At 43.9% G+C, this 144,179-nt stretch overlaps 1 protein-coding gene across 3 annotated transcripts; it reads right to left on the bottom strand.

The window, feature by feature from the left end:
- Positions 1 to 35,266: 35,266 nt before the first annotated feature.
- Positions 35,267 to 114,722, bottom strand: ZDHHC21 (zDHHC palmitoyltransferase 21). 3 transcript variants are annotated; one of them, XM_073572163.1, is made up of 8 exons: positions 114,451 to 114,722; positions 97,815 to 98,019; positions 93,638 to 93,736; positions 87,343 to 87,454; positions 67,998 to 68,136; positions 58,976 to 59,092; positions 36,831 to 36,874; positions 35,267 to 36,158 (listed from the first exon to the last, which is right to left on the bottom strand). In XM_073572163.1, the coding sequence occupies exons 2-8, from the start codon at positions 97,969 to 97,971 to the stop codon at positions 36,026 to 36,028; spliced, it is 801 nt and encodes a 266-aa protein (XP_073428264.1). In that variant the 5' UTR covers positions 97,972 to 98,019; positions 114,451 to 114,722; the 3' UTR covers positions 35,267 to 36,025. The 3 variants fall into 3 exon arrangements, with proteins under 3 accessions (XP_073428264.1, XP_073428265.1, XP_073428266.1); XM_073572164.1 differs by having other exon boundaries at positions 114,466 to 114,722; XM_073572165.1 differs by lacking the exon at positions 97,815 to 98,019 and having other exon boundaries at positions 114,451 to 114,721.
- Between the last annotated feature and the right edge of the window lie 29,457 nt (positions 114,723 to 144,179).

Genomic DNA, 144,179 nt, shown 5'->3' with positions numbered 1-144,179 from the left:
AAGGGGTTTTATAATGAGTCATTCACCAGAATCATACATCCGTCCTCATACACACAGCAGCAAGTCTATACTAGCGCATGGCGGAACAGCCATGTGCGCCTTTTATAGCAGCCGGGACCTTCCGCAAGCCTCCAGATCTCTGCGATGGACCAATGAGATCTGGAGCGGGACCTGAGCACATGACTCCCGATCTCCAATGGGAGATTGTCCAATGAGCATGCTCAGTAGGAGGACAGAAGGACTTAGCCTCAGGAGAGATTTGCTGCAAGGCAATCTCCTCTGCAATCTCCTCTGCAGTAGATAAACAGCAGGAGACTGCAGAATGTGAGGGTCTGGATCCCTGCGAAGTAAACGCAGAAATCCGACTCCTAAAGGTACTGTCACAATTAGCGATGCACCAGCGATCCCGACCAGCGATATGACGCGGTCAGGATCGCTGGTGCATCGCTAAGTGGTCGCTAGTGAGCTGCCACACAGGCAGAGCTCACCAGCGACATCACTGGGGACGGGGGTCGCTACTTACCTGTCACACTAGGCGATCCTGCGTCCTCCCGCCCGGCTCCACGCTCGTCGCTCGTCTCTCCACAGGAAGCACCGCAGGAAGCTGACGACGAGAAATGGACCAGCCTGTTCTCGCGCGATCAGCGATAACCAGCGGGGGAGCGGGTCGTAGGTATCACACACAGCGATATTGCTAGCAATATCGCTATAACGTCACAAGTTATAGCGATATTGCTAGAGATATCGCTTAGTGTGACAGGCCCCTAACACATATTCTTAGTTACATTGCTTCCGTTGATGACCGTTTACAGTCCCTTCAGTCTTCTGCAGCAGTCCCGTCCCGTGACCCTGCACCTCACCCACCGCCACGTTTGAGGAAGCCTCCAAGGTATAGCGGGGATCCCAAATTGTGTCGAGTGTTTCTCAATCAGTGCCGCCTCCATTTCGAGCTGCTGCCCCAACAGTAAGGTGGCATTTATCGTGTCCCATCTCGAGGGGGAGGCCTTGGCATGGGTGAACCCCCTGTGGGAACGGGATGATCTGGTGGTATCTAGCATACAAGACTTCCTGGATACCTTCTGCCGGGTTTTTGATGAGCCAGGGCATCTGGCCTCCACCACTGAGTCCCTTTTCAATCTTTCACAGGGAACTCTTACTGTGGGACAGTACGCCATTCGCTTCTGGACACTGTCCTCGATGCTGGGGTGGAAAAATGAGGCATTGGTAGGGGCCTTTTGGAGGGGGCTTTCGGGGAAAATCAAGGATGAGATTGCTGGTCGGGACACTCCCACCACTTTAGAGGACCTTATATCCCTGGCTACTCGTATTGACTTACAGTACCAGGAACGCTCTCGCGAGACAGTCAGGGAGAGAGGCCCCTCTAGGTTTAACCAAGTCCCTAGTTCTCGTCTGACCAAGCCTTTCAGTAGTTCTGCTCCGGAGCACGTGCAGGTGGACCGCGTAAAGTTATCTGAGCTGCAGCGCAGGGAGAGACTGGAGCAAGGTTTATGCCTCTATTGTGGTGGAGCCAACCACTTTCTACGTTTCTGTCCGGAGAGGCCGGGAAACTCCTCCGCCTAGGTCAGATAAGAGAGGCCTCCCTAGGTGACTGTTTCCTCTCTACCCCTTACTATCTCAGCATTAATTCTCCTAGGTCGGGAGCGTAGATCTGTGGAGGCGTACAGTGGGGCAAAAAAGTATTTAGTCAGTCAGCAATAGTGCAAGTTCCACCACTTAAAAAGATGAGAGGTGTCTGTAATTTACATCATAGGTAGACCTCAACTATGGGAGACAAACTGAGAAAAAAAAATCCAGAGAATCACATTGTCTGTTTTTTTTCATTTTATTTGCATATTATGGTGGAAAATAAGTATTTGGTCAGAAACAAGCAATCAAGATTTCTGGCTCTCACAGACCTGTAACTTCTTCCTTAAGAGTCTCCTCTTTCCTCCACTCATTACCTGTAGTAATGGCACCTGTTTAAACTTGTTATCAGTATAAAAAGACACCTGTGCACACCCTCAAACAGTCTGACTCCAAACTCCACTATGGTGAAGACCAAAGAGCTGTCAAAGGACACCAGAAACAAAATTGTAGCCCTGCACCAGGCTGGGAAGACTGAATCTGCAATAGCCAACCAGCTTGGAGTGAAGAAATCAACTGTGGGAGCAATAATTAGAAAATGGAAGACATACAAGACCACTGATAATCTCCCTCGATCTGGTGCTCCATGCAAAATCCCACCCCGTGGGGTCAGAATGATCACAAGAACAGTGAGCAAAAATCCCAGAACCACGCGGGGGGACCTAGTGAATGAACTGCAGAGAGCTGGGACCAATGTAACAAGGCCTACCATAAGTAACACACTACGCCACCATGGACTCAGATCCTGCAGTGCCAGACGTGTCCCACTGCTTAAGCCTGTACATGTCCGGGCCCGTCTGAAGTTTGCTAGAGAGCATTTGGATGATCCAGAGGAGTTTTGGGAGAATGTCCTATGGTCTGATGAAACCAAACTGGAACTGTTTGGTAGAAACACAACTTGTCGTGTTTGGAGGAAAAAGAATACTGAGTTGCATCCATCAAACACCATACCTACTGTAAAGCATGGTGGTGGAAACATCATGCTTTGGGGCTGTTTCTCTGCAAAGGGGCCAGGACGACTGATCCGGGTACATGGAAGAATGAATGGGGCCATGTATCGTGAGATTTTGAGTGCAAACCTCCTTCCATCAGCAAGGGCATTGAAGATGAAACGTGGCTGGGTCTTTCAACATGACAATGATCCAAAGCACACCGCCAGGGCAACGAAGGAGTGGCTTCGTAAGAAGCATTTCAAGGTCCTGGAGTGGCCTAGCCAGTCTCCAGATCTCAACCCTATAGAAAACCTTTGGAGGGAGTTGAAAGTCCGTGTTGCCAAGCGAAAAGCCAAAAACATCACTGCTCTAGAGGAGATCTGCATGGAGGAATGGGCCAACATACCAACAACAGTGTGTGGCAACCTTGTGAAGACTTACAGAAAACGTTTGACCTCTGTCATTGCCAACAAAGGATATATCACAAAGTATTGAGATGAAATTTTGTTTCTGACCAAATACTTATTTTCCACCATAATATGCAAATAAAATGAAAAAAAAAACAGACAATGTGATTTTCTGGATTTTTTTTTCTCAGTTTGTCTCCCATAGTTGAGGTCTACCTATGATGTAAATTACAGACGTCTCTCATCTTTTTAAGTGGTGGAACTTGCACTATTGCTGACTGACTAAATACTTTTTTGCCCCACTGTATGTGGACTCGGGTGCGGCGGGCAACTTCATTCACATGGAAGAGGTGGACAAGTTCCGGATTCCTGTTGTCACCCTTGAAGAGCCGCATGTGATCACCTCTGTGGATGGCAAACCGTTACCTGTCCCCGTCACCACGGTCACTCTCGATCTGTGGGGGGGCCTACAATTTGGTCCGAATACGTACCGGAGATGAGTAGAAGATAGCCTTCAACACGCGGGACGGCCATTATGAATATTTGGTCATGCCCTTTGGACTTTGTAACGCCCCAGCGGTCTTCCAAGAATTTGTTAACGAAGTCTTCTGGGATCTTCTGTACTCGAGCCTTGTGGTATATCTAGATGACATCCTCATGTTTTCACCAGACCTGTCCTCTCACAGGAGGAGTGTTCGCCTGGTCTTGCAACGCCTGCGGGAGAATCGACTCTATGCCAAGATAGAGGAATGCCTGTTTGACAGACCTCTCTACCCTTCTTGGGGTACAATATCACGGACTCGGGGTTGCGAATGGACCCAGAGAAATTGCCCGCAGTGCTCAAATGGCCGCAACCTGTCGGCGTGAAATAATTGGGCTTCGCAAATTATTATAGGCAATTCGTCCCTCACTACTCCTCTTTAACCAAGCCTATTGTTGCCCTTATCCGGAAGGGAGCAAGACCGAACATCTGGCCTTCAGAAGCTGAGGACGCATTTCTCGCCCTGAAGCGGGCCTTTGCCACCACTCCAGTTTTGCATCGGCCAGAGGTCAGCAAACCCTTAGTCTTAGAGGTGGACGCCTCTTCTACGGGGGCTGGGGCGATTTTCTCCCAAAAGACGTCTACTGGGTGCTTGGCTCCGTGCGGGTTCTTCTCCAAGTCATTTTCACCCGCAGAGTGTAACTATACGATTGGGGATCGAGAATTGCTGGCCATAAAGATGGCGCTGGAGGAGTGGTGTTATCTTCTGGAAGGAGCAGTCCATCCCTTCACAATATTCACTGACCACAAAAACCTGGCCTACCTCCAGTCGGCTCAGAGACTCAACTCCAGACAAGCCAGGTGGTCATTGTTTTTCTCTCGCTTCGACTTTGAGCTCCACTTCCGATCCGGTGACAAAAATACCAAAGCAGATGCACTCTCCCGGTCCCTGCAGTCACCCGAAGTGGAGGATGTTCCGTCGCATGTTATCGATCCTGCCCGGTTTATCATGGTAGCTCCCATGAGTCTTCGTTCCGTGCCGCCTGGCAAGACCCTCATCCCGCAAGGCAAAAAGGTAGAAGTACTATACTGGGGTCACTCCTCCAAGATCACTGGACATGTTTTTGCGCCAAGAAGATTCTCGCTCTGGTTTCCCGTTATTACCGGTGGTCTTCTCTCTGCCAAGATGTGTTGGACTTCGTGGCCTCCTGCTCAGTTTGCGCCAGAAACAAGGTACCTAGAAGGTTGCCCTCTGGCCTCCTTCATCCGTTGCCTGTCCCCGAAGCTCCTTGGCAACATATCACCTTGGATTTTGTTACCGATTTACCCCGATCTTCCAGGTGCATGACTATCCGGGTAGTAGTCGATCGGTTTTCCAAAATGGCCAATTTTGTTCCATTACCTGGCTTGCCCATGGCCCCTGAATTGGCTAAAATCTTCATTCATCAGATTTTCAGATTGCACTGGCTTCCTCAGCGGATCGTGTCTGACCGCGGGGTACAGTTCACCTCCCGCTTCTGGAGGGCGCTCTGTAAACTCTTGGGCATATCTCTGGATTTCTCTTCTGCTTATCACCCACAGACCAACGGGCAAGGTAAACGAGTTAACCAAGTTTTGACCTCCTACCTGCGGAACGCCCATCAAGACAATTGGGTCAATCTTCTTCTTTGGGCAGAGTTCGCCCATAACAATCATTCCAATGAATCTACCACCAAGTCCTCGTTTTTTGTGGTCTCCGGTCAGAACCCAGGTGTACCTCTTCCAGTATCTTCATCCTCTGGCATACCCGCTGCTGATGCCCTCTCCCAAGAGTTTTCCCAAGTCTGGAGGAACAAAAAGGAGGCTCTCATACAAGCCGCAGCCCGGATGAAAAGACATGCCGCCAAAAGGCGGAAGGATCTCCTACCATACCATCCAGTCTGGCTGTCAACCAAGCACATCCACTTGAAAATCCCTTCCTATAAGCTGGGTCCCTAGTACATCAGTCCCTTTGAGATTCTTGGACGCATCAACAATGTGGCCTATAAATTGAGGCTGCCTGCTTCACTCCGGGTCCCTAATACCTTCCATGTCTCGCTCCTGAAACCGGTCATCCTCAATCAGTTTTGCCATGCGGCTCCTGTTGTTCCTCAGCCAGTAGGGGCCGATGACATCTTTGAAGAGAGAGATATTTTGGCCATGAAAAAGGTTAGGGGAAAGACCTTCTTCCTCATTGATTGGAGGGGGTTCGGTCCTGATGAGAGGTCTTGGGAACCTCGAGAGAATGTTGATGCTCCACGCATCATGGACAGATTCTTGGCCAATCTCAGGAGGAGGAGACGTAAAGGTAGGGGTACTGTCATGCCGGCGCCGCCTGTCATGCTGGGTCCCGCTCCCCCTGCTGCTGCTCCCAGGGTCTTCCCCCGCTCACCGCTCCTGCCGCCACGCGGCATCCTCAGCCTCCCGTCCTGCAGCCCGGGGGATCCAGCATGATGGTCCGCCTTCCTGTTCTGCTCCTGTTCCAGGCATGTGCCTTAGGCCGTGGACACGCACTCTTCTCTCCCCTTAACCCCTTCTGCACCATCCCTGTGGAGCGATCTCCAATCAAGCTCCAGCACAGGGTATATCAGGCGGCTTCTCCCTCATGGAGGTGCCTGATTATCGTGTGCTTTCCTGTACGGTACTCAGGCCCCATCCTGTCACTCCTGACTCTAGTCACCCCTGACTCCAGTCATCCCTGACCCCGGTCACTTATGACTCCGGTCGCGCCTGACTCCAATTACTCCTGACTCTACTCGCCCCTGACTCTGGTCACTCCTGACTCCAGTTGCTCCTGTCTCCAGTCGCCTCTGACTCCGGTCGTTCCTGGCCCTCTGCCTTGTCGTCTCATCCTCTCTTGAGCCGCCCCTCTTGGTATCAGCTGTCGCGGTAATCAGCTCCTTCGGGCCTGCTCCTAACGGTCTCTGTATAGGGGTCAGCACCACCTGGTCAGCTTGCTCCAGGGACCTCGGTACCGCGACCCAGAGGGTCCACTTGCTACACCTCACACACATACAGGTTTTCCCTTGAGTTTAGTGAACAGAACTTTTTCTTAAATTTCTGTTCTGTTTGTTGGCAAACAAGTCTATTTCCGACCATCCTCAACTATTTGCTGGAACACCTGGGAATTTAGGGTCTATTCTCCATGACTCAGCTTGTGGATTAAGAAGTCCGCCTTGGTGTTCTCTACCCCCTTTATGTGCAATGCTATTAGGGACAATAGATGTTGCTGTCAGCTGGAAGAGACTGTTTGGCGCCTGCATGAGGGAGTGGGATCTTGTTCCCCCTTGGTGATTTACATACGCCACTGTAGCTTAGTTGACCAACAAGACTTTTATGTGGCGACCAAGGAAGAAGGGGAGGAAGCCCTCTAGCGCTCTTCATTCCTCTCAAAGTTCCTTCAGGTTCCATGACTGTTCCTCTTATAAGAGTAACAAAGATCCCTGAATTGTATGATTCCTCAGGTGTACCCCACAACCTGAGTTGCTCGCGTCGGTAATGAGTATGTCCTTTACCGGCTTCACTCATTGGACCCCTGATGTTAGGTTTGTCCTGTCTGCCCACTACGAGAGTCTGACTTCCAACGAAAGTTCAAATTTCCCTTCTAAATGCCTTTTTAGCAATCTTTGAGCAGACAAAATTATTCCCAGAAGCTGCCTTGTGTGGACCTGGGCCCATCTGACCGCTGGGATGCAAGATGTCAGGGTTCCGAGCAGGGACATTGCCTTCCTTAGGGTCATTTTCGGAAGGTTTATTGCTGCTGAAGCACGGGTTTAATACCTTGCTTAATTTGTTCTCAGGTAAGAGACAAGACTAAATCTCTATATTTAGAGCAAGGCCCAGGATGGTCTGTATTCTTGCTGGTTTTAATCTTGATTTGAATGTCTTCACCATCCAGACTAGATCTTCTAGGACAACTCTTACATCCTTCAACGGTGTTGCGCAGTGGTCTTCTGACCCCCCCTACTATGAGGAAGTCATCCAGGTAAGTAACAATAACTGTATTCCGAATGAGAAGAAAGGCTGTCATTTCAGCTATCATCTTGGTGAAGACACTCGGAGCTACCAACAGTCTGAATAGAAGTGCCCTGAATTGGTAATGCTTGACCCCCCCTTGTATGTACAGGGCTACTTTTAGGTATTTCTGATGGTCTGGATTACTCGGGATGTAGTAATAAGCATCCTTTAAATTGATGAGCACCACAAAGCAATTGTGATCACACAGCTTTATGGCCATACTCACAGACTTCATCTTGAAGGTGTGATTTTATATCCATCAATTGATATTTTTCAGATTGCTGATGGTCCAGAATGTACCATCCATTTTTCTTATCAAAAAGAGGGGGGAATAAAATCCCACTCCCTTTTTTGTTTGTCTGGGATCTTGCACAGGACCTCCTTCTCTACCAGGCCCAGTATCTGTTTCTATGGCTTGCTGTTGTTCTACTAATTTTCTGGTGGGAATCATTACAAAAGTTTGTTGCAGCAGATGGTAAAACTCTATCTTCAGGCCTTCCCTTACTATATCCAGAACACAGGTGCTGGAAGAGATGTTCTCCCAGGCCCCAATGAAGAGGGAACGCCTCCCCCTACTACCAGCCTAGCGTCATTGTGAGGATTTTTTGGAAGTTGAAGAGAGACCTCCGTACATGAATCCGGCCCAATTTCCTATTTTTAAACTCCCACTTCCTCGTCTCCCCCGGAGGACGACCCACTTAGGGTTTTGCTCTTGAGTTGTTATTTCACCTGTTGCAGCCAGATTATAAAAGGAACGAGCGGTACATGTTCCAATGATCGCCAGTTTTAGACCCCCTGCTGCCGCTTCCCACGTGTAATTTAGATATCCATCCACTTTTTTGTCTAGCGGATCATTAAGAACTCCGGAATCCTCAAAGGGTAGGGTTTTGGGGAATTCTAGGAACCTTTTCCCATAAATCTGATTCCTTCTCCCCAAAAGGACATCTCCTTTTTGCAGATGAGAACAAGGCACCAGTTTTCTCTGTTTTTCTTCACTCCTTGTTAATGAGCACCTGGATTTTACGGTTACTGGGAAGGTGCTCTTCTTTCTCTGCTCTAACCCTCCGAACATCACATCCTCATGGGACTTTGCAGACATCTCCTCCTTTAGGCTCATTGTTTACCTAACGGCCTTAACCAGACTATCTGTATCCTCCACCGGAAAACTTGGTCTGCCCCCCATGGCATTATATGAGGATTCTGATGAAGACTCAAAGTAGTATTGCTCCTCTGGTAATGGGTAAGAGTCAGTGGATACTTCCCTAGGTCTTCTCTTCCCTTTTTAATAGGCTTTTAAGGGAGCCTTCCACCTCAGCCCTATTAATGGATCTAAGGCTTGCTGCAAGGTCTGTGGACTCTTCACCGATTGTTTTGTGGATGCAGTCTGAGCAGAAATTGTTCTGCTAGTCAACTGTGGGCGGGGTTTTACATAGCGTACATTCCCTGTTCCTTTTCTTAGCGCTAACTTTTTTAGGTCTCTCCCAGTGACTTAAACAACATGGGGCCTAGTAAAATGGTGACATTGACGAAGATCAGTCACCACCCACTGTCACTTTAAGGGTACTTTATTCGAAAGATGTTCTGGGACACATAACGAATCCCCTCTGGACATTGAGGAGTCCTGAGACACTCTGCTCCTCTGGCTAGGATGACGGCTTCTCCTGCCACTCAATCAGCTGCCCCACTTACTGTGTCCACGCTGATGGCTGCTGCTGCTTTTGCTGCTGGTTTCTCTCCATGGTGGCCAGGATGTGAGGTTGAGCTGGAGCCTAAGGCCTCTTTCACACTTCAGTTTTTTGTGTCAGTTAAAATCCGCCAAAAAGGCGGACAAGCGGATCCGTTCCTAACTGATGTGAACGGATGCCACAGGATTTGTTTTTTGACGGATCCGCAGAATGAGGAAATTTAAAGGAACCTCTGGCCGGGAAAAGAGAGAGAGAGAGAAAAATTTTTTTTTTGTCCGGCACCCAGACAGAATTTCGGGTTAAATCAGTGTCTGGAGGATCCGCCGCCCAAAAAAACATTGCAAGCTCCGTTTGGAAATCTTTGAGGATGTTGACGGACACCAAAATAATGAAAGTCAATGGGGAAAAAAACGGATCCGCAAAGAAAAATGGCGGATCCGTTTTTTTTCCAAATCGGCGGATCTTGACTGATTGTCAAAAACGGAAGTGTGAAAGAGGCCTAAGCAGCTTTTTCTGTGGACTGATCCCATTTTAAGAGAGGTCCACAGTGGCGTCATCTGGGTCCGTCGTCTTCTAGTAATGCCTCTCCACGAGAACCAATCAGGATATTCTTCTCGTACACCCAGGCCACGATGCTAGCGAAGGGCACCGCCATTCTCTTCCAGTGTGCTCCCTGTGATGACACTCGGACATGCCCATTCCCAGCATGATTTGCGCCCAGGAGGTCAGCGGGGCGCACCGACACCCAGAAGACCTCCAAGCTGCTGCCACTGGGAGTGCAGCAGGGGGAGGGTGGTGCGGCAGACTGAAACATGCTGTGCATCTTCGTCCCTGCTGCCAGCACATGCATCATAGCCCGTGAAAAGCGCTTCCAGACGCCGGTGCCACAGGCATGTAGCCTGTTCTTCCAGACACTGGGACAGGGCTGGGTAAGAATTTTTTTTTCTTCTGTCTTCACTGTGGATTTTTGCAAGAGGTTCCCATCAAGGACAGGAAACAAACTGATGCAGGAGAGAGGTGCCGCCCTTTTATTTTCAGTAGGATTCCTGTCCTTGGAGGGCAGATCCCTGTTTCAGGTGTACTGACATGGGTGAAGTGGAAAATAAGGCCGTAGGCAAGTGACAGGCTAAAGGCTCAAAATGTCATTGTTTTATTCTACTGCTAGCAGTTTTAATTGTAATAAAAGATTAAATATGAAAAAAAAAGCAACATTTAAGACAGTAGAATTTCAGGTCCTATTGTCAGATGATTGAAGATTACTAATGCCCTATTGAAGGATAAGATAGATCTTTAAAAAGTCAGGTTTACAGGCTCATTTGGTGGTTATGATGTGGCATTGGAAAATAAATCATTGCATACCTTGGCTAATTCATAAGAGGGTTAAAAATAACCCTCAACTTTTCAGAATGACATCTTCATACAAATCTTATTCAAATGCAGGAAGCGTTATAATACTCATGTATGCCTCTAGTTTCATATGGAAGCATGCACAAGTCTTATTTTAGATTGGGTATGACTAACAAAAATAATAATTGTAATATCTGATAATGGATAGGGTATGTGCAGAGATATTATAAGGTATTTTATACAATTGTTAATAAAGTGTATATTTCTTCTTTCAAAAACTCCTTTCTGCCTTATTGCTACACATAAGTCTTTGGAGTGGCATTAACAGCCACCCCAATTTTTTGGGCCTTCATATGGTTTAGGTGGACCATTTGCCAAAATGTACCTAGTGAATCTATTGCTATTATTAAATATTTTTTCTGTAATTCACAGATGATTCTATGGATTTTAGAGCCCATGATAAGGCGTGACTCAAAACTTAATGAAGTTTTTAAGGATGACTCCGTTACCATGGTTGATACCAATGACAAGGGCATACAAGAAACAGAGGTGAGGCATAAGATCCCTTTGAAATAAGAGGATCAAGATTTGGTTCTTGATAAAAATATCCAGAGGGTTAATACCCCAAGGTCTGAGAGTGTAGGTATTTCTATCATTCCTTATTGAGTATGACACTTTTAAGACCAAGTGGGAGGAGCTGGCTAATATGTGCTCTAAGGTTTTATGGCGCTATTATGCAATTTAAACCAAACCACTTTGAATGAACAAGAGAGTGAAATAGAACTACAAAATAGCCTGAAGAGGGAACTATCTTCTGATGCCTGCAAAATGTTCAGTGATGACATGAACCATGACATATGAGACCTTAATGATAAACTGACCAATGGGGTATATAAATGGAGAATGAGGACCGAGCCTTCACGTTTCTGGAGACATTTCTGCCTCTTATCAATTACTCCTCTCATGATGCCAAAACGTTGTAAAAGCCGGAAATATATTCTGGTTAAAAACCATTGTCCCACCAAAACTCAATCCATTTGGTTGTAAGGGACCTGTAAGCAGGTGTATTCTGTGTGGCCACTGTCTGGCCTGCACCAATATCTCTCGCAGCACCGACTTCTCAAATGCGTCTGGCAATTGCCAATATAAAATTAATCAATTTATCTCATGTGGTAGTTCCAACATGATATATTACGCAACCTGTGTTTGGGGAAGATATATGTGGGGCTTGTATCCAGGGAATTGAGCGTGAGGATTAGGGAGCATGTGGAGAGACATTTGTACGGCGAGAACAGGGGCCGACATGACATTATTAAAGACAGTGCCACGTCATTTTAAAATATTCTATGAGAGTAATCCTAAAACCATCCTGGTGCATGGCATCGATATTATTCTTGGTGGAGTAAGTGGTGGCAATATTAAAATCTTCTTGCTCAAAAGGAAACAAAGTGAATTGTGGAGTTGAGAACAATGGTCCCGAATGGTCTGAAAAAGACTTTGTTTCACCTCTTTTCTTTACATATGCAACTCTTGTGGTATTTTTTAAGAGTGTTGTCTATTTTTATTATTATTCGGCCTATTATTTGTCATTTGACTTTTTTCTTTTCATAGCTTGTTTTAGTCATCTACTCCATAATGACAACCAATAATACTAATCAATATGGGAATGTATGGACATTATTGGATCTTATCAACTAGTCATCACTTATGAGCGAGCATGTTCGGGTGCCGAGTGTCTTCGGCGTACTCGAATAATATGTTTGAATCCCCGAGCCTGCATGTCTCAAAGCTGATCGACAGCAGCAACACATGCAGCTGCAGGGACTAGAATATATTTTTTGAGCATGTCGAAGACACTTGGTTAGTACCCGAGCATGCTCGGATAACACCTTATACTTTTTTGGACATGGTACCGGTTTATCCATAGTGATAATTATAGACCACTAGATGGTGGCCCGATTCTATCGCATCGGGTATTCTAGAGTCTCTGTTAAAATAAAAAATAGTGATATACTCACCTTCTGACGGCCCCCGGACTCTGTCTCTCCTCTCACCACGCGCCCGGCATCTTCGGGTCCCAGTAATGCTTTGCGCGAAACACCACTGATGACGTTGCGCTCGCGAGAGTGACATCATCTCCGGCCCTTCTCGCTAAGCATTACTGGGATCGGAAGATGCCGGGCGCGTGGTGAGAGGAGGGACAGAGTCCGGGGGCCGTCGGGAGGTGAGTATATATCACTATTTTTTATTTTAACAGACTCTAAAAAACCCGATGCGATAGAATCGGGCCACCATCTAGTGTATTATACTCCTGTTACACTCAGAGCTGCTGTCACTGTTCTGCTGTTACCTAATGTATTGTACTCATTACAGCCAGAGCTGCAGTCACTGTTCTTCTGTTACCTAATGTACTCCTGTTACACCCAGAGCTGCAGTCACTGTTCTGCTGTTACCAAATGTATTGTACTCGTTACTCCCAGAGCTGCAGTCACTGTTCTGCTTTTACCTAATGTATTGTAGTCCAGTTACACCCAGAGCTGCAGTCACAGTTCTGCTCTTACCTAATGTATTATACTCAAGTTACACCCAGAGCTGCACTTTTCTGCTGTTACCTAATGTATTGTACTCCAGTTACTCCGAGCTGCAGTCACCGTTCTGCTCTTACCTAATGTATTTTACTCCAGTTACACGAGAGCTGCAGTCACTTTTCTGCTGTTACTTAATGTATTGTACTCGTTACACCCAGAGCTGCAGTCACTGTTCTGCTGTTACCTAATGTAGCGTACTCCAGTTACACCCAGATCTGCTGTCACTGATCTGCTGTTACCCAATGTATTGTACTCCAGTTACACCCAGAGCTGCAGTCACTGTTCTGTTACCTATTGTACTCCTGTTACACCCAGACCTGCAGTCACTGTTCTGCTGTTACCTAATGTAGTGTACTCCAGTTACACCCAGATCTGCTGTCACCTAATGTATTGTACTCCAGTTACACCAAGAGCTGCAGTCACCGTTCTGCTCTTACCTAATGTATTATACTCCTGTTACAGCCAGAGCTGCAGTCACTGTTCAGATCTTACCAAATGTATTGTACTCAGGTTACACCCAGAGTTGCAGTCACTGTTCTGCTGTTACCTAATGTAGTGTACGCCAGTTACACCCAGATCTGCTGTCACTGATCTGCTCTTACCTAATGTAGTGTACTCCAGTTACACCCAGAGCTGCAGAAAAAGTTCTGCTCTTACCTAATATTTTGTACTCGTTACACCAAGAGCTGCTGTCACTGTTCTGTTACCTAATGTATTGTGCTCCAGTTACACCCAGAGCTGCAGTCACTGTTCTGCTCTTACCTAATGTATTGTATTCCAGTTACACCCAGAGCTAGTCACTGTTCTGCTGTTACCTAATGAATTGTACTCCAGTTTCACCGAGATCTGCAGTCACTGTTCTGCTGTTACCTAATGTATTGTACTCCAGTTACTCCCAGAGCTGCAGTCACCGTTCTGCTCTTACCTAATGTATTGTACTCGTTACTCCCAGAACTGCAGTCACTGTTCTCCTTTTACCTAATGTATTGTACTCCAGTTTCACCCACATCTGCAGTCACTGTTCTGCAGTTACCTAATGTATTGTACTCCATTACTCCCAGAGCTGCAGTCACCGTTCTGCTCGTACCGAATGTATTGTACTCCAGTTACACCAAGATCTGCAGTCACTGTTCTGCGCTTAATGTATTGTACTACTCCAGTTACACCCAGAGCTGCAGTCACCGTTCTGCTCGAACCTAATGTATTGTACTCCAGTTACACCAAGATCTGCAGTCACTGTTCTGCTGTTACCTAAGGTATTGTACTCCAGTTACACCCAGAGCTATAGTCACTGTTCTCCTTTTACCTAATGTATTGTACTCCAGTTTCACCCAGATCTGCAGTCACTGTTCTGCTGTTACCTAATGTATTGTGCTCCAGTTACTCCCAGAGCTGCAGTCACTGTTCTGCTGTTACCTAATGTACTCCTGTTACACCCAGAGCTGCAGTCACTGTTCTGCTGTTACCTAATGTAGTGTACTCCAGTTACACCCAGAGCTGCAGTCACTGCTCTGCTTTTACCTAATGTATTGTACTCCAGTTTCACCCAGATCTGCAGTCACTGTTCTGTTATTACCTAATGTATTGTACTCCAGTTACACCCAGATCTGCAGTCACTGTTCTGCTGTTAGCTAATGTACTCCTGTTACACCCAGAGCTGCAGTCACTGTTCTGCTCTTACCTAATGTATTGTACTCCAGTTACTCCCAGAGCTGCAGTCACCGTTCTGCTCGTACCTAATGTAATGTACTCCTATTACACCCAGAGCTGCAGTCACTGTTCTGCTGTTACCTAAGGTATTGTACTCCAGTTACACCCAGAGCTATAGTCACTGTTCTCCTTTTACCTAATGTATTGTACTCCAGTTTCACCCAGATCTGCAGTCACTGTTCTGCTGTTACCTAATGTATTGTACTCCAGTTACTCCCAGAGCTGCAGTCACTGTTCTGCTGTTACCTAATGTACTTCTGTTACACCCAGAGCTGCAGTCACTGTTCTGCTGTTACCTAATGTAGTGTACTCTAGTTACACCCAGAGCTGCAGTCACTGCTCTGCTTTTACCTAATGTATTGTACTCCAGTTTCACCCAGATCTGCAGTCACTGTTCTGCTGTTACCTAATGTATTGTACTCCAGTTACACCCAGATCTGCAGTCACTGTTCTGCTGTTACCTAATGTACTCCTGTTACACCCAGAGCTGCAGTCACTGTTCTGCTGTTACCTAATGTAGCGCACTCCAGTTACACCCAGAGCTAGTCACTGTTCTGTTACCTAATGTAGTGTACTCCAGTTACACCCAGATCTGCTGTCACTGATCTGCTGTTACCTAATGTATTGTACTCGTTACACCAAGAGCTGCAGTCACCGTTCTGCTCTTACCTAATGTATTATACTCCTGTTACAGCCAGAGCTGCTGTCACTGTTCAGATCTTATCAAATGTATTGTACTCAGGTTACACCCAGAGTTGCAGTCACTGTTCTGCTGTTACCTAATGTAGTGTACGCCAGTTACACCCAGAGCTGCAGTCACTGTTCTGCTGTTACCTAATGTACTCCTGTTACACCCAGAGCTGCAGTCACTGTTCTGCTGTTACCTAAGGTATTGTACTCCAGTTACACCCAGAGCTATAGTCACTGTTCTCCTTTTACCTAATGTATTGTACTCCAGTTTCACCCAGATCTGCAGTCACTGTTCTGCTGTTACCTAATGTATTGTGCTCCAGTTACTCCCAGAGCTGCAGTCACTGTTCTGCTGTTACCTAATGTACTCCTGTTACACCCAGAGCTGCAGTCACTGTTCTGCTGTTACCTAATGTAGTGTACTCCAGTTACACCCAGAGCTGCAGTCACTGCTCTGCTTTTACCTAATGTATTGTACTCCAGTTTCACCCAGATCTGCAGTCACTGTTCTGTTATTACCTAATGTATTGTACTCCAGTTACACCCAGATCTGCAGTCACTGTTCTGCTGTTACCTAATGTACTCCTGTTACACCCAGAGCTGCAGTCACTGTTCTGCTCTTACCTAATGTATTGTACTCCAGTTACTCCCAGAGCTGCAGTCACCGTTCTGCTCTTACCTAATGTATTGTACTCGTTACTCCCAGAACTGCAGTCACTGTTCTCCTTTTACCTAATGTATTGTACTCCAGTTTCACCCACATCTGCAGTCACTGTTCTGCAGTTACCTAATGTATTGTACTCCATTACTCCCAGAGCTGCAGTCACCGTTCTGCTCGTACCGAATGTATTGTACTCCAGTTACACCAAGATCTGCAGTCACTGTTCTGCGCTTAATGTATTGTACTACTCCAGTTACACCCAGAGCTGCAGTCACCGTTCTGCTCGAACCTAATGTATTGTACTCCAGTTACACCAAGATCTGCAGTCACTGTTCTGCTGTTACCTAAGGTATTGTACTCCAGTTACACCCAGAGCTATAGTCACTGTTCTCCTTTTACCTAATGTATTGTACTCCAGTTTCACCCAGATCTGCAGTCACTGTTCTGCTGTTACCTAATGTATTGTGCTCCAGTTACTCCCAGAGCTGCAGTCACTGTTCTGCTGTTACCTAATGTACTCCTGTTACACCCAGAGCTGCAGTCACTGTTCTGCTGTTACCTAATGTAGTGTACTCCAGTTACACCCAGAGCTGCAGTCACTGCTCTGCTTTTACCTAATGTATTGTACTCCAGTTTCACCCAGATCTGCAGTCACTGTTCTGCTGTTACCTAATGTATTGTACTCCAGTTACACCCAGATCTGCAGTCACTGTTCTGCTGTTACCTAATGTACTCCTGTTACACCCAGAGCTGCAGTCACTGTTCTGCTCTTACCTAATGTATTGTACTCCAGTTACTCCCAGAGCTGCAGTCACCGTTCTGCTCGTACCTAATGTAATGTACTCCTATTACACCCAGAGCTGCAGTCACTGTTCTGCTGTTACCTAAGGTATTGTACTCCAGTTACACCCAGAGCTATAGTCACTGTTCTCCTTTTACCTAATGTATTGTACTCCAGTTTCACCCAGATCTGCAGTCACTGTTCTGCTGTTACCTAATGTATTGTACTCCAGTTACTCCCAGAGCTGCAGTCACTGTTCTGCTGTTACCTAATGTACTTCTGTTACACCCAGAGCTGCAGTCACTGTTCTGCTGTTACCTAATGTAGTGTACTCTAGTTACACCCAGAGCTGCAGTCACTGCTCTGCTTTTACCTAATGTATTGTACTCGTTTCACCCAGATCTGCAGTCACTGTTCTGCTGTTACCTAATGTATTGTAATCCAGTTACACCCAGATCTGCAGTCACTGTTCTGCTGTTACCTAATGTACTCCTGTTACACCCAGAGCTGCAGTCACTGTTCTGCTGTTACCTAATGTAGCGCACTCCAGTTACACCCAGAGCTAGTCACTGTTCTGTTACCTAATGTAGTGTACTCCAGTTACACCCAGATCTGCTGTCACTGATCTGCTGTTACCTAATGTATTGTACTCGTTACACCAAGAGCTGCAGTCACCGTTCTGCTCATACCTAATGTATTATACTCCTGTTACAGCCAGAGCTGCTGTCACTGTTCAGATCTTATCAAATGTATTGTACTCAGGTTACACCCAGAGTTGCAGTCACTGTTCTGCTGTTACCTAATGTAGTGTATGCCAGTTACACCCAGAGCTGCAGTCACTGTTCTGCTGTTACCTAATGTACTCCTGTTACACCCAGAGCTGCAGTCACTGTTCTGCTGTTACCTAAGGTATTGTACTCCAGTTACACCCAGAGCTATAGTCACTGTTCTCCTTTTACCTAATGTATTGTACTCCAGTTTCACCCAGATCTGCAGTCACTGTTCTGCTGTTACCTAATGTATTGTACTCCAGTTACTCCCAGAGCTGCAGTCACTTTTCTGCTGTTACCTAATGTACTCCTGTTACACCCAGAGCTGCAGTCACTGTTCTGCTGTTACCTAATGTAGTGTACTCCAGTTACACCCAGAGCTGCAGTCACTGCTCTGCTTTTACCTAATGTATTGTACTCCAGTTTCACCCAGATCTGCAGTCACTGTTCTGCTGTTACCTAATGTATTGTACTCCAGTTACACCCAGATCTGCAGTCACTGTTCTGCTGTTACCTAATGTACTCCTGTTACACCCAGAGCTGCAGTCACTGTTCTGCTGTTACCTAATGTAGCGCACTCCAGTTACACCCAGAGCTAGTCACTGTTCTGTTACCTAATGTAGTGTACTCCAGTTACACCCAGATCTGCTGTCACTGATCTGCTGTTACCTAATGTATTGTACTCGTTGCACCAAGAGCTGCAGTCACCGTTCTGCTCTTACCTAATGTATTATACTCCTGTTACAGCCAGAGCTGCTGTCACTGTTCAGATCTTATCAAATGTATTGTACTCAGGTTACACCCAGAGTTGCAGTCACTGTTCTGCTGTTACCTAATGTAGTGTACTCCAGTTACACCCAGATCTGCTGTCACTGATCTGCTCTTACCTAATGTAGTGTACTCCAGTTACACGAAGAGCTGCTGTCACTGTTCTGTTGCCTAATGTATTGTGCTCCAGTTACACCCAGAGCTGCAGAAAAGGTTCTGCTCTTACCTAATGTATTGTACTCCAGTTACACCCAGAGCTGCAGTCACTGTTCTGCTCTTACCTATTGTATTGTACTCCAGTTACACCCAGATCTGCAGTCACTGTTCTGCTGTTACCTAATGTACTCCTGTTACACCCAGAGCTGCAGTCACTGTTCTGTTACCTAATGTAGCGCACTCCAGTTACACCCAGAGCTGCAGTCACTGTTCTGTTACCTAATGTATTGTACTCCAGTTACACCCAGATCTGCTGTCACTGATCTGCTGTTACCTAATGTATTGTACTCCGGTTACAAACAGATCTGCTGTCACCGTTCTGCTTACCTAATGTATTGTACTCCAGTTACACCCAGAGCTAGTCACTGTTCTGCTCTTACCTAATGTATTGTACACCAGTTACTCCCAGAACTCCAGTCACTGTTCTCCTTTTACCTAATGCATTGTACTCCAGCTTCATCCACATCTGCAGTCACTGTTCTGCTGTTACCTAATGTATTGTACTCCAGTTACTCCCAGAGCTGCAGTCACCGTTCTGCTCGTACCTAATGTAATGTACTCCTATTACACCCAGAGCTGCAGTCACTGTTCTGCTCTTACCTAATGTATTGTACTCCAGTTACACCCAGTGCTACAGTCACTGTTCAGCTGTTACCTAATGTATTGTACTCGTTTCACCCAGATCTGCAGTCACTGTTCTGCTGTTACCTAATGTATTGTACTCCAGTTTCACCCAGATCTACAGTCACTGTCCTACTGTTACCTAATGTATTGTACTCCAGTTACTCCCAGAGCTGCAGTCACCGTTCTGCTCTTACCTAATGTTTTGTACTCCAGTTACTCCCAGAACTGCAGTCACTCTTCTCCTTTTACCTAATGTATTGTACTCCAGTTTCACCCAGATCTGCAGTCACTGTTCTGCTGTTACCTAATGTATTGTACTCCAGTTACTCCCAGAGCTGGTCACTGTTCTGTTGTTACCTAATGTACTCCTGTTACACCCAGAGCTGCAGTCACTGTTCTGCTGTTACCTAATGTAGTGTACTCCAGTTACACCCAGAGCTGCAGTCACTGCTCTGCTTTTACCTAATGTATTGTAGTCGTTACACCCAGAGCTGCAGTCCCCATTCTGCTCTTACCTAATGTATTGTACTCCAGTTACTCCCAGAACTGCAGTCACTGTTCTCCTTTTACCTAATGTATTGTACTCAAGTTACACCCAGAGCTGCAGTCACTGTTCTGCTGTTACCTAATGTAGTGTACTCCAGTTACACCCAGATCTGCTGTTACCTAACGTAGTGTACTCCAGTTACACCCAGAACTGCAGAAAAGGTTCTGCTCTTACCTAATGTATTGTACTCCAGTTACACCCAGAGCTGCAGTCACTGTACTGCTCTTACCTAATGTACTCCTGTTACACCCATAATATTAAAAAATAAAAATAAAGGTTATACTCACCTCCGAACTTTCCACGCGCCCGACTTCGCGTAATGAGCGATGCAGCAGTGATGTCTTTAACGGCTGTAATGTGCCTGTACAATAAGCAATGCAGCCATGTTGCCGCGACGACTAAGCAACTGTCGCTGATTGGTTGCGGCCTAACTGCTGGGACCAATCAGCGAGGCGGGATTTCCATTACAAAGACAGACAGACAGACAGAATTAGACAATTATATAGTAGATACCTATTACGCATTTTTTCCCTATATTTTTTCTGCACTTCCCTCCATTGGGACCTAAAACTTAGTCACATTATATAAACTTTTCATGCATCCAGCATTCAGGTAATGGTTTGTCTTTTTTTTTAATCAGGTTTGTTTATTTTACATAATTCTTAATAAAGTGTATATTTCTTCTGCCAAAATCTCCTTTATGCCTTTTTGCTACATATAGTTCTTTGGAGTGACCTTAATGTGGCTTTAAGTGGATGTTTTGCCAAAATGTACCTTGTGAATCTATTGGTATTCAGAAAAATCATAGGAGTAGCTAGCTCTGTACATACTGCATCCAACACAGCTAACACAGTGGCAGACTCCTCTCCCCCTTGCATAATTGCCACAACCCCATAAAGAATGTAAAATCTGTATACTGATGTTTTTCTAAGTGAACTACCACAATAGTAAACTGAGCACAAACCTTTACAGGAGGAAAGTTAAAAGAAAGGAATGGGATTCCACATCTCAGAAGACCATGTCATTTTTATTAGAGTACATTAGGGAGCAAAAGTGGACAGTTTACAGATAATAGTGCTGATCGGATAACCAGGAACATAATCATACAGCATTTCACCTGTCATTCCCCTCCTAAAGCTTATGAAGACTCTTTATCTTTCCTAACCGGATGTATTCTATGCAAATATACCTCCCACTGCAGCTAAAATGTGTAATAATCAACAAAGCCCACTGCAGTCACATTTGCCAGTAAAACCCAGTGAGTGTAAGAATAGATGTCTTCATAGAAATTGATCTGACTCCCATGAAATCCAATTTTACAGAGTGAGTACAGAGAGAATACAAAGCAAACCAGTCCAACCCAAGTGTCTAGATGTTCAATTCCATTTTCTATCTGTTGAATTGTCACAAGCAAAACACATGAACCACTCTTTGACCTCTTCTCCAGCTCAATGTGACTTCTGCTGGAAAGCTGTGATCTTACCCCACTTCCTTTCACCTTCTGATTTAACACAATTTCAGATTATCACATGAGGGATTAGAACTGATGTGACTGAACAGCAAATTAAAGCTTTGTACTAGCATTTGAGGAGGATTTACTTTAACACATACAAAGTAACACCATCAGACAAGTCACATGATTAAGGGTCTGTGCAAATTAATAATTCCACTTGTGTTATTTTTTTGCAAACAGAAAAATGAAATTCTTGCCGGGAACACAGTCACATGACAAACAATAAAATTGACTATAAGACGGTCCACCTTGTTTCCATACCGAGGTCTGACATTTTATTGATTAGGAAAATCAAAATAGTCCCGTATGCTGCGCTATTTTTTTCTATTATAAATAATCTGTGACTAAGATTTCAATACAGCCAAACATCTAAATCATTAACAAAACAAGGATGCCATTTTTTTTTTTTTTTTAAATAAAATGATTTGTTTTATTCTTCTTATGCATCACACGGATTTAAAAGGGACAAATGTAAAAAGCACACATTTTTTACAAGAAAAATAAATATTCGCATAAACCCAGTTGCAAGAGCTGGAACACTATAATATTGAGCAGTGCAAAGTAAAACAATTTAACCCCTTAGTGACCAGGCCAAATTTTTGAAATCTGATCAGTGTCACTTTACGTGGTAGTAACTCTGAAACGCTTCAACATATCCCATTGATTTGGAGAATGTTTTTTCGTGACACATTATACTTTATGAAAATGGTAAATTTAGATCCATATGTTTTGTGTTTATTTATAAAAAATATCAGAAATTTGACAAAAATGTAAAAAAATTAGCAATTTTCAAACTTTGAATGATTATCCCTTTAAGGCTGGTTTCACATTAGCGCTTTTGTGCGCAGCGCATCGTGCGCATGCGCACTGCGCACCTATACTTAACATGACGTGCGCATGGTCTTGCGCATACTTGCGTTTTCGTGCGCATGCGTTTTTTGTCTTTTGCGCCAGGCGCGCCAGACGCAACATGTTGCATTTTTGGTTCCGCCCTGTCTCGTCAAAAAAACGCATGCGCACGCTTGCGCACGGAATGCGCAAAAACACCACATTGGAGCCTATGGGAACGCATGCGTGCGCATGGTCTTGCGCACGCTTGCGTTTTTTTGCGCATGCGTTTTTGAGTTAAACAAGTCTAGAATGTTCTCTAGACAATGGAAAAAACGTCACACTTAAAAACGCATGCGCATAAAAAACGCCAACGCATGCAAAAAACGCATGTAAAACGCAAACAACGCTGCGTTTTTTTTACACATCAGCGTGCGCATGACGTTAAAAAAACGCGCGTTTGTTTTGCGTTTTTCTTTGCGTTTTTTATGCGCCCGATGCGCTGCGCAAAAAAACGCTAATGTGAAACTAGCCTAACCCAGATAGTCATCTCATAGCAAAACATTAATCAACAACATTTCACTCATGTTGCTTTAAATCGGTACCATTTGTAAAATGTTATTTTATTTTGTTAGCATTTTAGGACTTTTAAAGATGTAGCAGCAATTTTTCCTTTATCCAAGGAAATTTACCAAAAAATTTTAGGGACCTATCCAGGTTTGAAGTGACTTTGGGGGTCCTATATATTGAAACCCCCCCAAAAGTGATACCATTTTAAAAAGAGCACCTCTTGACATATGGAAAACTGCTGCCAGGTAGTTTATTAGCAGCCCGCAGACTCTAAGGTCATTTGGTTGTGAACTGCCATGACAAACATCAGGACAACACAATCATGATCTCAGGGTGCTGATGGGGATAACGAGGGAGAAACCACATTCTGCTAACCATATATAAGATGTAGTCACTTGACAGCAGCATCTAAGGGGTTAAACAGATATGGACAGTGCCAACACTGATCTTCGCTAATGCAGCAAGCTGTCATCTATAGTGTACAGCCGACAGCTGCTGGATCGTCAGCTGCATGGGGATGCTAGTCTCTTATATCTCAATTCAGTAAAAAGATGTATTGGCGGTCATTAAGGAGTTAAAAAATCAATTGTAAACATGAAAAATAAATTTACCTTAGACAATCAAAAACCTGGAAGCAGAAGTACAAAGTTACAGATCTAATAAAAGAAAAAAAATAACAGAAAAAAGGGTGTTTTGTACAACAAATCATTGGTCAGCCTTTTTTCCAAATTGATGTTGAAAATTAAAAAATAAACTAAGCAGTTACTATGGGCAACAAGCGATTCTGACAGAATTGTTAAATGTGCGCGAATAAATTATTGCTGTGGAATAATAATGCACGAATACTGCAGAAATAGATGTTTAAAGTGGATTTTCAGGTTACAAAGGAAGTCCCAGAAAACACTTGGAGCAGAAAGTAGTAAATTCATGGCTTCTTTAAAAAACAAAAAAAACACAAAAACAAAAACCAATAGTATAATATAAAATTGACTGTATACAAAATGTTGGAAACCAGAAAATTAAAAAAAAAGGAAGACAAAAAGAAAAACTGATTACCTCAATACAATATACAGTGCATTACATGTCCAAATTATAAGTTGAGTGAACATGAGGGATAATAAATATAATTACATATATACTGCAACAAAGCTATATTGATATATAAAATATACTTAGAGATAAACTGAAAAGGCACATATATTATAGACCAGGACAACAATTTTCGGTATTAATTTCCTGTAAATCAGAAATAGGATTTACAATTTATATACAAAAATAGACTGTGTGTCCTCTTCACTAGCACCACGAAAATGATGAAACGGTCCTAGCTTAGTTTGTTCTTTCATGTCTGGCCTACCATTCCTTAACAGCCACTGTGTCACCAGGTCAAGGGGACTCCCATCGTGAAGGTAACGACATGTCCTGAAGCTGCGTTCCGCATCCGATATCTACAGAATATATGCCAGAAATATCTAAAGGAGAGATTACCCCACTGTATTTTTTAAAACTAGCCTTAATGATGACTTGCTTACCAAATTGTTATCTCCCCTAAATCATGATCCATCACTTCTTTGACAACTCATTCTCTTTTTCTTTCAATAAATTTTAATAAGTCGGCAAATATAGTTTACATTAGAAACATGACAGAATATAGGATATAAACTAGGAACTTAGTTATTCAATCATCTATACAATGGAAAATTTTGCTCCAGAGGTTTGGGCTGTGTGCACACGCTGCGGATTGTGGTGCGGATTCATCCGCGCGAATTTTATAAAATTTATTACATTCATGGAGAATTCTTTAAAGTGAGTTCTCTCAAATCTCAAGACCGCCAACAGAGAGCAAGTCTGTAAAAGCAGCTGTCCTTCTGGTAGAAGCAGCCTGTCTACACATTAAATGGTTGTCTGTTAATTACAATGGCTGGAATATACAGTGGGGGAAAAAAGTATTTAGTCAGCCACTAATTGTGTAAGTTTTCTCACTTAAAAAGGTGAGAGAGGCCTGTAATTGACATCATAGGTAGACCACAACTATGAGAGACAAAATGAGAAAACAAATAGAGAAAATCAGCTTGTCTGATTTGGCAAGATTGATTTAGCAAATTATGGTGGAAAATAAGTATTTGGTCATTAACAAAAGTTAATCTCAATATTTTGTTATATATCCTTTGTTGGCAATAACAGGTCAAACATTTTTTGTAAGTCTTCTCAAGGTTGGCATACACTGTTGGTGGTATGTTGGTCCATTTCTCCATGCAGATCTCTAGAGCAGTGAAGTTTTGGGCCTGTCACTGGGCAACACAGATTTTCAAATCCCTCCAAAAGGTTTTCTATGGGGTTGAGATCTGGAGACTGGCTAGGCCACTCCAGGACCTTCATATGCTTCTTACGAAGCCACTCCTTCATTGCTCTGGTGGTGTGCTTGGGATCATCATCTTTCTGAAAGACCTATCCACGTTTCATCTTCAATGCCCTTGCTGATGGAAGGAGGCTTGCACTCAAAATCTCACAATACAAGGCCCCATTCATTTTTTCATGTAAACAGATCAGTCGTCCTGTTCCCTTTGCAGAGAAACAGCCCCAAAGCATGATGTTGCCACCCCCATGCTTCACAGTAGGTATGGTGTTCTTTGGATGCAACTCAGTATTCTGTCTCCTCCAAACACAACGAGTTTTGTTTCTACCAAACAGTTCTACTTTGGTTTCATCAGACCATATGATATTCCCCTAATACTCTTCTGGATAATCCAAATGCTCTCTAGAAAACTTCAGATGGGCCCGGACATGTACTGGCTTAAGCAGGGGGGCACGTCTGGCACTGCAGGATGTGAGTCCCTGGCGGCGTAGTGTTACTGATGGTAGTTTTTGTTACGGTGGTTCCAGCTCTATGCAGGTCATTCACTAGGTCCCCCCGTGTGGTTCTGGGATTTCTGCTCACCATTGTTATCATTTTGACCCCACGGGTTGAGATCTTGGGTGGAGCCCCAGATCGGCGGAGATCATCAGTGGTCTTGCATGTCTTCCATTTCCTTATTATTGCTCCCACCGTTGATTTAATCACACCAACCTGCTTGCCTATTACAGATTCAATCTTCCCAGCCTGGTGCAGGGCTACAATTTTGTTTCTGGTGTCCTTCGATAGCTCTTTGGTCTTCACCATAGTGGAGTTTGGAGTGTGACTATTTGAGGTTGTGGACAGTTGTGTTTTATACTGGTAAGTTCAAACAGGTGCCGTTACTACAGGTAATAAGTGGAGGACAGAGGAGCCTCTTAAAGAAGAAGTTACAGGTCTGTGAGAGCCAGAAGTCTTGCATGTTTTTAGGTAACCAAATATTTATTTTCCACCATAATTTGAAAAATAAATCTTGCCAAATCAGACAAGGCGATTTTCTGGATTTGTTTTCTCATTTTGACTCTCATAGTTGTCGTCTACCTATGACGTCAATTTACAGGGCTCTCATTTTTTTAAGAGGGAGAACTTGCACAATTGGTGGCTGACTAAATATTTTTTTTCTCCACATAATAGCTAGACCTGTATTTCCCCAGAGACAGCTGATAACCAGGGCAAAAGAAGTCACACATGCGGATTCTCTTACAACTTTCAGCTGTTAACAGGAGAAGCCAATGATAATCAAGTTGGCTTTTTTCCCCCACAATAACTGTCTCCCCGCAGACTCAAAATGACATCAGTGCAATGTCACATTTTACGCTGTGCAGCCTAAATCTATACACCTCTTATACATGTAGACCAACAGTAATGTCACTCACGGCATGCACCATGTATATGTACACATTAGATATGGTTATCTGATAATTAATGGTAATTTTAGGCATACAAAATATGTTAAGCTCAGCATAAATACACATGCACAATATGCATTAAAATGTTGCAATAGATCTGTGAAATTGTCTTATTAATAGCCTATATTACATAATATAACATTTTACAACTTCCTTAGGCATACATACATTTTGCCATGTGCTATCAATAAGGTAAATTTGCATATACAGATCGTGTTCTGATGTAAGCTATGGAGCCAAGACAAACGTAAATGTCTTGTCTCTGCTATTATTATAGCAAAGCTATCTGACACCAGAATCCTATTTGGCTTTTATAGAGAGAGGTTACCTTTTGATTTTCTTTGCAAACAATCTCAGTCTAAATATTTTACAAGCTATGCAAAAGAAGTTATCCAAGATCCAACCCAAAATATTTTAGAAGCAGATTCCCATGACCCTTTACAAGATTAATCAGTACATCAATCATCAGAAGTTATAATCATTGTGGTATGCTCTTAAATTATGTATTCAGTTACCTTTTGACAACTTTATCTTCCAAAAGGTAGGGGAGAAAACAAGGGGAACTGCTACCTTGGATCTAATCCTTATAAACAGGGAGGAAATGGTTGTGGAGGTAAAAGTGGCTGGGACCCTAGGAGGTAGCAACCATGCTATTTTAGAATTTTGGATAACTAGAGGAGGAAGACCTGTGAAGACTCAGACGTCAACGTTAGATTTCAGAAAGGCAGATTTTAAGGGATTCAGAAAGAGAATTGGAGGGATCCAATGGCTGGATATCCTTAAAGACAAAAATGTCCAGGAAGGATGGGAAATCTTGAAAAATGAAATTCTCAAAGCACAATTGTTAACAATTCCGAAAAGAGGGAAGAATAGGAAGCATTTAAGGAAGCCAGGATGGCTGAACACAGAACTTAAGCACATGCTAAAAAGGAAGAAAAAAATGTTTATAAAATGGAAAGAGGGAGGCATATCTAAAGAAGAATATAATGCTGTCTGCAGAACCTGCAGGGCACAAATCAGATTACTAAAGCTGACAATGAATTGAGGCTTGCAAGAGATGTCAAAAGCAATAATAAAGGATTTTGGGGATATGTCAAAAGTAAAAGAAAAGTCAAAGATGCTATAGGATTTTTACAGGATGAAAATGATGAAATGGTAAGACAGGATGTTGAGAAGGCCGAACTTTTAAATTCCTATTTTGCATCTGTTTTCTCTCAGAAAGGAAATGTAACATCAACTGTTCTTCACTGTCCTATTAAGGGAATAGAAGAATCCAGGATATCTATAAACAGAAAGATAGTGAGGAAACACTTAGCTAACCTAAATGAATTCAAGTCTCCAGGTCCAGATGAATTACACCCCAGAGTACTGAAGGAGATAGCAGAAGAAATTTTTGAACCCCTCTCCATAATCTTTGAAAATTCTTGGAGAACAGGAGAAGTCCCAGAAGACTGGAGAAGAGCAAATGTTGTTCCTATCTTCAAAAAGGGGAAGAAGGTGGACCCAGGCAACTATAGGCCGGTGAGTCTGACTTCTATACCAGGAAAGATCTTTGAACAAATTATTAAACAACATGTATGTCAGTACCTGGATAAGAATGAAATGGTTAAACAGAGTCAGCATGGGTTTGTAACTAATAAGTCATGTCAGACTAACTTAATTTCCTTCTATGACGGAATCACTGATTGGGTGGATCAAGGAAATGCTGTAGATATAGTATATCTTGACTTCAGCAAAGCATTTGACAAAGTATCTCATACAATCCTTATTGAAAAAATGATTAAGTATGGAATGGACAAGGCAACTATTAGGTGGATTCATAACTGGCTTAGTGATCGGACCCAAAGAGTGGTCATAAATGGCTGCACATCCAGTTGGAAGAATGTCTCAAGTGGGGTACCACAGGGCTCTGTCCTGGGCCCTGTATTGTTCAACATCTTTATCAACGATTTAGATGAAGGAATTGAGGGTAAACTGATTAAATTTGCTGATGACACAAAGCTAGGAGGGATAGCTAATACTAGAGAAGAGAGAGAGAGGATTCAAAAAGATATAAATAAACTGGAGAAGTGGGCAGCAACTAACAGAATGGTTTTTAACAGGGAAAAGTGCAAAGTACTACATCTGGGCAATAAAAATGAAAAGAGCATATACAGAAAGGGAGGAATAGGCCTAAGCAACAGCACGTGTGAAAAAGACTTGGGTATACTAATAGATCACAGACTGAATATGAGTCAACAGTGTGATGCAGCAGCAAAAAAGGCAAATGCAATTCTAGGATGTATTAACCGAAGCATACAGTCTAGATCACGTGAAGTCATTATTTCCCTCTACTCCTCTTTGGTCAGACCTCATCTGGAATATTGTGTCCAGTTTTGGGCACCACATTTTAAAAAAAGACATCAACAAACTGCAGCAAGTTCAGAAAAGGGCAACCAGAATGGTGACCGGTCTGCAAACCATGTCTTATGAGGAAAGGTTGCAGGATTTGGGATTGTTTAGTTTGCAAAAGAGAAGACTGAGAGGAGACTTAATAGCTGTCTACAAATATCTAAAGGGCTGTCACATTGTAGAAGGATCAACTTTATTCTCATTTGCACAAGGAAAGACTAGAAGCAATGGGATGAAACTGAATGGGAGGAGACATAGATTAGATATTAGAAAAAACTTTTTGACAGTTAGAGTGATCAATGAGTGGAACAAGCTGCCACGAGAAGTGGTGAGTTCTCCTTCAATGGAAGTCTTCAAACAGAGGCTGGACAGACATCTGACTGGGATGATTTAGCGAATCCTGCTTTGAGCAGGGGGTTGGACCAGATGGCCCAGGAGGTCCCTTCCAACTCTACAATTCTATGATGTCCCCCACCGTATTTGTACTGTCTTATTGGTGTGGTTTTCTTACGTACCAACAAGTCTAAAACGTCTTGCCAATGTCTGCATGAGTCTATGGGGTGAAGCTTGTAGACCAGTTAAAGGTGATGTCAGCAATTCCCCCCCCAAAAAAAGTCTGATTTGCAATTCATTTCACTCTCCTCTGATATGTTCTAGCATATCAGAGAAGATAGAAATGGGGTCCCCCAAGGCTCCCCTGGTACCTCCTCCATCCCAGGGGCCCTCCTGCTCTGGCCACAGGCCCGCCGCATCATCTTCCTGGAAGAAAATGGTGGGTACATGCGCAGTGCGCCCGCAGAGATCTGACAGCCGGTAAGCGGCAACAATGGAAACTTTTTACCATTTGTTCCTTTTGATCACTGTGATAGACGCTATCACAGTGATCAAAATGAAAAAAATAGTAAATCAAACCCCACTTTGTCACCCCCTTAGATAAAAAAAAGAATAAAATACTTAATTTTTTTTACATTCTTTGGTTAGGGTTGGGGTTAGGTTTATTCAAAAGTAAAGAAAAAAAAATTTAACGATATGACAGCTAGTGTTGAGCACAAGTGCTCGCTACTTGAGTATACATCGGTTGCTAGGGTATGCCCGAAGTATCATGGATCCCCGAATGTTTGTTTTGGGGTGTCCAACAGCCAAGAAACGTGGGGAAGGGATTTGAGCAAGTCACTTGAACATGATACTCATGATACTCGGTGCATACCCAAGCGCTCGATGCAAACTGGAATAGCGAGCTCTTGCGCTCAACACCAATATCGACATATTGCATATAATGACCTAATGTTATCAAATTATATGACTACCTGTGGGTTCAAAATGCTCATTATACCATTGGATAAAATCGAGGGGTGTGGTTTCCAAAATGGGGTCATTTGTGAGGGGTTTCCACTGTTTAGGCATATCAGGGGGTCTATATCGTGCCAGACATCATTTCCAGCCAAAAAGTCAAACGGTGCTCCTTCCCTTCTGAGCCCTGTCATGTGCCCAAACAGTGGATTTCCTCCACATATGGCTTATCTGTGTACTCATGAAAATAAAAGTTTGGATCTAAAGTAAATTTTCTGTTAAAACAGTTAAATGTTCATTTTTTCCTTCCACATTGCTTTAATTATCGTGAAGCACCTGAAGGGCTAATAAACTTCATGAATGTGGTTTTGAGTGCCTTGACGGGTGCAGTTTTTAGAGTGGTGTCATTTTTGGGTATCTTCTATCATATAGACCCCGCAAAGTCACTTCAAATGTGAGGTGGTCCCGAAAAAAATGGTTTTGTAAATTTTGTTGGAAAAATGAGAAATCACAGGTCAACTTTTAACCCTTATAACGTCCTAACAAAAAAAAATTGTGTTTCCAAAATTGTGGTGATGTAAAGATGACTTGTGGAAAATGTTCTGTGATAACTACGGTATATTGTGTGACATCTCTCTCTAAAGGCACAAAAGTTAAAAGTTTTAAAATTACAAATTTCCATTTTTTTAATAAACGCAAGTCATATCCAAGAAATTTTACCACTAACATGAAGTACAATATGTCACGAGAAAACATTCTCAGAATCAGTGGGACGCCTCGTTCCAGAGCTATAACTTCATAAAGGGACAGTTGTCAGAATTGTAAAAATTGTCTTGGTCATTAAGGTCAAAATTGTCTCAGTCACTAAGGGGTTAAGATTGGAATAACCATATAATTTTGAAATCCATTTTCTTAACCAAAGAAAAAGTTTTACACCTAGGATCAGTGTCTTTGTAGGGGAAGTGGAGTAGCTGCAAGTGAGAGTAGGAATAAACAGTCTACTATTATCCTCCCTTATCAACAACCTTCCAGGGAACAGACATGATTTTTTGTGCTCCCTGTTATAAATTTAAAAGATGTGCAATTAATTGCTCATTGAAAGTGACTATATTTGCAGATGTACAGTACAGACCAAAAGTTTGGACACACCTCCTCATTCAAAGAGTTTTCTTTATTTTCATGACTTTGAAAATTGTAGATTCACTCTGAAGGCATCAAAACTATGAATTAACACATGTGGAATTATATAATTAACAAAAAAGTGTGAAACTACTGAAAATACTGTACAGTATGTCTTATATTCTAGGTTCTTCAAAGTAGCCACCTGTTGCTTTGATTACTGTTTTGCACACTCCTGGCATTCTCTTGATGAGCTTCAAGAGGTTGTCACCGGAAATGGTTTTCACGTCATAGGTGTGCCCTGTCAGGTTTAATAAGTGGGATTTCTTGCCTTATAAATGGGGTTAGGACCATCAGATGTGTTGTGCAGAAGTCTGGTGGATACACAGCTGATAGTCCTACTGAATAGACTGTTAGAATTTGTATTATGGCAAGAAAAAAGCAGCCAAGTAAAGAAAAACGAGTGGCCATCATTGCTTTAAGAAATGAAGGTCAGTCAGTCCGAAAAATTGGGAAAACTTTGAAAGTGTCCCCAAGTGCAGTGGCAAAAACCATCAAGCACTACAAAGAAACTGGCTCACATGAGGACCGCCCCAGGAAAGGAAGACCAAGAGTCACATCTGCTGCGGAGGATAAGTTCATCCGAGTCACCAGCCTCAGAAATCGCAGGTTAACAGCAGCTCAGATTAGAGACCAGGTCAATGCCACACAAGAGTTCTAGCAGCAGACACATATCTACAACAACTGTTAAGAGGAGACTTTGTGCAACAGGCCTTCATGGTAAAATAGCTGCTAGGAAACCACTGCTAAGGAAAGGCAACAAGCAGAAGAGGCTTGTTTGGGCTAAAGAACACAAGGAATGGACATAAGACCAGTGGAAATCTGTGCTTTGGTCTGATGAGTCCAAAATTGGTTCATCCACCGTATCTTCGTGCGATGCAGAAAAGGTGAACAGATGGACTCTACATGCCTGGTTCCCACCGTGAAGCATGGAGGAGGAGGTGTGATGGTGTGGGGGTGTTTTGCTGGTGACACTGTGTGGGATTTATTCAAAATTGAAGGCATACTGAACCAGCATGGCTACCACAACATCTTGCAGCGGGCATGCTATTACATCCGGTTTGCGTTTAGTTGGACCATCATTTATTTTTCAACAGGACAACGACCCCAAACACACCTCCGGGCTGTGTAAGGGCTATTTGACCAAGAAGGAGAGTGATGGGGTGCTACGCCAAATGACCTGGCCACCACAGTCACCAGACCTGAACCCAATCTAGATGGTTTAGGGTGAGCTGGACCACAGAGTGAAGGCAAAAGGGCCAACAAGTTCTAAGCATCTCTGGGAACTCCTTCAAGACCGTTGGAAGACCATTTCCGGTGACTACCTCTCATCAAGAGAATACCAAGAGTGTGCAAAGCAGTAATCAAAGCAAAAGGTGGCTACTTTGAAGAACCTTGAACATGACATATTTTCAGTTGTTTCACACTTTTTTGTTAATTATATAATTCCACATGTGGTAATTCATAGTTTTGATGCCTTCAGAGTGAATCTACAATTTTCATAGTCATGAAAATAAAGAAAACTCTTTGAATGAGAAGGTGTGTCCAAACTTTTGGTCTTTACTGTATATGTCTTCAGTTAAGAACTGTATGTGCTCGAGGTTTCCAGGAAAGGACCTCAAATGATGCAATAGACATGAATTAAAAGAAAGGGAGTTGGGTGGGATTGTTACAAAATAATTACACACACTTCACTGAAACATGACATCCAACAGACACTTAAATGGGCTGTCTCAAGATAGTATCATTCAAATCTCAATAGGGGGTGAAAAACAGTATCTGTAACGAACACACAAATAATGGCACGTGGTTTTGTAAATATATTACATTTTCATTGTGTCCCTTGCCGTTTCTCCTGTGCATTTCCACTTTCAGTAGTGGACCAATATGCTCAGTAGTTTCCTGGCCCTGTTCCTGCCCATTCAGTGCAGTGATCTGTCAGCAGAGAGGCCAATTCTAGGAGAGGACTACCATGTGTAAGGTAGATGTAACAAGGGGAGAACATAGAAGAGGGAGATAGACATATACATTGAAAAATCAATATGAGGTAGATAGACAGGCAGGAGCTGAGGAGTTAACAGAAGCTGACTGCAATGCACACCTGGCAAATCCTATTGCTTAGTGGTCGTAAACAGGAAAACAAAACAAACTGGCAGAAGTGCGAGTAAAGAGGTTGAAAACTACACTGGAGAGTCCTGGTTTTTACACTGATATGGTTAAGGTGATGAGAACCATTATTTGGAACCTGTTGGTTTCTTTTGTTATTTTTTTTTTTTAACTGCAAATCAGCCATCTTAAAGGGAATCTGTCACCCCATTTTTCGACTATGAGCTGCCAGCATCGACATCAGGGGCTTATCTACAGCATTCTGTAATGCTGTAGATAAGCCCCCAATGTAACATGAAAGAGAAGAAAAAGGAGTTATATTATACTTACCGGGGGGGGGGGGGCGCGGTCCGGTCTTGGTCCGATGGGTGCTGCAGTCCGGCACCAGCGCAGTGCGCCTGCGCAGGAGCCACGACAGGCAGCAAAGAAGAGGACGTCACCGTTAGAAGATGGGAGGCGCCGGACAGCGACACCCATCGGACCGGACCGAACGCCAGGGTGAGTATAATCTAACTCTTTTTTCTTATCTTTCAGGTTACATCGGGGGCTTATCTACAGCATTACAGAATGCTGTAGATAAGCCCCTGATGTCAGTGCCGGTAGCTCATAGTCGAAAAATGGGGTGACAGATTCCCTTTAACAATATTCCATTCAGTGCCTGAAAAGATTTCTGAACATTAGAATCCTGGAGATTTTTTTTGGTGCCATCAATTTTAATGGTGTAGGAAAGATGTCTTCATGCTGTCCTGAGCACGCACAAATTCTGTACACCTTAACATTTATAGGATGCTTGCTAATCATTGGGCTAGACATTTTTCCAAACATGACACATTATGAAATTTTTACAAAATATTACTCTAAATTGTCAAGTGCTGAGTTGCACTTCTGTAAGGTGCCAGATGATTACTTTCCAAAAACAGTTGACTATAAGCAGTTAAATTTTCCATTATTTAATTGTTCAAGTTATATTTGTGCATTTCAAAAAAGAGTGAAAATTGTCCTCATGCCCGTAAGATGAAGGCTGACTCAGCAAAGTGATGATGCCAGAGTCCTGATGTAAATAGCTTTAAAAAGTCGCAACATCTTTGTTCAACTCAGAAGTGAGCAAAAAAAGGACTTGCCGTTTTCACACCAGTTTCCCTCAATGCTGCCAAAACGCCACAACTCATTTAATTCATGACAAGCTGTGGCACTACTCTTACTTCAGAAATCTTACTCCAGACCCTGAATAGATTAAGATTTGTAGCGAGGTGCACACTACTTGTCAGGCACTCCGGATTCATTAAGAAGCATGCACCTTTTATTGAATTACGGTAAGCAAATCTGATTCCAGAACGGCTCCTCATCGAGAATGGCATAAAAATTGCCAGTTTTCATGCATCAGTAAACATAAAACCTTTATGTCACACCTATAGGTCACATCAAAAACATCAATTCTAATTAGTGGGAACTTGATATGAAAAGCCCACACATCCCACTCACTACAGCTTTCATAAACTGCCACTTATGCAATGATTTTTTGCACTTGCCCATTATGGTACTTTGGAATCCCAGTTGTCAGACCCTGACAGATCAGACTGACATAAATAATTGACATGCTCAAAAGTCATCCATAACTTTTTTTTTTTCTGTTGTATGAGAGATTGTATTGTGTTAGAAAGTACTGGATGCTTTAATAAGAATTTATAGAATTAGAACCACCTTCATTTTAAGACCTGTATTTGCAAAGACGACACAAGTATATAAGAACAAACATACAACGTGAGTATTCATTATGACATTTTCTATAAAGGGCAGTAAAATCAAAGGGTAACTAAATTAAGAGATGAAACAGCCCCCACAGAGTACATATAATTGGTCAAAGAAAAAGTAGTAGCAACATTTACATTAGAATAGTTTTGTATAGTGGCGTGTTATAAAATCTGACTGTTCAAATTAAAAGGAAATTGACATACAGTCAGCTATTTTCTTATACTTTATATGTAGAATTAGTCCAGAAAAATAAGATATTTAAAACAATAATGGTTTAAAAAAGACATTATGTTTTACATTATACAAAAATAAATACTATTTGATTTATTAAGAATAATAATTAAAAAAATGATTAGAACATCAGGGCACTAATAAAAGCAAAGAAAATAATAATAAAAAGTAGTTGAAAACTTTCGGCTGACATAAATCTTAATCCATGGTTTTAGTTCTTAGCCTGAGGGAGCTCAATGTGTCCTGAGGGTAAAAGGACATCTTGAAAGGATACTATGTTCAGCACATAAATACATATCTTGTACTGTTTCCACAACTGCATTGAGATCACTATTAAAACAAAGCCTGGGGCACTTTGTGATGTATAAGATTGGTGGGTGGATTATAATTGACTTGAAGACTGTCATAGCACTGTTATGATAAAGCCTGTAACTTGCTTCCAGCATGGCGGACCCATCTGTGCCCACCATCCATCTGTTTAGACATGATTGGCAAAGTAGTAGGAGATTCGCAGTGGTCGTCTTTGCCTGAAAGGAATGAACCACAGGATCTTCCAGCGAGTGCCAAAAACTTCCGAGAAGGTCTGCTGCCATGGTTTTCGAGCTCTCGATCTACAGAAGACAGCATTATTAGTGAAAGACGGCATTCCCATGGTGCATTTCAGTCAGTGTAGACAATACAGGGTTGGCTGGGGATCTATTAGAGGGCTTAGATGAATTGTGTTCCCTAGCATCACAAATGTAGCTTTCCTTTCTTTGTGACATGCAGCTGCGTTTTAACACCACCTAGCAGGGGCTGAAACTTTATTGTCAATCAGCGGAGGGCAACTTCTGAAGTTGTAGACAATCCTGGGATGACAAGAATTCATGTCAGCTGAACAGTGGCAAGTCCTTTCATACCTCTTTGAACCTTGAAAATACTATTTTGTCTTATCGAAAACACCCCTCATAAGAACAAGAACAAAACTGAAAGATGAAAATGTTGCTTCCCCTCCCATACAAGGATGCCAAAGAAATGAAAATTATAACGAACAATAGATGTCAGTCATTTGAAAAAGCAAACCTCACTTTCTCTCACTATCATGATCAGGTAGAACAAACTGCATACACATGTTCAGTGAAATTAGGATTTCTGCTTCGGAAACTGAACACTTAAAATATATGTGTTTGTATATTATATATTTTTTAAACAATGAAATAAATAAACAAATGTGAAGTGTATAAAATGCAAATTATATTATCTACACACAAATAGGTACATTTGTAGATATGAATGTTACATACATTTCATCACAACAGTTGGACATCTTCTCTATAGTAGTCATATCCTAAAAAAAAAAAAAAACAAAAGAAGAGGGAAACAAATTAAGATAGTGTATGTTCACAAGACAATAGCTTGTTTCAGCAAATCTCATGCACACACTGTGGACAGCATTTTCCTTGGGGAACAGTTCTTTCCATTAATGTAATGACAAATTCTATAGCCAATTGATTCCAGATTTTCTTCATTGACGTCAACTGGATGTCAAAACACAAGATAAAAAAGACAAAGCAGATTCACAGCAAAAATCAACAAACCTAGAAAGAAAATAAGGCACTTTCCTACATGGATTCCTCTTGATTAGTACAGTTTTCACTTTTAAACTCTAATCCCCCCTCCTCCTCTCAATCATCATAATTTGTATTTTTCCCCATCAACATAACTGGTCTTGTTTTAATGATTTAAATAAAGTCCAGCTCACCAGTTATGACATCCCAGGAATCGGAGCACGGAACCGCCGTGTCAGGACGTGAAATGAAGAACAATGAGGGAAAAATCCAGCTCCACGATTCAGTGAAAAAAACCCAAAACATTCTCTATTCACTTGATATTTCAAGCATAGAGGATAAAAGTATCAGCATAGACAGCAGCAAATGAAGCGTTATCGATGCGTTTCAGGTGTCACAGCACTCTTAGTCATGATAACAAACACTTATATAGTGAAGTTTAGGCGAACACACCAGTAAAACAATTAGCATAATTCATTAACACAACAAGTGACAGGTGAAAACAGACAATTAAAATACAGAAAACATGACAAGAGGGCAAAGAAAAAAGCATATTCGGAAATATATTTCAAGCGCAGAACCTCTAAATTTTATATTAGTTTTATCATATTAATTTTATAATTTTTATAAATAATGCAATTGCTACTTTTCAAGAGAAAAAAAAAATTCTAGTATAAATAGCACAAAGAGAATCACATATATAGAGCATAATATACACCATTGATGTTTAAGATGTTCTTTATTATGTAAAAGATTCCATGAGAAACAGCCTTGATCCATTCATAATATATGAAGAAAACCACATATGCTGATTGTATCTAAAATAAATTGAATAGCATATGAAATTAGTGTGTGAAAATTCCATTGCGCATAGCGCAAAATATGACCCCAGGCTGTTTATCATGGAATCTTTTACATCATAAAGAAGAACATCTTAAACATCAATGGTGTATATTATGCTCTATATATGTGATTCTCTTTGTGCTATTTATAATAGTAAATTTTTTTCTCTTGAAAAGTAGCAATTGCATTATTTATAAAAACCATAAAATTAATATGATAAAATTTAGAGGTTCTGCGCTTGAAATATATTTCTCAATATGCTTTTTTCTTTGCCCTCGTCATGTTTTCTGAATTCTAATTATGTCTGTTTTCATCTGTCACTTGTTGTGTTAATTATGCTAATTGTTTTACTGGTGTGTTCACCTAAACAGCACTATATATAGGCCCCACCACACTAAGCGATATCGCTAGCAATATCGCTGTACCGTCACTGGTTTTGTGACGCAGCAGCGTTATTGCTAGCGATATCACTATGTGTGATACTTACCTCCGACCGGCTCCCCCGCTGGTTATCGCTGATCGCGCGAGAACGTCCTGGGCCGTTTCTCGTCGTCAGCTTCCTGCTGGGCTTCCTGCGGCGCCGACAAGCGACGCGTGGACGCGGGCGGGCGGACGTCAGGATCGCCTCGTCTGACAGGTAAGTAGCGACCCCCGACCCCTGCGATGTCGCTGGTGAGACTTGCCTGTGTGGCAGCTCACTAGCGACGACTTAGCGATGCACCAGCGATCCATATCGTTGTCGGGATCGCTGGTGCATCGCTAAGTGTGACAGTACCTTAAGTGTTGTATCGCATAATGTTTATCATCATGACTAAGGGTGCTGTAACACCTGAAACGCGTCAATAACGCATCATTTGCTGCTATCTATGCTGATACTTTTATCCTCTATGCTTGAAATATCAAGTGAATAAAGAATGGTTTTTTTTCACTGAATTGTGGAGCTGGATTTTTCCCTCATTGGTCTTGTTTCAACCCCTTAGTGACAGAGCCAATTTGGTACTGAATGACCAAGCCAATTTTTACAATTTACACTGTCACTTTATGTGGTTATAACTCTGGAAATCTTCAACTGATACCACCGATTCGGAGATTGTCTTTCGTGACATTTTACTTCATGTAAGTGATAAAATTTCTTCGATATGCCTTGCATTTATTTATGAAAACAACGGATATTTGGCAACATTTTTGTAAATTTAGCAATTTTCAAACTTTTAATTTTTGTGCCCTTAAATCAGAGTGTCATATGGCACAAAATAATTAAAAAAAACATTTCCCACATGTCTACTTTATATCAGCAACATTTTGGAAAAAAAAAATTTTTTTTGTTAGGACGTTATAAGGGTTAAATGTTGACCAGCGATTTCTCATTTTTCCAACAAAATTAACAAAACAATTTTTTTTAGGGACCACCACACATTTGAAGTGAGTTCTGGGGGGGGGCAATTTGACAAAATACCCAAAAATGACAACATGCTAAAAATTGCACCCCTCAAGGTGCTCAAAGCCAGATTCAAGAGGTTCAGTAACCCCTCAGGTGCTTCATGAGAATTAAAGCAATGAAAAAATGAACATTTTACTTTTTTCACAAAAAAATTAATTTAGATCCAAACTTTTTTATTTTCAAAAGGGTAACAAGAGAAAATTGACCACAAAATTTGTTGTGCAATTTCTCCTGAGTAAACCGATATCCTGTATGTGCGGAAAAGCCACTGTGCGCATGGCAGGGCTCAGAAGGCAGGTAGAATTGTTTGCCTTTCCGAACCCAAAATTACCTGGAATCAATGGCGGGCGCCATGTCGCGTTTGGAGACATGCTGATGTACCTAAACAGTGAACCTCCACTTCTAACTCCAACCCCAACCTCCACTCCACACCCGTAACCCCAAAAAATAGATATTGGCGTGAACACTGAGATATTTCACTACCGGAGGTGCCAATTGAGGGGATTGACGAGATCCCTCGTGGACCATGTAGATTAAATATCAATTGCACACTCCTTTTGAATGCAAACAAGATTTCCTTTATTAAAGTTCAAAACATAAGAGCAACCTTTGAATGTCAACGCGTTTACGCCAAATAGGCCTTTTTCCCGACAGTTGCACTCAGTAGGTATTCTCCTCTAGACAGGGATCTCTCTTTCCCGGAGGTGTTAAGTTTGGAAGGTATTCAAGAAATATTCTTGACTAGGTTGATGAATGTGAAAAGTCTATAATGGGATAGGTATATCCTAAATTATAGTGCCTGTATTTCACATGTCCCGGACCGGGCTGCTTTAGCAACCACCCGCCACAACCCTAACCCCAACCCCAGCCCCAACCCTAACGGAAAAAAATCCTTTTTTTTTATTTTAACCTAAGGGAGTGATAAAGGGGGCTTTAATTTACAATTTTTTTATATTCATCACTGTGATAGGAGCACAGCGCTCGCGCCCGCCATTTTCTTGCCGCAAATTGACGCCAAGGGCCAGTGGACACCAAAGGTAGCGGGTGGGGTGGGGGGCTCGGGGGACCCCATTTCTCTCTCCTCTGATGTGCAAGATAATATCAGAGAAGAGAAATAGATGGGAAATCTGACTTTTTTTGCAGTTGCAGTTATTCGGCGTATGGGCAGCACGGTGGCTCAGTGGTTAGCACTGCAGCGCTGGAGTCCTGGGTTCAAATTCCACCAAGGACAACATCTGCAAGGAGTTTGTATGTTCTTCCCATGTCTGCTTGGATTTCCTCCGGGTTCTCTGGTTTCCTCCCACATTCCGAAGACATACTGATAGGGAATTTAGACTGAGCCCCATTGGGGACAGCAATGACAATGTGAGTAAAACTGTAAAGCGCTGCGGAATATGTTGGCGCTATATAAAAATAAAGATTATTATTATTATTTTTCTTATTAACATCAATCTCAACACTGGGGATGGTAAAAACCGCCCCTGTCTCCATGCATGTGTTGGGACTGTCACACAGCTGCGACACATGCAGCTGCAGTGCCGAAAAGCTGATTACACTGGTCAACAGCATTTTTGGTGCCAAAGATATTTCATCGAATTTAGGGTATTTTTGGGGTGCTGATTCTGAATATGTCATCAGTTTTGCCAGATTGGCTCAAGTTTTTGAGATTTTTGGTATCTTATTTATAGCACTTGTTGGTAAATGCGACGCATCATCTCATTAATTTCTTTGGATTAGTACTTGAACTGAGCAGTTCTCAATATAGTTTTGTGTTAATTAGTGTTCTAAAAGTTTGTTCATAGCTTGATTTTTGCACTAACTTTATGTTGTTGTCTGTTTTCCAGTGAAAAGCATGAACTCATCATGAAGAAGTTGTCTTAACGATCCAGACTCATTCTGTTACATTTGTGGTGAATACACACTGCCAAAACATAGAAGAAACATAACAGACTTCGTAAAAAAAGTGTATTTTGCCTATTTTGGGGTTATGCTTGGGGACCAAGACAAGTTTTGGGCACCACACATAGTGTGCAAAGCATGTATCGAATTATTACGAAAATGGAGCAAAGGACAAAGAAAAAGCTTCAAATTTGGTGTTCCAATGGTGTGGAGAGAGCCAAAAAATCATCATGATGACTGTTATTTATGGTAAACACAGGTACAGGCACATCTTCACAATGAGGGACAGGCCTTCTTGCAGATTCCATGTTACTCCCATTTTCGTTTCTTATGCTTATTGAATCCTTGCACTTGCACTGCACAGAAATAACAGTCATCATGATGATTTTTTGGCTCTCTCCACACCATTGGAACACCAAATTTGAAGCTTTTTCTTTGTCCTTTGCTCCATTTTCGTAATAATTCGATACATGCTTTGCACACTATGTGTGGTGCCCAAAACTTGTCTTGGTCCCCAAGCATAACCCCAAAATAGGCAAAATACACTTTTTTTACGAAGTGTGTTATGTTTCTTCTATGTTTTGGCAGTGTATATTCACCACAAATGTAACAGAATGAGTCTGGATCGTTAAGACAACTTCTTCATGATGAGTTCATGCTTTTCACTGGAAAACAGACAACAACATAAAGTTAGTGCAAAAATCAAGCTATGAACAAACTTTTAGAACACTAATTAACACAAAACTATATTGAGAACTGCTCAGTTCAAGTACTAATCCAAAGAAATTAATGAGATGATGCGTCGCATTTACCAACAAGTGCTATAAATAAGATACCAAAAATCTCAAAAACTTGAGCCAATCTGGCAAAACTGATGACATATTCAGAATCAGCACCCCAAAAATACCCCAAATTCATTAAAATATTTTGGACACCAGAAAAAAAAAATTTTTTCGTTGACCTGTGTTATCGGGAGCGCTCCACGTATCCAGGTTACCGAGGCAGTTATTCGGGAAGCGCTATACCTATTCGGATAAGCACTTATACAAAGCTATTTGATCAACCCTAATAATTTTCTTCACATGTTAAATAGTTTATACAGGGGAATGTTGATAAGGCTAATGAACAGATTAACAATGCTGGAGATGAAAAGGAGGAAAATCACGTGACAGGTTCACTTGCAAGGGGTTTTCCAGATTATGAGGGAGAGTGCACACAGTGCCGATTCAGCTGCGGATTTGCAGGTAAAACCACAGGTAAAGTGACCTGCGGTTTTATCTGCGGATTTGCCTGCGGTTTGACACCTGGACAATGGAACAGGTATCAAACCGCTGCAGAATCTGCAGAAAGAATTGACATGCTGCAGATTTAAAACCGCGGAAAACATGGATTTTTGTGAGTACTCACCGTAAAATCCTTTTCTCCGAGACACTCATTGGGGGACACAGGTACTGTGGGGACACAGGTACTGTGGGTGTATGCTACCGCCATCTGGAGGCTGACATTAAGTAAACAACACAAGGTTAGCTCCTCCTCCGCCGCATACACCCTCGCCCTGATTACGGGCGGAAACCAGTTTAGTGCAAAAGCAGTCGGAGAATAACGAAAAAACAGCCTTAATGCAGATAACAATATGTCTGGAAAAGATCCACCCTGACATCAACAAAAAAATGCACATTAATTAAATAAACCAGAGCCAACTTGGCTAACAGGGTGGGTGCTGTGTCCCCCAATGAGCGTCTCGGAGAAAAGGATTTTACGGTGAGTACTCACAAAAAATAGAATTAGACTTACCGGTAATTTGGTTTCTAGGAACCTTCCACGACAGCTACATAGGAGGATGTCTACCCCGCCCTAATAGGGGACAGGAACAGGAAGAGGTTAAATATCCCTCCCCTTCCTGCAACCACCAGTGTTTTCCTGGACACCAGTATGAATAGTTACCACCAAAGTGCAGGAATCATCCAATAAGAATATCAGATAGGGAGGGAAATTAGTGCTGTCGTGGAAGGTTCCTAGAAACCGAATTACCGGTAAGTCTAATTCTATTTTCTCTAGTCACCTTCCACGACAGCTACATCGGAGTAATTCCAACAGCCAATTTCTTTAGGGGGGGATCACGGCCTGCAGCACTTGTCTGCCAAATGTTAAATCCCCATTGAAATTTAGCCTGTAACGCCTGGTGAACGTGTGGATGGACGACCAGGGGCGGTTCTGCATATCCGCTCTGACGAAGCATTCCCCTTTTTTTTTTTTTGCTCATGACGTTGGTATCGCATGGGTAGAATGTGCCTCAGTGAGGCGGGTGGAGCCAGCTTCTGTGATGCGTAAGTCAGGCAGATAGATTGTGTGATCCAATTCGCGATCGTGTTCTTTGACTCCTTCTTGCCTTATTTCGTCCTGAGAACTGGATGAATAGATTCTGGTGAATCCGCTAGGCTTCACTCTATTGTCGGTAGACAGGACCACTCTGCAAATGTCGAGAGTGTGGAAGGTCTCTTCCTAAGGTTTGGAAGAGCTTGGGCCGAATGAGGACAGTACAATGTCCTGATTCCTATGAAATTTTGAGAAGACAGGCATGATCTAATCTCAAGATAATATCTGTAATGATTGCAAGGTAAGCTTCTTGAATTGACAGGGCCTGCAAGTCTCCCATACGGTTAGCCTCAGTAATTGCGACTAAGAGGACGGTTAAAGGGTTAGGTTTCCATGGTCAAGGAATCTAGAGGCTCAAATGGATCTTAGGTTTGAGCACGGTGTTGAGAGCCCAAGGAGGCCCCTGACTGCGGAGTATAGGACGAATCCTGGCTGTCGAAGTCATAAACCGTAGGATCCAGCGGTGGCTGGCCAGGTCAAGATCAAAAAAGGTGCTAAGAGCTGATATTTATACCTTTAGTGCTGAGGATAAGGCTCTCTTCCAGACCTTTTTTAACCATCTAGGGTCTGTGCTGCACTGAGATGGAAGGGATCAGGGGTGCCTGGAGAGCACCAGGGCGTAAACCTTTCCCAGACCTTGGCATAGATGGCCTTGGTTATTGGTTTTTGGCTTTCCTGAAGGGTTTGGATTACCCTATCCAAGAGCTATTTGGCTCTTAGAAATTCGGCCTCAATAACCATGCTGCCAGGTTCCCTTTGCCTACGTCTGGGTGTAGCAGAGGACCTTGGTGAAGGAGGTCATCCTTTTTGGGGCAGAAGCCAGGACCTTCCTGGGCCATGGCAGGTAGGGCACTGTATCACTTCTTCCGGGTCCCCGCGGGGCGATTAGTATTGTGGGAACTCGGTTCATCTGGATTTCCTGAGATGTTTTTTGCCCGCATCGGTGTGGGTGGGCAGGTATATGCAAGGTTGGAATCCCACCTTTGGGTGAAGGGCACCTATTCCTTGCACTCCGTCCAAGTGGTTGAGGGAGACGAATACCCCTGTCTTCGCATTTTGCCTGTTGGCGGCTAGATCCACCTCCACCCCATCTGGAGGCTAGGGACACGAATACCGCATGGTCCAGGCGCCACTCCTCCGGATGAACGTCTTCTCGACTGAGGAAATCTGCCTGGGTGTTGTCTGATCCTTTTAGACGCACTGACCAGGAGAAGATCCTTGTTGCTATTGCTTTCAGGCCGGCGTACTTCGTACCCCCTTGGCTGGAGATAGGCCACTGTGGTCATGTTGTCCGAGTAGGTGCAGACGTGGCGATTTTGGATTAGCAATGACGTCTTTTAGCGCTTTTCCTACCGCCTTCAGTTCTCTCAGATTTGAGGAACTGGTGCTGATGCTCGGCAGCCATCGCCCCTGAAAATAGGATCTCACTACTACTGCGCCCCCGCCTCGTTGGCTGGCATCTGAGCGGAGTGTTTTCAGGGGAAGCTGAATCCGGCTGACTACCTTCTGAAGATTTCGGTAGTTCAACCACCACCTCAGGGCCGGTTTAACCTGACCAGGGAAGGGGAATCCTTCAGGACAAATGAATTTGTAGCCGCGTAGGACAGGCAGATCCTGGAATGTAAAAGCACGTGGCTTTGTGGGCCTGAGCCCAAGAAACTGCCTGGGTGCATGTGGTCTGAGATCCTAGAGCATACATTGACTGAGGGTCAGTGCCCGCTAGTCCTGAACCAAGTCCTTGGTGGACAAGGTCGACCTGACAAACCATAGGTAGGAAGGATGTCTTTCCCAGAAGCTTCCCTTTCATGGAGGGATAGACCAGGTTCGGTATCCAACCCAGGGATCTTAATATCTCTGGGTCTTTCCTACGTCCATCTTCTGACATGAGATAGATGGTATAGAGAAGAGGAAGTCGTCCAGATATGGGATAATGCCTATCCCCTGGCGCCGGATGAAAATCACTGCTTCCGCCATGATCTTAGAAAGATACGTGGTCGGATGGATTGGCACATGGTAATATGCACCCTTCAGCTCTACCGTTGCCATTACCGAGCTCAGTCCGATGAGCGGGACTGCCTCTGATTGACTCCATTTTGAATTGCCTGTACCGGACCGATTCGTTTAATGGCTTCAGGTTTATGATGATTCGGTTCTTCTCTGATGGCTTCCTCACCAGGAAGGGACGTGCATAATGGCCGTGTCCTTCTCCCGCTTTGGCACCCTCGCGTTCTACCGGAGCAGATCTTTGGTAAGGAGCCCTGAAGGAGTGGAGGCTGTAGGGAGGTTACCCCTAAGCATTACGGGGAAGGACTCACGAACCCAATTTTTTTTTTTTTTTTTAGTCCATCTCATATGGTACGATGGACCCACTGATTTGTGGAGATGGACTGCCAGCGGGTAAAAAAGAGCGAGAGACGACCCTCAACCGGGCGTCATTGCTTATCTGGGGTCTGTTGCTGGTTAGGGACAAGGATGTTCCTGCCCTTGTCTCTCTATACTCTTCCTGAGTATGTCAACAGGACCAGGGAATCTCAGCCAGTCTCTCATGCTGGTACTGGCCCAGCCTCAAGCTGCTTAGCAGCTGTGATCTGATGAAGGCATGCAAATTCAGCTTAGATTAGCTGTTGACAGAGGTTTGGTCACGGGAGGGACGAAAAATCCATCTCCTAGGATTTCTATGTTTCGGAAGAGATGCTTTTGTCCGAAGCTGTGTCCAGTATGTTATCCAGGACAGGCTTGAACCCATAGTGGCCCTGGAAGGGAATGGCGCACCATTTGGAGATAAGTCGCCTCCCTTAGGATTTTAACCAGGGCACTCCTCTAGAGGAGTTAGAAAGGATGGCCGCTTTTGCGGCTACCCGGACCTGGTGAGAGCAGTCATGCTCAGCCTAGAAGAGCCGGTGCATTAAAGAATTACCCGAGACCTAAGAATTACAGGCTGGTCTTCCTGGTCCCGGCCTGGTCCCAAGTTGTTAGCGACCGCCAGCGGAAGCATCGGCTAGGAACCTCGTTGCTTTCTGCAGTACGGGTAGGGCGTCAGGTACCTTTCCCCCAAGGTGTCCTGAGTCTGTGCGTAATCACAGAGACAGGGCATGTGAAAGCCATATTAGCTTTCTAGCAGAGCTATAGAAGTGTCCCAGGACTTCCTTGATAAGCTCTCAAATTATATATATATATATATATATATATATATATATCAGTATGGTTAAGAGCACCATAGGGGTGGAGGAGGAAGAAGTTAAATACACGGTACAGGACGAGATGTTGGGCTGAAGCCCAAAGGAGGTGTCCTGTACACGAGTACGTACAGAATCCGATCCTCCATATATAAAAATGAGGGCTTCTCCCAGCTCAAAGATCCAATGGATCGAGGGAAAAAAAAAAAAAAAAAAAAAAAAAATTATATATATATATATATATATATATATATATATATATATATATATATATATATATATATATATATATATATATATATATTTTTTTTTTTTTTTTCCCTCGATCCATTGGATCTTTGAGCTGGGAGAAGCCCTCATTTTTATATATGGAGGATCGGATTCTGTACGTTCTCGTGTACAGGACACCTCCTTTGGGCTTCAGCCCAACATCTCGTCCTGTACCGTGTATTTAACTTCTTCCTCCTCCACCCCTATGGTGCTCTTAACCATACTGATTAGCTCACCCACATTCCCGGAACCAAGTGATATTTCTTGTTCCCTGGTTTTAGGGGTGGACGTGGAAGAGGAACCTTCAATCTCCCAAGTGTCCTCTGAATCCGAGGACTGAATTTCATCTGAGTCTGATTCTATCAGAGCTTTCTTCCTCCTCCTAGAGGGAGGCGGTCTGGGAGAAGGGAGCCATGGAGGAGTGAACCTCCTGTATTATGAGGGATTTGATGCTATCCAGGAGAGAGAGGGCTGCTCAGCGCGAAGGACCTCTCTGTACAGGACGGGCAGAGTTTTCCCCGTATGTCAAGGGAGTCTGGCAGCACACATTTTACACTTGTGGCTGGTTCTCATAGGGTCAGAGACCTTTTCTCCCCATATTAGAGAGAGGTATGCTACGCCATTTTACTAAATAATGCTGGATAGCCAGGGCCGACGCCTGCTACTTACAGTAGGAGGGGGTATGCTGGGCTCTGCAGACGCAGAGAGAGAGGGCTTGTCACCGTCCATGCCGTCTACAGTCAGTGTCAGACAGGTCTTACGTGGTGATCTCCTCACCCGGACCTTGAAAGATCGAGGGTCCAGTGTTGTTTGTGCACCTCCTCCTCCCTTTGGCCCAATGGGGGGAACCACATGAGGACGCCCCAGAATGTGACCGCCGGTCCCAGGAGTAACGCGCCCCCCGGCGAGCACGTGCGCTCCACCGTGGAACACATAGGGACAGACCGGAAGTGACGCGCGCCCCAGTGGAAAGCCCAGTAAGGCCCAAAGTGGAGGAACGCCACCCCCGGCCAGCGTGAACCCCCGGGAACCGGCAGCACGGAGGAGCAGGAAGCCGGGGAGCTATCTGGAGGACCCCGGAGTGCACATCACCGCCTCGCTTTACCCCTAAAGGAGGCGCAGGAGAGGCGGGAGAGTCCCGAGTCCCACCATGCAGGCGGAGACGGGAGCAGCCATCGGAGGAGAAGAGTAGGCCCCCGACCTTGGCTGCCCGGCATCTGACAGGTATCCCAGCTGATACTGGGCATGGGGTGCTCCCGATCGCCGGCCACAGCAGCACCATCGTAGACCTCTTCATGCCCCATAGGGGACAGGAAAACACTGGTGGTTGCAGGAAGGGGATGGATATTTAACCTCTTCCTGTTCCTGTCCCCTATTAGGGCGGGGTAGACATCCTCCTATGTAGCTGTCGTGGAAGGTGACTAGAGAAATCCATGTTTCTCCTTCGACTCATTGGGGACACAGGTACTGTGGGACGTCCTAAAGCAGTCCCTGGGTGGGAAGTTGACACCAATCCAAGCTACATGCACCTCCTGTCTAAAGGTGCCACCGCTGCTTGGAGAATCCTTCTAACTAGGCTCACATCTGACGAAGCCTGAGTATGGACATTGCAATGTTTAGTAAACGTGTGCAGTCTGGACCAGGTCGCTGCCTTGCGCACTTGCTCCGTCGAAGCCTGGTGCCGAAGAGCCCAAGAGGCGCCCACTGCCCAAGTAGAGTGTGCTCTGATCTCTGCTGGAACCGGCGCACCCCTGATGCGGTAGGCCTCCTGAATAGTTAGATGGATCCATCTGGCTATGGTCGATTTTGAGGCTGTGAGCCCCTTCCTGAGCCCTTCGGGGAGCACGAACAGCGTGTCCGTCTGACGAAATGGTGCCGTCCGCGCCACGTACCTTCTGAGTGCTCTCACCAGGTCTAATGTGTGAAGAGCTTTTTCCACACGATGTACTGGCGCTGGACAAAACAAGGGCAAGACAATATCCTCATTAACGTGGAATGAGGATACGACCTTCGGCAGAAAGGGGGGAGCTGGTCTGAGCACCACCTCATCCTTGTGGAAGGCGAGAAACGGTGGTCGGCAGCACAAGGCCGCCAACTCAGAGACTCGCCTAATGGAAGTTATGGCTACCAAGAATACTACTTTCCGGGAAAGGTACGACAAAGGAACATCTTGAAGTGGTTCGAAAGGAGCTTCCTGCAGAACACTGAGGACCAGATTAAGGTCCCAGGTGTCCAGAGGCACCCTATAGGGCGGTACCAAGTGGGAAACTCCCTGATGAAAGTCCTCACCTGCATATTGGTAGCGATTCTTCGCTGAAACAGGATGGACAACGCCAATATCTGTCTCCTAAGGGAGCTCGGGGCCAAAAACTGAGTCAGGCCTAGAGAAAGGCCAAGATGTTGGGAATCGAAAATGTCAGTGGAGAAAAACCACGGTCTCAACACCAAGCGAAGAAGACTTTCTAGGTATGATGGTAAATTCTCGCCGAGGTAGCCTTCCGGGCGCTAATCATTGTAGCGACCACCTCGCGCCCAAACCCCGCCTGGGTCAGAATCCAAGATTCAATGGCCATGCCGTCAAACACAGGGCACCTGAGTTCGGGTGGAAGATCGGGCCCTGGGACAGTAGATTTGGGCACTCTGGCAGTCGCCATGGGATGTCAGCGAGTAGCTGCATTAGATCTGCATACCACGCTCGACGGGGCCAGTCTGGGGCCAGCAGAATCGCTGGAACCCCTTCTGTTTTGATCTTCTTGATGACCCTCGGGAGTAGTGGCAGCGGGGGAAACAAATATGGAAGGCGAAACTGGTTCCATGGCAGAACCAACGCATCCACGGCGATCGTTCGCGGGTCCCGAGATCGGACGACGAACACGGGCACCTTGGCGTTCACTCTGGAGGCCATCAGATCCACAGCCGGTGCTCCCCACCGTTGGCAAATCTGCTGGAAGACTTCGGGGTGCAGAGACCATTCCCCTGACACGACACCCTGCCGGCTGAGGAAGTCTGACGCCCAATTTTCCACGCCCAGGATATAGACTGCCGATATTACCGAATGGTTCCTCTCGGCCCAGTGAAGCACGTGTCCCACCTCGCGCATGGTTGCTCTGCTGCGCGTGCCTCCTTGACGGTTTACGTAAGCCACCGCCGTGGCGTTGTCCGATTGAATCCGGACGGGACGTCCTGCTAGAAGGTGCTGAAAATGTTGAAATGCCAGTCGGACTGCTCATATTTCCAACAAGTTGATCGAGAGGCGTGCCTCCTGCGGGGACCATCGTCCCTGGGATGTGTGGTGGCGAAGAACTGCTCCCCAGCCAAGGAGGCTGGCATCGGTTGTGACCACTAGCCAGTGATCTGGGGGGGGAAGGGTTTCCCCTGCAGAAATGAGGACATGCTCGTCCACCACTCCAGTGACTGTCTGACATGCGAGGATAGCCGGCACTGATGATCGAGCGTGACCGGGTCCTTGTCCCAGGCTGACAAGAGGGCGTGCTGTAGGGGGCGAAGATGAAATTGGGCAAACAGAATCGCTTCTATTGCTGCCACCATCTTCCCTAGCACTCTCATGCCAAACCTAATGGTGTGCGGGACTGGCTGTAGAAGCTTCTGGACTCCTTGCCGGAGCGCTAGAGCTTTGTCCTGAGGGAGAATTACCAACCCTCGGGAGGTGTCGAAAATCATCCCTAAAAAAAGAAATCCTCTGGGCTGGGACAAGGGATGATTTTTTCCCATTGATCAACCACCCTAAGCGGGAGAGGGTATCAAGTGTGATGCTGACATTCTCCTCGCATGCCCGAAACGAGGAGCCCTTCACCAAGAGGTCGTCTAAGTATGGTAAGACGACTATGCCCCGAGAGTGCAAGACGTCCATCACGACTGCCATCACTTTTGTGAACACTCTGGGAGCGGTGGCTAGTCCGAAGGGCAGTGCTGCAAACTGGAAATGTCGGCCATTGATGGCGAACCGCAGAAACCTTTGATGTGGAGGAAAAATGGGGATGTGCAGGTAGGCATCCTGGATGTCGATCGAGGCAAAGTATTCTCCTTGGCTCATGGCCGATATAACTGAACGGAGAGATCCTGATGAACTTATTCAGGAGCTTCAGGTTCAAAACCGGCCTGACTGTCCCATCCTTTTTGGGGACCACAAACAGATTGGAATAAAAACACTGCCTGTTCTCGTGCTCTGGTACGGGAAAAATGACTCCGTTGCGCTGGAGTGAGTTGATGGCCCCTAGCAACGCCCTTGCCCTGGGCTCCACTTTGGGAAGTCGGGACAGAAAAAAATCGTTTTGGGAAAAACTTGAAAAACTATCTTGTATCCTGCGGACACCAGTTCCGCCACCCATGAGTCGCGTGCTATCGTGACCCAGACCTGGCGAAAGCAGAGCAGGCGGCCGCCTACTCTGATGTCGCTTAAAAAGTGCTCTGAGTCATTTGGCTGAGGGTCTCTGGGCCCTGGCTCCCCTCGCCCTGGGCTGGCGAGCACGCATACTCCCCAATGGGTTGGTTCTATATGAGACCTGTCGCTCCCTATCCTGGTTGGTGCGACAGAGCTGGCCGCTGCCGTCCACCCGGGTTTGCGAAAGGCCCGAGACCATGCCTCAGTTTGGCAAAACGGCTGCTTGGCCCTTTGTTGCGGGAGGAAGCTGCTCTTTCACCCCGTAGCATTGGAGATGAGCTGGTCTAATTCCTCCCCGAACAGGTGGCCACCCTGATAAGGCAGAGGTTAACGACTTCTTGGAAATAGAATCGGCCCGCCATGTCCTTAACCATAGGGCCCTCCTAATGGCTACTGCATTTGCAGCCGCGAGCGCCGCACAATTGGCCGCATCCAAGGAAGCGCTGATTAAGTAGTCACCAGCCATAGCGATTTGACTCGCGATCTCTGATATCTCTGTAGGCAGGTCTCTATCCTGCAAGACCTTGTTCAAAGACTCTGATCATGACATGGCCTTACATACCCACGTTGCCACGAACGAGGGAGAGAGTGCTAATCCTGATGCTTCAAAGACTGAGCGAGCCAAACTTTCTATGAGCCGATCAGTGGGGTCCTTGATAGAAGAACCACTAGGTGCAGATAACACGGATTTTGAGGCCAAGCGTGACACTGGTGGATCCACCACTGGGGATTCCGCCCATTTTTTACAGAACTCCGGGGCAAACGGATATCTCGACTCTATTGTCTTCTGGCCCGAGAAACGCCTATCCGGCCGTTCCCTGTGACGCTGCACTATGTCCTCAAATTCTGGGTGAAAGGATACCTTATGGCCTGACGCCAAGGTGACGTAATCCTCAACCTCCAGAGTCTGATTAACAGCATCGATGAGGCTGTCAAATGTTTCCCGACACCCCGGGGTATCTAGGTCCAGCGGCTTGTCTGAGTTGTAATCTGAACTCTACCCGCTCCCGACAACTGGTGAAGGCGAGCGTGATGCCGAACTCACGGATGCCGAGGCACCGGATAGGCCGGGAGACGCCCTGTGGATTCGTTTCCTTTGCGCCTGCCTGGATAGAGAACGGTCCCAGCAGGCCGGAGGTTCTTGTGAGGTGGAGGACCCCTCCCAGATCAGCGAGGCACTATCCTTGCCCCTATCTGGGGCGTGAAGAGACTCGATCGCTTTTGTAAGCGATGCCATAGACTGCGATAGTGATAAGGCCCATTCCGGAGGATTTAAATCCCTGGGACTCGGTCGCAGGGGAGGGCTCCTGGGCGCGTTCGGAGTCGCAGGCCTCACATAGTTTATTACTCTGTGCCCGCGGAAATGAGGCCCTACAGGTGATGCATGCAGCGTATAGGAATGTGTGCGTCTTCCCTTTCCCAGCCATATTGAATCCGCCCGGTCTCAATGCTGCCCTGCTAGGGGTTGGGGGGAGGAGGGAGCACCTTTGCTGGGTGGCCTCACACAGTCGGGACCGCACTTACCCGGTCCTGTGTCCCCCACACGTCCTCTCCTGCTGCACAGTCCTGCTGAGGGCAAGCCGACCGTTATTTCCTGGTCGCGGCCTACCCTGAAGCGAAGCCGGGGCCTCAATTTACCCAGCGTCCGCCCAGGCTCCGGAGGGCGGGCCGCCGGAAGTAACGTCACACCGGGACTTCCGGCCGCGGCTTACCTCCGGCCGAAGCCATGGGCTAGATTTCTGATGTCCGCCCGCGACGGGGGTGGTAGCAGGCGGGCCGGGAGCCGCATAGTAAGGCCGGGGCCTGCGTCTACCGGCGCCAGGCACGGCGTTCGCTCCGCCGCCACCGCTGCAGCAACGTTACTGTGAGGACTGCTGTGTGTGGGGGGCCAGGAAAGGGAAGGGAAGAGGAAGGGGCCTATGCCGGGACTTCTGTCAGCCTCTGCTGAACGCCTGAAGGGCTCCGGCCCTCTGGACGCTGCAGGGCTCTCCCTGGCCATCTCTGATCAAGTACAGGGGGAAAGGGGGGTAAATCCAGGATGGTGCAGTCACCCTAGCTCCGTCCTCCTTCCAGGGCGAGGGACCGTCCGTCGCCTTGCAGCACCGCCGTCTAGCGTTGGTGGAGCAGTGGGGGCCGCACGGACTAGTCTTGTGCCTCTGTACAAGCCCATGGTTTCCATACCTAGGGGTGGACAGGGCTAAGTCCGGCATCATGTCCCACGTCGAGGGAGAGGATACGTGGAGGGACACTCGCACGTGCTCGCCCGTTGATGGTTTGGGGAAATCGGACCCTTTCAATAGGATCCGTTGCCCCTGTCTAATCTTCATAGCAAAAGAAAAGTGAAAAAAAAAAAGTCTGGGGAAAATGGCCCAGATATGTCCCACGGTGCGGGAAAGGATACGTGGAGACGATACTCAACAAGTGCTCGCCCGTTGTTGGTTTGGGGAGATCGGACCCTTTCAATAGGGTCCGTCGCCCCTGTCTTATCTTTATGGGAAAAAGAAGAAAGAAAAAAGTCTGGAGCAACACAGACGTGTGCCTCCAAAGACACTAAGCATAAAACTGGTTTCTGCCCGTAATCGGGGCGAGGGTGTATGCGGCGGAGGAGGAGCTAACCTTGTGTTGTTTACTTAGTGTCAGCCTCCAGATGGCGGTAGCATACACCCACAGTACCTGTGTCCCCACAGTACCTGTGTCCCCCAATGAGACGAAGGAGAAATCCACAGCATCTGCACTGCTGTTTTGAAATCCCATTGCTTTGCATTGTACTGTACAATGCCTGCGGAACTGCTGTGGATCCGCAGGGCCAAATCCGCTGCGGATCCGCAGCAGAATCCGCAACGTGCGCACATACCCTTAAAGCACTGTAAAGGTTATCAGAGATGTAGAAACTTCATAATTCCTGTTGTTCCTAAGCTCTCCCATGTGGTGATGCGACCTCCAGTTACTTACGTCCTGCTACAGTCAATTTAAAGCAGAGATTTCCAGTCTGTGCTTTAATTAAATGGTTCAGCCAGCAGCTCTACAGTGTGCTCTGAATGGCAATTTTATGGTGAACATGGCCTGTGATCCTTGACCAGATTCAAAGGGAGAGAGCGCAAGGAGAGCATATTGCAGGCTACACACAAAGAAAGTAATCTTATAAGCTTGTGACTTAAGCAAGAGAGGATGGTGCTGGTTGTTCCAGACTGCTAGATTACATTATAATAAATGAATACATTATTTGACTCATCGCTCCCCAGCAGTACATGGAGGCTGTGTGGTGTCAGTGCCAGAACTTGTAATATTGCTGACTGCAGATGAGTGTCCAGACAGTATATATTAGGTGGAGTGGGAGGAATGCTAGGAACGAGAAAGTAACTGTGCAGCAATTTATCCATCCTGAGGCCTTCTTCACACGTCTGTTTTTCATGTCCGTATGCAGTCTGTTTTTTAATCCCTCTCCGACATTGGGCATAAAAGTACGCCGATGTCAGACTCCCTCCCTTGTATGTGGGCTCCGGCGCTGAGCCCACATCTTTCCCGGGACATGTCAGCTGTTTTGAACAGCTGACATGTGTCTATAATAGCCGCGGGTGGGAACGCGATCCACCCGCGGCTATTAACCTGTTGACAGCTGCATTTAACAAGCGCTTCCGGCAAACGCACCGGAAATCCGCCCACCGGTGACCCAGGTCACGTGATCGCGGGTCATCGGTGGGTTGGCATGACAACCGGAGGTCTCCTGGAGACCTCTATGGCTGTCAGTGGCGGCTTGCTGTAAGCGCCACCCAGTGGTTGGCGCTCATAGCAAGCGAGTAATTCTACTACATAGAGGCGAACTGATCATCTCCTCTATGTAACAGAGCCGATCGGTTTATGGCAGCTTCTAGTCTCCCATGGAAACTACTGAAGCATGCCAAAAGTAAAAAAAAAGAAAAAGTTTATAAAAATATTTTAAATTTTTTTTTTTTTTTATAAAAGTTCAAGTCACCTCCCTTTCGCCTCATTCAAAATCAAAAAAAAAAAAAAAAACACACATATTTGGTATCGCCGCGTTCAGAATCGCACAATCAATAAGAAAAAGGATTAACCTGATCGCGAAATGGCGTAACGAGAAAAAAGTCAAAACGCCAGAATTCTGTTTTTTTTGGTCACCGAGACATTGCAGTAAAATGCAATAACGTGCGATCAAAAGATCATATATGCACCAAAAAGGTATAATTAAAAACGGCAGCTCAGCACACAAAAAAAAACCCCTCACCTAATCCGAGATAACGAAAAAATGGAGACGCTACGGATATCGGAAAATGGCGCAATTTTTTTTTTTTTTTAAACAAAGTTTGGAATTTTTTTTCACCACTTAGATAAAAAATAATCTAGACGTGTTTGGTGCCTATGAACTCGTAATGACCTGGAGAATCAGAATATCTGGTTTACACCTCATGAGATGAGGTGCTGCGAGCGCACCTTCAGTGACGAGTGGAGAGTCAAAGAGATTACCGCAGGTTACCAAGATCACCACAAGCACCGTGAGAATTTTCTCACAGTGATCTCATTGAGGTCACCACAGTTAGTTGGTCCGCTCACAGTAAACTGCACTCACAGCAGCTGATTGTGTTCTGCTTTTCAGCGTGAACGGTCGCATCATGGCACCATTCATGTTGAAAATCAGATAGAGATGGATTACGGCGTGGGACAGTATGGATTATTTTCACATTACACAGGTGAGAAATAGGATTTTTTTTTTTTTTTACAGGGGACATGGGCATAGGAGGATTATCTTCACATCTGAAAGGTGAAGGATATGGTTGTTTTATTTTAGGTTTTTTTATGGGGGACAAGGGCTTCAATGGATAAGGCGTTAGGGGATAACTTTTTATTTTTAAATGTGTAAAACCGGGTGTTTTGTTTTATTTCAAATAAAGGATTTTATTCTTGTTGTGTGTTTTTTTTCAATATTATGGGGTTAGTAATGTGGGCATGTAATACACACCTCTCTATTACTAACCCCCGGGTTTGATGTCACCTGACAATACAAAGGTGACATCAACCCCATCCCTACTACCCCAATTGCCATCGTCACAAGAGCAAGTGGGGAGAGAGAGGCTAAGTGTAAGTTTTGGAGCATCTTATTGATGCGCCATTTCTGGGGTGGCTGAGGGCTGATGTTGGCAGCCATGGCAATATCTCTGGTCCCTTCCCAGGCTATTAATATCAAACAGCTGTCTGTTTAGCCTTTGCTGGTTTGAATTTATAGGTGGACCTTACGTTTTTTTTGTTGTTGTTTTTTTTAGGTCCCGGTAAATTCACCAGGAAAGGCGAAGAAAACAGCTGTGAGCTGTTAATCACCTGGGAACTTTTTGGGATATTGTACCTTTTCCCAGGTTATTAAAATCAGCCCCAAGCCGTGGACTTTCCCTCTGCTGGTTATGAGAATTGTGCTGGAGCCAACGTAATGCTTATAATTTAATTCTTTATTTTACACAAGAGGGACAATGCTGCACCTGAATACAATTTGTTGCTTAGCCTCAGTCTCAGGTAGATCAATCGACAATGAAGAGAGCTGTCTTCAGTAGACGGCGCCTGGGAAAAGCAGTACAGTTTATGCTGAAAATTAAGTGTCATACGAACAACACAGACTGCACATTGTTGCACACGGATGTCATACGTAAATATGGATGGAACACGCACACAGATCTCACCAGCACTATTTTTTTGTGAAGGAGGTCTGAGACTGTATAGGGGCGTGTAGACAGGGCTTTGCTGGTGGAGTGGGTGGGCACAGAGAGGGTGTGTGAGAGCTGTCAAGACAGATACAACTCTGTCTTTTGGGAAATGTCATCTAGAGCTGGAGAGGGAGAATTAACATGATATGCAGGATGTAAATAATATGTTAAAATAATGGGGTTTGGGAACCAATTCAATCAAGAACCAAATAGCTTTTTTATAATTGGTGTGCCATAAAACTCCTTGAAGTTCCAACTTTAATTAAACAATTTATGATGAGGTAAGGGATGTTTAAAACACTATTTTAGAGACTGACTTAAATTTGATAAATTTAAATGACCAAGACAAAACACAGCCTAATTCCAGAACCTGATGTTTCTGAAGGAAAAAAACAAATACTATATAGACAAATAGATATAGGTTTTCTTGTTGAAGTTTGTTAATGCTTAATAAAATAATGCTATCTGTATAACAAACTTGGCACTCAGAAATTTATAAACTTTTAATAGAATAGCTACTACTGGATTACAGATTGGAACCCTACTTGGGCACCTGAATCACTCACCAGGAGTGCCATATATTCCTTCTCTACATATCTGCAGAACAAATCAAGATAATCATTGAAAATTAGGCCCTAGATTAGTCTGGGTGATGGATGTAGCTCAGCTGAAACATCTGGTCACATTAAGATGAAAGAGAGACATTTTTAACTTTAGGAAATAGGATTTCCAAATCCATCCTATACAAGTATCTGGGTAAAATCTAATTACTTTATCTGGGTCATGGATAATCTGCTTGTGCAGACTGTATAGATCAGCATTAGAGGAAAGGGGGAAGGATCATCACTAGAATCATGATGGAATTACTTAGACTACACTTTTTTCCCCACAAATAATCTTGCCTTTAACAATCAAGTACTGCATTTTCAGATTACAAAATACAATCCCCCCACACACACACCCCTCTTCAAATCTTTGGGAAAATGCGGGTGCGTCTTATCCAAATGTAGCTTACCAGGGAAAGGGGGGGCAGCTGTGGTGCAGCAGAGTCCAGGGTTGCTTCTGTAGGAAGGACTTCGGGAAAATTGGCAGTCGGAGGTGGTCCATTTTCCCCAAGTCCACTGCAGTGAAGAGGATGGGAAGTGTGGAGACTCCCAACGTTTTCTGAAAGCCCAAAGCCTGCCACAGCCTTGGACAACCTAATACTCCCTCCTCCCAGCACGGGGCCCACAGCATCGCCCCACTCCTGCTGCTGCCAGCTACCTGCAGCCTCAACCCTGCCTTTTGGGGCCCCGCTCCACCGGTAAGTTAGCGTAAAATCTGACTAAAAGATGCACCATTTTATTAAAAAAAAAAATGTTTTCTTATTTTCCTCCCTGAAATTTGTGGTGCGTCTTATGATCCATAAAATACAGTAAATTAGGAGCACAATTGCAGACAGATGTGACAACTGGCAATATTTGAACAACAGTTAAAAATTAGCAGATGTATCAAATTACATACGGTATGTTTTGGATTATTTTTTCCAACTTTCAAAAATAAATAAAAAAAAATCCAGTCATAATGCCCAACAGAATGATTGACATTTGTTCATTAACGTTTGTCATATTGCCCCAATTTTAGGATATCTTGTGTCACTCATCTCAGAATGTCTCAAGTCAAAAGGAAAGGTAGTGAAAGAGGTTTCTGTATAGACTTACAATATAAATAAGTAATGTGAAAACAGGGATGTGACAACATAGAGTAAAAAACACACAGGCCCTTACCGTCAGTATGCCAACAACCTGGGTGTAGAACAAACTACACATTCCTCCAAACATGACAATCCCCATAAACGTTGATATTCGAAGAAGTGCCAGTTCATGTCTAAATACAAATAAATCCTGCAAAGACCAAATAAAATGAAATTAAAGCAAATTCATAATAATGCTGTGGCAGCATTACGACTGTTGAAATGTTGGTTTCTCATCTCACTTAGTTTCATGGTGCAGTCCTAGTTTTACCTGGGAGTACACTTCAATGAAACCTAAGTAGTAAGTCAATGGGCAGCAAAAATAGATGTTGCAAACTTCAATTGTTCCAGAATTAAGAGAAAGGCGACAAGTGCCGTGGCAACTATTTTATTGTTCTTTAGAAAATAATTGAAATTTATTACAATTCACATGCGACTTTGTATGACTGAGAACTATGACAAGCTATAGAGACAAATTAAATCTCATGAGTGCATCTTCGTTGCAAAGAACAGATAAAGATGTAGACCCACAGCCAAAATATGAGGGGTGCTACATCAGTAAGCAATATGATATACAGCAAAAAAACATTACAGTAACAATAAGCACACCGTCATATAAATAAATTATTTCTTCTGCTGAGGAAGCTGCTCTACAGCAGTGATATGCGTGGGGTCTGTCTTCATTCACACCCTCACGGTATCCTGGGTATTTGGATTCTATATTATGGGCCCATTTGAGTAGTATGCCACTTTGAACAGACATTTATTGTGGTGCATTTATTACAATCTATATTACTATTTCACTACCAGTCTTTTGCTGTCTTTACACATTTTGCACTTGCACTTTAAATAGGTAACCTTTTTGATATATCATCCTGAGAGTGGAATATAATATATGCATTATATATTTATCTTCTACTTTCTGACAGTAGACCCATTTCAGATTTATATTTTGGCATATCCACATGTGTATACCAAGATACATATTTTTGGGAGATATATATATAATTTTGTGATATATATATTTCTTGTGAGATAGATATATAGATTATAGAATACATAATGTCAGTGTTGTGGAAATTTTGCTTTCAATTGATTTTAATACAGTGGGTACGGAAAGTATTTAGACCTCTTTAAATTTTTCACTGTTTCATTGCAGCCATTTGGTGAATTCAAAAAAGTTTGTTTTTTCCTCATTAATGTACACTCTGCACCCCATCTTGACTGAAAAACAATGAAAGAAATGAATTGCAAATTTATTAAAAAAAAAAAAAAGAATTATCACATGGTCATAAGTATTCAGACGCTTTGCTCAGTATTGAGTAGAAGCACCCTTTTGAGCTATTACAGCCATGAGTCTTCTTGGGAATGTTTCAACAAGTTTTTCACATCTGGATTTGGGGATCCTCTGCCATTCTTCATTGCAGATCCTCTCCAGTTCCGTCAGGTTGGATGGTGAACGTTGGTGGACAGCCATTTTCAGGTCTTTCCAGAGATGCTCATTTGGGTTTAGGTCAGGGCTTTGGCTGGGCCAGTCAATAATGGTCACAGTTGTTCCGAAGCCACTCCTTTGCTATTTTAGCTGTGGGCTTGGGGTCATTTTTTGTTGCAAGATGAACCATCGGCCAAGTTTGAGGTCCAGAGCACTCTAGAAGAGGTTTTCATCGAGGATATCTCTGTATTTGGCCGCATTCATGTTTCCTTTAATGGCAACCAGCTGTCCTGTCCCTGCAGCTGAATAACACCCCCATAGCATGATGCTGCCACCACGTTTCACTGTTGGGAATGTATTGAGTAGGTGATGAGCAGTGCCTGGTTTTCTCCACACATACCGCTTAGAATTATCACCAAAAAAAGTCTTTGTCTCATCAGACCAGAGAATATTATTTCTCATAGTCTGGGAGTCCTTCATGTGTTTTTTCGCAAATTCTATGCGAGCTTTCACATGTCACGCAATGAGGAGAGGCTTCCGTCGGGCCACTCTGCCATAAAGGCCCAACTGGTGGAGGGCTGCAGTGATAGTTGACTTTATGGAACTTTCTCCCATCTCCCTGCTGCATTTGTGGAGCTCAGCCACAGTGATCTTGGGGTTCTTCTTTATCTCTCTCACCAAGGCTCTTCTCCCACAATTGCTCAGTTTGGCTGGACGGCCAGGTCTCGGAAGAGTTCTGGTGGTCCAAAACTTCTTCCATTTAATGATTATGGAGGTCACTGTGCTCTTAGAAACCTTGAGTACTGCAGAAGTTCTTTTGTAACCTTGGCTAGATCTGTGCCTTGCCACAATTGTCTCTGAGCTCCTTGGCCCCTTCCTTTGACCTCATGATTCTCATATGGTCTGACATGCACTGTAAGGTCTTATATAGAAGTGTGTGCGTTTACAAATCAAGTTCTATCAGTTTAATTAAACACAGCTGGACTCCAATGAAGGAGTAGAACCACCTCAAAGAGGATCACAAGGAAATGGACAGCATGTGAATTAAATATGAGTGTCTGAGCAATGGGTCTGAATACTTATGACCATGTGATATTTCAGCTTCTATTTTAATAAATTTGCAAAAATTTCTACGTTTGTTTTTTTCAGTCAAGATGGGGTGCAGAGTGTACATTAATGAGAAAAAAAATGAACCTTTTTGAATTTACCAAATGGCTGCAAAGAAACTGAGTTCAAAATTTAAAGGGGTCTGAATATTTTCAGTACCCACTGTATACATACCACACAGTATGAATAATGTATTATTCATATGGATGTGTGTTTATTGTTCCTGAAATGCCCTTTTCTTTTATTTTTTGTTGCATAGAATGTCACACATCGCTAGCCACATTAAGAGAGCAGTGCATATTTGACTACCTTGATCTTCAAGAGAAAACAATACACGAGAGATACAACACTGCAGAGTATAGCTGACATTTTATTATAACCACGAACTCCTAAAGGTTGACGGAAGTTCACTGTAACGGCTCATGCACATTATGGTAGTCTAGGACTGTAACACGACATCAATAGACTTCTAGGGGACATACTGTCCCTAACATGACAAAATACACTAAGAATGCAAAAAAAAAAAACCAAAAAACTAAATGTTATAAGAAAATAAAACCTCATATCTCTTTTCCGCCCAATGATGAATGAAGGAATAATAAAAAAAAATTAAACAAACGTGGTATTGCTACGTTTGGAAAGGTTCATTCAAACTATATGGGTCCACTGCATCCTGCATTTGTTTGGAGGCCTGGGTAGGTAAGCATTTGCCTTTTTTGGAGTATTTTTGAATTTTTGGAGGATTTTCAAGTCCTCTTTTTGTGCTATTGTTGTTTAGAGTGAGCAGTGAGTATTCCAGCAGATGACCTCAGCTTGAGGACGCATGGCAGTGACGTCATGCGCAGTTACACGCTGAAATCAGTTGCTTGCATCAGAACAGGATGCCGCTGTGAGGGAGCGGACCTAAGGCAAGTAGAATTCATTATTCTTTTTAGGTGTGCAGCGTGATGGGGGCCAGGCATACAGCAGGATGGCACATGGGGGCCACGCATACAGCAGGATGGCACATGGGGTCCACATAGCAGGATGGGGATGGTGGCCACATATAGCAGGATGGGGATGGTGGCCACATAATACAGGATCGAACAGTCAGCAAAGAATGACTGTTCGAACCAAAAATAAAGGCAGCTTCAAACCTGCTTGGTTTCCATCTATCCCCACCTTTCTCTGGCTCTATGATGCCAAAGTTGTCAAAGTGGGGGGGGGGGGGACCAGCAGGTGTAAATAGCACAGCCCAGTCCAATGGGCATTTCAAGATTGTGGTCTGTGCTGCCTCAGTCCTTTCAAGTGCCACTTCTTCTAACCTTGTGAAAGCTGCGGCAAAATGGGTGTTGGGCACAGCAGTCTGAGCGGTAACAGTCCTCTATCATCAAGCACTTTATATTGTTCCTAATTTGGCACTAAGCACTTTATTTTCAAACACTATCAATTTTGTGTGCCCTGTTGATATCTATATGAAATTCTGCCACCTGGCTTCTTTTTAATCTTTGCACTTTAATATATCCAATGTGGATCTATATTCACATTTAAGGGCATAGGTGCAATAATATCTTATGTGGAACTCATTTACTCATTATTTATTGCTATCCTGTTTACATACATTTATCTCAGTAACCGGTATTATGCATTAATTCCCTTTTTTGCAATACTCATTTTGCTGGCTGCTAATATAACCATGTATTATACGCTGATTTGTAATATCTTTCCGTCCACCGCATTTATTTTCTGTTGAGAGATTTTGTCATTGTTTATTATTTCTATTATGTTAATAAATATGCATGAAATTTGCTACAGTTGTGTCTCCTCTATATAGGTTTTCCTTTTCGAACTGCATTTAAGTGTATGACGTCTCTCGCCCAAGCAATGGAATCAGTGCGCTGAGCAGGCGTGCCTCACTGTGCCCTATTGAACAGCCAGTGATTCCACTGTACAGGCATGAGACTTTGGCACTACGTGGATGACAGAGAAACGTCATCAACGATGCAGTTTAAAAGAGGCGGCGTTTGAAGGGACCGAGGTGACACCGATCACAGTTTGAAAATACCCATTGGACAGGATGGTGATATTTACATGCAGCAGGGGACAAGTAAACACTTTCTGAGGTATGCAGGGGCACATCTGAGAACATAGAGGGGGTTGCATGAACACTATTTTTATGATCTTTTATGAAAAAGGTGATGGGAATCGTTTATAAGCCAGAAAGCTGGTGACAGGTTTCCTTTAACTAATTGACCAGACCTTTGTGCACCGAGTGGAAGTACTTAGTTTGAACAGTTATTCTATACTGATTAAATCCCTTTAACACTTTCACTACCTTTGATGTACATGTATGTCAATCGTAGCATCCCTGGCCTTTGATTTAATCGGCATTCAAGTGCCTCTAATAGCCAAAGGTGGATAAGTGCTCCGCTCTCAACTATTAACCAGTTAAATCCCACTGTCAATGACTGACAGCCTGATTTATCATGCGCCGACATGGATGCCCGTCATGTGAGAGCAGGGCGCCAATGGGTTGTTATGACAGCCGGGAGTTTGCTGACAACCCCAGTACCGGTCATTACGATCCACTTAGGAGATCGTGATTTCTGCCATACATAGCAGTGCTGATTCCCTGCTGCGTATAGCACGAGCAATTGGACGATCCCAGCTTCAAGTCTCCTGAGGAAACTATTGAAGACAGTAAAAAAAAAAGTTTTTAAACATGGGAAAAAGAAAGTTCAAATCAACCCCTTGGTATCGCTGTGTTCAGAAGTGTCAGATAACAATATAAAATAAAATTAAGCTACCATATATACTCGAGTATAAGCCGATCCGAGTATAAGCCGACCCCCCTAATTTTGCCACAAAAAACTGGGAAAACTTATTGACTCGAGTATAAGCCTAGGGTGGGAAATGCTCCATAGATTATTCCCCCATATGGTGTCCACAGAAGAAGCTCCATAGATCATTCCACCACATGCTGCCCCCATAAGAAGCTCCTTAGATTATTCCCCCATGTGCGGTCGCTGCTGCTGCATGTAAGAATAAAAAAATGACATACTCACCTCTCCGTCGCTGGGTGTCAGATACTCACCTGTCCTGAGTCCATGGCTGCTCACCGCTATCTGCCACGTCATTGGTCAGTGACGTTCAGACTGCAGGGGGCGTGGCGCGCACGAATCACGTCACTGCGCCCTCTGCTGTCTGAAGTCACTGACCGATGACAGACAGCAGCAAGCAGCCATGGACGCAGGACAGGTGAGTATCGCTATACTTACCCGTCCTGACGCTGTCTCTTGAGCCCCAGCTTCTCCGCGCTATCTCTTCCTGCTTTCAGTGGTCTGTGATACCGCTCATTAAAACTCATGAATATGCGCATATTCATGAGTTTTAATGAGCAGTACCACGTGACCGCTGAAGGCAGGAAGAGAGAGCGCGGAGAAGCTGGGGGCTCAAGAGACAGCGTCAGGACAGGTAAGTATGACCTGACACCTCCGACCCCCCGATGTATATGACTCGAATATAAGCCGAGAGGGGGACTTTCAGCCCCCAAAAATGGGCTGAAGATCTCGGCTTATATTCGAGTATATACGGTAATCATAAAAAAGTGCAAAGTGCAAAAAAGGGAGAGAAATTGGCAGAAATTCAATTCCGAAACGCGCGTAAGGGTTGCGCGGTATTTGGCACCGGCGGCATTTAAAGGTACAGTTCCCCCTTATTATTGCGGCTAGTTTTTCGCTATGGGCTTTCCAAATGCTTTATTATATCTGCGCACTATATAATTATATTCTTGCCCCCCCCTAGTCTGCACACACTGTCACTTTTGCAGAAATATATTTCTGCCATTTTCTCTCCTTCTTTTTGCACATTGCACTTTTTTTAGCCACATATTATTGTGACACTCTCTTGTATGCTGTTGGAATTTTTTTATGATTTTTTTTGGCACTTCCTTTTATACTAAGCCCTTGTTGTATTTATTGAGTTTTTTTGTTCTTTCATTTTTTTGGGGGGAAGAATTACTGTTTTCCAACACCTTTTTCAGCTGCATGAATATAGGAACTGTTATTTGAACTGAATTAATTCTTTTTGGATAATACCAGTTCATTACCTTTTTATGCCTGCATATTTGGTAGGTATATGTTTTTATATACAATTTATTGTATTTATATATTATTTGATATAGGTGCAAAAATACAGGCATGTTGGTGTAATACTCCCGTTGCCATTTGTATAGATTAAAAATAAATATCTTTTGAATACTTTATTTTCGCCTACTTTGTCTATTTATATGAGCAATTTTGGTTCTTCTGGTCTTTTGGGTGGTTTTCTGCCTATCGAGCACTGTTGATAGTTACCATTTCGCTATAATTGCATTATCATATTGGTATTAATTTCTGTATATACTGGTGCTTATTATATTGGTTAACTAATTGGTAAACAGCTTAATGAGAAAAAGATATAAAAGAATCGCATTGGCAGAATTATTTTTTACTTTTACTGACCTAATTTTACAGAATCTTATTGTCAGGTCAGTTTTTCATAGAGTGAACATGGCAAAACAATTGTGAAATTGCACTTGGAATATTTTCCCCCAGTTTTCCAGTACATTATATGGTAAAATGCCCTCATATGGCTATATGGCCAGAAAGGATTAAGAAAAAATGGGATGGCTCTTAGAACAAGAAGAAAAAAGAAATAGGCCACAAAGCAGGGGATCACCCTAGGCAGGAAATAGCATGAAAAATTGAAATTTTATTTAACACAGAAAAAGACAAAATTTTTTATTAAAAACATTAAAAACGGTTAAACATATGACACATATACATATTGCACAAAGCTCATAATAGAGCATACCACCTACTACTGAACACTCCACCATGGGAAAATGACCCTAGGTCCATGTAAACAGCATACCAGAGTGTGAAAAAATATACAAACCCTCCAAAAATATTTGACCATGCCAACAGTAGAAAACACACTCTGTGTGATAAAGGTGGGCAATATATACATGACCTGAAAGGAGGGTAAACACTAATACCATGAGTCACCACAAATATAGATATATAATTCATGGAGTATCTTATCCTGAATGTAATAGAAAGAAATATATAGAAGCAAACGGTTTAAATCACCCACTTCAGGAACATGTATTACACTGCTTCAACGATGCACATGAAGCTTACAGATAACCCACATGGTCTAAACCCCTAGCGTGAAGTAAGAGAGGTATAGGCTAAAATAGCCTCCTACAATGATCAGCACATGTTTACATTAGCGATATACAAAACCCATGTAGAGAGAGGTATAGGCTGAAATAGCCTCCTATAGTAATCAGCACATGTTCACATTAGCGATATACAAAACCCATGTAGATAGAGGTATAGGCTGAAATAGCCTCCTATAGTAATCAGCACATGTTCACATTAGCGATATACAAAACCCATGTAGATAGAGGTATAGGCTGAAATAGCTTCCTAATAGCTTCCTATAGTAATCAGCACATGTTCACATTAGCGATTACAAAACCCATGTAGAGTGGAGCAGGCAAGGTGGAAGGACCCGACGCGTATCGCCCTGGCTTCATCAGGGACACTGACTGTCTGTCTGCTGTGCCAATATATGTGATTATTTAATTAAATCAGGAGCAGCTGCGCTGCTGCTTACCATGAAAAGACCAGTGATATAAGACATCTAATAGCTGGTAGTCAGTGGTAGCAGCCATTATCCTGTGGTATCAGCGTGTTACGTCACAGCTTGTGTAAAACAGCTTCATGTGCATCGTTGAAGCAGTGTAATACATGTTCCTGAAGGGGGTGCTTTAAACCGTTTGCTTCTATATATTTCTTTCTATTACATTCGGATAAGATACTCCATGAATTATATATCTATATTTGTGGTGACTCATGGTATTAGTGTTTACCCTCCTTTCAGGTCATGAATATATTGCCCACCTTTATCATACAGAGTGTGCTTTCTATCGTTGGCATGGTCAAATATTTTTGGAGGGTGTGTATATTTTTTCACACTGAGGTATGCTGTTTACATGGACCTAGGGTCATTTTCCTATTGTGGAGTGTTTAGTGGTAGGTGGTATGCTCTATTATGAACTTTGTGCAATATGTATGTGTGTCATATGTTTGACCATTTTTAATGTTTTTAATAATAATTTTGTCTGTTTTTCTGTGTTAAATAAAATTTGAATTTTTCATGCTATTTCCTGCCTAGGGTGATCCCCTGCTTTGTGGCCTAGTTCTTTCTGTTAAATCATATACTCTTCTATAGGTCTAGGTTGGATCCCCTTTATAGTTCAGTAGTGCCTCCGTTTCTGGTTTTCGGCTCTTAGAACAAAGGGAGAAAAAAAAAAAGAAAATGAAAAATCCTAAGGTAGTGAAGGGGTTAATAGTCTCGTCAGCTTTTTGGAATGGCCTTTATACACACTGTCGTCTGTAATGTCTTGTTTTCCAAATTTCAAAATAACTTTTTAAAATAGTATATTCAGACAGGAGAAAAAGAAAAAGAAAAAAAAAAAAACACATACCCAGTTGATGGCTTTTAGTGGCAGAAAGTAATAGTAGTGGCAGAAATCCAGAATGAGAGTATAGCCACTAAGGAGCTGTGTATAAAAACAAAGCTGCAGAAACAGCCAGTGGTTATCTTCTCCAACACAGTTGTTTATCCTGTAGGAAGAGTTAACAGCAATTAATAACATGAAAAAAAGCAAATGCATCTTGTTATTTATCAAAACCTACTTTTCATCTCAATTTTATTTTTATGCACATCCATTGATTAACAGGGTCCGTCAATTCTCAGTTTTTGGTTTTTTTTAGCAAATTACAAAAAAAGCATTCAAGACGATGTGATTGCATTTTTTTATATTTTTCCAATGACTTTCTTACCAGTCACTTTATGTAATTATAACTCTGGAACTCGTCAATGGATCCCACTGATTCTGAAACCGCTGTTTCCTGACATATTGTACTTCATGATTGTGGTAACATTTCCTCGAAATGACTTGCGTTTAATTTGTGAAAAAAAAAAATGGAAGTTTGGCGAAAATTTTGCTATTTTCAAACGTTGAATTCTTATGCCTTTAAATCAGAGAGATGTCACACAAAATAAATAACATTTCCCACATGTCTACTTTACATCCGCACAATTTTTGAAACTTTTTTTTTGTTAGGAAGTTATAAGAGTTAAAAGTTGACCAGCGAGTTCTCATTTTTCCAAAAAAAATTACACCACTTTTTTTTTAGGGACCACCTCACATTTGAAGTGACTGAGGGGTCTAGATGACAGAAAATACCCAAACTTGTCACCATTTTAAAAACTGCACCCCTCAAGGTGTTCTAAACCACATTTTTTTTAACCCTTCACGTGCTTCACAGGAATTGAAGCAACATGGATTGGAAAAATAAAAACATTTTACTTTTTTCACAAAAATTTTACTTCAGAACCAAATTTTTATTTTCACAAGGGTAAAAAGAGAAAATTAACTACAAAATTTGTTGTGCAATTTCTCCTGAGTACGCAGATACCCCATATGTGGGGGGGGGGGGGGGAGCCAAAAAAAAAAAAAAAAAAGAAAAAACTCTTGGGCACACGGCAGAGCTCGGAAGAAAAGTGACTATTTGATCGCAAAATTGACAGGAATTGAGAGCGGACATCATGTTGGGTTTGGAGAGCCGCTGATGTGCCTAAACAGAAACCCCCCCACAACTGACCCCATTTTGGAAACTACACCCCACTCAAGGATTTTATCCAGGGGTATTATTGAGCATTTTGAACCCACGGGTACAACACAAAAGTTGATAACATTAGGATGTCATATTGAAAAAGTTTATTTTTTTTTTTTTTTTTTACAAATATCTTGATTTAGCCACAAATTTCTCACTTTTTCAAGAGATTATACCAAAAAGTGGACCTCAAGATTTGTTACAGACTTTCTTATGAGTGGTGCGATACCCCACATGCAGTCAAAAAGTTCAGTTTGGACAAAGGGCAGGGCTCAGACAGGAAGGGGCACAATGTGAATTCTGGAAAACAAATTTGGCTTTATTTGAAATACCGTATATACTAGTGTAGAAACCGACCCGAGTATAAGCCGTGGCACCCAATTTTGCCACAAAAACTGGCAAAACATATTGACTCAAGTATAAGCTGGGTTTGCATTATCCCTGCATCCCCATACTGGTATACATGGATCCTCATCACTATCCTGGTATGCATGGCTACTCATCCCTATCCTTGTATGCATGGCTCCTCATTCCTGTCCTGGTATGCATGGTTCCTCATCCCTATCCTTGAATGCATGGACCCCCATGAGAAAAGCATAAAAAAAAACCCTACTTACCTTCCCTGCTCATTAAGATAATGAATATTCACCTCTCTCCACTCAGCGGGACACGTGATCGCACGGCCACAGGAGCTGCTGGAAGCCAGAACACAAGATGCTGTGAGGGCATGCAGGGAAGGCAAGTAGAAGGTTTTTTTGTTTTTTTTTAATCACAGCTGCTGGAAGCCGGCGGCTGTGGCTGTAACTGTGTGCGCACTATAAGAGAAATGAATATTCATTGCCAGCGCAGTGAATATTCATTTCTCTTCAGCAGTGGGCACAGTTACAGCCGCCGGCTCCTGTCTCCTGTGACCCGCTGCTCCCCCTCCTCCGCCGGCTTCTGGGACCATGACTCGGGAATAAGCTGAGGGGGGCGCTTTCAGCACAAAACAAATCTACCATAAATGTATTTTTTTTTGCAAATTATACCCTGTAATGCATTTATCTAGCGAGGTAGTGTATAGTTTGATGCCATTTTTTATGCAGTTAATGCAACACAAGTTTAAAAATTTACAATTTGCATTTTTTTTGCACGGTCTCTTATTCTTTTTTGTATGTTTTGAGGAACACACCTCAAATTTTATTGCACTAGTTTTTCAGTGTTCAAAAGTACATCCAATATGGCACCAATGTGAGTTCTGGACACCATTTGGTCTTTAGGGTAAAATTAGCAGATTATAAAACTTGGTCTTGCTAACAAAACAGTTGCCCCGCATTTGCATACAGTGGGAAAAAAAAGTAGTCAGCCATCAATTGGGCAAGTTGGTCCAATTAAAAAAGATGACAGAGGACTGTAATCGACATGATAGGTTGACCACAACTATGAGTCTCAAAATGAGAAGACAAATTCAGAAAAATCACCTTGTCTGATTTGGCAAGATTTATTTTTCAAATTATGGTTGGAAAATAAGTATTTGGTCACCTAAAAACATGCAAGAATTCTGGCTCTCATAAACCTGTAACTTCTTCTTTAAGAGGTTCCTCTGTCCTCCACTCATTACCAGTAGTAATGGCACCTGTATGAACTTGTTATCAATATAAAAGACATCTGTCCACAACCTCAACCAGTCACACTCCAAACTCCACTAAGGTGAAGACCTAAGAGCTGTTGAAGGACACCCGAAACAAAATTGTAGCCCTGCTGCACCAGGCTGGGAAGACAGAATCTGCAATGGGGAAGTAACTTGTTGGGATGAAATCAACTGTGGGAGCAATAATAAGAAATTGGACCACTGATCATCTCCCTCGATCTGGAGCCAGACGTGTCCCCCTGCTTAAGCCAGTACATGTCCGGGCCCATCTGAAGCTTTCTAGAGAGCATTTGGATTATCCAGAAGAGTATTGGGAGAATATCATATGGTCTGATGAAACCAAAGTAGAACTATTTGGTAAAAACAAAACTTGTTGTGCTTGGAGGAGACAGAATGCCGAGTTGTATCCAAAGAACACCATACCTACTGTGAAACATGGGGGTGGCAACATCATGCTTTGGGGCTGTTTCTCTGCAAAGGGACCAGGACGACTGATCTGTTTACATGAAAAAATGAATGGGGCCTTGTATTGTGAGATTTTGATTGCAAACCTCCTTCCATCAGCAAGGGTATTGAAGATGAAATGTGGATGGGTCTTTCAGCATGATAATGATCCCAAGCACACCACCAGGGCAACGAAGTAGTGGCCTAGCCAGTCTCCAGATCTCAAGCCTTTGGAAGGATTTGAAAACCCGTGTTGCCCAGCGACAGGCCCAAAACATCACTGCTTTAGAGGAGATCTCCTTTGAGGAATGGGCCTGCATACCACCAAAAGTGTGTGCCAACCTTGAGAAGACTTACAGAAAACGGTTGGCCTCTGTCATTGCAAACAATGGATATATAACAATACTGAGATTAACTTTTGTTAATGACCAAATACCGTATACTCGTGTATAAGGCGACCCCCCCTAATTTTGTCACAAAAAACTGGGAAAACTTATTGACTCGCATATAAGCCTAGGGTGCACAGTGAGAGGCCCCAGATAATGGTGCACAGTGTGTTGTGGCCCCAGATAATGCTGCACAGTGTATTGTGGCCCCAGATAATGCTGCACAGTGTGTTGTGGTCCCAGATAATGCTGCACAGTGAGTGGCCCCAGATAATGCTGCACAGTGAGTAGCCCCAGATAATGCTGCATAGTGTGTTGTGGCCCCAGATAATGCTGCAGTGTGTTGTGGCTCCAGATAATGCTGCACAGTGTGTTGTGGCCCCATCATGTTGCTGCTGCTGCTTCCGTTAAACAAAAAAAAACGTATACTCACCTCCTGCTGCCTGCTGCTCATCAGGGTTGCCGGCTCTGGAACGGTGAGAGGTGAACATGGCTCCCCCTGTTCATACTCACCCCCCTCTTGGTGCTCATCTCTGCATCGCAGCCCCTGCTTGTCCCATGTTCTCGGCGCTGCTGCTCTTCCTGCTTCAGCTGTCACGTGGTACCGCTCATTAAAGTCATAAATATGCGCATATACATGAGTTTAATGAGTAGTACCACGTGACTGCTGGAGCAGGAAGAGCGGGGGCGCTGAGAACATGGAACAAGCAGGGAGGCAGCAGAGAAGAGCCTGGAGGGGGGGGGGAAGTATAATCTCTGACACCCCCGATCCCCCTCCCCCGCCGGTTTATGACTCGTGTATAAGCCGAGAGGGGGACTTTCAACCTAAAAAAATGGGCTGAAAATCTCAGCTTATACACGAGTATATACGGTACTTATTTTCCACCATAATTTGCAAAATAAATCTTGCCAAGTCAGACAACGGCACACCGCTTCCCTCACTTACCCTGTGGCTGCAGGTGCAGATATATTTTCTGCTATCACTATCATTACCATGGCTGGGTTGTTAATGCACTGACCCATACATGACTTTCACATAGTTGGTTGTCTCTGCATCCAATACAGGTCACATATTCTTTACATAGTGGCACTATATATACATCTCCAAGTGTGTTACATATTTGTTTTTAATCACCATTTTTGCACTCCTTTGCACATTTCACATTTTGTGTATATTTAACATTTTTTGCATATCTTGTATAATCAATTACCTTTTTGCATTTTATTGCACTTTTTGCACAGTTGTTCACTATATTTTTGTGTTTTAACACAATATATATATATATATATATATATATATATATATATATATATATATATATATATATAATATATATATACACACACACACACACACACATTTTGTGCAATTATTTTTTGCAATAATCAATATCAAGTTTTATACACTTTTTTTTGCACATTTTCTCCAGTTTCTGCATTCATTGCTGCTATAATATTTGATCCCACATAACATTTTTACAGCATCATGCTTGTGAGTTATAATTATTATTCTGGCATAATTATTATCTGTAAGATCTCACATATATATTGATATTTTGATATTCTCTGTATTAAAGCGGTTAATTGCCTTTATGCACTAATATTGCATTATTAACACATATATAATTTTATGTTGTTGTGCCAAAATTGTACGAATAAAGACTATCTTAACAACACGATTTTATTCATTCTTTTATTATATTTTTTATTGCAATATATTTATTTATTTGTTTTCTCATTTATCACCGGATGGTCTGCCATCCATTTTCTTGGGAATAGGGCACAATGACTATACTATTACTCACTACTTTTTAGATTAAGAAATTGTTCCTCCCTCCCTAATAATCTAATATAACACTATTTTTTTTTTACTGCCTAACCCTAATAAGCATAACCCCAACTGCAAAAAATAAGAAAAAGAAAAAACTAATCTGATAAGGGGGATGACACAGAACGGGGGGTTGGGTAATCAATAAGGTTTAGGGGGTTTGCAGATCCGGAAGTAGGAATGTGATTTTTGTCACTTTCTTTTCTGGCAACACTCGAATGTAGTGTCTCTCTCTTCACTCCCAGAACAAATACAAGAGAAACGAGAGGCACAGCCCAAGTGCTGCCATATTTACTAATGTTGTGCTTGTTTGTTTTTTTTTATTAATATTGGGGTCTATCACCATAATCAAAAGCCAGCAGCCAGTGAGAAAATTCCCAGCAGTTGCCGGGTGCAGGCAAGCAAATCATGGCGGGCGCACTGTGCACGCACCCACCATTATCTTTGCGCAGAAGGAAGGAAGAAAGGAGGTCGGGGGATCACTGATCCAGTACCTAAGGTACTGTGGGACATTCATTGGACCCCATTTCTCTCTTCACTGGTATGTTAGATGATATCAGAGGAGAGAGAAATGGATTTTAAATTTGACTCTTTAGGTGATCACTGTTATTCACTGAATAACGTCAATCACATGACAAGGGATGGTAAAATCCTGCCCTAATCATGTTCTCCGGCATCTCAGTTACTCCCGGTAGCCGAGACCCTGGAGATTTTCTGACACTGGGGGGTGCTATACTCTTATTTCTCAGCGCTGTTAAAAAGCTGCGTTGAGGAATAAGACCTCTTAACTGCCTGCCATTAAAAGGCATAATAATTGCAGTAAATGGGTTAAAGCCCTCAATCATCTCAAAACTTTAACTAGGTTCCACCATATTTTGCAGTATAGTACACAAAGGGAATTATTCATCATTGGTGCTTGTTTGGTTTAGTAACCATTTTTAATGTTCATGAATAATTCACAGGTCTGCGACTAAAAAGCGGTTTGATTATTTTCATCTAATTTCCATGTATTTTGGTGTGCTGAAAACGAAAAAAATATTGAAAAAAATTCCTGGACGTCAGGATTTGCCACAAAATGCAAAATTCTCTTCAAATTTAGTAAATTTTTCTCAATTTTTGTTTTTTTTCATCTTAGGGTTTTGAAAGTCAAAATTACTATAATTAATTCACATCAATGCATTGAAGATATACAATGCCCAAAAAATATACCTTTCAAAGAAAAGAACTTGCAGAGTGAGCTAATGAAACCAGCATCAACATGTTGCAAGCTGAACAAGCGGGCTCTGACATGCCCGGGCTTGTTTCAATTGTTTTATCTTGGTTCTCGCCTGTTCACACTTTTTAATCTCAGTTCGTGTTAGCTCGTCATATTTGACCGTGTTTCCCAAAATTAGCATTATGGCTCAGCGGAAGTGTATTAATTCGCCTGACAGTTTCTGTTACATTTGTGGTGAATATACAGTGTTGAAGCAACAGCTGAATATTACAGACTTTCTGAAAAAAGTATACTTCTCATATTTCGGACTAAAGCTTGGAGATCAAGAAAGCTTGGGCGCCTCATAAAGAGTGCAAACGGTGCGTTGAGGACCTCCGAAATTGGTTCAAGGGTAAGAAAAAAGCTTTCCGTTATGGGATTCCTATGGTATGGCGAGAGCAAAAGAACCATAGTGACAATTGTTACTTTTGTTCATGCGATGTGAAAGGGTATAATTCAAAATGGAAGCATTCCATTTCATACCCCAATAGTCACTCAGCAATTCGTCCCATCCCCCATGGCACAGATATACCAGTACCCAAAGCCCCTGCTACCTTGGAAGAGATAACTAGCTCCGATGAAGGTGGAGTCATACCAGAACCAGATGATGAATCAAGTTCTGACTTTGAAGATGATAGAAGACCAAAATTGTTTTCCCAGGAGAAGATGAATGATTTGGTAAAAGACTTGAATCTTCCCAAAGATGCCGCTGAGTTACTTGGATCAAGGCTCAAAAGCAAGAATTTATTGTTGCCAGGAGTGTCTTTTTCATGGTTCAGACATCGTGAAGACGAGTTCGTTCCTTACTTTGCCCAGGAAGATAAGTTGGTTTATTGCATCGATGTCGAAGGTTTGATGGGTCAATTCAAAATCCAATATGATTCAGCGCAATGGCGTCTTTTTATAGATTCTTCAAAAGGAAGTCTCAAAGCAGTTTTACTCCACAACGGCGGTTTTTATGCTTCCATCCCTGTAGGTCATTCCGTACACCTCAAGGAAACCTACAAGAACTTGGAATTGGCTCTTCGTAGACTTAAATATGAAGACCACGGTTGGCAAGTGTGCGGGGATTTGAAAGTCTTGTGCATGCTGCTCGGGAAACAAGCTGGGTATACCAAATACCCTTGTTTTCTGTGTCTATGGGACAGTCGAGACCGACAAAACCACTGGACCAAGAAGAATTGGCAGCCAAGGGTGCACACAGTTGGCGAAAAAAATGTCCTCCGAGAAACTTTGGTTCCTCCCCATAAAGTTCTTCTACCATCTCTCCACATCAAATTGGGATTGATGAAGCAATTCGTAAAATCACTTCAAAAAGATGGAGAATGCTTCAAATACTTGGTCACCAAGTTTCCAGGCCTCTCGGAGGCAAAATTGAAGGAAGGTGTGTTCGTCGGACCAGACATTAGAAGGCTTATAGCTGATCAAGAGTTTATCAATACCATGACGCATCCTCAAAAAGAAGGGTGGATTGCATTTAAAGAGGTCGTAGAGAAATTTTTAGGCAATAACAAAGACCCTGACTACAAAAAAAATCGGACGAGTGCTGAAAGCATTTCAAGCTTTAGGTTGTCTCAGTTTGAAAGTGCATTTCCTCCATTCCCACCTTGACAACTTTCCTGAAAATTTGGGAGCTGTGAGTGAAGAGCAAGGTGAACGATTCCAACCGGAACATTAAAGAGATGGAAAGAAGATACCAGGGAAGATGGAGCATTACAATGATGGCAGACTACTGTTGGACGCTTCAGAGAGACATTACAGATGCTACTCACAAGCGTAAATGTACCAAGAGAAGCCTCATAGGGAAGAAGAATCGATTTTAGTGCGTGTTAGTGAGCTCATTGCAGTTAAAAAAATGATTTTCATGAAACATTTGTAATAAAAAATTAATTTTATGAGTCTATTTTCATTTATTTTGAGGTATTGTCTTATTTAACATAGTTACTTAAATTGTCAGAAAACGTGATGTCCTATGACAAAACGGAGGTCATTTTCGGATTCAGCGCACTCAAAAACAAAGATTACGTGGAATAATCCAAACAGTTCTTGAAAATTTTTTTTTTTGCAGACCTGTGATATGTTTATTTTTAAAGTTGCATATTCTGTTTAAATGTGAAAATCTGCAGGGAAAAAAAAAATCTAAAGTACATAAAATCACTGCAAATGGGCACTTGAGTACACATGTGCATGAATTTTGCGACATTTTAAAAATCAGCCGAAAACATCTAAAGATAATAATCTTTATTTTTATAATAATATTTATTTTTAAATAGTGATAACATACTCCGCAGCGCTTTACAGTTTGCACACATAATCACTGTCCCCGATGGGGCTCACAAGATAAACTCCACCCACAATGGTGAACATTTAAAAACAAAACACCTAAAATACACTTTAAAAAGGAGCAAATTTAAAGGAAACTAATAAAAAAAAAAAAAAAATAAGGTGCAGAGTTGGCAACTACACAAAGAAAAAAAAACCTGACACAAATACAATAATGAATAGGACCCATAAGGCCAGATTCATCAAAGCTTGCATGCCAGAAATGTGGTGTAAAGATTTGAATCACACCATACAATTTGGACAATACAATTTGTTGTGCAATTTCTTCTGAGTACGCCAATACCCCGTCTGTGGTGAAAAACTACTGTTTGGGAGTACGGCATGAACAGGTTGCAGACACCATGTCACATTTGAAGAGCCCCTGACATGCCAAAACAGCAGAAACCCCCACAAGTGACCCCATTTTGAAAACTACACCTCTAAAGGAATTTATCTAGGGAAGAAGTGAGTATTTTTAACCCTCAGGTGATTAAACGACTTGTATAACATTGGGCTAAGAAAATGTTGCTTTATCCCTAAGTTTGTAGTTTTAGGAGAAAACCAAGTTTTTAGTAATAGGAGAAAATGAACAATACAATTTAGTACGCAATTCCTCCTGAGTACACAGATACCCCATAAGTGGTCAAAAACTACTTTTGCGGCACAGTGCAAAAGATCAGAAGGGAAGGAGTGTCATATTGTAGTGTATATTTTGCCATTATGGTTTGCAGGTACCATGACTCACTGGAAGAACCCCTGAAGAGCCAGAACAGCAGAATTCCCATAAGTGACCCCTTTTCACAAACTACACCTCTCAATGAATTTATATAAATGTGAAATGATCATATTGACACCACAGGTGTGTCACAGAATTGTGTCACAGAATCTTATATATTGGGCGGTGAAGGAAAAAACTACAATTTTACCACCCAGAAAAATTTTTGGTCTCAGATTTTAAATTTTCTGAAGCGGAAAAGGGGAAAAATGGAACCAAAATTTGTCACACAAAGTGTGGCAATATCCTACATGTGTATGTCCAGCACTGCTTAGCCACACGACGAGACTCGTGAGGCTTGGAGAACTATAAGACTCTTGGAGAACAAGTTATTCTAAAATAGTTTGTGGACTCCATATACAGGGCCCCTAAGTGTCAGAAGAGTATAATTCCCCCCCTCAAATGATCCAATTTTGGAAATTACACCCATCTGGGAATTTATCTAGAGGTGTAGTGACAAATTTGATTATGGGAGTGTTCCAGAAAAAGAGGCAGTGGATGTTGCGGAGTGAAAATTTGAAATCTTCCATTGTAGTGCCCAGCTCATACTTCTGGAGATACGCACGCGTAAATTAGACGGGCTCTCTTCACTACAGAAATGCCAAACACATGGACATTGAAGGTGGTTTAGGCACACTGGGGGCTCAGAAGGGAAAGGGGAATTTGGATTTGAGTGCAGAATTCGAAGGATTACGTTTTTGAGCGAGGAACCATAGTCCTACCAGTAAAGTGGAAGCCCCCACATTTCCGTTAACAGATGAAAGCCCTAAGAGGGAACTTGCTTTATCTCTGTACTGAGTTGGGGACATTTTACATAACGTTTGGGATCACATTTATCCTTTGCTCTATGCTGAGCACTTTCCAGGGCTGTGGAGTCGGTAAGCCAAACCTGCGACTCCGACTCCTCAATTTCCCTTCCACCGACTCCGACTCCAACATATATTGCTTATATTTAAGTGAAAAATTTATTGTAGTACAATGTGAACATCAGACAATTATTTTTATGATACAATAATCAAGACATTTAGATAGAACATAATATATATTTATTGGAATACAACTTTAGAACCCAAAAAACTAATAAATTGTAAATATGTAATACGCTATGTAATATCGATTACACACACACATATATATATATAATACACACACATACTGTGTGTGTATATATAACACTATGTAATAAACTATGTAAGTGGCAAAAAACAGTTTTCAACAAAAACATACTAAACAACATTTGTGCAGTCTATGAATTTGTTCTAAGAAATAGAATTGCCTCCATCAGATCCTCCTTCATAGATGACCTAAAATCTGACCTAATAATTTTAAGGCCAGAGAACAACCCCTCTACACTAACTTGGGTTGGAGGCAAAGCCGTAACAACATGGGCAACATCTCTAACAATTTCCAAGTATAAAGGAATTGCCTCATGCACAGTCAGTTTTGATGAACGGTTGAATTTTTCTATTTCTTTGAGAGCAAGTGAAACATTTTGCTGAAATATGGTCAATCTGCTTGCTATAGGAGACGGAGTGAGATCTTTTTCCTTGCAGCAACGCTTTGCCTGCTCCATATCATCCAAATACTTGTCAAAGTCAAACTCCTCATCTGATGAGGATGAAGATATGGCAGCAGTAGCACTGTCAGGACCCAAGTCCTCTTGCGCCTGGCAGTCCTCCTGTAGGCCATTCATCCTAACTGCTACCTCAGGCAGAGCTTCTTTTCCTTTAGTAAGCTGTTGATCATCAAGCAATATACGATGACTTGGGTCCACATAAACAGCTGCCAGAAGAATTTTATTTTCCAATAGCTGTGTCTCTCTCCGTTTCATTGAAGCAGAAATGCCATCTGCGATTAAATCTCCTCTCTGGGACAGGCAAAATAGCAAGTTCTTCCACTCCCTTATGAAAATGCCAGGAGTTAAATCCTCAGCTTGTAATTTTTTAGACACGGTAAATAGGTGATTAAGCAATTCCTTCAATTCAGCCACCTGTGTCCATTGACCTTCATTTAGGGTTACCTGAGGGTTCGCCATATCTATAAGAAACGGTTTTAGCCAGGATCAAAACTAGGGGGGCAGAACCTTATACTGTTCCGCAGAATCTCATACTGCACACCTCAGCTGCTGCAGAACCTTATACTGCACACCCCTACACTTGAAAAAAAAGCCTGCACCTTAAGATGTGGTGAATGCAGTCTATTTATTCCAACTATCAATTGATGTTGATGTGTTACTGAAGACGAGCAATGCCTGTCCTGGGCGTCCTTTTGGGCAGCTATGAGGTGTACCTGACTGGTGCTAAAAAAAAAAAAAAAAAATGGAGTGTTAGTCTGTGTGCTACCCGGCTTTCATTCTTTTTGGTACAGATAAGATATGGATAGACAGATATGGATAAATGGATAGATAGAGCAGATTTCTAATCTGCTTTTGCTATTGAAAACATTATCTATGAGCTCAAAAACCTTTCAGGTGATGCGGTTTTTTAAAAAGCTGATCTGCTTTTGCAGCTGAAAACGTATCCTCAAAAAACGCAGCAAAAACGCTGTGTGAATGTAGCCTTAGATCAGGAATAGAACAGCCATTTATAGGACATTTCATAACCAAATTCCTATGAAAAAAACATTCAGCACATTCTGCATTGAACTACTGTACCCAATTTATTATATATTTTAGGAGTCGGACCATTTTATACCGACTCCACCAAAATGAGCTTCGACTCCACAGCCCTGGCACTTACATCAGGATTTCCATCTAACTCTCCGAATGGCGTGATTCAGATGAAACCCCAGAGGGAGCCACTCACTATAATCAGGCAGCAGAGTTACTGTGGACTCACTCTTCCATTGTTCCGCGATGTCCTTTTCAGAAGTGCAAAAATCCGTTGCCGACTGCGCTTTTATGCACGTCTAAGACAGACACCGCCAGATCATAGACCAGACGGCGTCCACAGTGTCTCCATCTGCCTCATTATAGGGAATCTTCCACCAGGGGATTTAATCTGAATCACGTATTTCTGAGATTTACACAGAAACCCTGGTGTAAGTGCTCAAGTTAGAGCGAAGGATAAATATGAGTGGTATAAGTGAGTAGACACCTTCATTCTTCGGGTCAGTACGATTACAGCGATACCAGATTTAAGGACAAAAATGGCACCAAAACTTGTCACACATTTTCTGCTAAATGCGGAAATACCTCTTATGTGGCTGTACAGTTTTGCTTAGCCATACGGCTAGAGTCAGGAAGGACGGAGCGCTATTTTCCTCCTGGAGCACAGATTTTGCTGGAATAGTTTGCGGACTCCATATACAGAAATAATCCCCACTCAGGAGATGCCATTTTGAAAACACTACCCCTTTGGGAATTTATCTAAAGGTGTAGTGACTTTTTTGATTCCATGGGTGTTCTCCAGAAACAAGCAGAAGTGGATGTTGCTGAGTGAAAATTGTAAATCTGTTGTTGTAGTGCCCGTACGTTGTAGGCACCAGTATGTGGTAGTGCCCAGCTCATGCTTCTGGAGACATGCACGCGGGCTGTCATTGCTACAGAAATGCCAAACATGTGGACGCTAAATATGGATTTGGGAGTGCAGAATTTGCTGAATTTCTTTTGGGGAGGGGGGGGCGGGGGAGCTATAGCGTTTTTTCAGAGCCTTTGTACTATCAGTAACGTGGAAGCCCCCTATATTTCCATTACCAAAATGATGAAGCTGGGCAGGGACCTGTTTTTTTGTGAATTTACTTGAAGGTTTTGTAGGGAATGTTTTACGTAACATTTGAGATCACATTTATCCGGCGTGCTACACTGAGCACTTACATCGGGGGTTTCATTGAAATCTCCGAGTGACGTGATTCAGATGAGACCCCCGAGGGATCCATTCACTATAATGCAGCAGCAGCGTTACTCTGGACTCCGTCTGGCCTCTGTACAGCAACGTCCTTTTTCAGAGGTGCACAAAAGCGTTGTTGGCCGTACTTTTAGGCCAAGTCCATACCAGACATTTTTTGCAGTGTTTTAATTCAAATTTTCAACTGCGTTTTACAGTACCAGCAAAGTCTATGAGATTTCAGAGATCTCATGCAGTTTGTTTTTTCTTGTCATCAGGAATTAGTGCTTTACATGTTTTTTTTGCACAATGGAGCATGTTACTTCTTTCAGCGGTTTTCTCAGCATTTTTCACCCATTGAAATGAATAAGTGGTGAAAAAATCTAAAGTTACTTACCGTTAACGGGATTTTAGAGAGCCCATGACAGCACCACCTGAGAGAGGGTATCCGCCCACCAGGACAGGAAACCTACTGAATAAAAAGGTGGTACCTCTCCTCCGCATCAGTTTGGTTTCGGAGCACGAGAGAACCCCCAGACAGTTAGTTAACACAACCATCACCAAATACATTCTTCTTAACACCCTTAATAATGCACATCATAAGTGACAAAAGCGGGGGAGGGAATATAAGGGTGCTATCATGGGCTCTGTAAATTCCCGTTAACGGTAAGTAACTTAGATTTTTCCCCTTCTCCCATGACAGCACCACCTGAGAGATTTATATAGATTAAAGCACCCTAGGGAGGGATCACCGCTTGCAATACCATCCTCCCAAAGTACAAGTCAGCAGAGGAGGACAGATTGAGACAGTGTCTATAGAAGGTAAAAGGGAAAGACCATGTGGCCGCCTTACATATTTTTCAATGGATACCTCCGCTCTCTCGGCTCGGGAGGTCACCACAGCCCTGGTGGAACGGGCCCTCATATTTCCTGGAACTGGACTTTCACTAGATGTGAAGGCTAAGCTAATGGCGTCCCTTATCCATCTAGGTATAGTTCCCCTTGTGACACTACCCCATTTCCTGTTTCCCTGGAAAGATACAAATAAGGCCTTATCATTTCTACCGTGCCTAGAACTGTCTAGGTAATAAATAAGGGCCCTCCTAACATCTAACATGTTAAGTCGGTGTTCTTCTTCAGATTTTGGTTCACTGAAGGAGGGAAGAACTACCTCCTGACTCAAATAGAACTTGGAGGCTACTTTGGGGAGATATGCGGGATCAGGCCTCAACACCACTCTATCCTTTAGCTCCTCCTTCTCCCTGGGAGAGGGAGAAGCATAAATATTGGACCAGTACATAAAATAATACATCAATTAAGGAATTTGCTTTAAAAACCTTGTGGAGGCATCACAACACATTAGGAGACCCCAATCAGAGGACTATAAAACATCCGGACTCCTTATCTATGTACAGGTCTAATATTTATGCTTCTCCCTCTCCCATATTGATAGTTCTGCTTCACGTCACTTGTCTTATCTATTGCATTTTTTCTATGCTGTATTGTGCATAAGTATGTGACTCTTCAGATTTTGTATTAGTCTAGCCTGATGGAGACCTGAGTAGTCTCGAAAGCTTGCAATGTGTTACCATCTTTTCAGTTAGCCATTAAAAGGTATCAACCACTGAGGACTCTCAATTATGAATATTTTTTTTATAGCAAGTAGTTCCCTGTAATTTGAGGAACTGCCTGCTTGTGTTTCTGCCCAGACCCCTTGTATCAAATTGTCTCAGAGATGTTCCCCCCATCCCTCCGCGCTCGCGTCCATCACCATCACATCTGATATTGGGAGAGACCATGGGACGCCACGCAACAGATTCTCTGGATTTAACCACCAGGTATTGAAATTTAGGGATTTTTGAGAAAGTATAATCTTTCCCTCTAAGACAACCAGACAGACTCTTTTTTCCCTCTAGGATATCCTTCTGCAATACCCTGTAATGGCATTGGGCCCACTGTACTGCTGGAATGCATGAGGTTATAGGTCCTAGAAGGGACATGGCCTTCCTCAGGAATATGATCGGGTTGGATAGGACTGTTGACACTAAGGCTATAATCTTGTGTTTCTTTTCCTCTGGGAGGAGACAGCTGTTTCTCAGAGTTAATGATAAGCCCTAAGAAGGATTGAACCTTCAGTTCAGGGGCTGCAGCCTCGATTTTTCCATATTTATGATCCAATCAAGGTTGGACATGGCGTTTCGGATGAAATTTAGCTAAGCACTGCATTCCTGCTCTGTCCTGCCGATCACTAGGAAATCGTCCAAGTACGGCAACACCAGTACGCTTCTTTCTCGTAAGTGTGCTGTCACCGCCAGAATAATCTTGCTTAAGATTCTTGGGGCCATGGACAGACCAAAGGGTAGCGCCCTGTACTGAAAATGTCTGAGGTGACCTTTCACATGCACCGCTTCCCTTAGGAATTTCTGGTCTTCCTGGTGGATGGAGACATGATAGTATGCGCTTTTTAGGTCTAAGACACTCATAACAGCCCGGGAACAAGATCTTGATTGCTGTTTTTATGGACTCCATCTTGAATGGTCTGCAGTCCAAGAATCTGTTGAGGCCTCTCAGGTTGTTTATAGTCCTGTATGATAGGTCTGGATTTTTTCATTAGAAACAGGGGAGAATAAAATCCCCTCCCCTGCTGCTGAGCGAGTATTTCTACCAGCACCTTCTTCTGAAGCAAGAGTAACACCTCTGCTTCCAGGGCCTGCTGTTCCTTCCAGGATTTGGAGGATGAGATCCTGAAGACGTGCTTGGGGATGGATGCAAACTCTAGCTTCTTATTCCTGATTTTATTACGTTGAGTACCCAGGTATTGGCCGAGATCTTTTCCCAGGCAGTTCGGAAGTGGGACAGCCTTGCTCCCTGCTGGGGTGGCCCATCATTTGGAGAATTTTTGGTTTCTTGACGAGGAACCCCCTCATGAAATCTATGTTCTTTGGCCTTTTATCTCTCCAGTCATCCAGATTTTTGGGTGGCCTACTCCAACTAGATCGTCTCCTGCAAAAGGAACTTTTGAATTGCGGTCGTGACACCGTAGGAAACGCCTTCTTCTTGCCTGCTGCCTTATCTAAAATATCACCCAAAGCCTGCATAAAGAGAAATTTTCCTTCACATGGAATGGAGCGTAATCTAGTTTTGCACTGCGCATCCCCTGGTCAGTTCCTAAGCCAGAGACCTATACGAGCAGCGTTAGAGAGGTTTGACAATCTCGCCGCCAACCTCACCAGGTGCGCTGTGTGCAGGGGACTCCCAGGCCCTGGGCACGCACAGCCCGGATGGCCGCTGACGTCACCAGCGCGCTAGTTAGCAGGACGCGACGGAAATCCTGCGTCCCGCGCAGCCCGCTTTCCAGCACGCTCAGTATTCGGACGCCAGATCCTGGTGCACATCGCCGGGTTCCCCCAGCACACGCAGCCCAGGACCCGTGCAGACAGGGGAAATTTTCCAAAGAGGTTTCCTGCTGCGTTAACCTGACGGCCATTGTTCTCTTCCCATGGACGGCATCCCGATCTCCCGAACACCCTCCTGTGTAAGTGTACCGCTTCTGTAGGCTTCCACGAGGACAGGAAACCAAACTCATGTGGAGGAGAGGTACCGCCTTTTTATTCAGTAGGTTTCCTGTCCTGGTGGGCGAATACCCTCTTCCAGGTGGTGCTGTCATGGGAGAAACCGCATCAGGTTTTGCTGCGCTTTTTGTGCCAAAACCTGATTTTATAGAATAGCACTTTTTTTTAAACACTAAACTTTATTTCAGCAGACAGTCATGAGTAGAGATGGGCGAACCGAACAGTAAAGTTCGGCGTCCTACCGAACATCTACTGTTCGGGAACGGACACCGAACAAGGACCACCAGGAAGTCCGTGCTACTGTTTGGTCCACCCCCCCCGAACATCGTATGTTTGTCAAGCTGCCATGTATAGGACAGCGCTGCAAAAACTGCTTCTAGTCGGTGGTAAAATCATTACCACTGGTCACACAGCCGCAGTTCCCGTGATGTCAAATGACAACCTGAGTCCGCAGCTGTGACTGGAGGTATACAGTTTACCTACGGTCACTGGCATGGGCTGATGGGACTACTGCTCCCATCAGCCTACGCCTGCTGCCAATAGCACCGAGAGCAGGAGCGGCTGATGGGACTATTCATCCAGCGCTTGAGCGCTACATAAATAAAATTAAAAAGGCATGGTTCCCCTGTATTTTTGATAACCAGCAAGACAACTCAGCTGTCAGCGTTAGCAAGGTTGGTTATCAAGAATAGAGGGGTCCTCACGCTGGTTGTTTTATTTTTTTACTTTCCAAAAACAGCTTTATGAGGTCCCCCCCCATTTTTGAAAGCCAGTCATGCTAAAGCAGAAAGCTGGGGGCTGGTATGCTCAGGTGGAAAGTGGTCATTGATATTGCCCCGCAGCCTAAAAACAGCAGCCCCCCAGAAAAAAGCACATCTTTTATATGTGCCAATTCTGGCACTTTACCCGGATATCCCACTTGCTCTGTAGCGGTGGCAAGTGGGGTTCATATTTGTAACCCTTTACAAACCCATGTCCGTGGCATCAAGGCCAAGGATTAGTAATGGAGACAGTTTTCAACCTGGACAGTGCCAAGCGGCAGCCATCCAGGATGAGAACCACTGGGAGAATGGGCTGCTGCTGTTATTAGCGATGATGTCATCGGGGTTACCGCCTTTCACTGAGGCTGCATTCCCAGCCGGACCCCTGAACTGCGTTGACCTTGGTGAGATCCCGGCTAGCACAGTGAGAGAAAGCCTTTTGGTGCAGTGAGTTCACCGCAGTTCACAGGGAGAAATTGGTCACAGTGAACTTCGGTGAGCTCAGCGCTGCACCATGAGACTTTCTTACTACGCTAGTGGAGGTCTCACCGAGGTCACCGCAGTTCAGGGGCCCAGACTGGGAGCAGCTCATTCCCACAGCAGCTTACTCTCCCAGTGGTCCTTAGCCTGGATGGTCACATCTGGGCACCTTCCAGGTTGAAAACTGTATCGCCAGACATGGATTCACATTCAGACAGAACGATGGACAGGTGAGGGATATGGTTGTTTCTTATTTTTGTTTTATTGCGGGAGACGATGGCTTCAATTGAATGGGCGATGATGCAAGTATGGTTTAATTTAAAATCATTAAAAGAAGACTGTGTCATTCTTTCAATGAGAGCGCCCTGTTCAGATGTTAACATTTTAGTGGTAAAAAGAAATACGTTTTGCGAACATCATGCCAAAAAACTGATGCTAAATTTTTAAACCTTCTAACGTCATAACAAAATAAAAGTCAATGGGGAAATGGTGTTGATGCAAGACAGACATAAAATAAATGTAATTTATTAAGTATTTTGTATGGTATGACTATTTGGATTATATGAATACACATTTGAAAATGACCTTTTTTTTATAATTTGTCACACTCTGATATTTTCATAACTAAACGCAAAACATGTCAAAATAAATTAAAACACTATCATAAAATACAATGGGTCATGAAAAAAAAAAAAAACTATCAAAATCACTGGTATATGTTGAAACATTCCAGAGTTATTGCCACATAAAGTTACATCTCAGATTTAAAAAATTTGGCTTTGTCACTTAGAGGTTAATATTTTGTAAGTTACGATTAAAGTTTTCTAAATAGTACAAAGTGGAAATATGGTTAATAAATGGTACGGCATTTACCAAGGACAGTGGTGATCCATCTTTCTGACACAGTGGCCACATCGACTGCAGTGGTGAGAACGTTTTGGCCTCATCAGATTACATTTGTTGCATAGCTCCCAAAATTCTCTCTCTATTCAAAGCAGAAAAAAATAAGCAAATCAAATATTGGTGTCATTCAGAAGTTGTTTTCTGGATTACTTCTAAATTGCGGTCAGAAATGTTCTATTAAACATCCCAAAGTTGGGATGCACACCACTCACACAAGGAGACAAAGGGAGCGATTCATTGAGACTGGTGTAGCACACACAAATCGCTTGCTGGAGTTGAGTGACCAGATTCCTTTAATGGAATGCACTGCTTAGCGAGTCAGGCTTGTTTCGATTGTCAATGTGCACAAGTTGGAGGAAGTAAGGCTGGGTTCACATTAGCGTACAGATCTGCATGCGTCTTGCGTACCTATCTTTATCATTGTGTAGGCAGGGACATGCATTTGCATGTTTGGGTGCGGATGTGTCGTTTCGCCACGCAAGCCGAACACATGTTGCATTTTTTGATCCGTCAAATACGCGCAGGCAAGAGCTTGCGGATGAGTGCATCAAAACATATCACTGTCTATGGGAAGGCATTGGTACGCATGGATATGTGCATGGATGTGTTCGATATGCATGTGTACTTCAGACTCAATGTCCAGCCAATGATGATTCATCACCTCCCAAATCCCAGGTGTATAAAAAAGGGGATGTGGACACAGGAAGTCCAGAACTCTCAAGACTGTGGATGGGATATATTTAAGTGTGTATGTAAGTATAGAAGCTTTTAAAATGTCTGTCTCTCACTGCAGTCTGTACTTATATTTTACTTTCTGTTCCTTGTAGACATTGCCGTGCTGGTGCCCCGGATTTCTCCTGTCCCGTGATGTGGTACTGGCCCTCTCAGCTTCTTAAAACAAGTATGAGTGTCTGTATTTTTCGATTACTATGTTGTTCTGCCCAGTCTCAGAGTTTTCATTATTTTTCTTTCTGTTCCGTGTAGACAGTGCCTTGCTGGTGTCCTGGATGGAGGTCTGTTTGGAATTTCTCCAGTTCCGTATTTCTCCTGTTCTGGATTTCCCCTGTTCTGCTGTACTGGTGTTGTGCAGCCATCTCAGGGTTGTGCTGCCTGACTGCTGTGTTGTTGGACTACTGCCTGTAATGTAGGCATCCATTGTGTTTTTAATTTCTTTATTTTTTTCTTTTGCCTTCAGGCTATGTGCACACGCGTGGAATTTCCGCGGCGATTCCGCAACTCCCTGCCACGGGAAATCCACATGCGGAATTCCCGTGAAAAACTAGCATTTTGCAAGCGTAGCTAGCTTGCAGAATGCTAGCATTTTCCAAGCAATCTGTAGCATCGCTTGGAAAACTGACTGACAGGTTGGTCACACTTGTCAAGCATAGTGTTTGACAAGTGTGACCAACTTTTTACTATTGATGCTGCCTATGCGGCATCAGTAGTAAAAGATAGGATGTAAAAAAATAAAAAATATTGTTACTCACCTTCCGACGGCCCCCAATCTGCTCTGCGACACTCCTGGCATCTTCCGGTCCCAGTAATGCTTTGCGCGAAGGACCAGCGATGAGTGCAACGTAATCGCGGTCATTCACGCAAGGCATTACTGGGACCGAAAGATGCCAGGAACGTGGTGAGAGGCGGGAAGGACACCGGGGGCCGTTGGAAGGTGAAAATAATATTTTTTATTTTTATTCTATTTTTTACAGGATCATGGTACCCAGGGCCTGGAGGACAGTCGCCTCTCCTCCAGACCCTGCGTACCATCCGCACATGAAGTGCTCACTTTACGCATGGTGGGCATAGCCACATGCGTAAAATGAGGGTTTCAATGCAAACCTATGGGTGCAGAATCCCTAGGATTCCGCAAAAAGAATGAGCATGCTGCAGATTTTTCCGCTATGCGATTCCGCAGCATTAGCACAGCATTGCGGAATCCCATAGGATTGCATGGGATGCTTTTTTTGCGATTTCACGCGTAGAAAACGCAAAAAAGCTACGTGTACACACATCGCTCTAGTTATTTTTTTCTTATCTGTTCTTTTCTAGTGTTTCACTTGACTGCTTCCTGCTATTCCATCATGTCCTCCAGTGAAGGTCAGAATGCTTCCCAGAGTGGAAATGACATTTGATATCCTGATTAGTATGTATTGACTGACAATAGACATGTGGTAAATCATGTATTTTCTTTGCAGGAACCTTCCAGTGCGGAAGAGCAGGAGCAATCGAGTGGAAATTAATCTTCCCAGCGCCGTCGTGCTCAAGTTCCTGAGGAGGAGAGCCGGTGTGCAAGTAGTCTTCTCATTATCAGAGTTGTAATTGAATTTGGTTTCAGTTTTGCATCTTAAAAACTATATGACTTATTTTTTTTCTCTTTATTTTATCTATAGGTTCCACAACGTGAGGAAAGCAAACTCGTTATTGACAATGACAAGCTCTTTCCTCTTGTGCAAGAGTGAGTAGTGTTGTGGGACACCCGTGATCGTTACCATTCTGACTCAGGATTGATTCGATGACTCTGGGAAGAAGTGGCTTGATCGCTGTTGGATGATTGGGACCATGCCACTCCACAAGGCAGAAAGGATTATTGTATGTATTGCTATGCGGTCTGACGCGTCTCGTTTTCCTGTAAGTGGAGGCGCCCAATTTTTTTTTTTTCTTCCCAAATCACAGTGAAAAGAGTAAAAGTCCGTTGGCGTTTGATGAAGGATCGCTTCAACAAGGATATGAGGAGATTCGTGTTTGAAGTGGTGCTGCTCCAAAGGTTTCAAAATATAAATACCATTGTATGTGGCCTTTTCTGAGGCCTGCGGTTACTCATTGAACGCGAGTATCTTTTGTGTTGTGTTACTATTATCTAAACTATTTAATTTTTTTTTTTTAGTAATGTTTGTAATTTATTTTCCACACAGAACCTGGAGCAGAACCATACAACCTTTATCGTTCTCAGTTGGAGCGGCCCCTAATTGACCAGCCACTGAACAGTCTCAATCATCCACCAGCGATGGAGCATCCAGGCAGGCTTCACAGGCTGGGAAACAGGCAGCTGGTCCATTAGGTTTTCCCCTCTCCCAGCCCTCTGCCACTGATTTTGTTGGGTCTTCTCACCAGCGGCAGAGGGCCAGCCTGGAAGAGGTCAATCATGCCCGAGTTTATTCATTAAGGGTATGTGCACAAGCTCCGGATTCACCTGCGGATTTTTCCGTGCAGATCCGCAGGTAAATTGACCTGTGGATTGGCCTGCGGTTTTCCCCTGCGGTTTGACACCTGGACAATGGAATAGGTGGCAAACCGCAGTGGAATCCGCAGAAATTGACATGTTATTTATTTCTGCGGATTCAAAACCGTAGCTTTTCCGCAGTGTAAAAACCGCATGTACACAGCGGATTGTAAATCCCATAGACTTACATTGTACTGTACACTGTCTGTAGAACTGCTGCGGATCCGCAGAGGCCAAATCCGCTGCGGATCCGCAGCAGAATCCGCAGTGTGTGCACATACCCTTATTTAAGCTCAATCTTTCAGGATGGGATGAGGATGGTTGTGGAAAGAGTGGACAATGGGTTCAGACATGTGAACACACTTTTTCCAGGAAGTCCACAGATGCCTTGACCACCTGGAAGCCGACCTTCAGAGACCGGCGAGACTTTTTCCCCGCAATCGAGCGGGGCATGTCAGAAAACCTGCCGCTTGACCTCCAGCTGTATCTAATGAAAGACTGTCAGGCTGCTTACACCGAGGTCATGCAGCAGTCCCAACTGCAGTCAAGATATCACCAGCTGCCACACTCTTTTCCTACACTGCAAAAGAGAGTCAGCACAGCACCAGTGGCAGAATACGCCAGCACCACAAGGACTTGGATACCAACAACTGAACTATCCACCACCCCTGGACATTACGGCAGTTCCTACAGTTCCCAGCTACACCAAGAACCCTAGTGCAGCATCCCTCCAGCTAGCAGCACCCACCATGCAGCCGATTGTAGCCCCCCTAAACCATGCAGCACCCACCACACAGCCGAGTGCACACCCCCTGCAGCATGCAGCACCTACCACGCAGCCGAGTGCAGCATCCCTGCAGCATGCAGCACCTCAGGAAATGGAACCAAAAGAAAACACCCGTGGGAACTTGGGGGGGGGGGGGGGGGGGGGGGGGGGGAGCGTCCCACAGCACCCAAAACATAAGCTAGGGAAAAGGAAAATTTGACAACAATGTACCCTCCACCTACACCCTCCCAATGTGTCTGTTTTTCCCCCCAGTGACCCAATCCTCCATTTGGTTGCCACTTCACCTGTAACCACTTCCTCACCCACTCCTACCCAATCATCCCAGCCCAACACCCCCCAGGTACACAATGTCACACCAAACAGGTCCCGAACCTACACCCCATTTTTATTCATTGTTTTCAAATTAATGTTTGTTAAATTAAAAATTGTTTTTATTTTTGTTAATAAAAATCTTTCGTTTTCACAATCACTGTTTATTTAAAAACGCACACGTGTATTGTATAATGGGTAATACAGTGAAGGTGTTATTAAATTCAGCAAACAATACAGGTAGATTTACAATTGGATTAAACCATTTGGTCTTGCCAGGCCACACGTTCAATATCAGAAACAAAGTAAGCAGCCAAGTTATCCCTCATTTGGATAACTTCCAATGTAGTCCTCAGGGGGTGATCTTGGTAATGATGCAATGTGCTAGCTACAGGTATCTCAAGTTCTAAGTGGTGTCGCTCGTACACCAGGATGTAATAGTGCAGAACACATGCTTTTCACTACCTCATCAATTGTCTGCTTTTAGATTGATGGCTGTTCCCAAAATGCACCATTTAGATGCCTGCAATCCAAAGGCACACTCCACAGTTCTTCGTGCCCTTGTCAATCGGTAAATGTAAATCCTTTTTGTGTGATTCAAGTCTCGATTCGAGTATGGTTTTATGAGGTAGGCACATATTTGAAACGCCTCATCCCCAACTACAACAAACGGCATTGGCGGTCCTTCAGTGTTCGGAAGAGGTTGTGGAAAATTGAAATTATTCCCATACAAACGTTGCCCCATGTCAGAGTCAATTGCTCGTCCAAATGAGGTAATGTCCACAGCGACAAATTGATAGCCAGCATCTGCAAATGGCATGGGATCAAAAAGTATTTTTTGTAATTGCAATACTCTGATCCACTTCCAGCAGGTTTTAGAATGTGTTTGCCATCCACAGCCCCCAGTTTGTAATTTTCCTAAGGTCCTGGAATTTTGCAGCATTTTCCAGTTAGAGTTAAGTTGTGGGTTAGGGGAGGAATTCTTCACGCAGAACGTCACAAAGCACGGCAGGTGTCTCCAGCAATCCCAGAAAGTGTGGACACTCCAATCCCGAATTGAAAATGTAGAGATCTTAAGGTCTTGTCAATAGCCAGGAATCTGTGGAGCAGAAAATGGAGGGGGCGGGGGAATCAGTACATAGCTTTTAGAACAATAATAATGACATGTGTTTATCAAAATTACATATCTCAGGGTCACCAACAGATGTTCCCTCAGCAGGTATTGCTTGACATAGTTGTGTGTCCTGCCTGGTGATGGATCCTCAGACATGTTGCAGTAAGTCATTGAAACTTTGTTCCGACATCCTCGTGTAGTCGTAAAACTTCTCCAGGTTTTCAAGCAGCTCGGTGTACAACGGAGTAGTAGACTCCACAGCTCTCTCGTAACTTAATGATGGGGTGTCGCCAACAGCGACAACGGCGTCTTTAGTCTCTCTCTTCTTTCTTCTTCACAAGCCACAGCAAATGCAAAAGTCAATTTCGGTGACAAATTAAGATTAAAATTGAAGCTTTACACTAAATTCATCTTGAAGCTGTATACAGCAGCAAAAGACGAGGATTTCATCTGTGCAGGGTCTATATAGAGAAATACCATGAGACACGCCCATTGTGCGTTTTGTGTCAAGGAAACTACTGGAAAAGCATTGTCCGCATACCCAAATTCCCCTGGAAATATCGAATGCATGCGCATAAACGCAAACGCATGCAAAAACGCATACAAACACATGTACATACAGCATTTTATGGCATCATGCGCAAGCTGAAGCGGATAAAAAATGCAGCGTAAGCATGCGTTTGTGCATGCAGATGAACTGCTGCGCACACATACGCTAATGTGAACCCAGTCTTTCTCCACTTAAGTGATCAAACAGCAGCAATATTTACAGGTTACAAGCATTACTAATAAGTAGCCTAATATTATAGCAAACTATGACTGTTACAACCATTACCTGTAATGGGGATTTTTGGACTATCCTGCAGTTTACCAGGATCAGCAGTTGATGCTCTTAAAAGCGAAATCACACAAAAGACAGAAGTTACATAATAAGCTGAAAGACAAAATATAGCACACATTACCAACTATAATATATTTACAAAATTACTATATGATTATTTTTGTTTTTCCCAAAATCACAGGTTATCTGCCATCCACAGGATATGGAATTACTTGCTGATTATGGGGAGTCGGACTGCTGGGTCCCCCAATGATTCAGAGATTGGGGCTCCGCAGCTGCATATTAAAAGGGAACTTGTCACGTCATTTGTAGCATCTAAAGTGTCCCCAGTGCTGTGTTAGTGATGCAATGTGTGTCACTAACACGGTTCTGCCATTAAAATCTCAGCTGTAATTCTTATAAAAAAGCAATTTTGACAGTTATATCTTACCTGCTCGTTTAGTCATAAAGATGTGTTCCACTGCGTTGAGTCAGGGTTACACAGTCACTGTAAATCCCGTGCTTGTGCAGTGTTCATTGTTTTGCAGCGAAGTATCTATTGGGGAAGCCGCGCTTGCACATTGTCCATCGGTGATCCGCGCATGGGCCGTGACGAGCAGCGCAACCACGGGAACATGATTCAAAAATTGTGTGGGCAGGGAAAACCCTGACTCAATGCAATGAAGCATACCCCTATGACTAAATGAGCAGGTAAAATATAACTATAAAAAGTACTTTTTTTTTAATGGAAAAAAAAAATGTTAGTCATGCAAATTGCATAATTAACACCGCACTGGGGACACTTTAGATGCTATAAATGACATGACAGGTTCCCTTTAAATGCAGCAGAGGTGCACATATGGTATCAGCTACAGTGACACAGACAGTAAAAAATAGAGTACAGCGCTTAGCTTTCCCTGGCAGCCCCATAAAGGTTGAATGGTGCAGAAGCAGGGGCGTACATAGAAATCACATAGCCCTATAGCAAAAGTCCTAGACCTGCCACCCCTTTTCTCCAACAAAAATAAAATTAAAAAAAAAAACAAAAAACTGCAGAGTAGATGGGCTTATGCCTCACAATGTTTAAAAACAGGGAGAGGGAAAATGTATTCCGACACATGCACAAGTAATTATGCCCCTACTGAAATCCCTCAGTGTTATCACCCACTACAATACCCCTTTCACTTCCCCAATAAAGTGTTATGCACCCCCTTATACAATATATACCCTAAATAATCTTACATGTTAAGGAAGCCTCAAGTTTCAAAGCCCAGCTGTGTGCAATTCCTGTACCAAGTACAGATAGACCATCAGCGGCATGTATTGCCTCCCACCCACAATATTTTCCTAATGCGAAGTACCTAGTCCCTATAACGCTCCATTTTGTCACACACAGCCAATGGTCAAAAATGGACCCTGTTTCTGCCAGACAAGTATGCTATATAAAAAGGGTCTTTCCAGAAAAAGGATAAAAAAAAAAAAAAAAAACACTAAAAAAGGAAATGTCATAGTTACTTAATTTGAATACAGACACAAGTCCATTAAGATCAAGCTTTCTTGAAAATTACATTATTTATAACCCACATTGCCGTTCGTTATGTGACTGCAGACATGTGAATCCTCACAGTGTAGAGTGATCGCAGACTTTCGTGCCAAACCTAGACAAACCCTTTAAAAATAAATTCCTAAATACCTTCATGATCCAATACTGAAGATACTAGTAGTGCTGAGGTGAGAAGAAACTGCTCACACTGGTCTCCAAACGTTTTCCTGGAAGGCACAGTACTCTTAGACTACTTCTTATACAACTTAGCAAACTGCTTTTTCAGCCCTGGATAGCAGATAATTATTTGCCTGATTCTTGGAGGCACTGAAGCAATACTCGCACTCCTCCTTATCAATTCACAGACTTGTGGTTCAAGCATGGAAAGCCACCAAAAAGATTTTTCAATTGAATGACACAGTAGAGGAGTCCTACTTATGGCATAAAAGTGTTCTTCCTGAATTGCTACATTCCCAAGATGCTCAGTTTTGGTCGAACTTAGGGGTCAAGACAATGGCGCAGGTATATATCAATCATTTTCTTGATCCTTTGGTCAATGTCAACTGCTCCATCACATCCACAGACATTTTCTTTAGGCATTTGCCTCTAAGGCAGGGGTCTCAAACTCGGCAGAGTAAATGGGCCGCATAAAAAAAAAAAAAAAAAAAAATTATAAAGCTGGCGGGCCGCATTCCTTTCAAACTTACGGTAATACAGCCACAACTGATAGTGGTATCTAAGGGGTTAAACAGCCGTGATCGGTGCTAATACCGATCATGGCCGTTGAAATAGGTTGTCAGCTGCAATGTACAGCTTACCTCAGCGGATGATAGTGTCGGCTCTGCATGTGAGCCGGCGCTATCATCTTGCTGTACACACAGCCACAGTCACCTGCAAAATCCAGCAATGGGGGGGGGTCAAGCCTCCGCTCTCTGCGCGCTGGCGTGATGTCGTGATGTCATTACACAGCGCCATAGGGATGTCATCACTACGGAGCGGCGTACTCCTCTCTTCTAGCGTGAGCAGCGGCGTAACTACAAAGTTATGGGCCCTGGTGCGAACTTTCAAATGGGGTCTCCCATGCCAAAATACACGCATATCCCCACTTCGTACACACGCGGCTCCGCTCCGGGCACCTCGTACACACGCGGCTCCGCTCCCTAAACTTTGTGCACAGACATGGCTCCGCTACATCCACCCTGTAAACCCTCCTGACCCCACACAGAAACTTACCCGCATCCAGCACCATGGCAACCTTAACAGACAGCAGTGTCCTGCATACTCTGAGGACCCCGATCATGTGACCCCTGACTCCTCCCCCTCCTGTGTCCTCATCCCAGGGTCCTATGCACAGTCTCACAGAACAGCCTGAATGCGCACCAGCCTTCCCCCTTCTACCTTCTTCAGGGAGTGAGACAAGTGGTGCTCTGCACCGCAGATGACTGCCTCAAGGGCCTCATGCGGCCCGCGGGCCACGTGTTTGAGACCTCTGCTCTAAGGCATACCCTAAATACCCAGTTCTCAGACAATAGAAATTCTCTAATCCTCATAGCCCCTGATTGGGATTTTAAGGAGCCAAGGAATCAATGGGTTTATCTACACCCAGTTGTTAACCAAGAGACGCTCTTGATCACCATTGTTGGTTGAGACCAAATGGAGGGCAGTAATACTCTAAACCTCCACTGACAGGGAGAATAAGGCCTTGACCTTCCCACAATATGTTTCACCGAAACTGATCAACAAGCTATTCCAAATGTACATAGTCCATCAATGTTATCAGACACCTACCAGGTCAAATAAAATGGGTTGCTCTAACACTGCATGTTTGCATAGGTGCGGGAAGAAGCGGCAGATTTTATACACTTGTATTACCTTCCTATTGCATATTTTTGAAGAGAGGTCATACCTTCACTGGAACTGAAGGGCAGAGGCCAACCCTTCAAGTATAACTTTGTAACACTATCCCTCCTTCACAAAACATTTCAATTGACACAATGAAGTCAGGTAACGTTCTCCTGGCATTTGCCAGGCCCAAATTTACCATCAGACTGAAATCCACAGCTCCATTGGTGGCGGCTTTACACAACCACATCCAACACTTGGCACTGTGCTTGGTGATGTAAGGCTTGAATGCAGCTGATAGGCCGTCGAAACGCATGCCATGGAGCTCCCACAGTGAAGTTTTTGTACTGATGTTAACGCTAAAGAATGTTTGTAAATGTAGTTGAGTCAACAGAGCGATGGTGACTTATACACTATGCGCCTCAGTAACCCAACTTTATAATTTTACGAGGTCCGAGTTACTCTGTGGTTGAGTTTTTGTTGTTCCTAAACGCTTCCATTTTTCTATTATCCAAGTCAAAGTTGATTGTAGAATATTTTAGGAGGGAAGAAATTTCACGAACTGGCTTGTTGCAACAGTGGAATCCTACTATAGTACCATGCTTGAAATCAGCAAGCTCTTTGGGAAGAATGTTTATGATGGCAGAATGAATGACTAACAGTTTTATTACCATAGGTAAATAAAGTCTAAGTTAAAAACCCGAATCCAAGGATTAATAGGCATTTCCCAATCCTTTTGCCCATATAGTGTATTTTCACATTAAGCTTACAGTTATAGGGAGCAAAAATATAGAAAAAGCAACCTACCACAAATAGCAGCGGCAGTTACATGTCCTTCTTCAAAACGCGGAAAGAGGATGAGTTTTGGAATAAACAGTGTGTTGTAGAGCCATATGAAAAATATAACCCCGACACAGCACCATCCCTGAGGGTCAGCAACAAAGTGTATAGACAGCCCCATCATTCATAGTCTGATTTTTTTCCTGTAGAAAATCTGTATCACAGCACTAATCTGTAAAAACATAAGGATTTTAAAATTACACACAGTGTGCTGTGAGAAACAAAAAATGGTGAAAAGTGAATAATGGAAATTTAGTTACAATGTTACCAAAAGGTTAATGGCAGGGCTGTGGAGTCGGTAAGCCAAACCTGCGACTCAGACTCCTCAATTTCCCTTACACCGACTCCAACTCCCACATATATTGCTTATATTTAAGTGAAAAATTTATTGTAGTATAATGTTAACATCAGACATTTTATCATTTTATGATACAATAATCAAGATATTTAGATAGAGCATAATATATATGTATTGGAATACAACTTTAGAACACAAACTAATAAATTGAAAATATGTAATACACTATGTAATATCGAATATATATAGTAGGGATTCAACTCGCTCAGGAGCAACGGGAGACAATCAGAAGGCACGTTCCTTTAAAAGTTCATAGGGTTTATTGCTCCATAACCGATAAACCAGCACATAACATAAGGAATAGCCTTTAACTCAGGCGAAAGTAAGTTTAAGTGTCCATGATTTCAGGCTCAGTCCTGGAGCCTCAGCAAACACAGAGGAGGCTTATCCGTCCTCACATACCGCCAATATACATAGGCCTCCCCAGGTCAGCAGCCTCAGCACGTGGTCTTCAGGAAGGTATCACACCTTCCTCCACATAGGCCTGGACCTTCCACAAGGCCCAATCAGATCCATGCGCTCTATCTCATGTGACCGGACCTCATATGGTCCATAACCACACCCACAGGTGATCACATGGCTATGACCTCACTAAAGGTCCTATTACACACAGCCACACATACTTTATTATGACACTCTTAAACACACCCCCTGGGTGGGTTTGTAGGTAACCAGGCCCACCCATCTCTCTAGTTACTTCTCCCTTATACATTGAAGCAACACCTCAGCAATATCATTGCTGAACACCACAAGTCTCCATCCCAAAGCCACCCACTTTAGGATACATAACGGCCATTCCGTATTCTGCCATTCATCCTCTCTCTTGGGACATTCACACAGCGCCCCCTAGCGGACTCAGTGGTTACTACACCAATTAGAGAGATAGATATAGATATATATATCTCACACTATGTAATAAGCTATGTAAGTGGCAAAAACAGTTTTCAACAAAAACATACTAAATAACATTTGTGCAGTCTATGAATTTGTTCTAAGAAATAGGCCTCAATCAGATCCTCCTTCATAGATGACCTCAAATCTGACCTAATAATTTTAAGGCTAGAGAACAACCTCTCTACACTAACTTGGGATGGAGGCAAAGCCGTAACCACATGGGCAACATCTCTAACAATTTCCGGGTATAAAGGAATTGTCTCATGCACAGTCAGTTTTGATGAACGGTTTAATTTTTCTATTTCTTTGAGAGCAAGTGAAACATTTTGCTGAAATATGGTCAATCTGCTTGCTATAGGGGACAGAGTGAAATCTTTTTCCTTGCGGCAACGCTTTGCCTGCTCCATGTCATCCAAATACTTGTCAAAGTCAAACTCCTCATCTGATGAGGATGAAGATATGGCAGCAGTAGCACTGTCAGGACCCAATTCCTCTTGCGACTGGCAGTCCTCCTGTAGGTCATTCATTCTAACTGCTACCTCAGTCAGAGCTTCCTTTCCTTTAGTAAGCTGTTGATCATCAAGCAGTATATGATGACTTGGGTTCACATAAACAGCTGCCAGAAGAATTTTATTTTCCAATAGCTGTGTTGCTCTCCGTTTCATTGAAGCAGAAATGCCATCTGCGATTAAACCTCCTCTTTGGGACAGGCAAAATAGCAAGTTCTTCAACTCCCTTATGAAAATGCCAGGAGTTAAATCCTCAGCTTGTAATTTTTTAGTCATGGTAAATGGATGATTACGCGATTCCTTCAATTCAGCCACCTGTGTCCATTGACCTTCATTTAGGGTTACCTGAGTGTTCGCCATATCTATAAGAAATGGTTTTATTTCAAGCAATCGCTCAATCATTAAATAAGTGCTGCCCCACCAAGTGGCTTGATCGACATTTGCCCCTTTCCCAGCACGTCTCTTCAAGATGGAATCAATTTTAGGGGCTCTGGCAGCAATAACTAATTTCCTCAATTTTCCAGCATGTCTCTCTTGCACACTCTCTTATTGCCAGCTGCAGCGAATATGAAAGTGTTTTGAAGCAGCTTCAACAAGATCATCTATTTCTACAGTATAATTTTGCTGTTCTTCTGTTGTAATATCTGTTTGTCCTCAGATACATGAACAGCACTGTGGCCTTCCATCTCAAGTATACTGAATCCTAAATTTTCTTCTAGCTGTTGTTCATTACTCATTCATCAATTTAATTGTACTTATGTTTGGAGCATTGTCTGTTACAATAGCAAGAAGTTGTTCTTTTTTGAGTTCGTAATCTTGCAGAACTTTTTCCACTAAGGCCTGGAGAAACTGGCTGCTGCGATGAGCTTAAAGCCGGCGTCACACTAGAGTGAAATACGGATGAGTGAGAGGCGTTAAAAAAACGCATTGCACACGGACTAATGATTCTCTATGGGGTAGCTCCCATCAGCCGTATTTTTCTTGTGTATTTTTTACAGGCTGAGGCAATCACAGCATGCTGTGATTGTCAGTGTATTACGACTGTAGTACGCTAATGCAAGTCTATGGGTGCGCAAAAAAAACACATTACACACGAACCAGATGTGTGACTTGCGAGAAATACGCACCCGGTGTCCTTGGGAAAAGCCGGCAATCCAGTGCGAGATACAGTAAATGACAGGTTTTCAAACACAAACGAAAGAATAGATATATACACAGAATGTGTGTATATATATATCTCCTGTCATAGGGCTCTATTATATGTCCATTTTGCAAGCCTGCGAGAAATTCTCAGCATACGGATGTTTACATGGGAAAAATACGCGGCCACACCCTGACAACGGATGACATACGGATCACTATTTAGGGACCATTTATGAGTATTACGGCCGTCCAATACGGTCCATATTTTCTACGCTGTGTGAGACGCCGGCCTTAGTATCTACTACTGCCAGTGTCTTGGTAACAATTTCTTTGTTGTCACAAACATATCGAACATTGATGGCAAAATAGTTCACTCTGTCATATGTGCAGGCATCAATTTTAAGAAACATGAAGAGTCTTGAGAGTCTTTTTAAGATCTTCCTTTTGTTTAAGGGCTTCTTCAATCACTAATTTTCTAATACTTTCTCTTTCCAGAGAAACACCAATGGATGGATAGATAGAGCAGGTTTCTAATCTGCTTTTACTATTGAAAACATTATCTATGAGCTCAAAAACCTTTCAGGTTTTTTAAAAAGCTGATCTGCTTTTGCAGCTGAAAACCGTATCCTCAAAAAACGCAGCAAAAACGCTGTGTGAATGTAGCCTTAGATCAGAAATAGAACAGCCATTTATAGCTCAATTCAAAACTTTCCCAAATTCCTATGAAAAAATATTCAGCACATTTTGCATTGAACTACTGTACCCAATTTATCATATATTTTAGAAGTTGGTCCATTTTATACCGACTCCACCAAAATGAGCACCGACTCCAACTCCACAGCCCTGGTTAATGGCTTATCAGAAACACTGTGGAGACCAGCTGTGGGGAATTGTGGAACTGGACATTATAGTAGCTCTGACTGTGAAAAACTTCCTCAACAGCACCAATATCCAATTATTGGGTGGCATTTATCCTCCGTCAGTGGCTCTCCTCGGCCCCCAAACATTCCACACAATGGACCATAATTGGTTGCAATGATGATGAGAAACTAAACGAAGCTCTGACATTCTAAGGCTTTGAGAACTCCAAGTTTCACTCGAACCCAGCAGATAAAAGCCAATCTGTAGATATTGCTGTAGAAGGATTTATACTGTGCTCCATCTACTAGAATCTAGTACGTACTACTATAAAGTGAATATAAGATTGTTAAATGTGAAAAACTATAAACCAAGTGCACAAAAAGAAATTTGAAAAAAAAGAAAGTGATGTCACTTAGGGAGCAAGGCTAGTATCAATACATCCATCAATGCATACCGGCACTGCACTCTCTTGCCGGCTTGTCACTTCTTATCAGAGTTAGTGACAGAGCGCATTGTCACGGCTTTAAAAATAATATAGCATATGTCAGAATTGACAACTGACGCATGCTCAGAGCGTTGACTAGCCCCAGCCCCCGAAATGACGTTTAATTTCATGGTGAGGGCAGAGGCTGCGGCAGTTACCGATGCTTCTGATCTATAGTGGGGTCTTTTTGAGTATCCCAGCATGCACTGGGGGTTCTCAAACTAAGCATAATCAAAAAATAAAAATAAAGCCATTAGACCGCATAGTGAGGGTACGATAGGGACTTTAAGTATATTAGAAAAGATTAGATTATTACATTAGACATACATTTAAGATTAAAAAATATAGTTTTGGACCACTCCTTTAAGAACAATGTACACTCAGATTACTGCAGGTAGAGAGCGTGTCTGTACATAGCAGGTTCCCTTTATTCTCTTCCTTATTAAGCGATAAAATATTGGGCAGAGTTATGTTCACCCTGAAACCTACTCACAATAGACACATGCGCACACGAGGGTCCTTGAGAAAATAAATTACACACCCATGCCTGAAAGGATTTTGTAACCCCACCAAGAATTTCAAGTTAGATGAACCAGCATGGTTTTGAGAGAAGAAAAACGAGCTAGGACTCACTAGCAAAACATTTATCAGCAATCGCTTAAAAAAAAAAGCTTATTTTTTTTCTATTCCAAGGTCTTTGCAATTTATGTTTTGCATTTAGGAATAAATGATGCAAGAATCAGCCAAAAATTTGCAAAGCTAGTCCATAGCAGGAATGTAATGAAGCAAAGAGCAGCATGACATTGGCCATTTTGAACGATACATTGAACATTTAGAAACTACAGTTGTGGCCAAAAGTATTGACACCCCTGCAATTCTGTCAGATAATACTCAGTTTCTTCCTGAAAATGATTGCAAACACAAATTCTTTGGTATTATTATCTTCATTTAATTTGTCTTAAATGAAAAAGCACAAAAGACAATGAAGCAAAACATTGATCATTTCACACAACTCCAAAAATGGGCCAGACAAAAGTATTGGCACCCTCATACTTGGTTGCACAACCTTTAGCCAAAATAACTGCGACCAGCTGCTTCCGGTAACCATCAATGAGCTTCTTACAATGCTCTGCTGGAATTTTAGACCATTCTTCTTTGGCAAACTGCTCCAGATCCATGATATTTGAAGGGTGCCTTCTCCAAACTGCCATTTTTAGATCTCTCCACAGGTGTTCTATGGGATTCAGGTCTGGGCTCATTGCTGGCCACCTTAGAAGTCTCCAGTGCTTTCTCTCAAACCATTTCCTAGTGCTTTTTGAAGTGTGTTTTGGGTCATTGTCCTGCTGGAAGACCCATGACCTCTGAGGGAGACCCAGCTTTCTCACACTGGGCCCTACATTATGCTGCAAAATTTGTTGGTAGTCTTCTGACTTCATAATGCCATGCACACAGTCAAGCAGTCCAGTGTCAGAGGCAACAAAGCAACCCCAAAACATCAGGGAACCTCCGCCATGTTTGACCGTGTTCTTTTATTTGAAAGCCTTTTTTTTTCTCCTGTAAACTCTATGTTGATGCCTTTGCCCAAAAAGCTCTACTTTTGTCTCATCTGACCAGAGAACATCCTTCCAAAACGTTTTAGGCTTTTTCAGGTAAGTTTTGGCAAACTCCAGCCTGGCGTTTTTATGTCTCGGGTTAAGAAGTGGGGTCTTCCTGGGTCTCCTACCATACAGTCCCTTTTCATTCAGACACCGACGGATAGTACGGGTTGACTCTGTTGTACCCTCGGACTGCAGGGCAGCTTGAACTTGTTTGGATGTTAGTCGAGGTTCTTTATCCAACATCCGCACAATCTTGCGTTGAAATCTCTTGTCAATTTTTCTTTTCCGTCCACATCTAGGGAGGTTAGCCACAGTGCCATGGGCTTTAAACTTCTTGATGACACTGTGCACGGTAGACACAGGAACATTCAGGTCTTTGGAGATGGACTTGTAGCCTTGAGATTGCTCATGCTTCTCACAATTTGGTTTCTCAAGTCTTCAGACAGTTCTTTGGTCTTTTCTCCATGCTCAATGTGGTAAGGACACAGGACAGAGGTTGAGTCAACTTTAATCCATGTCAACTGGCTGCAAGTGTGATTTAGTTATTGCCAACACCTGTTAGGTGCCACAGGTAAGTTACAGGTGCTGTTAATTACACAAATTAGAGACGCGTCACATGATTTTTCGAACAGTGCCAATACTTTTGTCCACCCTCTTTTTTATGTTTGGTGTGGAATTATATCCAATTTGGCTTTAGGACAATTCTTTTTGTGTTTTTTCATTTAAGACAAATTAAATGAAGATAATACCAAAGAATTTGTGTTTGCAATCATTTTCAGGAAGAAACTGAGTATTATCTGACAGAATTGCAGGGGTGTCAATACTTTTGGCCACAACTGTATGCCACTGCTGACTGATACAAACATTAAACTTCTTAAAGGGAACCTGTCACCTGGTTTGACCGAGAAGAGCCACCACCTTTCAGGCCTCATATACAGTGGGTACGGAAAGTATTAAGACCCCTTTAAATTTTTTAGTTTCATTGCATCCTCATTCCATGGTAACTTACATGGAATTTCAGCATCTCCTGACCAGTCAGTGCAGGAGTTCAGCGCTGCGGTGGCTGAGATTCCTGCACTAGAAGCCAGGAGCGGCGTACATGCCGCCCCTGGCTGTTAACCCCCTGAATGCCGCGATCGAGCACGATCACAGCATTCAGGGGGAGGCAGAGGGTCGGGAGCTCCCTCTGCCTTCTGATCGGCATCCCAGTGGTGTAATCGTGGGGCCCGACCTCTGTCATGATGACCCAGGGTTGTCATAACAACCCAGGGTTGTCATAACAACCCCCGGGTCATCCAGCTACGGAAAGCCTCCGAGACCATGCTCACAGCATGGTCTCAGAAGCTTTCAATATAGGTATAATACATTGCAATGCTGGAGCATTGCAATGTATTATACCTGCAATTAAAGTGAAAAAGTGAAAGTCCCATAAAGGGACAAGGTAAAAATACATTTTTAAAAAAAAAAAAAAAAATGTAAAAAAATTAAAATAAAATTCCCCTACAAAAATACACATTTTTTTTTTTTTTTACATAAAAATCGGTATAGAAAGCGATCAAAAAACGTCATGTGCCCGAAAATGGCATCAATAAAAACGTCAGCTTGTCCAGCAAAAAAACAAGCCCTCACATAACTATCGGCCGAAATATGGAAAAATTATAGCTCTCAAAATACGGCGATGCAAATTTTTTTTTTTTTGTAAAAAATAAGCATCTTTTAGTGTGTGACAGAAGCTAAACAAGAAAAAAGGTATAAATCAAGTATCGCTATAGTCATACCGTCCTGAGGAATAAAGTCGCCTAATCACTAATGCCGCATGAGGAATGGCGTAAAAAATAAAAACAATTCTTCACCTTTTATGGATTTGTTCATTCTGCCTCCCAAAGATCTCAGTAAGGCGATTACAGTGATTCCCCCCACATATGGGGTATCAGCATACTCAGGACAAATTGCACAACTTTGTGAAAAAAACAAATTGGGGGCAAACAGATCATTTTTGTGGAAAAAAAATATGATTTTTTTTATTTTCATCGCTCTACGTTATAAACTTCTGTGAAGCACTTAGGGGTTTAAAGTGCTCACCACGCATCTAGATAAGCTCCTTGGGGGGTCTAGTTTCCAAAATTGGGTCACTTGTGGGGGGTTTCTACTGTTTAGGCACATCAGGGGCTCTGCAAACAACATGACATCCGCAGACCATTCCATCAAAGTCTGCATTCCAAAACGGCGCTCCTTCCTTTCGGAGCTCTGCCACACGCCCAAACAGTGGTTTAGCCCCACAAAAAGGGTATCGGCGTACGCAGGACAAATTGCACAATAACTTTTGGGGTCCTGTTACACGTGGGAAGATAAAAATTGGGGATGAAAAGATCATATTGTTTTCACAAACATGATATTTTAATTTTACGGCTCTATGTTATAAACTTCTGTGAAGCCCTTGAGGGTTCAGAGCTCTCACCACACATATAGATAAGTTCCTTGGGGATGGGGGGGGGGGGGGGGTCTAGTTTCCAAATGGGGTCACTTGTGGGGAGTTTCCACTGTTTAGGTACATCAGGGGCTCTCCAAACACGACATGGCGTCCGCTCTCGATTTCAGCCAATTTGACATTCAAAATCTCAAATGATGCTCCTTCCCTTCTGAGCACTGCTGTGCGCCTAAAAATTAGTCTTCCTCCACACATTGGATATCAGTGTGCTCAGGAGAAACTGCACAACAAATATTGTAGTTCATTTTCTCCTGATACCCTTGACAAAAAAAAAAAAATTGTGTCCGAAGAAAAAAATTTGGAGAAAAAAAGTTAAATGTTCATTTTTTCCTTCCACGTTGCTTCAATTCTTGTGAATTACCTAAAAGGTTAATAAACTTCTTGAATGTGGTTTTGAACACCTTGAGGGGTGAAGTTTTTAGAATGGTGTCACTTTGGGGTATTTTCTGTTATACTGACCCCCCAAACTCACTTCAAATGTGAGGTGGTCCTTAAAAAAATGGTTTTGTAAATTTTGTTGGAAAAATGAGAAATCGCTGGTCGACTTTTAACCCTTATATGTACCTATATGTACTCTGGGCCTATCTGATCAGGGATGTATTATTATGACATCGCTTTCGCCCGCGCACACGTGTTTTGCGATCGACGCTAGGTGTCCGCTGACACCCGGCACTAAGAGTCACGAGCGGTCAGACACTGCTCCCGGCACTTTACCCTCTAAATGCTGCGATCAAAAGTGATCACAGAATTCCGGGAGCCGGCAGAGTGCCAACAGCCCCTCCGCCTTTGGATCAGAGGCGGAGGGGCTGCAGTCAAAGTCAAATGACGCTCCTTTTCCGAGCTGTGACGTACACCCAAACAGTGCTTTTCTCCCACATATTGGGTATTGTCATGCTCAGGAGAAATTATACAACAAATTTTGGGGTCCATTTTTTCCCTGTTACCCTTGTCAAAATAAAAAAAAAAATTTGGATATGAAATTTCACAAAAAATTAAGTTTTTAAAAAAAAAAAAAATTCCTTTGAAACACCTAAAGGGTTAATTAACTTCTTGAATGCAGTTTGACGACCTTGAGGGGTGCAGTTTTTAGAATGGTGTCACTTTAGGGTATCATATAGACCCCTCAAAGTGACTTCGAATGTGATGTTCCTTAAAAAAAAAAAAAAAATGTAAAAATGAGAAAAAAAAAAAAAAGAAATCACTGTTCAACTTTTAACCTTCATAACTTCCTAATAAAAAAAAATTGGTTCCAAAATTGTGCTGCTGATGTAAAGTACCGCCGCTGTGCTGGTATGCGTGACTCCCCCTGTCGCTGTCCTGGTATGCGTGGCTCCCCCCTCCCCGTAGCTGTCCTGGTATGCGTGGTCTCCCAGTGGCTGTACTGGTATGCGAGGCTTCCCCCCTCCCATCCTTGTATGCATGCTTCCGATTACAAAAAAAACAAACACATCCTAATCACCCTCCAACGTACCCTCGAACTTACTGTGTTGCGCGATCACGTGGCCCCGCTCATTAAAGTAATGAATATTCCCTCCAAGCCTATGGGAGTGGAAATGCGTGCATATTCATTATCTTAATGAGCGATGCCACTTGACTGCTCAGCACTGGAAGAGCTGCCGGAAGCTGGAATCAACGAGATGTTGCGAAGGTTCCGGGACCAACGAGATGCTACTAGGGCATGCTGAAGGGTGAGTAGGATGTCTTCAGGAAGCCGGCGGCTGCGGCAGTCACTGTGCACGCAATAAGAGAAACGAATATTTGTTTCTCTTTAGCAGCGGCACAGGCTGTTGCCACAGCCGCCGGTTCCTGCCCCTGTGACCCGCTGCTCCAATGCTCCCCTTCCCTGCTGGCCCTCTGGGACAATAGACTCATGTATAAGCCGAGGGGGGCATTTTCAGCACAAAAAAAAATGTGCTGAAAAACTCAGCTTATATACGAGTATATATGGTAGACATGTGAGAAATGTTATTAACTATTGTGTGACATGTCTGTGATTTAAGGGCCACAAAAATTCAAAGTTAGAAAATTGCAACATTTTCGCCAAACTTCCATTCTTTTTTCACAAATAAAAGCAAGTCATACTGAAGAAATGTTACCACTAACATGAAGTACAATATGTCACGAAAAAATCTCAAAAATCACCGGGATCCGTTGAAACGTTCCAGAGTTATTACCTCATAAAATGACAGTGGCCCGGTCATTAACATGCAAACCACCCTTGGGGGTAAAGGTGTTAAAGCCATGTTTTTTTTTCTTAACTTAGAGAACACCTTTAAGTTTTAACTTTAAACTTTTTGTAATGTAGAGGACCTGATTCACCAAAGCTTCCACTCCAGAATTCTGGCTTAAAAGCTAAATTTAGGCGCAACTTGTTTGTTGTTTTCATGACAATTTCTCCCAGCTCCAACATAACAGGCATAATGCCACAGCTTGACTAATTCATGACAAGCTGTGAGGTTCCCTACATCAGAAGTTTTACTCCAGTACCTGACTGAAGTAAGATCTCTGGTATAGCACATGGAGGCGCACACCACTCTTCATACGCTCCATATTCATAAATAGGAGTGCACCCCTTTATGAATGAATCAAGAAAGTCTGAATCCTGCAAGCTTCCTCATCAAGACCGTTGTGAATGTCAGTCGTGATGAATCAAGGACAGAGTGTATGGAGCTCTTTTGCCAATATTGCATACAACCTCATCACCTGCACTATGACTTTCACATTGTCTAGCGCTAGCATATCAGTCGCAGGAAAGTTGGGGGGGGGGAGTGGAGGTTGACACAAGCACCTTAAATGCTACTGCCAGAGAATGACAGCTTTTAAGCGGTTAACAGTGACTGAAGCTTAACCAAGATTGCTGCAGTTACAAGGAACCTGTTGGCTTATACATGATGCCTGAACCACAGGCAGCATGTATCAGGCACTGGCTGTATGATCTCTGCCCGGTATGTTTGGCTCTGAAGCACTGCAGTGTTTCAGGGAAAAACATACTTGAGACAGAGCTCTCCCCTAAGAGCATGTATAGGGAAAGACCTGGCACTCCATTGGAATGGGCAGGGAGAAGCCTCCAGGCAAACCGCCTGTCCAAATTATATAGCGGGGGTGTCTCAAACCAATGTCAAATATTTAGAGGTAGCAAATTGGTATATCATGATCAATAAAACATAACCTTTAATGATTCTTTAAAAACCATACATCAAATAAAAAAAAAAAACATGTGCCAAAGTGCAATTGTGCAGTGTTCTAATAAAAACAAACCGTTTTGTACTAAATAAGGTACCATATGGCCCTGGACATTAACGTATTTCTTGTCCAGGTGTTTCAAAACCTGGAATCTCCGACCATATGAGCCTTGTATATTTGTAATTGTGTGCCGACCAGGCCTTTATGTCATCAGAATTAATATTACTTAATAGACATATATCCAGCCCGTATATAAATTAGCACAGCATATGTACAGCATCGGTCAAATGCATAAGCATAAAATCACCTCATGAGCAAATTGTATCCATTTATGATACCACTATAGAAACTGAGACCGCTGTACTTATCTTTTAAACGCTTCTATAAAGAACGGATGATCAGGTAAGGTCCATCTGAAAACCCAAAATCGTGACCTGATCTCCAGACTTGTCACCCAACGCGTTTCGTCGATGCCTGACTCATCAGGGGTATTGTGACACCTTCTTCTGGCGCATAGCACGCCCGTTGTAAGATAGCTGCCTTTTATAAATCGCGGCATACCGCGGCTTGTTGCCGTTTCCGGTTGCCCCGTACAGTACTTCCGGTTTGCGCATGACGCCGGCATCTGCTCAGGCAACTTGCCCCACTTCCTGGGTTTTCCTAAACAGACGCCGCGCGTCATGTTGAGACAGGAACCGACCATACCCTGCCCCACTTCCTGGGCGTAACCGGGCATGTCAGTCTGCATATCAAGATATTGCGTGATTGGTCTAGGCAGTCACCTGACCATCACGTATCAATAGGAGCCGCTCACTTTATTTTATTGCATCAATCTAATAGTGCGGCTTCATTTAATCAATCATAAATGTTGAATGCGTCCCCCTATCATTATGTATACGGGACCCGAATTATTAAGTCATTTTATGATTGCATAGGCGTTATGAATCAGTACAAAACGCCAACACCCATATTATGGACATTGACAGGAATTATCTTGTGAATGAAAACAAATTCTTTACACCCCGTCATAGGAAAAGCAGAAAAAAGAGTCAGGATACCAACTGCAAAATATGTGTGATGTGGAAATTATTCATTTAATTTAATTTTATTGCATGCATAAGAAGGGGATACCACCAACCTCCATATATCTGTAGGAATTATAGAAAGGGTGCCCGCTAAATCTGGCCCTATAGGTCCCTAACTAGCTGTTCCCTACCTCACGCGGAGGTTGGCACCCTAAATTCCTGCGCAAATGGCGCCCCCACTCCTCGTCGGCTCTCCCTGAACTAAAAAGCCCTATTAAAACTCCCTACAAGAAGGAAGAAAAGGATAGTGTCTCATTCAGTCCTTTGGGATATACAGATTGTAATGAGAAAATCCAATAGGTTTCTCTTTGGAGTATGCGTTTATCCCAATCACCTCCTCTTGGATTTTGGGGGACCTTTTCTATGCCCATGAAACTGACTGCCTTCACGTCACCCTTATGTCTTTGATTGACATGGGTGGCTACCGGTGTATCACGTTTATGAATTATATCTCTATGGTGTTCGCCTACCCTAACCCTCAGCTCCCTCTTGGTCTTGCCGATGTATTCAAGGCCACAGCTACAGGTGATTTTATATACCACTCCTATTGATCTACAATTAATGAATTGACCAATAGGGTAGATCTTTCCTGTGACATTGCTCTGAAATTCTTTGCTCTGTTGAATAGAGGTACAATATTTACAGCTACCACATCTGTAACAGCCTTTCGGCTGTGTACCTAGCCATGTTGAGCTGTATGAGGTTTTCTGGGTATAATGGCTGCGGACCAACCTATCCCTTAAGGAGCGGCCCCTTCTAAATGTAATTTGTGGATTGTCCGAGATCAAGCCTCCCTTCTTATGCATGCAATAAAATTAAATTAAATGAATAATTTCCACATCACACATATTTTGCAGTTGGTATCCTGACTCTTTTTTCTGCTTCTTTTCCTATGACGGGGTGTAAAGAATTTGTTTTCATTCACAAGATAATTCCTGTCAATGTCCATAATATGGGTGTTGGCGTTTTGTACTGATTCATAACGCCTATGCAATCATAAAATGACTTAATAATTCGGGTCCCGTATAAATAATGATAGGGGGACGCATTCAACATTTATGATTGATTAAATGAAGCCGCACTATTAGATTGATGCAATAAAATAAAGTGAGCGGCTCCTATTGATACGTGATGGTCAGGTGACTGCCTAGACCAATCACGCAATATCTTGATATGCAGACTGACATGCCCGGTTACGCCCAGGAAGTGGGGCAGGGTATGGTCGGTTCCTGTCTCAACATGACGCGCGGCGTCTGTTTAGGAAAACCCAGGAAGTGGGGCAAGTTGCCTGAGCAGATGCCGGCGTCATGCGCAAACCGGAAGTACTGTACGGGGCAACCGGAAACGGCAACAAGCCGCGGTATGCCGCGATTTATAAAAGGCAGCTATCTTACAACGGGCGTGCTATGCGCCAGAAGAAGGTGTCACAATACCCCTGATGAGTCAGGCATCGACGAAACGCGTTGGGTGACAAGTCTGGAGATCGGGTCACGATTTTGGGTTTTCAGATGGACCTTACCTGATCATCCGTTCTTTATAGAAGCGTTTAAAAGATAAGTACAGCGGTCTCAGTTTCTATAGTGGTATCATAAATGGATACAATTTGCTCATGAGGTGATTTTATGCTTATGCATTTGACCGATGCTGTACATATGCTGTGCTAATTTATATACGGGCTGGATATATGTCTATTAAGTAATATTAATTCTGATGACATAAAGGCCTGGTCGGCACACAATTACAAATATACAAGGCTCATATGGTCGGAGATTCCAGGTTTTGAAACACCTGGACAAGAAATACGTTAATGTCCAGGGCCATATGGTACCTTATTTAGTACAAAACGGTTTGTTTTTATTAGAACACTGCACAATTGCACTTTGGCACATGTTTTTTTTTGATTTGATGTATGGTTTTTAAAGAATCATTAAAGGTTATGTTTTATTGATCATGATATACCAATTTGCTACCTCTAAACCGCCTGTCCAACTAGTCTCCCTTGCAGCTCGGTCCCAGAGGGTTTTAAAATGGTGTAGTGTTTCAGAGTCAAGCATACCTGACAGAGATCATACAGCCAATGTCTGATACACGCTAGCTGTGGAAAAGCCAGGATGTGTCAGCTGACAGATTGCCCTTAAAGACAGATACCAGTGTAACACAGCCAGCATCTGAGTATACTGTTGGCTGCACCCGATACGTGACCTACATTTCTGGCAGATGTTTTGAATGTGTGAAAGTGTTTTTCACAATATAATAAATGGTTAAAACAGAAAAAGAATGTAAAAAAACAAGAAACTCATGTTATGAAAAATCTTCAACAGTGTCAAGAATGGAGGGACTTTTAATGTTATTGTTTACTTCTTGTTCTTAGCGCTTGCTATAGCTAGTCTTAAACTGGCCGGATCACTGAGGGACAGTCCTTTTAAAAGTAGGGTAGTCCTCAAGTACCTGCAACTAGATGTCTCCATTGTAGAGACCACATTTCGATGGGAAAAATGGGGGCACATGCAGCTCCATAATTCTCATCAAAACCAGAAATTGGTAGGGAGATTGACAATGAGGTCCACCCTGTGAAGTGGACTTCACTGTCAATCTTCCTACCAATTTCTGATCTTGCAACAGATCCTCTATGGCGTTGTGGCTTTAATGTGACAGAAGCTGATGCACTGTTAAGAAAGCTTAATTCTGATTACATAACACATACTTTCCCTTTTCAGCAAAGTATCGGTTTATCAAATGTCACAATTTCCTTTCAGTTATTGAAAGCCCACGCACATGTAGCTTGGTAACAAGAGTGTTTTCGCTCCGACCTGTGTATATTTGTACGTGTACATTGTATCAGCGAGATCTGGTCTGACAGGCTTCACATGCTTTCCATCATTGCAGAATCACCAAACAGAAACGTCGCCATGATGGTGATACATGAATTATGAGGACGTGTCACTTAACCAATTAGGTGAATTAGAAAAGGCGAAACGCGCAGACATCTGCGTTAGTAATACATACACCATTACAGAATTAGTCGTAGGCCGGGTTCACAAGAGTGAAGTTCACGGTCTGCATATGTACCACAGCCTCGTGGAGGGTATCCCGATCTGAACTCACACCCTCGTGTGTCTATGGCATCATGGTCAATGTGAGAAATATGCTCCTGTAAACCCAGCCTGCCAAGGACGACCCCTTACAAATGGAAGTGTGCCCGTCTAGCCCCCGCAATCACCTGGTGGGCAAAGTCACATCCTGACAATACTGCCAAGTCTCCAACCATAAGTGGTGCATTTCCAGAGCTGGGAAATGGGGAGTTCAATACTAGAACACGTCAACTATGGTTCCCGTCCCGCCTCAAGAAGTATGGCGGACAGGAGTAAGTCTGTTAGGAAGACTACTGCCACACACAAGGCTGTACATACCGGCGGAAGCGTGAGGGCATTAGTGCCTGTGTATGGCCATGTCAGCGGCTAGAGAGAAGAAAGCTTGGTCCCCCTTAGGGCTCTTTCACACATCCGGTTTCAGGGTTCCGGCGGCGTGTGGCGAAAAGCCGTGCTGCCGGAACCGGCCTGTAGCAGTGACACCGGATGTGGAGCCGCCGCATGTACATCCGGCACAATGCGGCGATCATTACTTTCTATGTGACAAAAATGGATCCAATTCCGGATCCGGTTTTCACCGCATCGTGCCGGAATCAAAAAGACGGATGTGTGAAAGTAGCCTTAGCTTCTGGCAATGCTTTACCTCAGCTCACATTTGGGCCATACCATTGTAAGAGAGGTAGACACATTTACCCACTGACCTCACAATTCATAAGGAACTGCTGTCTACACTTTAGTTGCCCACTGTATACAGTCAGTGAGGGGACCGGGGCTACAGAACACCACAGGGCGATGACACTGCTACCTGAGCCCTTCAGCTGCCCTACAGTGTACTGGGAGTAAAAGCAGTGCAAAGTATGGCAGCCTCCCTGCAGAGCTGTCCCCCACGTCTCCACGGTGCATCCACTCACCGAGCTCTGGCTCACCTCACACAGCGAGCAGGGACCAGGAGACCCCGTGCATCGGCTGCCTCACATCTGCCCGCTGTGCTATGCTCCCGCCTGCAGTCACCGGCTCGGCTGCTAGTTATGCTCCGCCCTCAGCTTCCTTGTTCCTGCTGCACACAGCGTGCACCGCCCCACACCGACCACAACAACACAGGGCCAGGCAGCATGGTAGACGCTAGACTGTATGGGCTGCTTCCAGGAATGACGTCATTTCCGGGGGCGTGTCCTGACTTAGCAAAGGCAGAAAGAGAAACCTCTTCCATTATAGACATTTGTCTCAGCGTGATGGCGTTTGTCAGCTGCAGGGAGCGTAGTCAGAGGTCAGCGTCCTCAGTGGTCAACATAGGTGATTATTCATTAACGGGTTGATGTCTTCAACCCAGGCAGCATGGCTTCCTGCTCCAATAACAGCGCCTACTGCCTCAGGACGCACGCTGCACTATGGAGACAGTGTCACCCTGGCTGGACGCCACAGTCTGAGCGCAGCTCATGGCTGACTTCTGGGTGTCTACACGTTACACCTGGGTGTGTACGTACTGGCACACCTGAGTATTTACGTACTGGCACCCTGGATATACACATACAGGCCCACCTTGGTATACACACTGGCACACCTGGGTATTCACACACTGGCACACCTCGGTATTCACATAGAGTCCCACCTGGGTATTCACAAACTGGCACACCTGGGTATCCACACACTGGCACACCTGGGTATCCACACACTGGCACACCTGGGTATCCACACACTGGCACACCATGGTATTCACAAACTGGCACACCTGGGTATTCACATACTGGCACACCTGGGTATCCACACACTGGCACACCTGGGTATCCACACACTGGCACACCATGGTATTCACACACTGGCACACCTGGGTATTCACATACTGGCACACCTTGGTATCCACACACTGGCACACCATGGTATTCACAAACTGGCACACCTGGGTATTCACACACTGGCACACCTGGGTATTCACACACTGGCACACCTGGGTATTCACACACTGGCACACCTGGGTATTTACGTACTGGCACCAATGGATATACACATACAGGCCCACCTTGGTATACACACACTGGCACACCTGGGTATTTACCTACTGGCACATCTGGGTATTCTCATACTGGCACACCTGGGAATTTACGTACTGGCACACCAGGGTATTCACACACTGGCACACCAGGGTATTCACATACTGGCACACCTGGGTATTCACATACTGGCACCCTGGATATACACATACAGGCCCACCTTGGTATACACACTGGCACACCTGGGTATTCACACACTGGCACACCTCGGTATTCACATAGAGTCCCACCTGGGTATTCACAAACTGGCACACCTGGGTATCCACACACTGGCACACCTGGGTATCCACACACTGGCACACCTGGGTATCCACACACTGGCACACCATGGTATTCACAAACTGGCACACCTGGGTATTCACATACTGGCACACCTGGGTATCCACACACTGGCACACCTGGGTATCCACACACTGGCACACCATGGTATTCACACACTGGCACACCTGGGTATTCACATACTGGCACACCTTGGTATCCACACACTGGCACACCATGGTATTCACAAACTGGCACACCTGGGTATTCACACACTGGCACACCTGGGTATTCACACACTGGCACACCTGGGTATTCACACACTGGCACACCTGGGTATTTACGTACTGGCACCAATGGATATACACATACAGGCCCACCTTGGTATACACACACTGGCACACCTGGGTATTTACCTACTGGCACATCTGGGTATTCTCATACTGGCACACCTGGGAATTTACGTACTGGCACACCAGGGTATTCACACACTGGCACACCAGGGTATTCACATACTGGCACACCTGGGTATTCACATACTGGCACACCTGGGTATTCACATACTGGCACACCATGGTATTCACACACTGGCACACCTGGGTATTCACACACTGGCACACCTGGGTATTCACACACTGGCACACCTGGGTATTCACACACTGGCACACCTGGGTATTCACACACTGGCACACCTGGGTATTTACGTACTGGCACCAATGGATATACACATACAGGCCCACCTTGGTATACACACACTGGCACACCTGGGTATTTACCTACTGGCACATCTGGGTATTCTCATACTGGCACACCTGGGAATTTACGTACTGGCACACCAGGGTATTCACATACTGGCACCCCTGTATATACAGACAGGCCCACCTTGGTATACACACTGGCACACCTGGGTATTCTCATACTGGCACATCTGGGTATTCTCATACTGGCACACCTGGGAATTTACGTACTGGCACACCAGGGTATTCACATACTGGCACACCTGGGTATTCACATACTGGCACACCTGGGTATTCACATACTGGCACACCTGGGTATTCACATTCTGGCACACCTGGGTATTTACCTACTGGCACACCTGGGTATTTACCTACTGGCACACCTGGGTATTCACATACTGGCACACCTGGGTATGCACACACTGGCACACCTGGGTATTCACATTCTGGCACACCTGGGTATCCACACACTGGCACACCGTGGTATACACACTGGCACACCTGGCCTGGGTATTCACATACTGGCACACCTGGGTATCCACACACTAGCACACCTTGATATACACACTGGCACACCTGGGTATTCACATAGAGTCCCACCTGGGTATCCACACACTGGCACACCTGGGTATTCACATACTGGCACACCATGGTATTCACATACTGGCACACCAGGGTATGCACACACTGGCACACCTAGGTATTTACATACTGGCACACCATGGTATTCACATACTGGCACGCCTGGGATTTCACATACTGGCACACCAGGGTATGCACGCACTGGCACACCTGGGTATTTACATACTGGCACACCTGGGTATTTACATACTGGCACACCAGAGTATTCACATACCGGCACACCTGGGTATTTCCATACTGGCACACATGGGTATTCACATACTGGCATACCTGGGTATACACACACTTGCATACCTGGGTATTCACATACTGGCACACCTGGGTATTCACATACTGGCACACCTGGGTATCCACACACTGGCACGCCTGGCTTTTCACATACTGGCACACCAGGGTATGCACGCACTGGCACACCTGGGTATTTACATACTGGCACACCTGGGTATTTACATACTGGCACCCCTGTATATACACATACAGGCCCACCTTGGTATACACACTGGCACACCTGGGTATTTACCTACTGGCACATCTGGGTATTCTCATACTGGCACACCTGGGAATTTACGTACTGGCACACCAGGGTATTCACATACTGGCACACCAGGGTATTCACATACTGGCACACCTGGGTATTCACATACTGGCACACCTGGGTATGCACACACTGGCACACCTGGGTATGCACACACTGGCACACCAGGGTATTCACATACTGGCACACCTGGGTATTCACATACTGGCACACCTGGGTATTCACATACTGGCACACCTGGATATCCACACACTGGCACACCTTGGTATACACACTGGCACACCTGGGTATTCACATAGAGTCCCACCTGGGTATCCACACACTGCCACACCATGGTATTCACACACTGGCACACCCGGGTATTCACATACTGGCACACCATGGTATTATGCACACACTGGCACACCTAGGTATTTACATACTGGCACACCATGGTATTTACATACTGGCACACCTGGGTATCCACACACTGGCACGCCTGGGTTTTCACATACTGGCACACCAGGGTATTTACATACTGGCACACCTTGGTATTTACATACTGGCACACCAGGGTATTCACATACTGGCACACCTGGGTATTTACATACTGGCACACCAGAGTATTCACATACTGGCACACCTGGGTATTTCCATACTGGCACACCTGGGTATACACACACTTGCATACCTGGGTATTCACACACTGGCACACCTGGGTATCCACACACTGGCACGCCTGGCTTTTCACATACTGGCACACCAGGGTATGCACGCACTGGCACACCTGGGTATTTACATACTGGCACACCTGGGTATCCACACACCTGGGTATTTACATACTGGCACACCAGGGTATTCACACACTGGCACACCTGGGTATTTTCATACTGGCACCCCTGTATATACACATACAGGCCCACCTTGGTATACACACTGGCACACCTGGGTATTTACCTACTGGCACATCTGGGTATTCTCATACTGGCACATCTGGGAATTTACGTACTGGCACACCAGGGTATTCACATACTGGCACACCAGGGTATTCACATACTGGCACACCAGGGTATTCACATACTGGCACACCTGGGTATGCACACACTGGCACACCAGGGTATTCACATACTGGCACACCTGGGTATTCACATACTGGCACACCTGGGTATCCACACACTGGCACACCTGGGTATTCACATACTGGCACACCATGGTATTCACACACTGGCCCACCAGGGTATTCACACACTGGCCCACCAGGGTATTCACACACTGGCCCACCAGGGTATTCACACACTGGCCCACCAGGGTATTCACACACTGGCCCACCAGGGTATTCACACACTGGCCCACCAGGGTATTCACATTCTGGCACACCAGGGTATTCACATTCTGGCACACCAGGGTATTCACATACTGGCACACCTGGGTATTCACATACTGGCACACCTGGGTATCCACACACTGGCACACCTGGGTATTCACATACTGGCACACCTGGGTATTCACATACTGGCACACCTGGGTATCCACACACTGGCACGCCAGGGTTTTCACATTCTGACACACCTGGGTATTTAAATACTGGCACACCTGGGTATTTAAATACTGGCACACCAGGGTATTTACATACTGGCACACCTGGGTATTTACATACTGGCACACCAGGGTATTCACATAGAGTCCCACCTGGGTATCCACACACTGGCACACCTGGGTATTCACATATTGGCACACCTGGGTATCCACATACTGGCACACCAGGGTATGCACGCACTGGCACACCTGGGTATTCACATACTGGCACACCATGGTATTCACATACTGGCACACCTGGGTATCCACACACTGGCACGCCAGGGTTTTCACATTCTGACACACCTGGGTATTTAAATACTGGCACACCAGGGTATTTACATACTGGCACACCTGGGTATTTACATACTGGCACACCAGGGTATTCACATAGAGTCCCACCTGGGTATCCACACACTGGCACACATGGGTATTCACATATTGGCACACCTGGGTATCCACATACTGGCACACCAGGGTATGCACGCACTGGCACACCTGGGTATTCACATACTGGCACACCTAGGTATACAAACACACCTGTGTATACACATAATGGCACACCTGGATATCCACATATTGGTACACTTTGGTATCCACATACTGGCACAGCTGGGTATTCACATACTGGCACCCCTGGATATACACTTGCAGACCCACCTTGGTATACACACTGGCACACTTGTATTTTCACATACTGCACACCTGGGTATCCACACACTGGCACACCAGGGTATTCACATACTGGCACACCAGGGTATTCACATTCTGGCACACCTGGGTATCCACACACTGGCACACCTGTGTATTTACATACTGGCACACCATGGTATTCACATACTGGCACACCTGGGTATCAACACACTGGCACACCTGGGTTTTCACATACTGGCACACTAGGGTATGCACACACTGGCACACCTGGGTATTTACATATGGCACATCTGGGTATGCACATACTGACACACCTGGGTATGCACATACTTTCACACCTGGGTATTTACTGGCACACCTGGGTATTTGCGTACTGGCACACCTGGGTATACAAATATTGGCACATCAGGTTATACACATACTGGCACACCTAGGTATACAAACACTAGCACACCTGGGTATTCACATACTGGCACACCTGGGTATTCACATACTGGCACACCTGGATATCCACATATTGGTACTCTTGGGTATCCACATACTGGCACCCCTAGATATACACATACAGGCCCACCTTGGTATACACACTGGCACACCTGTATTTTCACATACTGGCACACTATGGTATACACATACTGGCACACTTTGTGTACACATACTGTCCATGTCCCTTAGCTTTGTACTGAGAGTAAAACTGCACTTTCTCATTCTCGCCATCCTTGTCTTTCTGAGTTACCCAGGCGTCTTCTTGCTGGCTGTCTTTGACTAATAGCAATTCCATTATTTGGAGGGTCCCTTCTGTTCCCTTTACCTTGGGTTGAAGGCGGCTGCCATCTTATGTCCTGCAGTTGTTTATTAACCTGCAGTCGGTCCAGTTTTAGAAGCTCTATCTCCCTCAGATATGTCACTCGATATTCAAGGAACATTCGGATATACGTGAGGCTTTCTATTGAGCCGACAATGACAAACGGTACCATCCCATCTTCAACTACCTGGGCTTTTTCCTCAGCTGAAATCCTCACTCTCACGTCACCGGATTTATTCACGAATTCCTGCATCACTTTTTCACATCTCCCAATGACTCTCCTCACCAGATTTCTGGGCACTTGAACGATGTCTTCCACAAAGCCCAGTCGACTTTGAGCTTTCCTCGCATGCTCCAACCGTCAAGCGGCTTCCTTAATCCTCACCAGGATCATCTGTCTTGTGCGGAGGCATTGTAGGTGCATATCCCTTAGGATAGCCACCCGCTTCACTGTGACTTCCCTAGTCATTTATAGATTCGGGCTTTTCGCCCCGTCCACTTGAAGCAGGGCAAGATGAGATCGCATGTAACGATGCCCAAATATTTGAGCAGCCACAGTCACACAAAGGCGATGGTAGGAAAGTGTCACTAGAGGTAGACGATGATGGGACACAATTACCAGAAAGTCAGGAGGAGGACCAGGGTGCATAAGTGGAAGACGAGGTGGTGGATGATATAGTAACCTGACCCAAGCTGGCAGGAGGACATGCAGAGCAAGGACAGCAGCACTCAGGGGGAGGGAGGCGTAACACCCCAACAGGCAGGAAGAAGCAGTGTGGTGGCCGCAGACAGAAGGCGGGCAACCATTCCCCCGTAACACCAATGCGACGGAAGTTGCCATTCCAACTGTTAGGTCTTCCCAAGTCTGGTTGTTTTTTAAAGACTCTGCCTATAACCCCAAAAAGGCCATTTGCACCACCTGCCAGGCCAGCATCAGCAGTGGTAGCAAAACTACCAGCCTGACCACCACCAGTATGTTCAGGCACATGGCAGCAAAGCACCCAACGTTGTGGGCCGAACCCCATGGTCCAGCAACGGTGTCTGCAGGTGACAGCACTGCTTCTGCTGTTGGGCGTGCAAGCCAATCCCCTGTCCATGGTGTGAAGATGCCGCCTGCCCTGAGCCTGTTGTTGCACACACTCAACTAGCACCATCAGCAAGTACGTTCTTGTCCCAGCGCAGGGTTCACTTGTCCATACCCCAGTCTTTGGAACTCAAAACGCAAATATGCAGCCAACGCATCACAGGCCACACTACTAAACTCCCACATTTTGCAACTGCTTGTGCTCGAAATGTTGCCTTTTAGGCTGGTGGAGATGGAAGCTTTCCACAACCTGATGGCAGCAGCCGCCACGATTTCTCCCGGAGTGCCGTCCCCACATTACACAAGCAACTCAACAATGCTGTTACTAGGAAAGTCAACCTAACCACGGAAACGTGGACAAGTGCTTCTGGGCAGGGACGGTACATCTCGCTCGCTGACGGCACACTGGGTTAACATAGTGGAAGGCGGGATCCATTTGGACCTTGGGATGGAACACGTCCTCCTGATGCTGAGGATTGCAGGCCCTACGTCAATCAGGGTTGCCCCTACAGTCTACAGCTCCTGCACCTCCTATTCAGCCTCCATCTCCAAAATGACCACATCAGTCACAAGCTGGAAGCACTGCCTCAGCCAAGCGTTAACAGGCTGTGCTGAAGCTAATATGCTTACGTGACAAACAGCACAATGCTGAAGAGTTGTGGACAGCCAGGCATGGTCATATGTGACAATGACCGGTACCTGGTGGCGGCTCTGAGGTGAAGCGAGCTCACACACATACCATGCCTGGCCCATGTGCTTATCCTCATTCAACAGTTTCTCAAAAGCTACCAGGAGCTCCTGGATCTGCTTGTCAAAGTATGCCGCCTGTGTGCCCATTTTAGAAAGTCAGCTACAGCTTCCGCCGCCTTTGCCGTGCTTCAGCATAGTTTGCAGCTTCCGGCTCACCGACTGTTGTGTGTTGTCCCCACACGTTGGGACTCTACACTGCAGATGTTGGAAAGGATTTGTGAGCAGAAGAGGGCAGTTGTTGACTACCAGCATCCACAAGGCTGTCTGTATTCAATTCAGACTCCACACAAGACCTTATGAGTGGACATGGATGTCTGACATATGTACCACCCTCTAAAACTTTGAGTATTCCACCAAGATGGTGAGCAGCGGTGACCCCATAATTAGCGCTACCATCCCACTTCTATGTGTTATGAAACGCTCTCTACTCACAATCAAAGAGGATGCATTGCAAGTGGAGCATGATGAGATGGAGCAAGGAACCATACAGGGTGATTACACACAGCCCAGCATCATCTCATCCCAACGTCAATTTGGTGACTATGAGGAAGATGAGGAGGAGGAAGAGCAGGAGCTAGTTTCATGCGCTATAGATGGTACTACAAGCACAACTGTCATACCGTCTGTTCAGCATGGATGGCCTGAGGGCATGGAGGAGGAGAGCATGGTCAGTCGACCTCTTGGTGAGGACACGGAAGTCTTGCCTGTTAGCAGTCTGGCACGCATGACTGAGTTTATGTTACGCTGCCTTTCCTGTGACCCTTACGTTCTCAAAATTTTGGGTGACAGTCATTACTGATTGGTGACACTTCTAGACCCACACTAAAAGGAGAACTTTCTATTTCTTATTCCAGAGGCAGACAGGTGTACTAAAATGGTGCAGTACCAGAGGGCCCTTGTTGTGGAATTATTAAAAAATTCCCATCTAAAAACACTGGCGGCAGACGTCACAATTCGTTGGACAACCAAGGAGTACAGGTGAGAGAGACACAACTCCAATCCAGCAGAGACAGGGGAACACTGGCAAAGTTCTGGGAGACTTTTCTCAGACACTCCAATTGCACTAGCCCTGAGGCTCGGGGTACTCTCACAATGAGTGCAAAGTTTTGGAAGATGCTGCGGAAGTACCTTGCTGACTATACCAATGTCCTCCGTGATTCCTCTGTGCCTTATAATTATTGGGTATCCCAGCTGGACTCATGGCATGAACTGGGTCTCTGCTCCTTGAAGGTCCTGGCCTGCCCTGCCGCTAGCGTTTTGTCAGGGCGGGTATTTATTGCTGCTGGTGGAATTATAACTTATAATCACATCTGCCTGTCAACTGAAAATGCTCACAGGCTGATCTTATAAAAATGAACAAGGGCTGGATTGGGCCAGACTTCCCTACACCAACGAATGACAGCAGCGAAACATAAACTCAAATCCTGTGTCTTTTTTTGGGAACTATTCCCATGCACCTCTTCATATCCACACATGGGTATATGCTTCATGATTTGGCCTATTTGCTGTTGTTGTCCTCCTCCTTCTCCTCCTTCTCTTCATCCTTTTCAACCACCACCAGTAGATCACCAGGTTGACCGTGATCCATCATGCAACACCCATGTTATTGTTTTCAAGGGTGTTTATGATGCCCGTAAACCAAAATTTTTGACTATATGTTGCTGCATACCGGAAATGTTTGTCATTCCATACACTTACTGCATGGGCATTACAAGTATAGGAGACCCACTCCTTTGTAATGGGAAGAGATTTTTAGTAGACCATCCTCCATGTCTCTTGCAAGGGGTATTGGGGTGCGTCCAAATTTGGTGGAGGCATTGCATTCACTGCATAGTCAAACAGTATGGGAGACCCACTTCCTAATAATGTGAACTTTGTTCTCCACTGCCAGTTCTTCATCCCCAACACTGCAATTCTCCACTGCTGGTTCTTCAGGCTCAACACTTAAATGATCCACTGCCGGGTGTTCAGCCTCAACACTGCAATGCTACAATGCTGGTTCGTCGGGCTAAACACTGCAATGCTCCACTGCTGGGTCTTCAGGCTCAACACTGAAATGCTCCACTGCCAGATGTTCAGCCTCAACACTGCAATTCTCCACTGCTGGGTCTTCTGACTCAACAATGAAATTCTCCACTGCAGGTTTTCCAGCCTCAGCACTGACATTCTCCACTGCTGGGACTTCATCCTCAACACTGCAATTCTCCAATGCATGTTCTTCACGCTCAGCACTGAAATGCTACACTGCTGGGTGTTCAGCCTCAACACTGCAATTGTCCACTACTGGTTCTTCGGGCTCAAAACTGCAATGCTCCACTGCTGGTTCTTCAGGCTCAACATTTAAATGCTCCACTGCTGGGTGTTCAGCCTCAACACTGCAATTCTCCACTGCTAGTTCTTCGGACTCAACACTGCAATGCTCCACTGCCAGGTGTTTAGCCTCAACACTGCAATTCTCCACTGCTGGTTCTTCAGGCTCAACACTGAAATTCTCCACTGCAGTTTTTCCAGCCTCAACACTGATATTCTCCAATGCATGTTCTTCATGCTCAACACTGCAGTTCATTGTATAGGCAAACAGTATGCAAGTACCAAATGAGTAATAATGGAAACATTGGTTTTATGTGGCCATCCAGGACGTTTGTTCAATGGTTTTTTAGGGTTTGTGTAACTTTTGGGCAGGGCAGGCCTTGAATTCAATGCATAGGCAAACAGTATGGGATTACCAAATGAGTAATAATGGGATCTTTGGTTTTATGTGGCCATCCAGGACGTCTGTTCAAAGGGTTATTGGGGTGTGTGTTACTTTGGGGCAGGCCTTGTATTCAATGCATAGGCAAACAATATGGGAGTACCAAATTTCTAATAATGGGAACAGTGCTTTCAGGTGGCCATCCAGTACATCAGTTCAAAGGGTTTTTGGGGTGCATGTAACTTTGGGGCAGGGCAGGCCTTGCATTCAATGGATAGGCAACCAGTATAGGTGTCATGCCGCTTGTGACGCATGATCCCCGGAGCTGGGCTTCCGTGGCCGCTTTAGCTCTTTACTCCGCCTTGTGCTCTGTACCATACTCTGTCCTGTGCTCTGTGCCTGTACTCTGCCCTGAGCTTTATTCTTGCTCTCTGATCTCTCGTGCTTCTTTAGCATTTGTCCTTGTCTTTCCTCTTGGTTCTTGTCCTGTCCATGCCTTGAACCCTGACGTGCCTCCTAGCACACGCAAGCCCTTGCCGTGAACCCTGGCATGCCTCCTAGCACGCACAGACCCTAGCCTCGAACCATGGCGTGCCTCCTAGCACGCACAGACCTAAGCATTGAACCCCGTGTGCCTCCTAGCACACGCAGGACCATGCCTTGAACCCTGGCGTGTCTCCTAACACGCACCAAGCCTTGGATCCTGGCGTCTCTCCTGGCGCGCACCATGTCTTGGACCCTGGCGTGCCCACCTGCACGCGCCCTGCTTTGCTTCGTAACCACCGTGCCCTCATGACTATGTCTTGCACTGTCTTGTACCCGACGAAACACTGTGATCATGCTTTGCACTTGCTCCATGTCTTGTACCTGGTGAAACCCTGTGACCACGCTTTGCACTTGCTGTTAGCCAGTCATATTGGTGTCTCCTGTGAGCCGGCCATCTGGAGTCCACTTGGTAGTGACAGGGACAGTCACACTAGTTTGGTAGGCACCTCGCCACTGCAGGGCCTGTGGACTTAACGGACAACACTAATTCTATATATCCTTTCCTATTGTTTTATATCTATTTGACTCCCCTGATGAATCCCCACCATTGGGGAAGAAACGCGTAGGGAGCTTCTGTCTATTTTTCCCCTTATCAGTGGGGGTGTCCACTACAGGATCCACTTGGGGCCTGTCCTTGTTAGGACAGGAACACTGGGGCACGACAGGGAGTGTAGGGGAATACTTTACATTAACACTGGTTTTCCCATGTCTCAGCTCCCAATGAGTGGATCGTCTCCAGCAGGATACGCTCTGATGCTGGAATGCTATATCTATTACCAATGGTGAGACCAAACCATTTTTTATTGAGCACTGGTTCACATGAGCACTTTTTTGTAATGTTTTTGTGTGTTATGTCCTGTTAATGGTTCATTAAAGGTTATGTTTTAATTGACTTCATGTGGGATACTCTCTAGGCTGTGTGCAACATTTTCCCCCTGAGGGTTTTTTGGAATAGTGTCAAAAAGCTCACACTATAGCTGAGTGCACTATCTAAGAATAGAGAGGACCGACTGCTAGACCTTTAAGAATAGTAAAGGCCGCCTGATGGCCCTCTGAAAATAGGCTTTGTGACTTGAGTCCTTCATAAATGAAATAGGATGTGTCAGTTGATGTGTCACACACCACATGGCCAAATAAGGTTGTAAAATGTTAAAATGACATTTCCCAGTAAATGCATTTGTCTTGGTTGAAAGCAATGCTAAAGATGAAAAATGCATAAAAAATGCTACGTGTGAACAAAGTCCAAGGTGTGTGGAGGAGCATTTTTGTTTTTGGTTATTTATTTTGCCTTATATTCAAGTCATTACCCTGGAAAGGATGTTCCTTAACATATTTCCCAGGAAAATCCATTTTGGTTGCGTTTTTGTATGTTTGTTGGTGAGTCTGTAAAAGTGGCATAAGACTCGGACAACATCGCTCACAGCAGTGCCCTGGGAGTCAGAAATGCTTCCAGGAGTCTTCCCTTTGATGTTCCCATGTCATTTGAGCAATGTTCCCAACGATTTCTGCTCTTTTTAGACCCGCTAAAGACCTCCGGGGAGGGGGTGCGCAGAAAAAAGGCTTGAGTTTCCCATAGACTTACATTGGGCTGATTGCTCAGGTCGAGCACCCGAGTATTAAAAAATGTTCGACCCCAGCTACGAGCACACAAGCATTTTAGTGCTTGCCCATCACTAGGAGCTATATAAATAAAAAGATTATTATTGTTATAAATTATACAGTTGTGGCCAAAAGTATTCACACAACTGCAATTTTGTAAGATAATACTCAGTTTCTTCCTGAAAATGATTTCAAACACAAATTCTTTGGTATTATTATCTTCATTTAATTTGTCTTAAATGAAAAAACACAAAAAGAATTGTCCTAAAGCCAAATTGGATATAATTCCACACCAAACATAAAAAAGAGGGTGGACAAAAGTATTGGCACTGTTCGGAAAATCATGTGATGCTTCTCTAATTGGTGTAATTAACAACACCTGCAACTTACCTGTGGCACCTAACAGGTGTTGGCAATAACTAAATCACACTTGCAGCCAGTTGACATGGATTAAAGATGACTCAACCTCTGTCTTGTGTCCTTGTGTGTACCACATTGAGCATGGAGAAAAAGAAGACCAAAGAACTGTCTGAGGACTTGAGAAACCAAATTGTGAGGAAGCATGAGCAATCTCAAGGCTACAAGTCCATCTCCAAAGACCTGAATGTTCCTGTGTCTACCGTGCGCAGTGTCATCAAGAAGTTTAAAGCCCATGGCACTGTGGCTAACCTCCCTAGATGTGGACGGAAAAGAAAAATTGACAAGAGATTTCAACGCAAGATTGTGCGGATGTTGGATAAAGAACCTCGACTAACATCCAAACAAGTTCAAGCTGCCCTGCAGTCCGAGGGTACAACAGTGTCAACCCGTACTATCCGTCGGCGTCTTCATGAAAAGAAACTGTATGGTAGGAGACACAGGAAGACCCCACTTCTTACCCCGAGACGTAAAAAACCCAGGCTGGAGTTTGCCAAAACTTACCTGAAAAAGCCTAAAACGTTTTGGAAGAATGTTCTCTGGTCAGATGAGACAAAAGTAGAGCTTTTTGGGCAAAGGCATCAACATAGTTTACAGGAGAAAAAAAGAGGCATTCAAAGAAAAGAACACGGTCCCTACAGTCAAACATGGCAGAGGTTCCCTGATGTTTTGGGGTTGCTTTGCTGCCTCTGGCACTGGACTGCTTGGCCGTGTGCATGGCATTATGAAGTCTGAAGACTACCAACAAATTTTACAGCATAATGTAGGGCCCAGTGTGAGAAAGCTGGGTCTTCCAGCAGGACAATGACCCAAAACACACTTCAAAAAGCACTAGAAAATGGTTTGAGAGAAAGCACTGGAGACTTCTAAGGTGGCCAGCAATGAGTCCAGACCTGAATCCCATAGAACACCTGTGGAGAGATCTAAAAATGGCAGTTTGGAGAAGGCACCCTTCAAATATCAGGGACCTGGAGCAGTTTGCCAAAGAAGAATGGTCTAAAATTCCAGCAGAGCATTGTAAGAAACTCATTGATGGTTACCGGAAGCGGTTGGTCGCAGTTATGTTGGCTAAAGGTTGTGCAACCAAGTATTAGGCTGAGGGTGCCAATACTTTTGTCTGGCCCATTTTTGGAGTTTTGTGTGAAATGATCAATGTTTTGCTTTTTGCTTCATTCTCTTTTGTGTTTTTTCTTTTAAGACAAATTAAATGAAGATAATAATACCAAAGAATTTGTGTTTGCAATCATTTTCAGGAAGAAACTGAGTATTATCTGACAGAATTGCAGGGGTGTCAATACTTTTGGCCACAACTGTATGGGGGCATAGTCTATGGAGCAGTATATGGGGGCATATTCTATGGAGCAGCATATGGGGCATAATCTATGGAGCAGTATATGAGGGCATAGTCTATGGAGCAGTATATGGGGGCATAGTCTATGGGGCAGCATATGGGGGCATAAACTATGGAGAAGCATATGGGGGCATAAACTATGGAGCAGCATATGGGGGCATAAACTATGGAGCAGCATATGGGGGCATAGTCTATGGAGCAGCATATGGGGGCATAGTCTATGGAGCAGCATATGGGGGCATAGTCTATGGAGCAGCATATGGGGACATAGTCTATGGAGCAGCATATGGGGGCATATTCTATGGAGCAGCATATGGGGGCATAGTCTATGGATTCCACCCTCAGCTTATACATGAGTCAATAAGTTTTCCCAGTTTTTTTGTGGCAAAATTAGGGGGGTCGGCTTATACACGAGTATATACGGTAATTTGTAAGAATCTTGCTTACACAGCACAAAAAAATATTAACGTGAAGACAGACATAGTTGTAAATATGGGTGGCTCTGGAAAAAAATACTCAAATGGAAAAAATACTGACAATGTTGAGTAGTTGCAAAAACATTTTACTAACTAAACATTTCCTTTAAAAATCTTAGCTGACAACATTTTAAATATCCTGTTTATGCGAAGAAAGGACTTGAAGTTTTAACTATAGCTTCACAAATCCTGACAGCAAGATAAAAAGAAACACCTATTTCCGAGGCCGGGTTTGACAATAATTGCTAGCTCAGTGCCAGGATTTGTAATCCACACACCGCTTGATTCAATTGGAAATTTCAATCAACAATTAGGTTGGCAGCCATTTGCTTCAAAACAGTGTGATGATTACTGCTAATTATTGTCATGTTGATCTGTGCTAAATACGTTTGTCATTATTTGCATCTTACTTCAAAGGGATTCATTTTTATTACCTGCTAATTTGGCTGAACCAAGTGCCACTTACTATTGTGACATAGGACACAAATTTGCAGGCTGTGTATCTATCATTGTACATGCAGATATTTAAATCTCAAGCCTTACCTCTTGCTGGTGGGGGTTTTTTTAAATTGCAAATTATCATCACAGGGTTTACCTCACTTTGTGCTCCCTCTTCCCAAAGAAGTTTTAGAAAAAGAAAATGAATTGGAATTTAACTTACAAAGACAATACAATACTTGACTTCTTCATGTTGTTATTGCTTTGGTCATCCCCTACTCCTCCCACTCTACATCTGTTACTGGCAAGCTGTGATCAGTTGATAGAACAGTCATTTAATTAGAAGTGTTCTCTTTATCTTTTGAACTTAGGATTCTAAATTGGGAACTCCCATCCAGTGGCGTAACTAGAGTCTGATGGGCCCCGGGGCGGGCAAGATTTGGACCGAGGCCTAACCATCCTGAATATATATTCATATAATATATACATATATGTCCCTCATCCTGATATATTTCCCCTATCCTGGGGCCCATCCTGACATATATCCCCCCATCCTAGTATATATCCCTTATCCTGGGCCCCATCCTGGTATATGTTCACCGTTCTGCCGTTCTTCTTTAATGTATAGAAAAAAATAAACAATTATACTCATTGTGGGTGTACATAAAAGTCATGGGGGTTACATAACAGAAGTATAATGCACTCACCACAGCCCTCCATATAGTATAATGCACAACCCATAGTCCTCCCTGTAATATAGCGCATAGCCCTCCATATAGTATAATGCACTCACCATAGTCCTCAATATACACTGATAAGCAAAAGGGTAACCATGTTTTCAATTTTTGACTTGCAGGCTCCATATCTCACTATCCACTACTGCTTTGAATGTGAGACTTCCATCATTTTATAGACAATCATCTTAGCTCTTTCATACATAAATTTGAATTGCAACTACGTTATGCCCCTGCTCCCATCTAAATACTGTGCAAAAGATTTAATTGAATTTAGCTCTATCAAACAATACAATCCTTTTTTATCTAACTTTTATCTAATATTATGTGACATCATAAGCAGCACGCAGCAGAAATGCGTTTATGCTCCAGTCTATGAACCAGCAAAGGCTGTTCATGCACATATCTGCACCACTCAGGACGGTGCTCCAGAGCCTCATTCTGGGAGTTCTAGCTCTCCAATCTTGGTATTTTTGAAGGTGCCACCACTGGTACAAGTTACTGATAGGGGATAACTATTATTTTTGTGAATGACCCTTTAAACATTCATAACAAAACTTTTTCCACACAATATTATTTGTTAAGGTCTGTGTTTCTTTAGCGTCGACAAGGTTTCCAGTACGAAAAAAAAACACCTCTTGTTTTTGTGTGTAGTGTGATGAGGAAAAGTTGATAGTTTCAAAGACAATACAAAAGATATACCCTGCTGTCTGTGAAAGTGATGTGAAAAACTCATTAATGTAAAGATGTCTGTTTAACCACTTAGTGACAAAGCCAATTTTAACCTTAATGACCAGTAACATTTTTTAAAATCTTACCAGTGTCACTTTATGAGGTAATAACTCTGGAACTCTTCAACGGATCACACTGATTCTGAGGTTGTTTTCTCGTGACATATTGTACTTCATAATGCTTGTAACATTTGTTCGATATGACTTGCATTTATTTGTGAAAATAACAGAAATTTGTCAAAAATTTTGTTCTTATGCACTTAGAAAATTATGTCTCACAAAATAGTTAATACATAACATTTTCCACATGTCTACTTTACATCTACATCATTTTTTACACATTTTTTATTATGACGTTAGAAGTAGAGTTGAGGGAAACGGGTCGGTCAAATTCATAAGTCGCCGACTTTCGCTGAAGTCGGGTTTCATGTAACGAAACCCGACCATAGCGTGAGGTCGGCCACGAGGTCGGCGACTAGAGTGCCAAAGTCGCGTTTCAAATGATGCTTCCAGCGCCCTTTTTCAGCCAATGATGGAGAACGCACACTGTGGGCAACGCGATGACATGGGCATCGGTCACCACCATCTTTGAGAAGGGCATGCAAGTGATTGGCTTGCTTTGTGTGGCGTCATAGGGGCTATAAAAGGGCATGCATGCCGACCGCCATCTTACTTCTGCCGATATTAGCATTAGGGAGAGGTTGCAGCTGCTGATTCTGAATAAGGGAGAGCGTTAGGCATGGAAGAAGAACAAAAAAACTGCTTCTGCTGTTAGCGATTTCCACTGTACAACACAATAGTTTGTGTGCAGTGACAGGGGAGGCTATATTTTTTGTGCATCAGCTCTGTTGGTTATTAGGCTGCCTTATAAGGCTCCCTGATAGCTGCATTGCTGTTTGCACACTGCTGTGCAAACTGCTTTTTTAAAAGCAAAAATACTTTTCTTCCTCTTTTCTGCACAGTTACCAAATGAACATTTTTCCACACTTTTGTGTGCAGCAGTCCGGCTTATTAGGCTGCCTGCTGCCATACTTGGACTGAGAGCATCATTGTCAGCCTCCTAAAATCTCTAGGGAGCATCCAATTCTCCCCAATACTATATACACCTTGTACTTTGTCATACACCAGCCAATTTCAGCCTGTTAAATTGAGGTGTAATCTATAGTGGGCCTGAGATAATAGTTCAGCCTCCTAAAATCTCTAGGGAGTACACCTTGTACTTTGTCATACACCAGCCAATTTCAGCCTGTTAAATTGAGGTGTAATCTATAGTGGGCCTGAGATAATAGTTCAGCCTCCTAAAATCTCTAGGGAGAATCAAATTCTCCACAATTGGGCGGGGGTTGCCAGCTGGTACTGATGGTGGTGGGGATGGTGGTGCATCTGCTGGTAGTGGCAAAAGCACAATAGCACCTAAGGCAGGAGGTGTTTAGCCTGCGTCATCGTCTGGCTCCACAAGACCTCGAAGGCTCCCTTTTCTGAGAGTAGGTAAACTGCTTTTAAAGCCGGAGCTTCAGGAACAAGTTTTGGCTTACATTGCTGACACAGCCTCCAGCTCTATCACCTCCTCTTCTTAAGTTTCAAAAAATAAAAGCACTGAGTCGTCAGTGGAGGCTCCTGGTCAGGAACAACACCTTTCCTTGAGTCCTTCACCCCTACCAAAAGTGAAGGATGCAGCAGGCCACACTACAGATTACTCCATGGAGCTCTTTTCACATACCATGCCTGGGTTATCAAGTCAAATCGTGAATTCCCAGTCCAAGATGAATCGGACATTGAGTGCACTGATGCACAGCCACTGCTAGATTTTTCTGCTGGTACATTCACTCAGAGCACTACATTCTCCTCGCAGTGTACTGAGCCAGAATCTGACCCTGATGAAACTTAGGTGCCCCTTCCCGCATACTATACCACCTTAGGCTAGTTTCACACTTGCTTTTTTTTGCAGCGCGTTTTTCCCGCAAAAAAACGCATTGAAAAAACGCATACATAAGCATACAACTGCTGCGTTTTTTTCAAGCATTTTTATGAGCATGCATGAAAAAAACGCAGCATTTTTATGCGTTTGTATGCGTTTTTAGTGCGTTTTTACCGCGTTTGCGTTTTTTCCCAACATTTTTAGGTGGCCCCTCACACTACCCAAACCATGACTTTACTAACCCTGACCCTAACCCTGACCCTAACCCTTAACCAAATCATACTTAACCCTAACCCAAACCCTAAACCCTAACTAACCCTGACCCTAACCCTGACCCTAACCCTTAACAAAACCATACTTAACCCTAACCCTGACCCTAACCCTGACCCTAACCCTTAACCAAACCATACTTAACCCTAATCCTGACCCTAACCCTGACCCTAACCCTAACCCTAACCCTGACCCTAACCCTTAACAAAACCATACTTAACCCTAATCCTGACCCTAACCCTGACCCTAACCCTAACCCTGACCCTAACCCTTAACAAAACCATACTTAACCCTAATCCTGACCCTAACCCTGACCCTAATCCTTAACAAAACCATACTTAACCCTGACCCTAACCCTGACCCTAACTCTAACCCAAACCCCTAAATTCCATGGTTAAAAAAAAAAAACGCATATGCAAAAAAACGCATACATGAGCATGCCAGTGCGCACATATGCGCATCCATAGGCTATAATGGCCATTTTTAGCGCAAAACGTGCGCATATGTGCGCATGCGCTTTTTTGCAGGGCCAAAAAATGCAACATGCTGCGTCTGGAAAATACCAACGCACACCCCAAAAAAACGCAGCGCATGAAAATCGCATACATGCGCTAACCAGCGCGCAGGTATGCGCACCCATGTTAAATATAGGGGAAAAAACGCATGCGCAGGTATGCGTTTTTTTCCAGCGCTAAAAAACGCAAATGTGAAACCAGCCTTACACAGTGACACAGAGGAAGGTGCACATGAAATTGAAGAGGAGGTGATGGATGACCCAGTTGTTGACCCAGATTGGCATCCATTGGGGGAAGAGGGTGCCGCTGCCAGTAGCTCAGAAGAGGAGGAGGATCCGCAGCTGGCATCGACATTGCAACAGCTGTTATCTGGCAAGCCCGTAGCAGTCCAAAAACGGTTTACAAAAACCAAAGAGTTGCAGGACAGCTTGGCCAGACGGTCAAATTAGCGCAGAGTGCAAGGCCTCAAAATGTCTTCCATAGTAGGAAGAGTGCAGTGTGGAACTTTTTTGAACAAAATCCTAATGATCAGGCAAAGGTTATCAGTAAGAAGTGCGCAAAGACCTTTAGCCGAGGGAATAATCTGTGAAATTTGAATACCAGTTGCATGCTTAGACATTTAACCACCATGCACTTGCAAGCGTGGACGGACTACCAAATCTCACCGCATGTGCACCTGCTCTGAATGAAGGTAGTCAGCAATGCTACATCGCTTCCCCCACTGTAAGCCCACCGGTTAGCACACCACCAGCAGCAAATGTTGAGGTGTCGTCGCAAGGCCAAAGCAGTCAGGGAATCACAATGTTATTGCTGCGAAAGACTGAATCTAGGCCATCAACAAGACCACCATCAACATCACCAACCCTCTCTCAGTCCGCCAAGTTCACCGCTAGTTCCACCATATGCAGGTCTCAAGTCCAGCTCACCCTACCAGAGACTCTCAGTAGGACAAGAAAGTACTTATCCGCGTACACAGTGTTTGAACGCCAATATTGCCAAACTAATCTCGTTAGAGATGATGCCCTACCGGTTGGTTGAAAGCGAAGCTTTCCGCGAGCTCATGGCCTACCCAGTCGGCACTGCTTTTCTCAAAAAGCCATCCCAGCCCTCCACCTGAATGTGAAAGACCGCATTGTCCATGCACTCAAGCAATCAGTGAGTGGAAAGGTGCACCTCACAACAGATGCATGGTCCAGTAGGCATGGCCAGGGCCGTTACGTGTCCATCACTGCACACTGGGTTAATATGGTGGACACAGGGTCCACAGGGGACAGCGGCGGTGGGACAGTGCTGCCTAGCCCACGGTATAGGAAACAGTCGGCTGTAGGCGTTCGACCCTCCTCCTCCAGAAGCGAAAGCTCATCCACAGAGCGCAGTTGCACGAGCACTCCATCCGCAGCTGCCAGTGTTGCACACGATGTGTCCCAATATCGAACAGCTAGTGGTAAGCATCAGCAGGCTGTGTTGAAGATGATGTATTTGGGCGACAACAGACACACCGCGGAGGTACTGGCCGACTACTTGCAGCGACAAACTGAGTCATGGCTGGGCAGTCTACATCTTGAGGCAAGCAAGGTAGTTAGTGATAACAGCCGGAATTTTGTGGCAGCCATAGCCCTTTCAAAACTCAAACACATACCTTGCCTGGCTCACAACTTGAACCTAGTGGTGCAGTGCTTCCTCAATAATTATCCGGAGTTAACAGCCCTGCTCCATAAGGTGCGAAGACTGTGCTTGCACATCCGCCAGTCGCACGTACACTCCAGTCGTATGTAGAAGCTGCAGCGATTGCTCCACCTTCCCAAGCACCGCTTAATTATTGACGTTGCAACAAGGTGGAACTCCACCCTGCACATGGTTCAGAGGCTGTGTGAACAGAGGCAGGCTGTAATGCATTTGTGGGAGGATACACGGGCAGGCAGTTTGAGGGCAGACATGCAGTTGTCAGGTGTGCAGTGGTCAAAGCTGAAAGACCTCTGTAAAGTCCTTCAGTGTTTTGAGGAATGCACACGGCTGGTAAGCGCAGACGATGCCAACATAAGCATGAGCATCCCACTTATGCGTCTGCTCATGCAAACTTTGACGCACATTAAGGAGCAGGCGTCTGCGGCTGAGGAGGAGGGAAGCCTTGATGACAGACAGCCATTGTCTGCTCAGGGAACTCTCCTGGAAGAGGAGGAGGAGGATGATGGGGATGATTATTTAGGGGAGGAGGATGCTTCTCAGGTGGCAAGAGAAAATGTTGGTGTGGCAAGGTCAGGTACAGGGTTTGTACGTGACTGGAGGGATGTTGATTTGCCAGAAAGTGCTCCTCCACCCAGCACTCGCAGTGCATCATTGACACCTGGAACATTGGCCCTCATGTGTGATTATGCCTTGCAGATCCTAAAAAGGGACCCCCGCATTGCCAAAATGATGAACGATGACGACTACTGGTTGGCCAGCATCCTGGATCCACGCTATAAAGGCAAATTCCAAAACATCATGCCACAGGAGAACCTAGAGCTAATATTGGCTAACAAACAAGCAACTGTGGTAAACCGTTTGTTTGAGGCATTCCCAGCACACAGCGGCGGTGATGGTTCTCCCACGTGCTGTAGGGGGGAAACATGGAAGAGGTGTTCGTGGTGCACACAGCCGAAGAGGCATTGGACACGGGTTTCATGACCATGTTGTGGACTGATTTTTCAAGTACCGCTCACACGACTGGTAATACTGCATCAATTGAAAGTGACAGGAGACAGCAGTTGTCAGCTATGGTTACAAACTACTTCTCCCATATCGATGATCTCCCTCACAGGTCATTCCCCTTTGACTATTGGGCCTGTAAACTGGACACCTGGCCTGAATTGGCACAATATGCCTTACAGGAGCTCGCTTGCCCTGCTGCTAGCGTGCTATCTGAAAGTCTTCAGTGCTGCTGGATCAATCCTGACAGAAAAAAGGACCCGTCTGTCAACCCAAAATGTTGATGATCTAACCTTCATTAAAATGAACCATGCATGGGTTTCAAAGGATTTTGTCCAACCCTCCCCTGCTGACATGTAGGTTGCCAGAAAAATGGCTCACTTTTGTCCACCTCTTCCTCGTACTTTTCCAATTCCTCCATTTCCAGCTGCTGAATGTCCAACATCAACATATGCCATTTTTTCAACCTCCCTAACTGGGCTGCCTCCCCCCAGAGCCGGGGTCACCACCTAGCGCATGCACCCGTGCAAGTGCCGTTGCCTTGGAGAAGGTGGGTGGGCCCACTCTTGGGCGACGGCACTGGCACAGGGTCCCTCATAGTACAATCAAGAGTCTCTGACGGTGGGGGTGCACACCCGCCGTCAGACACACCGGCGTACTATGAGGGCCCTGTGCCAGTACCGCCGCCCACGAGTGGGCCCCCTCCTGCTTGCTTAGGATCACAGCACTTGCAAAGTTGAAATACTTACCTCTCCCTGCTCCACCGCCGTGACGTCTTCCGCGTTTCCTGACAGTGACATTCTGATTAGAGAGCGCGATGACATCACGTCTGTACGCCCTCTGCCTAAACAGTCCAAGTGCAGCGAGATGGAAGATGGGGACGACGAGGAGTCCAGACTAGTACAGGGATTCCCTAGTGAGGAGACTTATTTAATTGTTTTAAAGGTTGGGAGCAATTTTTGGGGAGCACTATACTCTGGAGAATGATATATGGGTCCCACCATACACTGGAACATTCCAAAGGTGGACATCAGACACGGGGAGCTGCATTTACAGGGCCCATTATACACTGGAGCATTAGAAATGGGGCCCGTTATATATGGAGCATTATTTGGGCCCATAAGTCAGTGGAGCTTCATCCATGGGGACCAACATATATCTTGTAGCATTATGTCGAGCTCATCATATACTGTATGGAACATTATATGGGACCAATGACTCTGTATGGAGAAATATATGGGCCTCATTACTCTGTATAGCGCACTATGCGGTGGCCATAATACTGTATGGAGTAATATACTGTCCGTTTTTGGAGCTATTGGAGAATTTAAAATGGATATCAGTCATGTGATGTAAGAAGTGAAGTATTTTTCCTTGTACTATACCGCTATTTCTCTGCCGTATCAGAGGATCATGAATTGTGGCATGTGTTAAAGGAGCCCAGTGACACTCTTTGGCCCTGGGCCCACGAAAATTTGGAGCCAGCCCTACCCCCCACAACTTTAGCCAAATAACCCCCAGTTTTCAATGCCTTACTATTATTATAAAGAAAATTAAGGTTGACAAGCTTAATTAATAAGAATTGATGTTTTTGGCATTAAAATGGGCACTGTAGGTGTGTTTCCTGTCCTCCACTCACTGCTGACTTTTCTTCCCCATTGACTTGCATTGGGTTTCGTGTTTCAGTCGGCCTTCGACTTTTCACGATAATCGTCCGATTTCGTTCGACCCGACTTTTGCGAAAGTCGGGTTTCATGAAACCCGAATCGACCCGAAAAAAGGCAAAGTCGCTCATCTCCAGTTTGAAGGGTTAAAAATTGGACCCTATATAACAGAAAATATCCAAAAGTGACACCATTTTAAAAACTGCACCCCTCAAAGTGCTTAAAACAACATCCAAGAAGTTTATTAACCCTACAGATGGTTCACAGGAATTAAAGCAATGTGGAAGGAAAAAAAAATGTATATTTTACTTTTTGTAGTGTGGTGGAACACTAACATTTGTGTGCACGGCAGAGCTTGGAAAGGAAGGCGCACCATGGCTTTTAGAGCACAAAATTGGCTGGAATAGATATCGGATGCCATATCACTTTTCCAGAGCCCCTGATGTGGCTATACAGTGGGCCTCACAGAAATTTATAACAAGAGATGTGGAAATATGACATTTTAGCAAATTACAGCAGCTGTAATGTCAGTTTTGTCTTTTGCTTCTTCCTCTGCCCAGGAGATGTGGTATGCTCCATACATGGTCAGACACAGACAATTTTTAAAACAAACTTTCGTTTGTGGGAAAACCCCTTTAATGTGACCGGCTGCCTCTGCCTGTAGACATGTCGCGCATCTGCCGCTGAATGATTCACTGCGCAGGTGCAGTGCAACAGTGTTCCGCTGGTAATACCGCGCAAGAAGCTGCGTGAGTGTGAGAGTGTGTGGTGTGTACAGCGTATAGAGTGTGTGTGGTGCAACGGTGTTCCGCTGGTGGCACCGCGCAATAGGTTGGTACCAGCAGCAGTTTCCATATTGAGACACCCATCACTTGGGTGTCCCAATATGGCGGTCGTTGAACTTCCTCCGCTTGGAATTCTGGGATACGGTGACATCTGGATAGAATAGTAAATGAAACATTACAAGGCAATTATATAAATAGATTGCCATGTATCCATTTCTGTGGGATACTTAAAAACATAGCAGAAATCTGTCATCACAGAAGTGATTCTTTATTACTTGATATAACTATGATGATATAATAACTCATATATTAAGATTATCTTCTTTATGGCTATTTACTATCATTGTGTACATGTATTATTGTAGTATGAGAATGTATATATAGTTGTACCTTGTCTATGGAGTGTCATTCAACATCCAGTTTTCTGTTGTTCTTATTGTCTTTGTCAAATCCTGCCTTATTGTTTATTTTAATGATCTTTGTCTGTTAATACTAAATAAAAAAAATCATAGAATGGTAGAGTTGGAAGGGACCTCCTGGGTCATCTGGTTCAACTCCCTGCTCAAAGCAGGATTCATTAAATCATTCCAGACAGATGTCTGTCCAGCCTCTGTTTCAAGACTTCCATTGGAGGAGAAATCGCCAACTCTCGTGGCAGCCTGTTCCACTCATTGATCACCCTCACTGTCAAAAAGTTTTTTCTAATATCTAATTTGTGTCTCCTCCCATTCAGTTTCATCCCATTGCTTCTAGTCTTTCCTTGTGCAAATGAGAATAAAGATGATCCTTCTACGGATATGTAAAACCATAGAATTCAAACAAGGTATACTTAGTTTTTCACAAGGCTGCATAGGAAAGGCTGCCAATGTGTGTTGGTGTGATAAGCAAGATTCTTTCTCCACAATTCCTGATGGCAATTAGTTTTTGAAGTGGAAAAACAAAATCATTTGATAGAAAACTATCTAACATTAGGTGATCAGCAGCTGAGCTCACCAGCAAGTCCCCATGAATAGATGCTGTAACATTCACAATATCATCATGAGACGCATAACATCTTAGTCTAAAGTACCATATATATATACTCGTGTATAAGCCGAGATATTCAGCACGAGTCATTGTGCAGAAACCAGTGGGGGAGGAGGAGCAACGGCAGGAGCAGGTGGCCGGGACATCATACTCACCCTCCTGTGCAATCGCTGAACATCCCCTGCATCCTCCTTTGTCCCAGGGCTGACAGCTTCTTCCTGCATTGAGGGGTCACATGGTACTGCTCATTAAGGTCATGAATATGGACGTGACTCCACTCCCATAGGCGTGGCATCCATATTCATGAATCTTAATGAGCGGTACCATGTGACAGCTCAATGCAGGAAGAATCTGTCAGCCCTGGGACAACGGAGGATGCAGGGGACGTTCAGCGATTGTACAGGATGGTGAGCAGGACGGGGGTGTACTAAGGAGGACGGGGGTGCACTGAGGAGGTCGGGGGGTGCACAGAGGAGGATGGGGGGGTGCACTGAGGTGGACAGGGAGCCGAGCCATACATACTGGGAGGGGGTAGAGCCACATATACCAGGACAGGGATGAGGGGACAATTCATGCCTGGCTTATACTTGAGTCAATAAGCTTACCCAGTTTTCCGTGGCAACATTAGGGGCCTCGGCTTATACTCGGGTTGGCTTATACTCGAGTGTATACTGTTGTTCTAAATCGGAATTCTAAAATATCTTGAGTTGCTTGAGTTTGACAGCTGAGGAGGGGAAGTCCAGTTATGTACAGGCACATCCCATAAGTAGACACCATGACTTTTGGACATTGTTTTAAATTTCAAAGTACCAATCATTACAAGTGCCAAATACAGTATGCAGTTGTGTGAAAAAGAATTTGCCCCTTTCCTGATTTTCTATTCTTTTGCATGTTTATCACACTTAAATGTCTCAGATCACCAAACCAATTTAAATATTAGACAAAGATAACCCCAATAAACACAAAATGCAGTTTTTAAATGGAGGTATTTATTATTAAGGGAAAAAGAAATCCAATCCTACAGAGCCCTGTGTGAAAAAGTGATTGCCTCTTAGGCCGGGATCACACATGCGAGGAACTCAGACGAGTCTTTCATCTTAATACCCAAAACACATGCAGCCACACGCGCCACTCCCGAGTGTCAGCGACAGTGCCGGGTATTAAGATGCAAGACTTGTCCGAGTTTCTCGCATGTGTAATCCCGGCCTAAACCTAATAACTGGTTGGGCCACAAATAGGAGCAACAACTACAATCAAGTGTTTGTGGTAACTGGCAATGAGTCTTTTACAGCTCTCTGGAGGAATTTTGGCCCACTCATCTTTGCAGAATTGGTGTATTTCAGCCACACTGGATGGTTTCCGAGCATGAAACGCCTTTATAAAGTCAGGACTTTGACTAGGACACTCTAATGGCTTAATTTTGCTTTTCTTAAGCTATTCAGAGGTGGACTTGCTGGTGTGTTTTGGACTGTGCATACTAAAAGTCAGTTATTTCATCAAAGCTTTAAAGGGAATCTGCTACCAGGTTTTTGCTACACCATCTAATAGCAGCAAGATGTACGGGCAAAAACCCTTCCAGCGATGTATCACTTACTGAGTTGTTTGTTGCAGTTCTGATAAAATCACTGTTTTATCTGCTGCAGATCTACCAGTTCTCTGTATGCTGAGCTGAGTCCCCCCAAACACACAACTGATTGGCAGCTTTCTGTGTACACTGTGCATAGGCAGAAAGCTGAAAATCAGTGGTGAGTAGTTATGCAGTGCTTATGAATATGGAGGGCTACATCACAGCAGGTTTACTAGTCAAATAGTGATAATCTCTTGCTGATAAAACTGTTGTTTTACTTAAACTACAGTAATTATTCCAGATGTTGACAGCTGGAGTCAGCGCCTCTGTCTCTACATTATTCCCATGTAAGATTAGGTGGCAGAACATGTTGACCCTATCCCTATCAAGGGTATCTATGCTTTCAGCGTCACCAGCTCCCTGTCAACCCCTCGTCCAGTTTCAATAAGGAAAGGTGTCGGGAACCCACCTCAGCTGCTCCCGCCCTAATCGTACATCCCGGATCCGTTACTGTTGTGTTGTCCTAATATCTTTATCCCTAAGCCTATGCACAATACATGACAAATACATTTACATTACAGTTGTTCTGCCCATTCATGTGCAGCAAGACATTTCTTAAGTGCTCTTCCACCTATGGCCATTAGATGTTATAGTTGCCCTTCTCTTTCCTGTTCATGGATTTAGAATCCTGTCCCTTTAATGGTTACTCTGTTCAGAACCACCCTTTCATCCTTCCCGGATCAGCAACATGTAGCCATTTCTCCCGGATCTCTGAGGAACTCACATATGCTCAGTTCCCTGCAAGATCACTGCTTATATCAAGCGGATTCCGGTGAGGTTTTAATGCAGTTATGCTATATATGCTATGCATCTGCGTTAGCTGGCCATAAAACAGCCCCCCATGATATTTGCAATGCATTTCTTAGTCCCTTGTAATGCTATTACGCTACATGTTAGACAGATCCACCTTTGTTCAGTTAATGCAAGGCTGGCAGCCATAAGTTGTTTAGATATCTTTCTCTTTTACTGCATTGTATGTTGTATTGCTCAGCCTTTGTATAATGCATGCTACTGATATAACAGCACTCTGTATCATTGCCTTACTGTTATTATAGCACCTTGTGTTAGTGCTGTGATATCTGCTAGTGATACAGACAAGGCGTGCACTCTGTGGATATGAGGTAGGTGCAAGCTGAACCTGGAACTTAGTCCAGACAGTCATCCAGTGAAGAGAAAACAGCTGCACTCTGGGAAATTTTGATTTTCAATGCAAAATTTTTTTTTTTATTGAAGACACCACAGGGGAATAGTGCATTGAGGTAATGTTTCGACCCTATGTCGGGTCTTTTTCAAACCTCACTAGAAGAGACACATACAAAGATAGACATTAGGTTATATACAGTGATAATCACAAAAATGTACAAACTCTGTAGAGGTTTAAACAGATATACATATTTACACAATTACATATTTACACTATATACAAAATCATCATACACAGGATCGTTGTGTGCAAAATCATTATAGAACAAAATTGTACAAATCAATCAGTTAGCCCATAGGATGTTGGAGTTAGAGCCAGTAAATATTGATTGAAGCAGCTGTGGAGCTGGGTTACGGCGAGGCCGACATAATGGAGCAAAACACATAAATGCAACATAATCAGGCAGTGCAAGCATGGCAGTATGAATGTGCAGGAGGGGCTGAAAAAAGATCCAGTCTGGCAGGGACCAGGCAGAGGTCCTAAGATGAGCTGAGGGGACAGGTAATGCAAGAGTTAACAGCATGAAAGCATTCTAAAGTAGCTCACAGTGCAGCACTGCCGCAGGACATACCCGGAAGCGTGGGGCAGCTAGCGCCGTCTGTGGTGTAGTGTGCAGGCACTGGTGGTCAGTGAGTTAAAGTAGCCTGGAGACCGGAAGTCAGTGGGAGTGTCTGAGGTGTGCTACTGTGTGGGAAACATCAGTGGTGTGTACTGAAGCGAGGCTTGTAGCGCTGTTGGTGGGGGCGTGTGTGCTGAAGGTACTGCCTGGTCCCTGCCAGACTGGATCTTTTTTCAGCCCCTCCTGCACATTCATACTGCCGTGATTGCTTCTTTTTCTCTTGTGCTTTAAGGTCAGTCTCCAGGCTTGCATTGCCTGATTATGTTGCATTTA

The sequence above is a fragment of the Dendrobates tinctorius genome, unplaced genomic scaffold (genome assembly GCF_039654945.1).
Source record: "Dendrobates tinctorius isolate UK_male_01 unplaced genomic scaffold, ASM3965494v1 ptg000031l, whole genome shotgun sequence".
Lineage (NCBI taxonomy): Eukaryota > Metazoa > Chordata > Amphibia > Anura > Dendrobatidae > Dendrobates > Dendrobates tinctorius.
Note: the sequence above shows the minus strand (reverse complement) of the source record. Positions and strands in the feature narration are given on the sequence as shown.

Coding starts and splice junctions, on each gene's coding strand:
- ZDHHC21 (XM_073572163.1), bottom strand. CDS start 97,971: ATGATGGGGCTGTCTATACACTTTGTTGCTGACCCTCAGGGATGGTGC. Junction 36,875..58,975: donor AGGTTGTTGGCATACTGACG/GTAAGGGCCTGT, acceptor TTTTTTTTTTAG/GATATGACTACTATAGAGAA. Junction 36,159..36,830: donor TCCAACTGTTGTGATGAAAT/GTATGTAACATT, acceptor TGTCTTCTGTAG/ATCGAGAGCTCGAAAACCAT.